This window comes from Coregonus lavaretus (genome assembly GCF_964263955.1).
Source record: "Coregonus lavaretus genome assembly, chromosome: 7".
NCBI lineage: Eukaryota > Metazoa > Chordata > Actinopteri > Salmoniformes > Salmonidae > Coregonus > Coregonus lavaretus.
In genome coordinates, this window is record NC_139994.1 from 49080872 (window position 1) to 49225050 (window position 144179).

The 144179-nt window shown below is 43.8% G+C and overlaps 3 protein-coding genes across 5 annotated transcripts; 1 reads left to right on the plus strand and 2 right to left on the minus strand.

Moving 5' to 3' along the window:
- Positions 1-1997: 1997 nt before the first annotated feature.
- On the minus strand, positions 1998-84076 carry poln (polymerase (DNA directed) nu). 2 transcript variants are annotated; one of them, XM_084166022.1, is made up of 23 exons: positions 83713-84076; positions 79778-80638; positions 75066-75247; positions 74831-74943; positions 74317-74459; positions 73317-73385; positions 72846-72906; positions 72601-72665; positions 70376-70459; positions 70181-70276; positions 70017-70073; positions 69818-69874; positions 69353-69418; positions 37521-37578; positions 32927-33004; positions 29932-30043; positions 27118-27200; positions 21404-21535; positions 6924-7034; positions 6636-6714; positions 5748-5815; positions 5376-5437; positions 1998-2693 (listed from the first exon to the last, which is right to left on the minus strand). In XM_084166022.1, exons 2-23 carry the CDS (start codon positions 80135-80137, stop codon positions 2601-2603), a joined length of 2229 nt encoding a protein of 742 aa, XP_084022148.1. In that variant the 5' UTR covers positions 80138-80638; positions 83713-84076; the 3' UTR covers positions 1998-2600. The 2 variants fall into 2 exon arrangements, with proteins under 2 accessions (XP_084022148.1, XP_084022149.1); XM_084166023.1 differs by lacking the exons at positions 79778-80638; positions 83713-84076 and adding an exon at positions 75571-75783 and having other exon boundaries at positions 2010-2693.
- Positions 84077-92056: 7980 nt separating this feature from the next.
- Positions 92057-99392, minus strand: haus3 (HAUS augmin-like complex, subunit 3). 2 transcript variants are annotated; one of them, XM_084166026.1, is made up of 7 exons: positions 99273-99375; positions 97200-97239; positions 96023-97060; positions 95610-95822; positions 95134-95372; positions 93595-93889; positions 92057-92753 (listed from the first exon to the last, which is right to left on the minus strand). In XM_084166026.1, exons 3-7 carry the CDS (start codon positions 97028-97030, stop codon positions 92523-92525), a joined length of 1986 nt encoding a protein of 661 aa, XP_084022152.1. In that variant the 5' UTR covers positions 97031-97060; positions 97200-97239; positions 99273-99375; the 3' UTR covers positions 92057-92522. The 2 variants fall into 2 exon arrangements, with proteins under 2 accessions (XP_084022152.1, XP_084022151.1); XM_084166025.1 differs by lacking the exon at positions 97200-97239 and having other exon boundaries at positions 99273-99392.
- An 85-nt stretch (positions 99393-99477) lies between these two features.
- On the plus strand, positions 99478-111824 carry LOC311132736 (prostaglandin reductase 1-like). Its single transcript, XM_084166034.1, has 10 exons — positions 99478-99550; positions 100965-101089; positions 101227-101272; positions 101509-101568; positions 104548-104715; positions 106135-106291; positions 106468-106584; positions 106831-106936; positions 107699-107817; positions 111494-111824. The coding sequence occupies exons 2-10, from the start codon at positions 100984-100986 to the stop codon at positions 111602-111604; spliced, it is 990 nt and encodes a 329-aa protein (XP_084022160.1). The 5' UTR covers positions 99478-99550; positions 100965-100983; the 3' UTR covers positions 111605-111824.
- Positions 111825-144179: the final 32355 nt, after the last annotated feature.

A 144179-nucleotide genomic window follows, 5' to 3' on the forward strand; every position in this document is an offset into this window, starting at 1 on the left:
TAGATCATAATGAATAAGATGATATGGACTGGGGGAGACCTGATCCTAGATCAGCACTCCTACTCTGAGACGCTTTATGAATAGGGACTATCCTTTCTGTTCCTCCTTCTGACATTCCTTTCTTTTGACTGCTGTATTATTACTACTGATTTACCATTTCTTTGTTTTTGCCGATCAATGGGAACACTGTAAAGATAAAGATTTCCTGCATTGTGAAAGAAAAATGGATGTACATATTGTATCAATTAAAATGACAATGCATAAAGCTTTTATATGTTCCTCCGGTCAATTGATTTGAACATTGATTTAAATGATCATGTAATATCTTATCATTTGTCATATCAAGGAAAATGGACACTATTAGATTCAGCTTAATCTGTTTAACCCAGAACTAAAGTATTGCATAATTGGTCAGATGCTCGATTAAGTGTTAAGAGAAGAGCTAGAACGAGGATCGGAACCTGAACGAAGAGCGCCACCCTCTCTCTTTGCAAATTACAGGGGCCAACTGTGCCCTCCCCTACCGAAATTCAAAAGATGCTAACACCTCCGAAATCGGGATTTGTCCAAAGCACCGGAACTAATGCTGCTAGTTATCTCACACATCCCGTTGTATCATGACAGACCTACAGTACCATTTATGTTTATGTAGTCTGTCCATGAGAGATTCAGCTAGAACTATACGCTATATAGCCTGAAATCCAGACCTGTTTTGTGCTTACTCCTGTTTGGCATATGACATGGAGTACAAGGAGAGGAATGCTAGCAGGCTAGAGGCAATAGAGAAAACGCTATTATATTAGATTCACCTTGATATAGAGGCTTTAAAAAACAAACAACTATATTATTCACCTTAAATTGCCATCAGCATGGTTCCAGCCTTAGGTCTCTCTCTCACTCAACACCCATCTACCCTGTCGCCATGGGGATGCTGGTGGGCTATCTGGAGATAAGTCTGTTGCCCTTGACAACTGCAGGCTTTTAAGGGACCCTTTGGCCTTGGTTTCCTGTTAACATACTATTCTGTTCATTAGTTATTATAATGAACGCTATGGACACAAATAGCCGTCAGTCACACATCATACTCATTCACATAAGTCATTATATGACACATATAGAACCGTCTGTTTCCATACAAACAAAGCATTGGGTTACCAAAGGAAGCAGGCATTATCAACTTGTGTAGTAGTAGGTTGAGTCACTCACACACTGAGGCTCTCCTCCACTTCCCTCCATCCTCCCCCACACCCCTACCCCTGAAGTGAATAGTTATAAGTGCTCTCCAAAAATTGCACACATACTTTTACGTCCCCCCCCCCCTCCCTTGAGCTGTGGAACAATGAAAGGGAAAGGGAGGACGGGAGGACAGGAGAGAACTTGCCTGCTATTGTAGTGACCAGACCATTGGTCAGGGTAAAAAAAAAAACCTGTAAGCTCACTGATACTGTCCAAGACCATTGCCATAAAGACACAGTACCTACCATAGGTATCCTCTGGACATGTATGCTTATTCTATTTATATGGCAACTGCACTTAAAAGTACAGACATACTGTATATTCTGAATGTCTGAAGACATTGCAGGACAGTAGAGAACATGTTTGTTCTAAACAGCAACTAAAAACGTGCTCCATATTAGCACCCAGTGATATTGTGACATTTATCAAATAGGTAATGGGTTTCAGGTATTATCATCTGAATTTCACTGGCTCCACACTCCTTCTTCCAGACCTATTTTATGGGGGATCTTAGAGGACAGTGTGTGTGGATGTGGTAGGAGGGTGAAAGATCTCACCATCTCTGCCAGCGACCAGGAACTGGGTCAATGGGCCTTGCACTGTGTGTGTGACAGAGAGACAAAAGAGCAAGGCTCTCCAGCAGCCAAATAAAATGATAAAAGACTAGTTCAGAATGAACAGGGAATGGCTGACTGCGCTCAGGGCGAGTGGAATTAGACCATCTGTTTGAAATCAGTGAATCACTCCAATGGGAGAAGAGCGAGAGGTTTAATAAAGAAAATATACGTTTATTAAAGAAATGCAAAGCTTCACTTTATTGTAGAAATACATTGACTAGTCCAGCTTTACTTTACAATTAATACAATAATAGGAAATTCAGACAGGATATCAGTTAATAAATACAAATAAATACAATCAAACATAGTATAGAATCTTAAAAATTCCCTGACTGTTACCTAGCTAATGAGGTACATTTACTCTAGGTGAAAAAATACTTTTAAAAAGGCAACAATGCCAAACAAATTTCTCAAAGTGTGGTTTTGCCTTGGCAACGGAACACAGAAACCAAAAGTCTAAACAAGAGGGGTGAGAAAAGAAAAATGTGAAGAGATGAGGACTACAATTCCACAAAATGGAGGGAGGGTGGAAAAAAGAGAAACTGATTTGTTCCAGTGGGAGGCTCCTGCCGTTGCCCCCTGATACGGACAGAGAGAGGGGGGGTGTGAGGGAGAGAACTGGAGAGAGAGAGAGAGAGGAGAATTGGGAGCTTGGAGGAGCTGCAGCTGCCTGGTTTCCATAGCGATGGGGATGCAGCACAATGAGGGAGAGAAGAGGGAGAGAGAGTAAGAGATGGAGAGAGGGACTCAGGAAGAGGGGGGGAGAGATGTTTGGGGGAGGTGTAGTTCAGACATGGAGCCCCAGGACTTGCCACTTGAGACCGCCACCTTCAGGGGGACCTGGGTAAAACACACAGGGTGGGGGAGGGGGACATCAAACGGAGGTGTATTTGTGTGTACAGTGGGGAAAAAAAGTATTTAGTCAGCCAACAATTGTGCAAGTTCTCCCACTTAAAAAGATGAGAGGCCTGTAATCTTCATCATAGGTACACGTCAACTATGACAGACAAATTAAGATTTTTTTTCCCAGAAAATCACATTGTAGGATTTTTAATGAATTTATTTGCAAGTTATGGTGGAAAATAAGTATTTGGTCACCTACAAACAAGGAAGATTTCTGGCTCTCACAGACCTGTAACTTCTTCTTTAAGAGGCTCCTCTGTCCTCCACTCGTTACCTGTATTAATGGCACCTGTTTGAACTTGTTATCAGTATAAAAGACACCTGTCCACAACCTCAAACAGTCACACTCCAAACTCCACTATGGCCAAGACCAAAGAGCTGTCAAAGGACACCAGAAACAAAATTGTAGACCTGCACCAGGCTGGGAAGACTGAATCTGCAATAGGTAAGCAGCTTGGTTTGAAGAAATCAACTGTGGGAGCAATTATTAGGAAATGGAAGACATACAAGACCACTGATAATCTCCCTCGATCTGGGGCTCCACGCAAGATCTCACCCCATGGGGTCAAAATGATCACAAGAACGGTGAGCAAAAATCCCAGAACCACACGGGGGGACCTAGTGAATGACCTGCAGAGAGCTGGGACCAAAGTAACAAAGCCTACCATCAGTAACACACTACGCCGCCAGGGACTCAAATCCTGCAGTACGAGACGTGTCCCCCTGCTTAAGCCAGTACATGTCCAGGCCCGTCTGAAGTTTGCTAGAGTGCATTTGGATGATCCAGAAGAGGATTGGGAGAATGTCATATGGTCAGATGAAACCAAAATATAACTTTTTGGTAAAAACTCAACTCGTCGTGTTTGGAGGACAAAGAATGCTGAGTTGCATCCAAAGAACACCATACCTACTGTGAAGCATGGGGGTGGAAACATAATGCTTTGGCGCTGTTTTTCTGCAAAGGGACCAGGACGACTGATCCGTGTAAAGGAAAGAATGAATGGGGCCATGTATCGTGAGATTTTGAGTGAAAACCTCCTTCCATCAGCAAGGGCATTGAAGATGAAACGTGGCTGGGTCTTTCAGCATGACAATGATCCCAAACACACCGCCCGGGCAACGAAGGAGTGGCTTCGTAAGAAGCATTTCAAGGTCCTGGCGTGGCCTAGCCAGTCTCCAGATCTCAACCCCATAGAAAATCTTTGGAGGGAGTTGAAAGTCCGTGTTGCCCAGCGACAGCCCCAAAACATCACTGCTCTAGAGGAGATCTGCATGGAGGAATGGGCCAAAATACCAGCAACAGTGTGTGAAAACCTTGTGAAGACTTACAGAAAACGTTTGACCTGTGTCATTGCCAACAAAGGGTGTATAACAAAGTATTGAGAAACTTTTGTTATTGACCAAATACTTATTTTCCACCATAATTTGCAAATAAATTCATAAAAAATCCTATTGTTGATTTCTTCAAACCAAGCTGCTTACCTATTGCAGATTCAGTCTTCCCAGCCTGGTGCAGGTCTAGAATTTTGTTTCTGGTGTCCTTTGACAGCTCTTTGGTCTTGGCCATAGTGGAGTTTGGAGTGTGACTGTTTGAGGTTGTGGACTGGTGTCTTTTATACTGATAACAAGTTCAAACAGGTGCCATTAATACAGGTAACGAGTGGAGGACAGAGGAGCCTCTTAAAGAAGAAGTTACAGGTCTGTGAGAGCCAGAAATCTTGCTTGTTTGTAGGTGACCAAATACTTATTTTCCACCATAATTTGCAAATAAATTCATTAAAAATCCTACAATGTGATTTTCTGGATTTTTTTTTCTCATTTTGTCTGTCATAGTTGACGTGTACCTATGATGAAAATTACAGGCCTCTCTCATCTTTTTAAGTGGGAGAACTTGCACAATTGGTGGCTGACTAAATACTTTTTTCCCCCACTGTATGTAAGCGTGTGTAAGACATCAGCATTGGCAGGAGTGTGGAGAAGAAGTGTGTGTGACATCAGCGTGTGCGTAGTACCACTCTGACCTACATTCTCTCAGGGTCTCATCATCACTCACCTGGCCTCCTGCTGTCACACGGCAAGACAGGAAGCAGCTAGCTACTGGAGCTACTACCTTACCAATAAAACACATAGTAGGCCTACGCTAAGCTAACTTAGCCAGTTTCCTTGCTAGCTACTACCTTACCAATAAAACACATACTAGGCCTACGCTAAGCTAAGTTAGCCAGTTTCCTTGCTAGCTACTACCTTACCAATAAAACACATAGTAGGCTTACGCTAAGCTAACTTAGCCAGTTTCCTTGCTAGCTACTACAGCTACTACCTTATCAATAAAACACATACTAGCCCTACGTTAGTCTCTCTGCTAACTACTGAAGATAATAAAGCACATACAAGGCTAAGCTAGCCAGTATCCCAGCTAGCGACCGGAGCTATTTCCTTTAGAATAGAAAATAGCATATGCTAAGGTACAGATAGGCTAAGTTAACCAGTCTTCCTGGTTTACTATCAGCTAGTTAAATTCACACAACTGCTACAGTACAAATACAAATGAGGCACACAAAAATACAAATTAAAAAGCTAATTTTTCTTACTTTGAGTTCTTTAGTCCTATTCACTTACTTTGAGATGAACTCCCAGACAATCGATCTGTTGCAGGGACTCCATATTGTTCTTGACCAACACTGTGTCACAAAGGGACAGACAGAAACACATCATAACATATACTCATAAATAATATAATATAAGCCATTTAGCAGACGCTTTTATCCAAAGCGACTTACAGTCATGTGTGTATACATTTGTATGGGTGGATCCAGCGGGAATCGTACCCACGACCCTTGGTGTTGCAAGAGCCATGCTCTACCGACTGAGCCACACAGGACCACAATGAGCCACAAAGGACCACATATTACTGAAGTAGGATGAAGCTTGAAGATTCTAAATCTCATGTGTATGACCTGGAGAGAAGAGGGGGATTGTGTGATGTCTCACCTGCGAACTCCTCCACCTGAGAGTCCTCCACCTCGTAGAGCAGCTCGTCATGGAGCTGAGCTATCAGCCTGGACAGGACATAATACATAAAGAGATAGTGAGAGAAAAAAGAAAGAAAGAAAGAAAAGGGGACAAGAGGTGAGAGAAAGAGAGAGACAAAGGAATAGAGAAGAAGACTAGCGATTGCGGAAATCTAAGAAAGAGAGAGATGAGAAGTGGGGAGAGAGTGAGAGAGAAAGAGACAGAGAGAGAGAGAGAGAGAGAGAGGGAGGGAGTAGGGACGACAGAGAGAAGACAACGTGAGTCAGAGAGAGCACTCAGGGTAAAGAGAGAGAGAGAGATGAGTGGTTGTAACCGACGACTACAGAGGTAAGTGAATGATGTGGATGATGCAGGAGTGGCTGGATGACCCTGAGCTACGATTTGGAGGGATGGATGGAGGGATGGGAGTGAGAGAGGGAAGGGGATAGTAAGAAGTAAGAAGAGAGAGGGATAGAAAGGGAGGGCATGGAGGGAGATAGAGAGGGAGAAAGGGAGGGATAGAGAGAGAGGGCAAGGAGAGAGAGAGGGAGGGAAAGAAGGAAGGAGGAAGGGATGAAACGAGGGAGGGAAAGATAATCTTGGCAGCAGGGTTGGTAGATTCAATTTGAACTCAGAAGATAAATTGAAAGTCAATTCCCGAACTGAAAATTGCCCATTATTGTATGGAGAATAGGAGGAGGAAGAGAAGGGTGAGGAAGAGGAAGAGGAGAGGTGAAGTTGGGTTGCATCCCAAGCATCCCAAATGGCACCCTATTCTGTAGATGACGAGAACCCTATGGGCTCTGGTCAAAAGTAGTGCACTATGTAGGGAATAGGGTGCCATTTGGGATGCAATCTTGGTCTAACCTGGCGGAGAGAGAGCTAGATGAGGAGACTTGGGAGAAGATACGGATCATGGCCATCTTACACAGGTCAGCAGCTGAACCTAGAGAAAAGAAACAGAAAGCCAGGAGAGAAGTTAACACACAAACACGTGCTCACACACACACTCAAGCTCACACACACACTCAAGCTCACACACACACTCAAGCTCACACATGCACACAAACACATTCAAGCTCACACACACACACACATTCACGCACATACACCCTCCACCATCACACACACACACACCCCTCCCATACACACTACCTTGGACCACAAAGTTGACGGCCTGTCTCTCGGCCTGCATGCGGACACCCCAATCTGCAGAGTGGATGTGAGGAAGTGTCCTTCGCCGGCCCATAATAGACACCACGTAACCTAGGCAACAACAGATGTGCAGTACTGGAGGTTATTTACACTGCAATTGAAAGTTATGAGGAAGGATGATGTGTTTGGTATTCTAACAGGGTTTTTTCTGGATCAAAACGGGGCTTAGGTGGTGGGCGTGGCAGGGGGCGTGGCAATGGGCGTGGTCGGCCCGGCGGAATTTTAGAGAACATTTTAGAGGCGCCCTTCTTGGCTGTGTAGAGAAATGTTTGTATTTCTAAGCCAATTTCCTGCAATTCTACACTTTTTGCCATGTAGCTGAGAGAAAATGTTGCAATTTTAAAGCTAATTTCCTGCGATTCTACATATTCTGCCATGGAGCTGAGAGAACATTTTCTGCAATTCTAATCATTTTGTCATGGCTAATGCTGTGTTCTTTTGCTCAAACATAATAACAAAATCAGTACTGCTAAATTAATTGTTTTTGGAATTTTCAAGCTTTTATTTTGGTGATTATTGTTAGTTCTCAAAGATAATATTATTTTTAAAAAAATACAGAGTGGCTGCGGTTCCGGATCTTCTGGAAACCCGATTTGACGTGGCAAGAAAGAAGAATATGCGCAACTTTTTAAAATGTAGCTGCTGCTCAGTGCTCCGTGCTGCTTTGATTGGTGATGAACGTCTTTGTCTGGTGCAGCCTACACACTTCATGTTGTACACAAAGGACATGGTGAACAACTACTGCATTCCATGTCTCAGTAGGCTATTAAGCATAAACGCGTTTTCATGTTCTTTTTTCAGGAGGCGAGCTAGGCTACATGCAGCTATTTACATGTTGTACACAAAAGACATGATCAACGTGTTCGTACAAACTCGCAGATCGTTTTTTGCCCCAATGCAGTTACATGCAGCTATCTAAGCGGCATATTGATTTATTTAACCATTATTTAACTAGGCAAGTCAGTTAAGAACAAATTCTTATTTACAATGACGGCCTACCAAAAGGCCTCCTGCGGGGACAGGGGCTGGGATAAAAAATAAAAAATATAGGACACATCAAGACAAGAAAGACACCACAACACTACATAAAGAGAGACCTAAGACAACATACAGTTGAAGTCGGAAGTTTACATACACCTTAGCCAAATACATTTAAACTCAGTTTTTCACAATTCCTGACATTTAATCCTGGTAAAAATTCCCTGTTTTAGGTCAGTTAGGATCACCACTTAATTTTAAGAATGTGAAATGTCAGAATAATAATAGAGAGAATGATTTATTTCAGCTTTTATTTCTTTCATCACATTCCCAGTGGGTCAGAAGTTTACATACACTCAGTTAGTATTTGGCAGCATTGCCTTTAAATTGTTTAACTTGGGTCAAACGTTTCGCGTAGCCTTCCACAAGCTTCCCACAATAAGTTGGGTGAATTTTGGCCCATTCCTCCTGACAGAGCTGGTGTAACTGAGTCAGGTTTGTAGGCCTCCTTGCTCGCACACGCCTTTTCAGTTCTGCCCACACATTTTCTATAGGATTGAGGTCAGGGCTTTGTGATGGCCACTCCAATACCTTGACTTTGTTGTCCTTAAGCCATTTTGCCACAACTTTGGAAGTATGCTTGGGGTCATTGTCCATTTGGAAGACCCATTTGCGACCAAGCTTTAACTTCGTGACTGATGTCTTGAGATGTTGCTTCAATATATCCACATAATTTTCCTTCCTCATGATGCCATCTATTTTGTGAAGTGCACCAGTCCCTCATGCAGCAAAGCACCCCCACAGCATGATGCTGCCACCCCCGTGCTTCACAGTTGGGATGGTGTTCTTCGGCTTGCAAGCAACCCCCTTTTTCCTCCAAACATAACGATGGTCATTATGGCCAAACAGTTCTATTTTTGTTTCATCAGACCAGAAGACATTTCTCAAAAAAGTACAATATTTGTCCCCATGTGCAGTTGCAAACCGTAGTCTGGCTTTTTTATGGCGGTTTTGGAGCAGTGGCTTCTTCCTTGCTGAGCGGCTTTTCAGGTTATGTCGATATAGGACTCGTTTTACTGTGGATATAGATACTTTTGTACCGGTTTCCTCCAGCATCTTCATAAGGTCCTTTGCTGTTATTCTGGGATTGAGTTGCACTTTTCGCACAAAAGTACGTTCATCTCTAGGAGACAGAACGCGTCTCCTTCCTGAGCGGTATGACGGCTGCGTGGTCCCATGGTGTTTATACTTGCGTACTATTGTTTGTACAGATGAACGTGGTACCTTCAGGCGTTTGGAAATTGCTCCCAAGGATGAACCAGACTTGTGGAGGTCTACAACTTTATTTCTGAGGTCTTGGCTGATTTCTTTGGATTTTCCCATGACGTAAAGCAAAGAGGCACTGCGTTTGAAGGTAGGCCTTGAAATACATCCACAGGTACACCTCCAATTGACTCAAATGATGTCAATTAGCCTATCAGAAGCTTCTAAAGCCATGACATCATTTTCTGGAATTTTCCAAGCTGTTTAAAGGCACAGTCAACTTAGTGTATGTAAACTTCTGACCCACTGGAATTGTGATACAGTGAATTATAAGTGAAATAATCTGTCTGTAAACAATTGTTGGAAAAATTACTTGTGTCATGCACAAAGTAGATGTCCTAACCGACTTGCCAAAACTATAGTTTGTTAACAAGAAATGTGTGGAGTGGTTGAAAAACGAGTTTTAATGACTCCAACCTAAGTGTATGTAAACTTCCAAATTCAACTGTAGCATGGCAGCAACACATGACAACACAGCATGGTAGCAACACAACATGACAACAACATGGTAGCAACACAACATGGCAGCAGCACAACATGGTAGCAGCACAAAACACAGTACAAACATTATTGGGCACAGACAACAGGACAAAGGGCAAGAAGGTAGAGATAACAATACATCACACGAAGCAGCCACAATTGTCAGCAAGAGTGTCCATGATTGAGTCATTGAATGAAGAGATGGAGATAAAACTGTCCAGTTTGAGTGTTTTTTAAAATCTTGTTCCAATCGCTAGCTGCAGCGAACTGAAAAGAGGTACGACCAAGGGATGTGTGTGCTTTGGGGACCTTTAACAGAATGTGACTGGCAGAACGGGTGTTGTATGTGGAGGATGAGGGCTGCAGTAGTAATCTCAGATAGGGGGGTGTGAGGCCTAAGAGGGTTTTATAAATAAGCATCAACCAGTGGGTTTAAAGGGTTAGACACGCAGTCTAATTAGCGATTTAATGTAATTTTTTCATCAACATTGCAAACATTGGCTAAGCAGGAGGCAGTCAAAGTAGTAGCGTTCTTTTTCAGCAACTCTGGTTAGTGGCTAAGATATGGCAGCAAGTATAAAGATTAGCCTACATCTTCACACAAAATGCAGATTGTTTTTGCTCCAATGCAACGTGTAGTGCAAGTGCAATATCCGTTACAACAGACATAATGGCCTTCATAATGTAGTCTTCATTGTAGCCTTCATAATGGCCTTGAATGTTCGTTCAAATCGCCTCAGGGTTTTTATTTCAGCTGTCCAGAAATATGGTGTCGAGACATAGGCTACATCATCATGGCTGAGAAGAGGGTGATTAAAGAGAGAAACGTGAAGGGAGCTGGATTGTGAGCAGCAGCTACATATCATTTTTGTTTTGTTTAAAATAACTAATGCGCAGAACGCGATCCATAGCTTTGAGAAAGAGGTTTCCAGAGGGGCGGGGGTTAAAACTCAGTATTCGCAGCCACGGCCTAAAAAATATACTGAATGTCCATTATCTTTTCTACATACTTTATATCTGGCTTTAATCGATTAAGTTTACACTGAAAACGTTTTTTCCATTCCGAAAATGTATTAAAAAATATATAAAACAGATGGCACTACTGCATTTATTTAACTCCAGTAAGCACAGTCCCCTGTCATAACAGCATTGTAAACTAGTTGGGTGACACACAGACACGCATGAACACACACACACACACACACACACACCAACACACACACACTGACACACACACTCAAACTTCCCATCCCTGACACTCAGACTTCCCAACCACCAACCCACCCACACGTGCCCCCGTCAGGCACGTCTGTCCCAGTGCATTCCAGTATTAGATAAAGGGCCCAGGCTTTACAGGCAAATCCCTCTGGAACACAGTGAGGTAATCCACAGCCATACACACAGAATGACCCTCTTCCTAGGACTGCCTCTGTAACGTGTTTGTGTATGTTGTATTATTTCACCCTATACAGCGGGGGCTAACACGCGTGACCTGTTGGTCTAGGGTATAATGACAAACATGTAAAAGGGCTAACTGGTTGTCAACATTCATTCATAGAGTCACGGGTGGCTAGTGTGATGGTCATACATAGGAATGTGCATTGGTGTGAATGTTTATGTTTGACTGTGTTGGAGCTATGTATGAGGCATGACTGTACAAAACATTAAGAACACCTGCTCTTTCCATGATCAGGTGAATCCAGGTGAAAGCTATGATCCCTTATTGATGTCACTGGTTAAATCCATTTCAATCAGTGTAGATGAAGGGGAGGAGACAGGTTAAAGAAGGATTTTTAAGCCTCGAGACAATTGAGACATGGGTTGTGTATGTGTGCCATTCAGAGGGTGAATGGGCAAGACAAAATATTGAAGTGCCTTTGAATGTGGTATGGTAGTAGGTGCCAGGCGCACAGGTTTGTGTCAAGAAATGCAACACTGCTGGGTTTTTCACGCTCAACAGTTTCCCGTGTGTATCAAGAATGGTCCACCACCCAAAGGGCATCTAGCCAACTTGACAAAACTGTGTGAAGCATTGGAGTCAACATGGACCATGGACCAGCATCGCTGTGGAGGGGAGGGGGGTGCAACTCAATATTAGGAAGGTGTTCTTAATGTTTTGTACACTCATTTATAATGTCAGGACGTCACATTAATTAATATAACTTTGCATGATTTTCAAAGAATGTCTTATAAGTACAAACAGGATTGTGTATGTTTATATATTGGTATACATTAGTTTGACTACCACTATAGTGTTTACAGTGTAAACAATGATTGAAATATACTGCACATGTGATTTTATACATTGAAATATAACATGGGAACATGTTTTTTAAAGGAGGTAGGAATGTATATGCCTTTACAAAAATATTAAATACTTAAAAATAATACTTTCATAACAAAACATACATTAAAAACAACAACAAAGTAAAACAAAAACACAGCTGGTCTTCAGAATTATAAAAAGCCAGGCTAATATTAAACACTCACAAAGGCAGATAAATTAAATACAAAACTAGTACAGGCAGTTTACTGTGAAATAGAGGGAAATTGCAGCGTCTCTACGTAGGTAAAGAAAAGCTGCCACATTCAGTAGAATAAGTCAGAAGAACCCCATAGGACATATGTTATCTTTTGCAATTTACTAAAGTGTAAGACATCTTTAATCCACACAAAATGAGGAGGAGAGGGCAACCTTCTTGCCAACAAACTCAAAAAGGCTACAAAGTCTTATTTATATTTTGGCCGTATCAAAGTATCAGGTATTACCCCAAATAATGATGTTATGACTGTAGGAGCAAAAGGCACCTGTAATATTTTAGATATGGTATCAAATATGGCAGACCAATAGTTATGTTGAGAAGGGCAAGACCAAAACATATGTATCAATGAAGCAGGAGCTTGCCGACACCTGTCACAAACAGGGTCGACATCAGGATAGATCTTAGAGAGTCTGAGTTTAGTACAATGAATGCAGTGGAGGATTTAGCATTGGATTAAACCATGTAATAGAAGAGTAGTGGACACAGTACAGAATGTCTTCCCATGTGTCATCAGTAAACTCATCACCTAGATCTTGTTCCCATAAAGTTGTAATAGATGCTAATGAAGGATTGTGAAGAGAGTACATTTGATCATAGCTATGAGAAATAAAACATTTTGCAGTTGGGGATGGTGTGAAAAATGCATCAGTGGAAGGGCCCAAAGGAAGAGTGGGGAATTGGGAAGTCATGTGTCACGCCCTGGCTCTGGGGACTATTATATGTTGAGCCAGGGTGTGTAGGTTTCATTGTTTAGTTTTCTAGGTTTGTGTTCTAGTTTGTGTATATCCATGTTGGCCAGGGTGGTTCCCAATCAGAGGCAGCTGTAGCTTGTTGTCTCTGATTGGGGACCATACTTAGGCAGCCTGTTTGGCACTGTTATTTTGTGGGATCATGTTCCGTAGGGTTTTGTGTATAACCTAGGACTTCACGTATCGTTTGGTTTATTGTTTTTGTTCGTGTGGTGTACTTAAATAAAAGAATGTACGCTTATCACGCTGCGCCTTGGTCCGCTTCATCTGTCGACGATCATGACATCATGTCACGGACAAAGCTGCACACTTGTAAATATCTACAGAAATGACTATTCGGAAGGTGGAATTTAGCTGAGAGTTGTTGGAACGATGCAAATGTGCCGTCGAGATACAAATCATTGAATGATTTGATGCCAAATTTAAACCAAATGGCAAAGGCTCCATCTACTATGGATTCCAGAGGGGCGGAGGTGAAAACTCAGTATTCGCAGCCACGGCCTAAAAAATATATATACAGTACCAGTTAAAAGTTTGGACACACGTACTCATTCAAGGGTTTTTCTTTATTTTGACTATTTTCTACATTGTAGAATAATAGTGAAGACATCAAAACTATGAAATAACACATATGGAATCATGTAGTAACCAAAGAAGGGTTAAACAAATGAAAATATATTTTATATTTGAGATTCTTCAAAGTAGCCACCCTTTGCCTGGGTTGGCAGCCCAATAATAGAACTGTAAATTAGCCTCGCCCCCTAAGGATTTAGACATTTGCAGGTGCAGGTACACCTTGTGGATCCTTGGATTTGTTTTACTCCAAATGAAGTCGGAGACAATCCCATCGAGTTTGCGGCAAAAAAGATTTGGTAATAAAAATAGGTAAACATCGAAAAAGGTAGGAGAATTTAGGAAGGGTATTCATTTTAACAGAGTTAATTCGACCAGCTAATGATAGGGTGAGTAGTGACCATCGTTCAAAATCTTGCTCCAACCGAGCAAGGAGAGGAGTAAACTTAGCCTTAAAAAGGTTATCAAGTATGTACATTTGGCGAGAACTACTCTGAAAGGCAATGTGTGTAGTGGGTAGTTACGAGCTGCAGCATTTAAAGGGAAAAGCTTGCTCTTATTCAGATTTAACTTGTAACTAGAGACTAGACCAAATGCATTACGAGCAGATAGCACAATGGGTAAAGATACATCAGGGTTGGAGATATAGAGAAGCAAGTCATCAGCATAAAATGAGACCCTTTGTTCAATCCCGCCTCTGTTCAATCCCGCCTCTGTTCACTCCCCTTATATGTGGGTTGGATCAAAATGCAATAGCGAGGGGCTCGATGGCGATGGCAAAAAGCAAGAGAGACATCGGAAACCCCTGTCTAGTGCCTCTGAAGAGAGGGAAATAGTCTGAGTGGGTGTTATTCATTCTGACAGATGCAAGTGAAGAAGTGTATAGTAACTTGATCCAAGCAAAACATTTTTCGCCAAAGCCAAATTTCTCTAAGGTATGAAAAAGGTAGCCCCAATCCACTCTATCAAAAGCCTTCTCAGAATCTAAAGAGATTAGAATCTCTGGGAGCTTTGAGATAGAAGGATTATACATAATATTAAAGAGTTGTCTGATATTTGAGAAAGAACGTAATTTTTTATAAAACCTGTCTGGTCAGAGGAAATAACAGATGGTAAAACCGATTCCAAATGCATAGCTAATAGTTTAGCTAAGAGCTTAACATCCACATTGAGCAGTGAGATTGGGCAATAGGACCCGCAGGAGAGAGGGTCTTTATAGTTTTTTTATATCAATGAAATGGAGGCCTGTGTTAAGGCTTGAGGGAGAGAGAGTGATTACAAGGATTCAATAAACACTCATCAAGAGAGGGGCTTATTTATACAGAAAATTCTATTGGGTACCCAGCTCGTCCAGGACATTTACCACTGCAATGCACGTGCCACCTCTGAAATCTCTTCCATGGTAATAGGTTCCTCCAATTGAAGCTTGGAGACTGAATCAATAGTAGGGACAGTTAGAGTATTAAAACATTTATCAAAAGCTGAGGGGTCAGCAGACTGTCCAGAAGTGTATAAAGAGGCATAGTCCTTAAACTGATTATTTATTAGCTGGGGATCAATTGTTGGACCTATGGGCGTTTGAATTTGAGAAATTTGGTGAGTAGAGGAAGATTTTCAAAGTTGATGAGTAAGCAATTGACTTGCCTTGTCACCATAGTCATAGTGAGTATGTCGCGAGGCCTGTTGATAAGGTATCGAATTCAGCTTGTAAAGAGAGTCGATCCTTGTACACATCTGGGGATGGTGAGGCAGCGTAAATATTGTCCAACTGCAACATTTGAATTGTCAGTTCAGTCCCCTTTTCCTCTGTTTTCTTTCAAAAGTAGTAGTGACATGATTTGACCTCTGATGTAGGTCTTACGAGTCTTCCGCAGAACAGATGCTGAGACGTCAAGGGTGTCGTTAGTAAATATAAAAAAATCAATCTCAGCAGTCAAAGTTGACAAAACTTTCATCAGACAGCAAGCGCGTATTAAAAACGGCAAGGCTCAGCCCCACTGTCACGAATACAGCCGTGGCTGCCCCTCTTCCTTGCTCGGGCAGGCTTTGGCGTTCGTCGTCACCGGAGTACTAGCTGCCACCGATCGATGTTTCTGTGTTACACTAGTCTTGTCTTTATTATTCACACCTGTTACCCATTATGCTTATTTGTTTCCCTATAATTACCTCTATTTTCCCTCCTGGGTTTGTGCGTGATTGTCCGTTGTTTTACATTGTTTGGTGAGCTGTTGTGCTGCTCTTCCCTGCGTGGAGGGTTTGTTATGGTTTACTTTTGTTTTAGTAAATCCATTCATTTCTCAGTTATGTGTCCTGCGCCTGATTCCGTTTTCACCACTTCACCCAGACGTTGACACCCACCACCAACTGACAGATCTAAAGTCAGAGGGGCGTGATCAGATGTGACAATGGAGTTCTATGAGCATGAGCGTAGCGGGGAGAAGTCTGTTGTCTAAGAAGAAGTAGTCAATGAGGATATAAGTGTGATGGACATGGGAGAAAAATGAACATTCCCTACTAGTTGGATTGAGAAAAACGGCAGCAGACTTTGGTGTGCTAATTTCATTGGAGGAACGATCCAAAGTAGGATTTAGCCAGCAGTTAAAATCCCCTCCCAAGATGAATAAGTGTGAGGTCCTATCTGGAAGTGAAGACAGAAAGGCACGAAATACATTTTCATCATCCCAATTTGGCGCATACATATTGGCAAGGATCAATGGAGTGTTATAGATTCTGCCATTAGCATTGGGGGGAAAAAAACAGTGGGAGAAACAAAAGGCACCGATTTGTGTATAGAAATTGCAGCTCCTCTCGCTTTACTTTGAAAAGTGGAGTGATAAAGTTGGCCTACCCAACCTTTACGCAATCTAAAGTGATCTGAAACTCTCAGATGGGTCTCTTGTAAGAAAGCAATCTGTGTTCCCAGATGTTGAAGATGATGAACTACTCTACTACGTTTGACTGGTTAGTTCAAACCTTTACAGTTCCAACTAGAAAATATAAGTACACTCCCAGTCAACTGCCCTATTAAATTAGGCTGTTGAGTCATCCTTTAGAAAAATAAGAAATTAGCGTAGCCCTTTAAATTTCAGCAGAAGACCGAACTTGACATACAAGAAAACTGTTGAACTACCTCCCACCCGCTGAAGTGTCTTCCCAAACAAGACGTGTGCATCCCCCCCTAGTACACAAGCTCCTAAATACTCTCCAGGAAACATAGTGGTTCCAGTAGCTAGGCTAACCTCTTAACAAGTGGAGCGTTGTGACAATTACACTACATTAACAAAAGTATGTGGACACCTGCTCATCGAACATCTTATTCCAAAATCATGGGCATTAATATGGAGTTGGTCCCCCCTTTGCTGCAATAACAGCCTCCACTCTTCTGGGAAGGCTTTCCACTAGATCTTCCCCAAACTGTTGCCACAAAGTTGGAAGCACAGAATTGTCTAGAATGTCATTGTATGCTGTAGCATAAAGATTTCCCTTCACTGGAACTAAGGGGCCTAGCCCGAACCATGAAAAACAGCCCCAGACCATTATTCCTCCTCCACCAAACTTTACAGTTGGCACTATGCATTCGGGCAGGTAGCGTTCTCCTGGCATCCGTCAAACCCAGATTCATCCTTCGGACTGCCAGATGGTGAAGTGTGATTCATCACTCCAGAGAACTCGTTTCCACTGCTCCAGAGTCCAATGGCGGCTACACCTCTCCAGCCGACGCTTGGCATAGGCTTGTGTGCGGCTGCTCGGCCATGGAAACCCATTTCATGAAGCTCCCGACGAACAGTTCTTGTGCTGACGTTGCTTCCAGAGGCAGTTTGGAACTCGGTAGTGAGTGTTGCAACTGAGGACAGACGATTTTTACGCGCTATGCGATTCAGCACCAGTTGAGTGACCTACCACTTGACCGGGGCAGCTCTAGCAGGGCAGACATTTGACGAACTGACTTGTTGCAAAGGTGGCATCCTATGACAGTGCCACGTTGATAGTAACGGAGCTCTACAGTAAGGCCATTCTACTGCCAATGTTTCTCTATGGCGATTGCATGGCTGTGTGCTCGATTTTACACACCAGTCAGCAACGGGTGTGGCTGAAATAGCCGAATCCACTCATTTGAAGGGGTGTCCTCATACTTTGTATATATGACAACAAAAAACTAATAGAAAGCACAGTTTACCAATAGTGACAAGTAAAGTGACAACAGGGTGTTAAATCAAATAACATAGGCAGCATGACAGCTTATGGCCTATCTAGTGTCACTCATCAAAATAAAAATGCACGTTTCAAAACAATGAAGAAAGATCTAAGATTAAATTTTTTATAGAGGCTTACTATTTCAGATGACGATGAGAAGAATGTACGTGTGATGCAAATAGAACACTAGAAGGCATGTAGTAGGCTACATGTGTCAGGCCTTACATATCAAATGCTGCACTGCAGATAGGTTAAGTATCCATCTCGTTGCTCCGGTCAGGCTGGGGGAGCAGTTTCCTTCAAGTTCTCGTTGATAAAGTCAATTGCAGGGGTCGGGTCGTTGAACTTGTGAAGAGCTCCGCTTGGTAGTGGGATCCTCAGCTCGGACAGGTGTGCAGAAGCCGCTTTGCGTTGTCAAACGCCGCTCGGTTCTTGGCCACGGAGGCAGTGAAGTCTGGGAAGATGGACAGTCTCTTGATGTGTGAGACATCAGTGTTTGTGAACTGAAGATGCAGCTGTAAATCCCCTTTTCACTATGTCCTCTTGATAACTTGTCCTATTTTCTCTCTCAATCTCTCTCTCTCTCTCTCTCTCTGTCTCTCTCTCTGTTTCTATCTTTAATTTCCCCTGTTGTTACTGGATATATAAAGCTCCCCTCCACCTCCTCCTCCTCCCTTAGAAGTGTAGGTATGGCACACGTCCTTTGGGGACCTCCCTGATAGTGTGTGTGTGCGATGGTTAAGGAAGTATATGGAAAATAAAGGAGGATGCCAGTCCGAAATGGGGCCACAGCTCATTTCAAAATTAGAGTATGAATCCCATGCACAGCCAGATAGCAGTATATCCAGTCAGAGGTCATGGCTACACAGGCACACACACACACACACACACACACACACACACACACACACACACACACACACACACACACACACACACACACACTGCGGTCTCTTGGCCCTAGCTAGAGCAGATTGCAAGCTGAGATGTTTATTGATCAACTGAAATCTCTGTTGGGCTGAGAGAGAGATAGAGGGAGAAAGAGAGAGAGTTAGAGAGAATGAAGCAAGAGAAAGAGAGAGAGTGGGGAAAAAGAGAGAGAAATAGAAGGAGAAAAATAAAGAGACAGAGACAGAGAGAGAGAAAGAGGGAGGGAGAGAGATAGTGTGTGTGAGAGAGAGAGAGAGAGAGAGAGGGAGGGAGAGAGATAGTGTGTGTGAGAGAGAGAGAGAGAGAGAGAGAGGGAAAGAGAGAGAACTCTGGCACTGACAGGTGAGGCTGATGGCTGTTATGCCACTGTGACAGAGATCCTCTCTGCAATACTCTTTCTAGAAGTTTAAACTTTAACTACATACTTTAACTGAATACTACAATAATTTTTATTGGAATATTTTATCGACATTTTCCAATGTTCCTACTGTAAAAAGCATCAATATATAAGACATCAGGAAAACACAGAACATGTGTTTAGGGGGCAGGTCAATCTCAATGATGCATGAACACAAGATGCAAGAAAGTATTCCTGAATCATGCTTGAGAAATCTTAGTCACACCAACCAACAATGTCTTTGACCTCCATATAAGAGTTTTAAGCTGTTAAAAAGTGTTCAAAGACGTCGATTGGCCTATTGCCTGGACAAAATGTTTTCAGCGTGATTGAGCGTGCAGAGGCCAGGGTGTGTGTGTGTACGTGTGTACAGTCGTGGTCAAAAGTTTTGAGAATGACAAGTATTGGTCTTCACAAAGTTCGCTGCTTCAGTGTTATGAGATATTTTTGTCAGATGTTACTATGGTATACTGAAGTATAATTACAAGCATTCCATAAGTGTCAAAGGCTTTTATTGACAATTACATTAAGTTTATGCAAAGAGTCAATATTTGCAGTGTTGACCCTTCTTTTTCAAGACCTCTGCAATCCGCCCTGGCATGCTGTCAATTAACGTCTGGGCCACATCCTGACTGATGGCAGCCCATTCTTGCATAATCAATGCTTGGAGTTTGTCTGAATTTGTGGGTTTTTGTTTGTCCACCCGCCTCTTGAGGATTGACCACAAGTTCTCAATGGGATTAAGGTCTGGGGAGTTTCCTGGTCATGGACCCAAAATGTTGTTATCACTTTTGCCTTATGGCAAGGTGCTCCATCATGCTGGAAAAGGCATTGGTCGTCACCAAACTGTTCTTGGATGGTTGGGAGAAGTTGCTCTCTGAGGATGTGTTGGTACCATTCTTTATTCATGGCTGTGTTCTTAGGCAAAATTGTGAGTGAGCCCACTCCCTTGGTTGAGAAGCAACGCCACATATGAATGGTCTCAGGATGCTTTACTGTTGGCATGACACAGGACTGGTAGCGCTCACCTCGTCTTCTCCGGACAAGGTGTTTTCCGGATGCCCCAAACAATCGGAAAGGGGATTCATCAGAGAAAATGACTTTACCCCAGTCCTCAGCAGTCCAATCCCTGTACCTTTCGCAGAATATCAGTCTGTCCCTGATGTTTTTCCTGGAGAGAAGTGGCTTCTTTGCTGCCCTTCTTGACACCAGGCCATCCTCCAAAAGTCTTCGCCTCACTGTGCGTGCAGATGCACTCACACCTGCCTGCTGCCATTCCTGAGCAAGCTCTGCACTGGTGGTGCCCCGATCCCGCAGCTGAATCAACTTTAGGAGATGGTCCTGGCGCTTGCTGGACTTTCTTGGGCGCCCTGACGCCTTCTTCACAACAATCGAACCTCTCTCCTTGAAGTTCTTGATGATCCGATAAATGGTTGATTTAGGTGCAATCTTACTAGCAGCAATATCCTTGCCTGTGAAGCCCTTTTTGTGCAAAGCAATGATGACGGCACGTGTTTCCTTGCAGGTAACCATGGTTAACAGAGGAAGAACAATGATTTCAAGCACCACCCTCCTTTTGAAGCTTCCAGTCTGTTATTCTAACTCAATCAGCATGACAGAGCGATCTCCAGCCTTGTCCTCATCAACACTCTCACCTGTGTTAACGAGAGAATCACTGACATGATGGCAGCTGGTCCTTTTGTGGCAGGGCTGAAATGCAGCGGAAATGTTTTTTGGGGATTAAGTTAATTTTCATGGCAAAGAGGGACTTTGCGATTAATTGCAATTAATCTGATCACTCTTCATGACATTCTGGAGTATATGCAAATTGCCATCATCAAAACTGAGGCAGCAGACTTTGTGAAAATTAGTATTTGTGTCATTCTCAAAACTTTTGACCACGACTGTATACGTGTGTGCGTGTGTGGGTTGACTCTAGGCCGCAGTGCTACAGTCTCAGGTGTGCCGTGTTGGCATATTGGCCAGGATATATCGAGTGTCCAGGTTGAACCATTACCCCACCCCTCCAACCTCCCTCCTCCCCGTCCATGTATTGACCATGGGCAGTTTGTCTCAGTCCTGCCAATGCAAGCACATATTTTTCCTCACTCACCAATGCACACACAAAGTGGATATCTTCCTTCCTCTTACTTCCTCCCTCCCTCTCTCTCTCACACAAACACGCATCCACCCATATGCACAGAAACACACACACCCAGTGAGCCCACCCACCCGCCCACTCCACACACATACCTCGTTTGTGGCACTGCTGGATAGTGGTGTGTATGAAGGTCTGGACCTCTCTGTAGGTGTGGAGGAAGCTGTCCTGGAAGTGGCTGGCCTGTTCAGCACTAACACCCAGGATGCCCGACAGACGCTCCTTACCTGGGGGAGACAAACATACCATATATCGCTCAAATTCAAAGCCAGTTCCACTGCTTGTCTTTTCTATTTATTTGGATCCCCATTAGCTTTTGCAGAGGGAGCAGCTATTCTTCCTGGGGTCCACAAAAAACACAAAACATGACAAGTAGCAAAACACTGGTACACTGATAGAGAAGTACACTCACCCAAATGTGATATACAAACAATACAACAACAACACAATAATGTGTGTGTTAGAGTGTGTTTGTGTGTCTTTGTTTGTTTGAGATGTTATTTAATCTTTTTTTTCTCTAATCAAGGACTGATTTAGACCTGGGACACCAGGTGAGTGCAATTCATTATCAGGTAGAACAGAAAACAAGCAGTACTCTGGACCTCCAGGGTAGAATTTGAATACCCCTACCATAGCATAGTGATACAACATTTATACCATAATATGTAAATATATAGAAAAAGTTATATCTCAGTAAATCATCTCAAAGTAATGCCACTGACTGCTTGCCCTATCTATGACGTGAGTGCAGAGATCACTATCGGCCATTCCACCCTAGCTCTGGTCCAAAGGAGATTCCAGGCGAGGGAGTCGTGTCTCTGTGTGCTCAGTCTGTGTGTGTGTTCATAGGGTCAGAATGTTTGTGTATATGTTTGTTCACAGACTGTGTGTGTGTCTGTGTTCTGCAGCACTGTGTGTTTGTGTGTTCACAGCGTGTGTGTTCCGTGGCGCTGTGTGTGTGTGTCTGTGTTCTGTGAGTTAACGCGCGGCTGGTGATGAGTAATGTTCTGCCAGACAGAGGGAGCGCCAGGGATGGTGCCGCAGGAGGGGGCAGTTGGCCCAGCGGAGACAGGCGCTAAGCCCCAAATCTGTGCCAGTCTGGGGCCCCTGCCTGGGTGGACGTGCCCCCCCACCCCCGTGCCCTCTACACACACACACACCCGGGGAGACGCAGGGAGAGAGTGTGATCATGCAGGGATAGAGTGGGAGTGTATTTTTGTGGGAGGGGGGCTCTATGTCACACACCCGGAGAGACATGGAGTTGGTCTGTTTGTCAGTATGTATCTGTGCAGTGTGGATGTGTGTGTGTGTGCGCACACAAGAGTGTGTGAGCGTGTACGGGCAAGGACGAGATAGAGGTCATTGACACAGTGCTGATTTGCTGTTTGGGGTAAGTTTCTCAAAAACAAATAAAATCACAAAAAAGGTGTCTGGACCATTCTATAAGAAGTAATTTACATCAAAAATAAAGATTTGGCTGTAAAAAAGAAAATATCTCCTTTTAAAAAGGCTTCTGAATTTTGTAATTTCCACTGAAATTTCAGAGTTGATAATTCACATTTCCTGTTGCTGCAGGAGTATTTTCCTACTGTAGCAAACTGGCTCAAATTAAGATCCTACATCTGTAATATGGTGACTTTAAATCATTTTTACCATTATGATAACATTGTACCACCAGTAGGAGTAGTAACACCAATGATGGGAACAACAATGACACATTTTAGGTAAATGGAGGCCACAAATGCTAAAATCTAATGTTATTTCCCTTCAGCAGCATACCACCCTGCATCCCACTGCTGGCTTGCCTCTGAAGCTAAGCAGGGTAGGTCCCTGGATGGGAGACCAGATGTTGCTGGAAGTGGTGTTGGAGCACCAGTAGGGGGAACTCTTCCCTCTGGTCTAAGGAGACCCTAGGGCAGTGAAGGGGTAATTGCCCTCCACATCTCTCTCTCTCTTGTCTCTCCTCCACATCTCTCTCTCCCTCTCCTCCACTTCTCTCTCCTCCACATCCCTCTCTCTCTCCCTCTCCTCCACTTCTCTCTCCTCTCGTCTCTCTCCTCCACATCCATCTCTCTCTCCCTCTCCTCCACTTCTCTCTCCTCCACACCCCTCTCTTCTCTCTCCTCCACATCCCTCTCCCTCTCCTCCACATCTCTCTCTTCTCTCTCCTCCACATCCCTCTCTTCTCTCTCCTCCACATCCCTCTCTTCTCTCTTCTCTCTCCTCCACATCCATCTCTCTCTTCTCACTCCTCCACATCCCTCTCTTCTCTCTCCTCCACATCCCTCTCTTCTCTCTCCTCCACATTTCTCTCCTCCACATCTCTCTCTTCTCTACATCCCTCTCCTCCACATCTCTCTTCTCTCTCCTCCACATCGCTCTCTTCTCTCTCCTCCACATCCCTCTCTCCCCCACATCCCTCTCTTCTATCTCCTCCACATCCCTCTCTCTCTCTCCTCCACATCCCTCTCTTCTCTCCTCCACATCCCTCTCTCTCCCTCTCCTCCACATCCCTCTCTTCTCTCTCCTCCACAACCCTCTCTTCTCTCTCCTCCACATCCCTCTCTTCTCTCTCCTCCACATCCCTCTCTCTCCCTCTCCTCCACATCTCTCTCTTCTCTCTCCTCCACATCCCTCTCTCTCTCCCTCTCCTCCACATCTCTCTCTTCTCTCTCCTCCACATCCCTCTCTTCTCTCTCCTCCACACCCCTCTCTTCTCTCTCCTCCACATCCCTCTCTCTCTCCCTCTCCTCCACATCTCTCTCTTCTCTCTCCTCCACATCCCTCTCTTCTCTCTCCTCCAGATTTCTCTCCTCCACATCTCTCTCTTCTCTCTCCTCCACATCTCTCTCTTCTCTCTTCTCCACATCCCTCTCTTCTCTCTCCTCCACATCTCTCTTCTCTCTCCTCCACATCCCTCTCTTCTCTCTCCTCCACATCCCTCTCTTCTCTCTCCTCCACATCCCTCTCTCCCTCTCCTCCACATCTCTCTCTTCTCTCTCCTCCACATCCCTCTCTTCTCTCTCCTCCACATCTCTCTCTTCTCTCTACATCTCTCTCTTCTCTCTCCTCCACATCCCTCTCTTCTCTCTCCTCCACATCCCTCTCTCTCTCTCCCTCTCCTCCACATCTCTCTCTTCTCTCTCCTCCACATCCCTCTATTCTCTATCCTCCACAACCCTCTCTTCTCTCTCCTCCACATCTCTCTCCTCTACATCCCTCTCTTCTCTCTCCTCCACATCTCTCTTCTCTCTCCTCCACATCTCTCTTCTCTCTCCTCCACATCCATCTCTTCCCTCTCCTCCACATCGCTCTCTTCTCTCTCCTCCACAACCCTCTCTTCTCTCTCCTCCACATCTCTCTCTTCTCTCTCCTCCACATCCCTCTCTCTCTCATGTCTTTTCCTGCTCTTTATCTCTCTCCCACACCTCTTTTCTAAATCAGTCTTTTTTTCTCTCTCTCCTCTCTCTTTCTTTCTCTCTCTTTCCCTCTTTCAGTGTGCAACACTCAACACTTGGCCTCTTTCTCTTCTGACCAATTTGTGTGTGTCGCCATTGCCAATACCACCCCTCCTCCCTCCACCCCCCTCTTTTCTCTCTCTGCCTGATTATTGTCTCCAGGAGAAAGCTTCCTCTTAGTATTCCGTAACCATGGAGACGAGTCACTAGGAAGGCTGTCTACGCTGAAAACGAACGTTCTCCATTTCTCTTCTCCCCTCTCCTTCTTTCACCCCCTCCTTTTTCCTGCTCCCTCGCTCCACTACATTTGTTCTACCACCCTCTCCTTTCCTCCCTCTGTCTTTCTCCTCCTTTCTCAGCTCCTCTTGTCCCTCCCCTCTCTGCTCATCATTACTTTAATTGACACAGATACACAACGTATCACTTCATATGCTATTAAAAACATATTAAAATCATATTTGAGGCTTCCTTCCCTCTCTACCATACACACGCACAGAGCCATAATGCCACATGTCATAGAAAGACCAAAGAATACTCCCTCATCAACGTCTGTGAAAAGACAAACACCCATACATGTCATAGCTGTAACTGTGTGTGTTACTGTGTGTGTGTCTAATGTATGTGTGTGTGTGTGTGTGTGTGTGTGTGTGTGAGAGAGAGACTGACTGGTGGTCCCCGGGCAATGATACTGCGCTCGATTGATCTCTGAACTGCGGACGGGAGAGGCTTGTCGACTTCACCAGCCAGACACACACACACACACATTAATATTGCCAGACCACTGCCAGCCATCACAACCTCTCAACGTCTCCCAATCATCTACTACTGCCTGGCTGACAGCACAGCCTGAAGGCTCCCCTAACCCTATGTGTGTGTGTGGACATGTTTAACTATACCCAACTGGGGACATTTTGTTAGTCCCCACAAGGTCAAATGCTATTTCTCGAGGGTTTAGGGTTAAGGTTAGAATTAGTGTTAGGGTTAGTATTAGTTTTAGGGTTAGAAGCTAGGGTTAGGTTTAGGGTTAAGGTTTTCGGGTTAAGGTAATGTTAGGGTAAGGGTACGGGTTAGGTTTAGGGGTTAGGGAAAATAGGATTTTGAATGGGACTGCATTGTGTGTCCCCACAAGGTTAGTTGTACAAGACTGTGTGTGTGTGTGTGTGTCTCTTGATGAGTGTGAGCCAACAGTGAGGGCTAGCAGCAGCAGAGTGTCTGACTCAGTCTCACACAAACAACAACACTCATATAACAAGCTGTTAATCAACTGGCTAGAAATACATACATCACAGGCAATGCAAATTGACCCAGATACAGAATAGTCTTACACACGCTCACACTTTCATGATACACATTCCCTCAATGTTAGAAACCATGGTCATGGGGCCAGTGTTTTTAAATGGTTTCCATTGGTTACAGCAGGGAAATGTGTTGTGTGTGCGAGTGAGTGAGTTTGAGTGAGTATTAAATGGGCCACAAATGAAGAAGGCATACTTAGGCCACATGGGCCCACTCTACATTCTTGCTCCCTCTCTCTCTCCCTCTCCCACTCTCTCTCTCTCTTCCTCTCTCTCTCTCTCTCTCTCTCTCTCTTCCTCTCCCACTCTCTCTCTCTCTCTCTCTCTTCCTCTCCCACTCTCTCTCTCTCTCCCTCTCTCTCTTCCTCTCCCACTCTCTCTCTCTCTCCCACTCTCTCTTCCTCTCTCTCTCTCTCCCTCTCCCACTCTCTCTCTCTCTCCCTCTCTCTCTTCCTCTCCCACTCTCTCTCTCTCTCTCTCCCTCTCTCTTCCTCTCCCTCTCTCTCTTCCTCTCCCACTCTCTCTCTCTCTTCCTCTCTCTCTCTCTCTCTCTCTTCCTCTCCCACTCTCTCTCTCTCCCTCTCTCTCTTCCTCTCCCACTCTCTCTCTCTCTCCCACTCTCTCTTCCTCTCCCACTCTCTCTCCCTCTCCCACTCTCTCTCTCTCTTCCTCTCTCTCTCTCTCTCTCTCTTCCTCTCCCACTCTCTCTCTCTCTCCCTCTCCCACTCTCTCTTCCTCTCTCTCTCTCTCTTCCTCTCCCACTCTCTCTCTCTCCCTCTCCCACTCTCTCTCCCTCTCCCACTCTCTCTCTCTCTTCCTCTCTCTCTCTCTCTCTCTCTCTCTCTCTCTTCCTCTCCCTCTCTCTCCCTCTCCCACTCTCTCTCCCTCTCCCACTCTCTCTCCCTCTCCCACTCTCTCTCTCTCTCCCTCTCCCACTCTCTCTCTCTCTCACTCTATCTACTAGCTCATATGGAGTATATAGGTTATGGACCCCTGGTTAAGGGCGACTGAAGTGATGTGGCTTACTAACTGAGTCATGTGGGTAGTTCTTCTCACCTGCTCCATACACCACAGAGTAGACGATATGCTTGGCATGCTCTCTATCCTCTGAACTCACTTCTCCCTCACTCACACCCTTCCTAGAGAGACAGAGAGAGAAGGAAGAGAGAGAGTAGGGGAAGAGAGAGGGGTGGGGAGAGAGATATATATTATGTAAGGAAGTCCTACTTGAGTGCACCTCGTCTGTCTGCAAAGTGACACCCCCAAAGGGCCTGACAAGGGACTGTAACATCACATCAGCGTTAAGCAGAGAACAGAACATACTCACATACTCACACACAGATGCACAGAGACCTGCAACACACATGGACACATACATACATACACACACACACACACACACACACACACTCACTCTGACGATATACTCTCTGATTATCAGCATGACAATCTTCAACACTCTCTCTATTTCTCTGGTTTATCTTTCTCTATACCTGTCCTCTCTCCCTCTTTGTTGTTTCTCTTTCTGTTCTCTTTCTAGATACACTACCAGTCAAAAGTTTGGACACACCTACTCATTCAAGGGTTTTTCTTTATTTTGAAAATGTTTTACATTGTAGAATAATAGTGAAGACATCAAAACTATGAAATAACACATATGGAATCATGTAGTAACCAAAAAAGTGTTAAACAAATCAAAATATATTTTATATTTGAGATTCTTCAAATAGCCACCCTTTGCCTTGACGACAGCTTTGCCCAATCTTGGCATTCTCTCAACCAGTCACCTGGAATGGTCTTCACTATTATTATACAATGTAAAAATTAGTAAAAATAAAGAAAAACCCTTGAATGAGTAGGTGTCCAAACCTTTGACTGGTACTGTATATGTTCTCTTTCTCTATCTGTTCTCTCCATCTCTACCTGTTCTCTCTCTATCCCAGTTTCATTGCCTGTAGCCCCAGGGCCAGACTTTCAAATAATTTTATCTGTAGTACCTCCAGCACTCTCACTCTCTTTCCAACACACACACACACACACACACACACACACACACACACACACACACACACACACACACACACACACACACACACACACACACACACTGAGCTGTCAAATGGTGGAGTCAGATGGTTGGGGCTAAAGACAAATTAAAAGTGCTCAGCACCACCTGGTGGACAGAGTATTTATCTATTCTAGACAGTGTTCTAACAGTGGGTTCTAACAGTGTTCTAACAGTTCTAACAGTGTTCTAACAGTTCTAACAGTGGGTTCTAACAGTGTTCTTACAGTTCTAACAGTGTTCTAACAGTTCTAACAGTGGGTTCTAACAGTTCTAACAGTGTTCAAAGAGTTCTAACAGCGTTCTAACAGCATTCTAACAGTTCTAACAGTGTTCTTACAGTTCTAACAGTGTTCTTACAGTTCTAACAGTGGGTTCTAACAGTGTTCTTACAGTTCTAATAGTGTTCTAACAGTTCTAACAGTGGGTTCTAACAGTGTTCTTACAGTTCTAACAGTGTTCTTACAGTTCTAACAGTGTTCTAACAGTTCTAACAGTGGGTTCTAACAGTGTTCTTACAGTTCTAATAGTGTTCTAACAGTTCTAACAGTGGGTTCTAACAGTGTTCTTACAGTTCTAACAGTGTTCTAACAGATCTAACAGTGGGTTCTAACAGTGTTCTTACAGTTCTAATAGTGTTCTAACAGTTCTAACAGTGTTCTAACAGTTCTAACAGTGGGTTCTACAGTGTTCTTACAGTTCTAATAGTGTTCTAACAGTTCTAACAGTATTCTAAAATTTCTAACAGTGTTCGTACAGTTCTAACAGTGTTCTAACAGTTCTAACAGTGTTCTAACAGTTCTAACAGTGTTCTAACAGTTCTAACATTGTTCTAACAGCGTTCTAACAGTGTTCTAACAGTGTTCTAACAGTTCTAACAGTATTCTAACATTTCTAACAGTGTTCTTACAGTTCTAACATTGTTCAAACAGTTCTAACAGTGTTCTAACAGTTCTAACAGTGTTCTAACAGTGTTCTAACAGTTCTAACAGTTCTAACAGTGTTCTAACAGTGTTCTAACAGTTCTAACAGTGTTCAAAGAGTTCTTACAGCGTTCTAATAGCATTCTAACAGTTCTAACAGCGTTCTAACGGTGTTCAAACAGTTCTAACAGCGTTCTAACAGTGTTCCAACAGTTCTATCAGTTGGTTAACAGTGTTCTGACAGTGGGTTCTAACAGTTCTAATGGTCTCCCTTGTTTTTCTCACCACAGGGTCCTTTTTTAACATGCACACACACATTTCAAAAAGCGTCCGTGTAATCACTGCGGCGACCGGCCTGGAGGTACCCTGACAGAGAGGAAGGAGCCTCATACGCCGGTTGCTGCTGTAGTCATGGCAACAAGGCTACGAGCATTTGAAGTGATGCTGCGGTTTGGGCTGACTGATGGGCTGTGTGTGTGTGAACGTGGGAATACGGTATGAGACTCTGTGGATGAGAATGTGTGTGTGTGTGTTTGTGTGTTTGTGGGTTGATAGGCTCATCCCAAACGGCTGGGTGGTTTGTGAACTGAGCATCCCCAAAGCAGTCCTGTTGAGTACAACGAAAAGACAGACAGAGAGAGGAGGAAACTAGCTACTGTAGCAGGGAGGAGAGGAAATCAGAGGTCATAGAATTGTGAAATGTGAGGCGAAACTGTGTGAGATGCGTGAATATCATATTAGTATGTATGTGTGTGTGTGTGATACTAAAAACTGTGAGACTGTGTGTGTGTGTGTGTGTGTCAATAGAGTTCGAGAGACTGTTTGTCTGTGATACCCCCCACTGCGAGACTGTTTGTGTGTGTGTGTGTGTGTGTGACCCACCACTGTGAGGCCAGCATGGTGAAGACGTCGGCCTGTGGGTTGTTAAAGATCCTCAGCAGCTCAGGGTCTGAGGAGAGGTGAGCCAGCAGACGCAGTTCCACCTGGCAGAAATCTGACACACACACCACCACCATCATCATCATCATCATCATCATCATCATTCTTATCCACAATATTGTTCATTTTCACTACCATCATCATTCATCATTTGTATCTTAACTGACATAACTTACAATGTAATCAGCTGATAATGAACCAGGTAGTCAGTGGTTACGTCATTAACAGAAAGACAAAGAGAGATACAGAATAGAGGGAGATGTTGTAAACAACACGTGTAGAGAGAGAGGGATGGGAGAGGTGGAGAGAGAGAGGGATGGGAGAGGTGGAGAGAGAGAGGGATGGGAGAGGTGGAGAGAGAGAGGGATGGGAGAGGTGTAGAGAGAGAGGGATGGGAGAGGTGGAGAGAGAGAGGGACGGGAGAGGTGGAGAGAGAGAGGGATGGGAGAGGTGGAGAGAGAGAGGGATGGGAGAGGTGGAGAGAGAGAGGGATGGGAGAGGTGGAGAGAGAGAGGGATGGGAGAGGTGGAGAGAGAGAGGGATGGGAGAGGTGGATAGAGAGAGGGATGGGAGAGGTGGAGAGAGAGAGGGATGGGAGAGGTGGAGAGAGAGAGGGATGGGAGAGGTGGAGAGAGAGAACATAATGGGGAGGAGGCAGATACAGAAAGAGAGGCAGAGCGAGAGAGAGAGGAAAAGAGAGCGAGAGGAGGGGAACAGATGAGTGTTCCCCCCTGCCTGGTCCTGTTGTCAGATGAGAGAGAATGGCTGATGAGGCAGGCAACCAGCCAGCCCCTCCTGTGAGACGCCTGGGGTCCTGAGTTACCTTACCCCCACACCCTGCTATCCCTTATCATACTGCTGTGAGGCTGGAATGTTCAGGAGAATTACCATTACTGATACACATCTACTGAAGAGAGATAGAGGGGGGGGAAGGCTGACAGACACACACCACACAATTCAGTGTAATTCAATTAGTGGATCGAACATTGATTTCAGTGCTGGGGCTTCAAACTGGGCTTGATGAGAATGTCGATGGCCGGCCCTGCATTCTCTCTCCACAGTAAAACAAACATGTACTCAGCTATTAGCTTCTAATTGTGTTTTTCCACTGCAGGGCCGTGAATATCACAGTTCCTATTTCATTTCCTGGAACCGAGCAGGATATCCAGCCTCGTTTGATATCTGATACTGACCTCGAACCAAGTAGGCTGGTGGGTGGGGTTACAAATGGCCGTACTCAATGATTGGTCTCATGCAACGATGTCACAGTGTCGCGGTACAGCTACAGTACACTAACGAATATCTCTAAAGCTAAAAACGCTGGATTCGACATCACCGACAGCAATATCTGAAGCCATGATAACGCTGAGCAGCGATGATCAGCACGTTAATACATTGTTTTTAGCCAAATTACTATCTAGCTAGCTACCAATGTCTTTAGACGAGCTTAATGACACAGGCACACAAACTCCCACACAAACACTGACCGAGTCACTCCCATCTTGCAAATGTAGACACACACATACCGACACATTGGCTTCTAGGACGCCAGATGTATGTCCTTGAACAGATTATGTTAAAATTGCACACAGAAGAAGTTATAAGGATAATTGAGTTGCTAATGGCAGCCTGCAGTACCCCGGTCGGCCTTCTACTTGAGATACTCAATGAGAAATGGCAGCACTGAGCTAGCCTGCAATGTCACTTCCTGGAGTAGCTCAAACTGCCATGCTGTCTCCATGAGACGCAATCTTAACCGACTTCCTTGGCTTCAAATGCACTACGGAGTCTTCACATAGGAATGAATAGTGTCACATGATCGATGGCTTTGTCCATTCATATACAGTTATTGGTCTATCTCAACACTGTCACTCTCGACAGCGGCAGAGACAATTTGCTCCGGCACATTCTTCCGCGGGAACCCTATCATCCCCTTTCCTCTATTCCTCCACTTGGCCGGCAGTGCTCTGAAATCAAATTAAAATCCAATAAAAGATGACAAAACAATCACAATCCCCTCCTGCAACCGAATGAAATTGGCTATAAAATGATAAAATGTGTCTCCCTGACTGTGTTAGATGAGCTGGGCCTGGCTGATTTAATATTGGTTGGCTGGTATAAAGATAGCTAGTTTAATGCAGTGTTCTTTGATGATAGGCTGATAAAGGGTGTGTGTGTGCATGCGTGAGTGAGTGTAAGTGTGTGTTTCTGATGATCATAGGCAGATAAAGGGGAGTTTCTAAAGATCTCTCCATCAATGTTTTATGCGTCAGATCAAATTTCCCTCTGGGACCATTTGTAGCCCAGAGAATACTGTGTGTGGGATGGGGGGTGTGTGTGTGTGTGTGTGTGTGTGTGGATGTGCTTGCCCATGTGTGTGTATAATAGAGTTGTTTCGGCAAGGTCTGCTCCAGCAAGATTTTTTCAGTCATACTACCAACTAGCATCCTCCTATTGATCCAAACAGGAATGCATTAAGATGGCTAAAGATAGTGCATCTACAGTCGATAACTCCTAAAGGTCATATCATCTTGGCCTAAACACACACACACAATCTAGGCCTACATCTCAGATGGCTCAGTCTACTCTACACAGAGAATGGACCATGAGGAAAAACTGTACTGGGGGGGGTAAAGAGCGACAGAGAGAGACCACCGCCTTCCATCCCACCCAGGCTAGTTACAAAATAATAGAAAGGGAAAACGATACAGTACATTCACCCCTGAAAGTGAAACCTTCACTCAATTGATATTTTCTTGTGTCTTGGTTCTAAAAGGGGGTTGAAATTAAAAACTAGAGAAGGTACATTTCCTAAAGAAAATGTGAGTGCTTGCTTCAGCAGTATAAAAAAGAGAATAATAACAATAAGCATGAGGAATAACTTGCTGACGCAAGCACACTAATAATGAATGATGTGGCCAGTGTGACCTTGACCTACCTGCAGCCAGGAAGGTGCAGCCGTCCTGGGGGATGAACATGGCCCGTGGGTGAACCGTCACCACCTCCGCCTCCTTTCCTGAGAGAACCAAACACACAGCCAGCCATGAGGAACACCATGAACCTAACTTACCATTTTACTGTACCAACCATGTTAATACAGTACAATCCTATTACCCAGGACTCCCTGGAAAACAGTGGCAAGTGTTACTGAATGGACTATCCTGGATAAACGAAATGAAATACCCAGCTATAAACACTAACTTCCACTTTTACACAGATATAACAGAGCTACCATCTTACAGTGAGCCTGAATAATGTATAATGTATCATGTTTAGGTTATAAATGTGTTATAACAGCCTTGTCACCTCTCCATTCTATAGTGAGTAGTGCTGGGGAGTTTCCCAGCCAGTCAGCCAGCCAGTCAGTCAGTCAGTCAGTGCTTTAATTAACTGGCAGCCTTATAAATACAACATGTGTGAGAAGTTAACTAGAGGACATCTCCTGACTTCAATTACACGAGGAAAAAATTATTACGTGTTTTTTTCTATATGGAAATATGAGAAGGAAATATAGCGAGAAATAGTGAGGTAGGGAAAATATATAGGAGCGATGGAGAAAAGAGAGAGAGAGAGAGAGAGAGAGAGAGAGAGAGAGAAAGAAGAGAGAGAGAAATAGATAAATAAGAGAAAGAGAGAGAGAGAGAAAGAAGAGAGAGAGAGAGAGAGAGAGAGAGAGAGAGCGAGAGAGAGAAAGAAGAGAGAGAGAGAGAGAAAGAAGAGAGAGAGAGAGAGAGAGAGAGAGAGAGAGAGAGAGAGAGAGAGAAAGAAGAGAGAGAGAGAGAGAGAGAAAGAAGAGAGAGAGAGAGAAAGAAGAGAGAGAGAGAAGGAAGAGAGAGAGAGAGAGAAAGAGAGAGAGAGAGAAAGAAAGAAATAAGAGAGAGAGAGAGAGAGAAAGAAAGAAGAGAGAGAGAGAGAGAGAGAGAGAAGGAAGAGAGAGAGAGAGTTAAATGCCTACTCTTCGCAGATGACCTATGCCTGCTGTCACCCACAGCACCTGGCCTACAGCAGAGCCTGGACCTGCTAGAGCAGTACTGCCAGACCTGGGCCCTGGCAGTAAACCCCAAAAAGACTAAAATAATGATTTTCCAGAGAAGATCCAGATCTCAGGGAATTAGACCAAAGTTCTCAATTGGTACAAAATATATAGAGTACTGTACACACTACAATTACTTAGGTTTAAAAATAAGCTCAACTGGACACCTTAATGAGGCAGTGAATGAACTGAGAGAGAAAGCACGCAGGGCATTCTACGCCATTAAAAAGCAAATTCAAATTGAAATACCTATTAAAATTTGGCTAAAACTAATTGAATATGTCATTGAACCAATTGCACTTTATGGCAGCGAGGTGTGGGGTCCACTTGCAAAACAAGATTTCATCAAATGGGACAAACACCCCATTGAAACCCTACATGCAGAGTTCTGTAAGATTCTCCTACGTGTCCAGAGGAAAACTACAAACAATGCATGCAGGGCAGAATTAGGCCAATATCCACTAATAATAAAAACTCAAAAAAGAGCAATTAAGTTTTGGAAACACCTAAAATACAGTGACCCCCTCTCATATCATTACCAAGCCCTGCAATGCCAAGAGCTGAGCAAAGAAAAGAGTCCCCTCATCCAGCTGGTCCTGGGGCTGAGTTCACAAACCTGTTCTACTAACACACTGAAGCCTCAGGACCAGAACATCCAATCAATCAGAATAAACCAAATTACAACACAGTCAAAACAAAACTACATTGCTTATTGGGAGGAAACACAAGCACAAACACAAAGCAAAATGCAGTGCTATCTGGCCCTAAATCGACAGTACACTATGGCTAAATATTTGACCATGGTTACTGATCAAAACCTTAGAAAAACCTTGACAAAGTACAGGCTCAGTGAGCACAGCCTTGCCATTGAGAAGGGTAGACACAGGAAAACCTGGCTCCCTGTAGAGGAAAGGCTGTGCAACCACTGCACAACAGCAGAACCCGAGACGGAGCTGCATTTCCTGACAAAATGTCAAAAATATAAAACAATTAGAGAGTGTCATTTCCCCAAATTTGAAATCCTTATTCAAGGTTTTAAAGACCTCTCTGATGAGGATAGGCTACCCATCCTGTTGGGGGAGGACGCAGAGAGCTGTGGGTTGGCAGCGCACTACATTGCTGCCTGCCATAAGTTGAGGGACAGTGTCTGACAGACCAATAAACCTGCACATGTCCTCAACTGTATGATTATTGTTATTGTTGAATGTATGGTTATATTGACCGTTGGTTATTGTTGTTACTGTTGTCCCGTTGACAATTTTTGATTCTCATTTTTATTTATTTTTTATATTGTAAATATCCAAAGTAAGCTTTGGCAATATGTACATTGTTACGTCATGCCAATAAAGCGAATTGAATTGAATTGAATTGAATTGAGAGAGAGAGAGAGAGAGAGAGAGAGAGAGAGAGAGAGAGAGAAAGTAGAGAGAGAGAGAGAGAGAGAGAGAGAGAGAGAGAGAGAGAGAGAGAGATGTAGTAGACAGGTGAGAGAAAAAAAGATGAATAGCTAGTCCACCATCCACTATGTGGTTAGCAGTAAACTAGCTAGGTAAGAAACTGGGTCGTTGGTTGAGGTAATCAGAATCCCATCAGGATGAATCTAACAGCACGTCATTATCCTGGGCAGGGAAGTGCTGACCCCGACCTAGTAAAAGAGAAAAACGTCCTACTGTTCACCATCACGATTACCATCAACGTCACACACACAGGCACGCACACACGCCGGACGCATGCACACACACACACACACACACACACACGCATGCACGCACACACACAGGGCAACAAAACACAGTGTAACACCTCTAATAAGGACTGATTGGCGCTTCAATCACCTTCAAAGAGGGGCTAGGTGACTGATGGAGGGAGAAAGAGAGGGAAAGAAAAGAGAGAGAGAGAGAGAGAGAGAGAGAGAGAGAGAGAGAGAGAGAGAGAGAGAGAGAGAGAGAGAGAGAGAGAGAGAGAGAGAGAGAGAGAGAGAGAGAGAGTTGATGAATAGGTGCTCTGGGGATATGATGAGTGAGGAGCAGCGCATGGGGTGCTGATGCTAGCATCTATGAATCACTGAAGGCAGGGAGAGAGGGGGAGAGAGAGAGAGAACCATAGAACTAGTGATGACCAGGGTGAATAAAAGGAGAGAGAATGTGTACATGTCTGCAAGACTAGTGTGACGAATGCAACTGTCTGTATGCAACTGTCTCTATGGATAGATTGACAGCAAAGTGGAAGTTGCCAGGTCACGTAAATACCCGTTTTAGTAGACTGGCCAGGGAAGGGCTTTGGGCTCAGTGTGTGTACAAGCCAGTCCTTCAGTGTCATATAACTACTGTCATCCAGTTTATTACCTTCATAAACGATCTTTATTTACCACAATGCTCATCAAGTCTCTCTCTGTGTGTGTGTGTGTGTGTGTGTGTGTGTGTGTGCCTGGGAGGGTTTCTGCAAAGCTTCCTTCCTCTATCATCCATCACTTTCTCTGGGGTTTGAGAGTGTGTGTGTCAAATAACATTTTATTTGTCACATGCTTTGTAAACAATAGGTGTAGACTAAGAGTGAAATGCTTACGGGCCCTTCCCAACAAAGCAGAGAGAACAATAGATAACACAAGGAATAAATACATAATGAGTAACGATACCTTGGCTACAGTGTCTACAGAAAGTATTCACATTACTTTTCCACATTTTGTTGTGTTACAGCCTGAATTTGAAATGGATTAAATTGAGATTTTGTGACACTGGCCCACACACAATACCGCATAATGTCAAAGTGGAATGTTTAGGATTTTTTTTTACAAATGAAAAGCTGAAATGTCTTGAAACAATAAGTATTCAACCCCTTTGTTACAGCAAGCCAAAATAAGTTCAGGAATCAACATTTGCTTAACAGGCCACATGATAAGCTGAATGGACTCATAGTGTTTAACATGATTTTTGAATGACTACCTCCTCTCTGTACCCCACACATACAATTATCTGTAAAGTCTCTCAGTTGAGCAGCGCATTTTACAGATTCAAGCACAAAGACCAAGGAGATTTTCTAATGCCTCACAAAGGAGGGCACCTATTGGTAGAAGGGTAAAAAAAAAAAAAAAAAAAACATTGAATATTCCTTTGACCATGGTAAAGTTATTAATTACACTTTGGATGGTGTATCAATACACATAGTCACTAACGCAGTTGCCGGAGAGGAAGGAAACTGCTCAGGGATTGAGGCCAATGGTGACTTTAAAATATTTACAGAGTTTAATGGCTGTGATAGGAGAAAACTGAGAATGGATCAACAACATTGTAGTTAGTCCACAATACTAACCTAAATGACAAGAGTGAAAAGTAGGAAGCCTGTACAAAAAAACTTAAGATCAGCGTGTGTGTGTGTTTGTGTGCGTGCGTGTGTGTGGGAGGGGTGATTTGTTTTACCTTGAATGTATAGAGAGGCTGTGCATAATGCATTATGAGGCTGGATTTGACTTTGTATGTGTGTGTTGTGTGATTAACTGTACCTTGAACATACTGCTTCTTAGTGATCTGCACTGGCTGCCTTGGGAGGGCCTGGAAGTTCTAAAATCAGAAAACATGTATAGTCAAGCAAAGTGCTACAGAACACAACACACCTAGAGAAATATATCAATATGGATGGTAATTAGAGAAAGAGAGAGAAAAAAGAGAGCAAGAGACATTTTCTGAGGCCTTTTAAAATGTACAAAATGGCATTGCCAAGGTAATAAATCCCAACCTCCATTCAGTGAGTGTTAAAAGGCACAGGAGGGGGTGATATTTAACACTGACTGGCTCTACTACTAGAACATCATTAGATCTGAACAGCTACTATTGTTAACATGAGAGACTGGAGAAAGGGAGGGAGGGAGGTAGAGGGTTGGAGGGAGAGGGGGGGAAAGATAGATAGAGAGAGAGAGAGAGAGAGAGAGAGAGAGGGAGAGAGAGATGGAGAGAGAGGGGGAGAGAGTGAGAGAGATGGGAGGGTTGGCGAAAGAGATGGGGAGGAAGGAAGGAGAGAGATAGAGAGGGAGAGAGAGAGAAAGAGAGAGATGGAGAGAGAGATGGAGAGAGGGAGGGTTGGAGACTTGGCTGGCACACAGACAAAGCTGGCATGCAGTGCCCCATGCCAAACACAGGTGTTACTAATGGAGACACAAGTTCTAGTTAGAAAAATTTATTTAAGTGTCACTCCACAATATACAGCGCATTCAGAAAGTATTCAGACCACTTTACTTTTTCCACATTTTGTTACGTTACAGCTTTATTCTAAAATTGATTAAATATTTTTTCCCCCTCATCAATCTACACACAATACCCCATAATGCGAAAACAGGTTTTTAGAAATGTTTGCTAATTAACTAAAAAATTATAAACATAAATACGTTTTTTACATAAGTATTCAGACCCTTTGCTATGAGACTCGAAATTGAGCTCAAGTGCATCCTGTTTCCATTGATCATCCTTGAGATGTTTCTACAACTTGATTGAAGTCCACCTGTGGTAAATTCAAATGATTGGACATGATTTGGAAAGGCACACACATGTCTATATAAGGTCCCAGAGTTGACAGTGCATGTCAGAGCAAAAACCAAGCCATGAGGTCGAAGGAATTGTCCGTAGAGCTCCGAGACAGGATTGTGTCGAGGCACAGATCTGGGGAAGGGTACCAAAAAATGTCTGCAGCATTGAAGGTCCCCAAGAACACAGTGGCCACCATCATTCTTAAATGGAAGAGATTTGGAGTCACCAAGACTCTTCCTAGAGCTGGCTGCCCGGCCAAACTGAGCAATCGGGGGAGAAGGAGGTGACCAAGAACCCGATGGTCACTCTGACAGACCTCCAGAGTTCCTCTGTGGAGATGGGAGATCCTTCCAGAAGGACAACCATCTCTGCAGCACTCCACCAATCAGGCCTTTATGGTAGAGTGGCCAGACGGAAGTCACTCCTCAGTAAAAGGGACATGACAGCCCGCTTGGAGTTTGCCAAAAGGCACCTAAAGGACACTCAGACCATGAGAAACAAGCTTCTCTGGTCTGATGAAACCAAGATTGAACTCTTTGGCCTGAATGCCAAGCCTCACGTCTGGAGGAAACCTGGAATTGTCCCTATGGTGAAGCATGGTGGTGACAGCATCATGCTGTGGGGATGTTATTCAGCGGCAGGGACTGGAACATTTATCAGGATCGAGGGAAAGATGAACGGAGCAAAGTACAGTGAGATCCTTGATGAAAACCGTCTCCAGAGCGCTCAGGACCTCAGACTGGGGCGAAGGTTCACCTTCCAACAGGACAACGACCCTAAGCACACAGCCAAGACAACGCAGGAGTGGCTTCGGGACAAGTCTCTGAATGTCCTTGAGTGGCCCAGCCAGAGCCCGGACTTGAACCCGATCGAACATCTCTGGAGAAACCTGAAAATAGCTGTGCAGCGACGCTCCCATCCAACCTGACAGAGCTTGAGAGGATCTACATAGACGAATGGGAGAAACTCCCCAAATACAGGTGCGCCAAGCTTGTAGCGCCATATACAGGTGCGCCAAGCTTGCAGCGCCATACCCTAGAAGACTTGAGGCTGTAATCGCTGCCAAAGGTGCTTCAACAAAGTACTGAGTATTATTATTTATTTTACATACATTTGCAAAAATGTCTAAAAACCTGTTTTTGCTCTGTCATTATGCGGAATTGTGTGTAGATTGATGAGGGAAAAAACTATTTAATCCATTCAAGGGGTCTGAATACTTTCTATATGCACTGTATATAGAAACTCCCTCTAGCCCATTGGTCATTCCATATGATTTCAATCACTTTCTGACTGCACCCCTTTTGATTTCAACGAAACCTTCCATTCATGAATGCCAAAAAATTCAGGAGATAGAGGTGCTCAAAGTTGACCCATTTTGCATGCCCCACCCCCATTATGTGTGGACCTCCCACCATCTTTGTGGTACCATTTGAAAGTTTAAACTTCAATTTTATTCACATTTTAAGACATTTATTAACCAAAACGTGACACCTACCCTTTATTCTAGAGTACGCTGTGTCTCAACTGATGGTAGGCACAACTCAAACACATCAGATTATGTAAAATAGGGTATACGACGCTACAACATATATGAAAATGAAAAAAATCGGAGTTGACGCTTTTTTAGATAATTTACTGTAAATGACTTTTTTTATTTATTAAAAAAACATTTTTTTCAATAAATCATCAAATTGTTTGACAATCCTGTTTGTAAGCTTTCAAATGATATAAAACTCAACCGTTTATATTTTTCAGTGATGAAGACATGGGTGTCTCATGGAGGGTTGGGTAAGCAAAATGGGTTAACTTTGAGCACCTGAATGTTTTGGCATTTAGGTCCAAAAAGTCCCTTTCTGACCACTTCTACCATGGGCAAACATGTATGGAAGGTTTCATTCCAATCAAAAGGGGTGCAATCAGAAAGTGAAATCATATGGAACGACCCCCATGCCAACACCAATTCAATGCTTTTGAATCTGCTTTTAAAGTTGTGAACGGGAGCACACTTCAGGAGGAAGGAGAAATTATTGTCCATATAGTCTCAAAAACCTAATCTTCAATGTTTTCTAATACAACCTATTCATTGAGTATTGTCTATGTCAGAATCTAAGCACAACTCACACATGAATACATAAAACAAATAGAAAACACAGCAAGAAACAAACAACGGTCAGACTGGGATACAAATTCATCTTTCAGCAGGGCAATAACCTAAAACACAAGGCCAAATATACACTGGAGCTGCTTACCAAGACGACATTGAATGTTCCTGAGTGGCCTAGTTACAGTTTTGACTTAAATTGATTTTCAAGAAGATTTAAGTCATAACTGTAACTCAGCCACTCAGGAACATTCATTCAATTAATATTTTAAAATCCCACAAATACTTTGAGCGTTTGCTCTAGCCTGCCTGGAGTGCCAGTTGGGTGAGGTTTTCAGCTTTGGGACTATTCTATTGTTTCCATTTCACCAGGCAGGCTCAATCAAGCCCAGATAAAGTATTTGAAATTATTTTGAATAGTATTTAAACCAAAGTGTGATGTCAGATGAGGTTGGGTAGCTAAAATGTCTTCAGGTCTATTGAGTTCTCTGAGCCAAGGCAGAACTTTAAATAGCCTCAGATCAACACTCCTTCAATCCTTCATCCCAGCCTGCATCGATCTACGAAGGAATTTGAGCCTTTGCACACACTCGCACGCACACACACATAGGATTGATGGAGCGCAGGGAGAGATTGGGCCGGGCTCAACGGTTTCCCTGTAATCCCTGTTTATCCAGACCAGTCCACACTGCTCCCACTACATTCACACACACACACACACACACACACACACACCACAGGATCTATAACACTGGCACTGACACTGCTGCAGAGGTGTGTGTGTGTGTGTGTGTGTGTGTGTGTGTGTGTGTGAGTGAGTGAGTGAGTGAGTGAGTGAGTGAGTGAGTGAGTGAGTGAGTGAGTGAGTGAGTGAGTGAGTGAGTGAGTGATGGTGAAATAGGGGAGAACCAGGAAGGAAGATCTGCAGTATTAAAATGTAATGTAGACATACACTTGCAGTAGAAACACACATCAACTCAGTAAAAACACACTTGCAGTAGAAACACATAATCTCAGTAGATACACATACTTGCAGTAGAAACAGACATTAACACAGAGCCTCCTCCTCCCAGTCATCTCCTGACAGAGAAAGCAGCACTCTGTACCTACAGCACATCATATATTATTCACTAGACAGAGAGAGAGAGGGGGACAGAGAGAGAGAGAGACATATAGAGAGAGAGGACAGAGAGACAGAGGGGACAGAGAGAGAGAGGGGGACAGAGAGAGAGGACAGAGAAAGAGAGGGGTACAGAGAGAGGACAGAGAGAGAGAGAGAGAGAGGACAGAAAGAGAGAGAGGACAGAGAGAGGACAGAGAGAGAGAGAGGACAGAGAGAGAGGGGGTGATATGGGGAGGGAGAGATGAAGGTAGAGGAAGGGAGAAGGGGGGGGGGAGCGAGAGAGAGGAAGAGAGAGATGGGGGAGAGATAGAGGGAGAGGGGATCATGGGAGGAAAGAGTGTGAGAGAGAGAGAGGCCAGGGGAGGGAAAGAGAGAGATACTGCAGCAATAGGGTGGGGACAGAGCTGAAGCACATTCCCACAGTGGAAATAGAGAACAGTAAATGGCAGCAAAATAATGCTGAGTGTGTGTCGTTGAATGTGTGTAATGACACGTTTGCTAGGTTTAACCATGTTGTGTCAAGTGTGTGTGTGTGAAACAGAGAGGTTTCTCCCCGTGGCATGGCAGGTGATTAGATATGTCTGCTCAGCTTTCCCATCATGCACTGTGTTCCTTTGAGGGCAGCAGATATCAGGATCAGGCTAAAACCTCCCCTCACACACACACACACAGAGCGAGAGCTGAGGGAGAGTTGCCAGGTTGACAGAAGGCCCCGCCCCTGCAGGTCTCGCTCCTGGCCCCTGCTCCTACACAGCATATGTTGAAGCAAAGCACTGTGACCACACACAGACACAGACACAGTCACACACACACACACAGAGACAAAACGACAGACAGACACACACACACAAAGAAAATGACAGACACAGACGACGGCAGACAGATGAGAGTCAGAGAGCGACAGTGAGAGCGAGCGAGAGACAGACAGACAAACAGCGAGAGTTACAGACAGACAAACTGTGAGAGAGGGAGGAATCAGAGGAGACAAAACAAGGAAGAAAAGAGAGGTGAAGAGAGAGAAGGTAGCCTAAATAAGGGAAAGAAGGAGGAGAGGAGCGAATAAAAGGAGAGGGAAGAGGAGTGTGTCTGTCAGTCCCAGCAAGTCTCAGTCTCTCATTAACCCGTTACACTCCAGCCCGTATAGGGGTTGAGAACAAGGCCCCAGTGTTCCGGTCTGGAAGCACGCTTTCACTGCACCTACAGGCCCGCTCCGGTATTGCAGTTTAGCTGAAGTCAAGCGCAAAAATACAATTTTCATAGACAGCCCCAAAGAGAAGTCAAATAAAAAAAGAAGCAAATAAGACACTTTAGTCATCGCCTTTGTACACAAAACATCCATAAAATTCTTCAAGTAATTGTCTTAGAGGCAGATTTTCTTTTAGTTACCTTCGGCCGAACATTTTATATTCATCCAAATCAAATCAAATTTGTCACATAAGCAGAATACAACAGGTGTAGACCTTACCGTGAAATGCTTACTTACAAGCCCTTAACCAACAATTCAGTTCAAGAAATAGAGTTAAGAAAATATTTACTAAATAAACTATAATAAAGAATTGGAAAAAAAGTAACACAATAAAATTACATAACCATTTTATTTCACCTTTATTTAACCAGGTAAGCCAGTTGAGAACAAGTTCTCATTTACAACTGCAACCTGGCCAAGATAAAGCAAAGCAGTGCGATAAAAACAACAACACAGAGTTACATATGGGGTAAAAAAAAACATAAGGTCATAAAATACAACAGAAAATATATATACAGTGTGTGCAAATGTAGCAAGTTATGGAGGTAAGGCAATAAATAGGCTATAGTGCAAATAATTACAATTAGTATTAACACTGGAATGCTAGATGTGCAAGAGATTATGTGCAAATAGAGATACTGGGGTGCAAAAGAGCAAAATAAATAACAATATAGGGATGAGGTAGTTGGGTGGGCTAATTTCAGATGGGCTGTGTACAGGTACAGTGATCGGTAAGCTGCTCTGACAACTGATGCTTAAAGTTAGTGAGGGAGATAAGAGTCTCCAGCTTCAGAGATTTTTGCAATTCGTTCCAGTCATTGGCAGCAGAGAACTGGAAGGAATGGCGGCCAAAGGAGGTGTTGGCTTTGGGAATGACCAGTGAGATATACCTGCTGGAGCACAGACTACGGGTGGGTGCTGCTATGGTGACCAATGAGCTAAGATAAGGCGGGGATTTGCCTAGCAGTGATTTATAGATGGCCTGGAGCCAGTGGGTTTGACGACGAACATGTAGTGAGGACCAGCCAACAAGAGCGTACAGGTCACAGTGGTGGGTAGTGTATGGGGCTTTGGAGACAAAACGGATGGCACTGTGATAGACTACATCCAATTTGCTGAGTAGAGTGTTGGAGGCTATTTTGTAAATGACATCGCCGAAGTCAAGGATCGGTAGGATAGTCAGTTTTACGAGGGCATGTTTGGCAGCATGAGTGAAGGAGGCTTTGTTGCGAAATAGGAAGCCGATTCTAGATTTAACTTTGGATTGGAGATTCTTAATGTGAGTCTGGAAGGAGAGTTTACAGTCTAACCAGACACCTAGGTATTTGTAGTTGTCCACATACTCTAGGTCAGACCTGTCGAGAGTGGTGATTCTAGTCGGGTGGGCGGGTGCCAGCAGCGTTCGATTGAAGAGCATGCATTTAGTTTTACTAGTGTTTAAGAGCAGTTGGAGGCTACTGAAGGAGTGTTGTATGGCATTGAAGCTCGTTTGGAGGTTTGTTAACACAGTGTCCAATGAAGGGCCAGATGTATACAAAATGGTGTCGTCTGCGTAGAGGTGGATCTGAGAGTCACCAGCAGCAAGAGCGACATCATTGATATACACGGAGAAAAGAGTCGGCCCAAGAATTGAACCCTGTGGCACCCCCATAGAGACTGCCATAGGTCCAGACAACAGGCCCTCCGATTTCACACATTGAACTCTATCTGAGAAGTAGTTGGTGAACCAGGCGAGGCAGTCATTTGAGAAACCAAGGCTATTTAGTCTGCCAGGTCGATGAAGACGGCTGCACAGTACTGTCTATTATCGATCGCGGTTATAATATCGTTTAGGACCTTGAGCGTGGCTGAAGTGCACCCATGACCAGCTCGGAAACCGGATTGCATAGCGGAGAAGGTACGGTGGGATTCGAAATGGTTGGTGATCTGTTTGTTAACTTGGCTTTCAAATACTTTCGAAAGGCAGGGCAGGATGGATATAGGTCTGTAACAGTTTGGATCTAGAGTGTCACCCCCTTTGAAGAGGGGGATGACCGCGGCAGCTTTCCAATCTCTGGGGATCTCAGACGTTACGAAAGAGAGGTTGAACAGGCTAGTAATAGGGGTTGCGACAATTTAGGCGGCTAGTTTTAGAAAGAAAGGGTCCAGATTGTCTAGCCCAGCTGATTTGTAGGGGTCCAGATTTTGCAGCTCTTTCAGAACATCAGCTGTCTGAATTTGTGTGAAGGAGAAGCGGGGGGGGCATGGGCAAGTTGCAGCGGAGGGTGCAGAGTTGGTGGCCGGGGTAGTGGTAGCCAGGTGGAAAGCATGGCCAGCCGTAGCAAAATGCTTGTTGAAATTCTCGATTATTGTAGATTTATCGGTGGTAATAGTGTTTCCTAGCCTCAGTGCAGAGCCTATATACAGGGGGGTTCCGGTACCGAGTCAATGTGCGGGGTACAGGTTAGTCAAAGTAATTTGTACATGTAGGTAGGGGTAAAGTGACTGCAAACAGCGAGATAGTAAACAGCGAGTAGCAGCAGAGTAAAAACAAGGGGGGGGGGGGGGGGGGGTCAATGTAAATAGTACAGGTGGCCATTTGATTAATTGTTCAGCAGTCTTATAGCTTGGTGGTAGAAGCTGTTAAGGAGCCTTTTGGACCTAGACTTGGCGCTCCGGTACCGTTTGCCGTGCGATAGCAGAGAGAACAGTCTATGAGTAGGGTGACTGGAATCTTTGACCATTTTTTGGGCCTTCCTCTGACACGCCTAGTATATAGGTCCTGGATGGCAGGAAGCTTGGCCCCAGTGATGTACTGGTCCGTACGCACTACCCTCTGTAGCGCTTTACGGTCAGATGCCGAGCAGTTGCCATACCAGGCGGACATACCAGCTGTAGAACTTTTTGAGGATCTGGGGACCCATGCCAAATCATTTCAGTCTCCTGAGGGGGAAAAGGTGTTGTCGTGCCCTATTCACGACTGTCTTGGTGTGTTTGGACCATGATAGTTTGTTGGTGATGTGGACACCAAGGAACTTGAAACTCTCGACACGCTCCACTACAGCCTCGTCGATGTTAATGGGGGCCTGTTCGGGCCCTCCTTTTCCTGTAGTCCACGATCATCTCCTTTGTAGTTGAGGTAATACAGTATGAACATGTGGGTAGGGGTAAAAGTGACTAGGCAATCAGGAAATAGTAACACAGAAAATAGTAACACAATAAAAACAATAATGAGGCTATATACAGGGAGTACCAGTACAGAGTCAATGTGCAGGGGTACGAGCTTAGGAGATCTTATATGTTTTGTTCTATGAGATCATCTTCATCAGCTAATGTCACTTGTTGTGAATTTTGAAGCATTTATGTAATCAAAATAAGCACATAAAGCCTTAATAACTCATAAAGGTCATGTTAACCGCCTGATATTATCTCATAGAACAAAATGTATAAGGTTTTTAGGACTACAAACTGGAGAGCTCTATTGTGAAGAAAATTAGTCGTGAAACATGCACCTGAATGACTCCATTCTGGACTCCAATGGAGGATTCTTTGACGAAAGCAAAGTTTGAAGGACACAATTATTATTTCAATTAAAAACCATTATTTCTAACCTTGTCAATGACTACATTTCATATTCATTTTGCTATATTTTCTATTCAAACTCATTTCATGTATGTTTTCATGGAAAACAAGGACATTTCTAAGTGACCCCAAACGTTTGACCGGTAGTGTACATTCAGTCTGAAACTGCCATCCTAGAAGTCGTTTGTGTGACTTCAAAATGAGGGACGTTGTACAAAACAAATGAATCAGCGATTGGATCGTGTCTAACAAATCTAATCAATCAGAGTAGCAAAGTTGATAACATCATCTTGTAGGCCGGCTCTGGTCAAACCCATCAGTTTCTGGAACCAATCAGAACGGTCAGAATCTGTTCACATTCTAGAAATCGTTGGGGAGGCAGGCAAATCCAGACTCATGGTGGAGAAGAAACATCAGTTGGCTGGAGCGATGTGGATGGGTAACCAGACAAGAAAGCTCTTTCCTTGAGTCATTAAAGTGCATTGAAATTATTTAGGAACTGTGCACACTTTGGAGAGGTGTGTGGCCACTTGGAGACACCAGTTAGACCTCTCACTCAAACCCTTATCATTGTTTTGTCTTATGTTGCACCTACCCCAAATTTTCCAGGAACATTCATATTATGTTACTGAATGTATCCAGAGTATTCTCAGTTATCAACAAATGCTGCGAAAAGTACAGTAAATGTAAAAAGCATATAAAATCAACAGTGTAATGTTTGGATTCAGGCTTGTGTCCGGTGAACTGTTGTGTCCTCACCTTTGGTCTGAAAATGTCCTCATAATCTCCAAAGAGATTTAATTGCTACCATATTTTTTAATTGCAACCATGCTTATCATATTTATTCTGTAAGAAACATTTCAATTTAGCCCTATCCATATAGGACAATTCCCACAAGTGTAAAGGGTTAAGGGTGAAGGATGGCGTGTGTGCGTGTGGTGTGTGAGTGTGTGTGTATGTTTGTGAGATTCAGCCTCCGTGTCAACTACGTCGCGGCGAATACTGGAGATGGATGAATGAGGGAAGGCTAAAATAAAGAAGCTTGGATCAGCAACCTCTGCTACTGCTGACAGTACGAGACACACACACACGGCTGATCAATACCGCTCTGTCAAACACACAGCCCTACACTGTCACTGCTGAACCTGCATTCTGCTCAGTGCTCTCAGAAAAACAGACCCTAAATCAGTTACACAGAACACAGAGAGGTCTTAACACAGGTCCTTATCTTATCTACACCACTCTCTTAGTTATTCTGGTGTAGGATGAAGTTGCCCCTAGATGCTGATCTCAGGTCAGTTTTGCATTTTTCCCACTAATGGTTTAGGTTAGGATTGTGTGCGTGTGAGCGTGTGGAGTCAATCATGGTAAACTCTCCCGAGTGGCGCAGTGGTCTAAGGCACTGCATCGCAGTGCTAGCTGTGCCACTAGAGATCCTGGTTCAATCCAGGCTCTGTCGTAGCCGGCCGCGACTGGGAGACCCATGGGGCGGCGCACAATTGGTCCAGGGTAGGGGAGGGAATGGCTGGCTGGCAGGGAGGTAGCTCAGTTGGTAGAGCATGGCGTTTGCAACGCCAGGGTTGTGGGTTTGATTCCCACGGGGGCCAGTATAACATTAAAAAAATAAAATAATGTATGCACTCACTAACTGTAAGTTGCTCTGGATAAGAGTGTCTGCTAAATGACTAAAATGTAATGTAAATGTAAACAAACAGACAAAACCACCATAGCGTCTGGCTGCCCAGGCCCCCAGGACTTGACCCTCACTTTATTTTCATCGCTGTATTTGTCAGTCCTGTTCCAGGTTTGAGCTGTAGAAATCGTGTGTGTGTTTGAAGAACTAACACTGACTCTGCCAGGATGCCATATATACTTTTATTCAACACCAGTCAGCCTTGTGATCCAAGCTTTACTCCCATAAGCCTTTAAATCCTCTTCAGATGGGTCGTTCCACTAATTCGGTGCCTTTTAAGAAGTGCAACTTTTTAAATACCGGTACATGTACAGTAAAAAATTACTATAAAATTAACCCCTTACACTCGTGGAAATTGGCCTATATGGATAGGGACAAATTGAAATGTTTCTAACAGAAAAACTATAAAAAGCATACAGATGTAGGATCTTAATTTGAGCTAATTTGCTACAGCAGGAAAATAATCCTGCAGCAAAAGGAAATGTGAATTATTATGTGGATTATAGTTAATGGACATTTTTTGTAAGGACTGGTACATTTTAAATTAGGGCAAATCAAGTCTGAAATGTTAAAGTGGAAATAACAAACTTTAGATGCCGTTTTAAAACTTGAATACTCATCAACAAAAGAGTGATCAAATTAAGATCCTACATCTGGATGCATGACCATGGTAGCGATTGAAAGAGAACACTGGAGATTATGGGGAAATTATCAGACCAAAGGTGAGGACACAACAGCTCACCTGAAACAAGACTGAATACAAACATTACACTGTTGATTTTATATTTACTATACTTTTCACAGAAAATACTCTGGATACATTTAGTAGCATAATATGAATATTCATTGACATTTTGGAGTAGGTGCAAGATAAGAAAAAACTATTACAAGGGTTTGAGTGAGAGGTCTAACTTGTGTGCAACAGTTCCTAAGTAATTTCAATGCACTTTTATGACTCAAGGAAAGAGACATCAACTAAGGTGCTATTCTTTTAGGTATCCTAGCTTTGCCATTGAGGAACTGAAGCAAGCACACATGTAGTTTTTTGTTTGGATCACAGCCCTGCGTCCCCACCATCACACAATTACTGTTGTTGTTTACACAATCCAAAAACTTTCCATTATAAATCGCAATTTGGGTCAGGTGGGCATCATTTGAAAGCTTATTCTATTGCCAACTTGGCTAGCTAAGTTATAAAATATGATCTTACAGTTAGGCTTTCAAAAGGCACTTCAGACAAACAGATTGTAATTTTTGTGCGCATAGAATGGAGTCATGAGTGCATTAAAGTGCGTGTTCCGCTGCGAATTTTCACAATACGGCCTCCTGTAGCTCAGTTGGTAGAGCATGGCGCTTGCAACGCCAGGGTTGTGGATTCGATTCCCACGGTATGCACTCACTAAAACTGTAAGTTGCTCTGGATAAGAGCGTCTGCTAAATTATGTAAATAAGCTCATTCTGTTCAGGACAACCCAGGGTATAACTGTACTGTAAATTACATGAGTTTTCAAATATCTAGAATATTCACACCCTGACCAAACTAGCTAGAGTTCTGTAGGCCAGAGCGTGACATGAGCTCAGTTTCATCCTGTTTCCATTGATCATCCTTGAGATGTTTCTACAACTTGATAGGAGTCCACCTGTAGTAAATTAATTAATTGGACGTGATTTGGAAAGGCACACACGTCTATATAAGGTCCCACAGTTGACAGTGCATGTTAGAGCAAAAATGACTTTGTCAAAGCAAAAAAATAACTAGGCCTAGGGCTTTGCAATGATGGTGAAAACGTGGAGAAAGTCACAGAGGGTGCACAGAGGACATGTCCATTTGCAGAATTTTTCGGCATTTCAGCATTTCATATAAAAAATAATAATGTGGTCTTTATTAAAGGGCACTTCATTTAAAGGAGCAATCAGCGTTTGGTACATAAATTTTTGGACTTATAAATTAATGACATGTACCCATTGATTCTTGAAGAATATCACTTATTTTATGCCTCATGAGCTTTGTTTAACTGTCGTAACCCATCAGAACCCAAATATAAGCTTGTTCTACTCCAATGTTTTTAAAGAAGGTAAATGTAGACGAACACTATATAGCCTCTTTACCGAAACAGTGGCGGGGATTTGCTTTATTATTTTTTCAATAGCTGATTGGCCTTTAATATAACAGCCTTGTAAAAATGCAATATTGGTGCACAATTTCTACTTAAAATAATATGATCAAATGGATGCAAAAGGCACTCTTTTTGTGGAATGACCCAGACATCCTTGAACTGCCTCAAACTTCAAGTGTAATACATCTGAAGACACACACACACGCTTGCTCGCACACACACACACACACTCGCACACACATAGCTATCTCTATCTTCTCAAAGTCTCCTCAAACTGTCATTCTGAAGTGTTGTCATGACGGCACACCCTTCAAATCATCACACAGCAGGTTGTCGTGACAACCACTAACATGCCACCGTACTGTTCTTACCGAGACACCCTGCAGCTCAATGTAAGAGCCTCTCTGACAGACAGACAGAGACAGACAGACAGACAGAAAGGCAGACAGACAAACAAACAGATATCACTACTCTCTGTAGCCCATCAGTCAACACTACTTTCTCTAAGGCCACATCACATCTCAGCTTCTACTGTCTGAAGTCAGGTCACATGGTCAGTAAAAACCCTTGTTACAAGTCGAAACTTGTTTAGGAAAAAAACGATTGAAACTTCTTGTAGCTATAACAAGGATCCAGAAAAAAATTACTCCTGGCCCTAAATACTATAAATAAGACGATGCATGTATAAACTTACGGCGTATGTGATACTGCAATATGTTTATACCAGATCCCATTAGAACGTTGTATAGACTACCATCTCTGTTTATTCTCTCCAGGCCTTATGGAGGAAGGCAACATGGGCAGCAAGCAACCAAAACAACATTAATATTTAAATGCTAAACGATCCCCTGGTTAACACTACTAGCAGGTGTTTTGTCATTGTGAGCTCATATGAGGCTGACAAGACAATAAGGAAACAAAAACATGGACTCATTTCCAAGGGTGTCCATTCATAGTCAGAGGGGGAGAGACAATATGAAAACTGTATGAGTGGTCTGTATGAGTGGCCCATTCAGAATCAATGAGCCTGGGAAAGGGAGTGTGTATGTGTGTTTGTGAGCAGATGTGTATGCTTATTTAAACAGGTGTGGGTTTATATGAACAACAGTGTGTGTGTTGTTTTGTGTGTGTGACAAGAGTGTGTGTCAGCTATGTTTTATTCATGATTTAATTAGCTTGGAAACAACAAGCCGTCCTTAATGGGTGTGGTTTAGCTCTGTCTGTATCTGTCTATGTCTGTGACGAGTACTGATATACGAAGAGGCAGGACGCAGACGCAGGAATTAACAAGGTCAAGGTTTACTTAATAATGAGAAAGAGAATAACAAAGAGAGAGTAAACGACACGACGCTTCACAATCACACACAACACAATACAGAACAGTCCAGGGCTAAATAGGGGTGGTGATGAGATGATGAGGTGCAGGTGCCCTGGAGGTGATTAGGGTGCGTTGGGTTTCCATTCCGGTGTTGCCGAGGTGGTGCGCTCAGACCGGTGGCTCAGTAGACTGGCGAATCAGAGCGCCGGAGGGGAGCAACGGGAGGAGACGTGACAGTACCCCGCCAGGCGGATGTCTTCGTCCACATCCCTAACGACAGGTGCAACGATGAGAGACGAGGGCAGGATCCCGCAGATCCTTCCTTTCTCCGGTATGGTGCATCCTGGAGAGTGTGTCGGCTTTCACATTCTGGGATCCTGGGCGGTAGGACAGAATTAATTGAAAGCGAGTAAAAAATTGGGCCCACCTGGCTTGACGAGAGTTCATCCGTTTCGCTGCCCGTATGTGCTCCAAATTCCGGTGATCAGTAAGAATCCGGAATGGATGGACTGCGCCCTCCAGCCAGTGTCTCCATTTCTCCAGATCGAGGACCACTGCCAACAGCTCCCTGTCTCCAACTCCATAGTTCCTCTCTGTGGGGGTAGCTTTTTAGAGAAAAGGGCACAGGGATACATTTTCTCTGGCTTACCGTGCTGCTGGGAGAGGACCACACCCACGCCCTCCTCCGATGTGTCCACCTCCAGGATGAAAGGACGAGATGGATCTGGGTGTTTTAGGATGGGCGCTGTGGTGAACCTCTCCTTCAGCCTCTTGAATGCAGCGTCAGCCTCAGGGTTCCAGGCCAGCTTCTGAGGCCCACCCTTAAGTATAGAGGTGAACGGGGCGGCTATGGAGCTGAAGGACCTGATGAAACGCCGATAGAAATTGGCGAAGCCCAGGAAGCTCTGTAGGCCCTTGGTGATGGGGACTGGCCATGACCTGACGGCGTCCGTCTTCACTCCTTCCATGAACACCCCCTGAGGACTGAACCTGTATCCCAGGAAGGAGATGGCCTGTTGGTGGAATTTTAATTTCTCCCCCTTCACCAACAGGCTGTGTTCCCGGAGGCGGAGTAGGACAGCTCGGACGTCCCTGACGTGCTCCTCGAACGTAGCCAAGTAGATCAGGATATCGTCGATGTACACCACCACCTGTCTACTCAGCATGTCCCGGAGCACGTCATTGACGAAGGACTGGAACACAGAAGGTGTGTTGGCGAGGCCGCAGGGCATGACGCAGTATTCATAGTGGCCTGAGGTAGTGCTGAATGCCGTCTTCCACTCGTCTCCTTCCCGGATTCAATCAGGTTGTAGGCACTCCTCAGGTCAAACTTGGTAAAGTACCGGGCCCCTCGTAGCTGCTCGATGGCCGACGGAACCAGAGGGAGGGGGTACCGGTACTTGGTAGTGACTGCGTTCAGCCTCCTGTAGTCAATGCATGGTCTCAGTCCTCCATCATTTTTGGCCAGGAAGAAGAAGCTGGCGGAGGCAGGAGAGGTAGAGCGTCTGATGAACCCGTTTCAGGGTCTCCGCCACATCCTTCTCCATGGCCTCAGTCTCCGCCATGGAAAGGGGGTAAATGCGACTCTTCGGGGGGTGGTGTCCCTCCGGCAAGTCAATGGCACAGTCCCAGGGCCTGTGAGGAGGGAGACACGTAGCCTTTGATGAAGACAAGACATCGGAGAGATCTGCGTAATCACGTGGAATGTTGGGCTGGAGGGCGGACTCCGGACTCTCCACTGACGTGGAACAACAATCCACCGGCAGGCAGGTCTTCCGACATGAGGTGGACCAGGCTGTGATCCTCTTGGTGATCCAATTGATGATGGGGTTGTGTAGTCTGAGCCAGGGCAATCCCAAGTCAATCCGTGAAGGGGTGACGTGACGATGTGGAATGACAGCTCCTCGTGGTGCTCCGGTAGTGTGGGAATGGTGATGGTGATGGGGAGAGTGACGTGCGTTATGGTGCCTGATCCAAGGGGTTTATTGTCTACTGAGGTGACGTGTAGCGGAGAAGGCAGTAGCACGGTGGGCAACCCCCATTCAGAGACCAGCTCCCTATCTATAAGGTTCCCCACTGATCTGGAATCTATCATTGCAGTAGAGATGGAAGATAAGGAATAACCAGTCACCGTTATGGGAACTAAAAACAATGGTTTTGTAATAGGAGATGACGTCACACTCACGGAGCGGCGACGGGAGTCATACCGCCTAGATAGGGAGCCGCCAGGAGATCTGTGGTCCGTGGTGGTGTAGGGGGTGCTGCCCACCTCCATGGGTGAGGACTCAGAAGCAGGGCGGCTTCCATAGCTCAGATGGGGTGAGCGTCGAGGCTCCGGGAGGTGTTGGGAATGCTGTCTCTCTCTCAACATGTCGTCAAGACGGATGGACGTGGTGATGAGGGTATCAAGGTCTATCTCGTCGTCCCGACATGCGAGTTCCGTCTTAATGTCCTCCCGTAAGCCTCTCTGGAAGGCCGTGCGTAGAGCGCGCTCATTCCTGCCGGAAGACGCCACCACCGTGCGAAAGCTCAGAGCGTACTCGGACGTGGGCCCCTCTCTCTGTTGTAGATGGAGGAGACGCTCACCCCTGTCCTTTCCCTCCGTGGGATGGTCAAACACCGCCCTGAACCGAGCGAGGAAGGTGGGGTAGGGAAGCGCCACTGCCTCCTCTCCTTCCCAGACTGCCGTGGCCCAATCCAGCACCTTTCCTTTAGGTAGTGAAATCACCAGCGCTATCCTGGCTTGGTCAGATGGATATGCCCCAGGCTGACGTGCCAGGTAAAGTGAAACCTGTAGCAGGAAGCCTCTACATTTAGTAGTTTTACCGTCATAGCGCTCCGGTAGGGCGAGGGTTCCCGCAGAAGTGAGTGATAGCACGGGAACAGGTGGATTGGATGCACTCGCCGCTCCCTGAGGTGGAACCGGAGTGCTGGGCAGATTATGCAGAGTTGGGAGCACTTCCTGCATGGCGGCGTTCAACTGGGCAAGCTGCTGCTGGTGCTGGTCGAGGCACTGGGAAACTCCTGCTGCATCCATTTTCATGGTGTTTGATTCTGTGACGAGTACTGATATACGAAGAGGCAGGACGCAGACGCAGGAATTAACAAGGTCAAGGTTTACTTAATAATGAGAAAGAGCATAACAAAGAGAGAGTAAACGACACGACGCTTCACAATCACACACAACACAATACAGAACAGTCCAGGGCTAAATAGGGGTGGTGATGAGATGATGAGGTGCAGGTGCCCTGGAGGTGATTAGGGTGCGTTGGGTTTCCATTCCGGTGTTGCTGAGGAGGTGCGCTCAGACCGGTGGCTCAGTAGACCGGGTAATCAGAGCACCGGAGGGGAGCAATGGGAGGAGACGTGACAATGTCTGTGGATGGATGGATGGCACGCTGACCGCTAAGCGCTATGCTAACACAGTGCTTGTGAATTAGAATGGTAATAATAATAATAATATGGGAGCTGACTCATAGACATTGTTGTGCTAATGAGATACAGGCTAATGCTAGGTGGCTAAACTAGCTGAAATGGTGGAGGAGTACAGGACTCTGAGATACAGTTGAAGTCGGAAGTTTACATACACCTTAGCCAAATACATTTAAACTCAGTTTTTCAGAATTCCTGACATTTAATCCTAGTAAATATTCCCTGTTTTAGGTCAGTTAGGATCACCACTTTATTTTAAGAATGTGAAATGTCAGAATAATAGTAGAGAGAATGATTTATTTCAGCTTTTATTTCTTTCATCACATTCCCAGTGGGTCGTAAGTTTACATACACTCAATTAGTATTTGGTAGCATTGTCTCTAAATTGTTTAACTTGGGTCAAACGTTTCGGGTAGCCTTCCACAACGTTCCCACAATAAGTTGGGTTTTGGCCCATTCCTCCTGACAGAGCTGGTGTAACTGTGTCAGTTTTGTAGGCCTCCTTGCTCGCACACGCTTTTTCAGTTCATCTTACAAATTTTCTATAGGATTGAGGTCAGGGCTTTGTGATGGCCACTCCAATAATAATAACCTGCCCAGGGACTGCGGTTGAAAATTAGCCGGCTGGCTAAAACCGGCACTTTTACTGAAACGTTGATTAATGTGCACTGTCCCTGTAAAAATAAACTAAAACTCAAACTCAATACCTTGACTTTGTTGACCTTCAGCCATTTTTCCACAACTTTGGAAGTATGCTTGGGGTCATTGTCTTTAACTTCCTGACTGATGTCTTGAGATTTTGCTTCAATATATCCACATAATTTTCCTTCCTCATGATGCCATCTATTTTGTGAAGTGCACCAGTCCCTCCTGCAGCAAAGCACCCCCACAGCATGATGCTGCCACCCCCGTTCTTCACGGTTGGGATCGTGTTCTTCAGCTTGCAAGCCATATCCTTTTTCCTCCAAACATAACGATGGTCATTATGGCCAAACAGTTCTATTTTTGTTTCATCAGACCAGAGGACATTTCTCCAAAAAGTACGATCTTTGTCCCCATGTGCAGTTGCAAACCGTAGTCTGGCTTTTTTACGGCGGTTTTGGAGCAGTGGCTTCTTCCTTGCTGAGCGGCCTTTCAAGTTATGTCGATATAGGACTCGTTTTACTGTGGATATAGATACTTTTGTACCTGTTTCCTCCAGCATCTTCACAAGATCCTTTGCTGTTGTTCTGGGATTGATTTGCACTTTTCGCACCAAAGTACGCTCATCTCTAGGAGACAGAGCGCGTCTCCTTCCTGAGTGGTATGACGGCTGCGTGGTCCCATGGTGTTTATACTTGTGTACTTGTCACGATCGTCTTGAAGAGATGCGTACATATTTTATTTAGTACACCACAGCGAACAAAACAACAAACGATACGTGAAGTCCTACGGTACAAACACAAACCAAAAGGAACATCGAAAACATACAACGGTGGTAGCTAGTACTCCGGGGACGACGACCGCCGAAGTCTGCCCGAGCAAGGAGGAGAAGCAGCCTCGGCCGAAACCGTGACAGTACTATTGTTTGTACAGATGAACATGGTACCTTCAGCCGTTTGGAAATTGCTCCCAAGGATGAACCAGACTTGTGGAGGTCTACAATTTTTTTCCTGAGGTCTTGGCTGATTTCTTTTGATTTTCCCATGATGTCAAGCAAAGAGGCACTGAGTTTGAAGGTAGGCCTTGAAATACATCCACAGGTACCCCTCCAATTGACTCAAATGATGTCAATTAGCCTATCAGAAGCTTCTAAAACCATTACATAATTTTCTGGAATTTTCAAGCTGTTTAAAAGGCACAGTCAACTTTGCCTTTTAAACAAAGTTCTTCTGACCCACTGGAATTGTGATACAGTGAATTATAAGTGAAATAATCTCTGTAAACAATTGTTGGAAAAATTACTTGTGTCATGCACAAATTAGATGTCCTAACCGACTTGCCAAAACTATAGTTTGTTAACAAGAAATTTGTGGAGTGGTTGAAAAACAAGTTTTAATGACTCCAACCTAAGTGTATGTAAACTTCCGACTTCAACTGTATATACCACATGGTTCTAGCAGCTACTGCTGTGTTCGGTGTGTGTGTGTGTGCAGTGTGTGCACTGCGCACAACGCATGTGTGTTAAAAGAGAGTGAGTGTGTGTGTGTGTGTGTGCGAGCGCAGTGTGCGCGTGGGTGTGAAAGAGAAAGACAGATTGAGATAGTGTGTGTTTGGGTGGATGACACTGATGTACAGCTAAGCAACACAAATGAGCTGTGCTGAGGCGCTGTCTTCCCCTTCTTCTGGGGTTTCAGACAGGAGCACCCTCCTCACTAACACACACACCGCATCTGAGATGCTTCTATTGTATGCAGTTTATTCTTACAGCAGATGAGACTGATAAACAGTGCTCTAAGAGGAGGAGGTTGGGGAGTGACAGAGTGAGGAGAAAGGATGGGGTGAGGAGAGAGAGAGAGAGAGAGAGAGAGAGAGAGAGAGAGAGAGAGAGAGAGAGAGAGAGAGAGAGAGAGAGAGAGAGAGAGAGCAAAGGAGAAAGGGTGGGGAGAGGGAGAAAGAAAGAGAAAGAGAGAATGGTCCCAGTGGACCCCCATGTTAAACAGATGGGGATGCTGTGCTGGTGTGCAGTGATTTAATCACACTGCACCAACGTAATGAGTCATCACAGGAGAAAAGCACACACAAACATACATGCGTGCACACGCACACACACACATACACCCTCCCCAAACACACAGCTTCCTCCAACACATACACAATCCAAACTCAATCTTACATAAAACGGTTCCGTCACAGAGATCCCATACTGAAGGGACTACCACCCTGCACCTCTGTCATTAGTAGTCTATGTCCCTGACTGCTGCTCCTCTCTCCTGCCCCAGGTAGCAAAGTGCAAGACTGCTGCCTTTTTAAAATTACACAGTCATGAATGGGGTCCCTTGTGCTGCTCTCATCTTTAACCCACACACAAATACACAGGCTGAGGGGCAGAGAAAGAGGAAGTGTGTGTGTGTAGGGCAGGACAAAGTCAGCAGAGAGCATGAGCCATCCAGTAACACTGTACTGAGTTCAGCCCCCAGTTAGAGCTTAACTCACTGTCTGCGTCCAAAATGGCATCCTATTCCCTTCATAGTGCACTATGACGACTATATCGGTCCGCTAATACAAGACTAGTAAAGGCCCAGTGCACTACTTTTGTGAAAAAAGACCACAAAAAACACAGATATAAATTATATATTTTTTTATTTTATTATTCTGATTTTTCACTGATTTCTCAGTGCCCCTACTTCCCGCAGCTATGGAATAGGGTGCCGTTTGGGACATAGCCACCCTGAGACAGCACACTGAATGAAATAAGAGTCTGTTTTAGTGTCTGAAATTTTAAACATTCATAAAAATACTGGTGCACAGAAACGCTGTAGAAGAGTGTAGGGAGGCATATCTAATTTCAGCATCTTAAACGCAATACAAACAATGCAAACACAGTACACTGAGCAGTGTGTGTGTGTGTGTTTGTGTGTGTGTGTTTTAAAATCATATTCAAGTGTGTGTGAATGTCATCATAAACATAAAAGGGCCAGAAGTGAACCTGATTCAAAGCTTTGGCTTAAAACTCAGAAGAGAGAGAGAAAGAGAGGATGGAGGGAGAGAGAGAGAGAGAGAGACAGAGATAGAGAGGGGGAGAGAAAGAAAGTGAAGGAGGGGATGGAGGGAGAGACTGAAAGAGAGAGAGAAAGAAAGAAAGAAAGAGAGGGAGGAAAATGCTGCAGAGAAGAGAGGCCCGGAAATCTGAATGCTTTGTGTACCCCGCTGTTTCAAACGAGAGATAAAAGAAAGAGACAGAGGAGAAATAAAGAGGAGAGAAGAAGCTTGATCTCATTTGCATTCTTTGGTTTTACTGTCAAGGGCATCCATGTCAGTGTGTGTGTGTGTGTGTGTGTGTGTGTGTGTGTGTGTGTGTGTGTGTGTGTACCAACTGCTTTTGGGTGTGTGTGTCTGTGTGTGTGTGTGGGGGGGAGACACAGAGAACGAAAGAAAGAAAGAGAAAGAGAGGAGAGAGAGAGAGATAGAGATCGAGATCGAGGGTGTGTGTCAGCTGTCTGCTTCTGTGTGAGTGAGAAAGGCTGGGACAGGTTGCACATATTTTTGGAGCAAGATAAAGCCGTCAGAAAGAGAAGAATCCCTTTGTTTTGTCTCCTTGCAAACGGCTTGGTCGATGCTTTCCGTGTTTTCAAACTCTGTGCGTTTATAGTTGTTCCGTTTTATTTCAGGCAGGCTTTTGTTATTGCAGATTGCAGATACCTCAAATGAACTCCTCTCAGATGAAAGCGTATCGCTCTGCAGTATGCCTCATTTGAATATGTGGTTGTGTGTATGAGGTAAAGCGGATCAGTGCATGTGTATGTGTCAAATAAAATAGTGTTATTCGTCAACAGCAGGTGTAGACTAACAGTGAAATGCAGAGAGAAAGAAAATAGAGAAATAATAGCAAAATAATAACACGTTATAATCAAAGTATTAATAAATACCCTCCGTACCACCTTGAGGTCAGATGCCAAGCAGTTGCCATACCAAGCAGTGATGAAGCCAGTCAAGATGTTTTCAATGGTGCAGCTGTATAACTTTTTTTGAGGATCTGAGGGCCGATGCCAAATCTTTTCAGCCTCCTGAGGAGGAAGAGGCGTTGTCATGCACTCTTCACGACTGTGTTGGTGTGTTTGGACCATGATAGGTCCTTAGTGATGTGGACACCGAGGAACTTGAAGCTCTCAACCCGCTCCACTACAGTCCCGTTGATGTGAATGGGGGTGTGCACGGCCCTCTGTTTCCTGTAGTCCACGATTAGCTCCTTTGTCTTGCTCACGTTGAGGGAGAGGTTATTGTCCTGGCACCACACTGCCAGGTCTCTGACCTCCTCCCAATAGGCTGTTTTATCATCGTCGGGGATCAGGCCTACCACCGTCATGTTGTCAGCAAACTTAATGATGGTGTTGGAGTTGTGTGCGGCCATACAGTCGTTGGTGAACAGGAAGTACAGAAGGGGACTAAGCACGCACCCCTGAGGGGCACCTGTGTTGTGGGTCAGCGTGGCGGATGTGTTGTTGCCTATCCTCACCACCTGCGGGCAGCCCGTTCAGTCCCAGGGTCCTTAGTTTAGTGATGAGCTTGGAGGGCACTATGGTGTTGAACGCTGAGCTGTAGTCAATGAACAGCATTCTCACATAGGTGTTCCTCTTGTCCAGGTGGGAGAGGGCACTGTGGAGTGCAATAGAGATTGCGTCATCTGTGGATCTGTTGGGGCGGTATGCGAATTGGAGTGGGTCCAGGGTATCTGGAATGATGGTGTTGATGTAAGCCTTGACCAGCCTTTCAAAGCATGTCATGGCTACAGATGTGAGTGCTACGAGGCGATAGTCATTTAGACAGGTTACCTTGGCGTTCTTGGGTACAGGGGCTATGGTGGTCTGCTTGAAACGTACAGTTGAAGTCGGATGTTTACATACACTTAGGTTGGAGTCATTAAAACTCGTTTTTCAACCACTCCACACATTTCTTGTTAACAAACTATAGTTTTGGCAAGTCAGATAGGACATTACTTTGTGCATGACACAAGTCATTTTTCCAATAATTGTTTGCAGACAGATTATTTCACTTACAGTGGGGAAAAAAAGTATTTAGTCAGCCACCAATTGTGCAAGTTCTCCCACTTAAAAAGATGAGAGAGGCCTGTAATTTTCATCATAGGTACACGTCAACTATGACAGACAAATTGTGGGAAAAAAATCCAGAAAGACACATTGTAGGATTTTTAATTAATTAATTTGCAAATTATGGTGGAAAATAAGTATTTGGTCACCTACAAACAAACAAGATTTCTGGCTCTCACAGACCTGTAACTTCTTCTTTAAGAGGCTCCTCTGTCCTCCACTTGTTACCTGTATTAATGGCACCTGTTTGAACTTGTTATCAGTATAAAAGACACCTGTCCACAACCTCAAACAGTCACACTCCAAACTCCACTATGGCCAAGACCAAAGAGCTGTCAAAGGACACCAGAAACAAAATTGTAGACCTGCACCAGGCTGGGAAGACTGAATCTGCAATAGGTAAGCAGCTTGGTTTGAAGAAATCAACTGTGGGAGCAATTATTAGGAAATGGAAGACATATAAGACCACTGATAATCTCCCTCGATCTGGGGCTCCACGCAAGATCTCACCCCGTGGGGTCAAAATGATCACAAGAATGGTGAGCAAAAATCCCAGAACCAAACGGGGGGACCTAGTGAATGACCTGCAGAGTGCTGGGACCAAAGTAACAAAGCCTACCATCAGTAACACACTACGCCGCCAGGGACTCAAATCCTGCAGTGCGAGACGTGTCCCCCTGCTTAAGCCAGTACATGTCCAGGCCCGTCTGAAGTTTGCTAGAGTGCATTTGGATGATCCAGAAGAGGATTGGGAGAATGTCATATGGTCAGATGAAACCAAAATAGAACTTTTTGGTAAAAACTCAACTCGTCGTGTTTGGAGGACAAAGAATGCTGAGTTGCATCCAAAGAACACCATACCTACTGTGAAGCATGGGGGTGGAAACATCATGCTTTGGGGCTGTTTTTCTGCAAAGGGACCAGGACGACTGATCTGTGTAAAGGAAATAATGTATGGGGCCATGTATCGTGAGATTTTGAGTGAAAACCTCCTTCCATCAGCAAGGGCATTGAAGATGAAACGTGGCTGGGTCTTTCAGCATGACAATGATCCCAAACACACCGCCCGGGCAACGAAGGAGTGGCTTCGTAAGAAGCATTTCAAGGTCCTGGAGTGGCCTAGCCAGTCTCCAGATCTCAACCCCATAGAAAATCTTTGGAGGGAGTTGAAAGTCTGTGTTGCCCAGCGACAGCCCCAAAACATCACTGCTCTAGAGGAGATCTGCATGGAGGAATGGGCCAAAATACCAGCAACAGTGTGTGAAAACCTTGTGAAGACTTACAAAAAACGTTTGACCTGTGTCATTGCCAACAAAGGGTATATAACAAAGTATTGAGAAACTTTTGTTATTGACCAAATACTTATTTTCCACCATAATTTGCAAATCTATTCATAAAAAATCCTACAATGTGATTTTCTGGATTTTTTTTTCTAATTTTGTCTGTCATAGTTGACGTGTACCTATCATGAAAATTACAGGCCTCTCTCATCTTTTTAAGTGGGAGAACTTGCACAATTGGTGGCTGACTAAATACTATTTTTCCCCACTGTATAATTCACTATATCACAATTCCAGTGGGTCAGAAGTTTACATAAAGTAAGTTGACTGTGCCTTTAAACAGCTTGGAAAATTCCAGAAAATGATGTCATGGCTTTAGAAGCTTCTGATAGGCTAATTGACATCATTTGAGTCAATTGGAGGTGTACCTGTGGATGTATTTCAAGGCCTACCTTCAAACTCAGTGCATCTTTGCTTGACATCATGGGGAAATCAAAATAAATCTACCAAGACCTCAGAATTAAAGTTGTAGACCTCCACAAATCTGGTTAATCCTTGGGAGCAATTTCCAAACGCCTGAAGGTACCACGTTCATCTGTACAAACAATAGTACGCAAGTATAAACACCATGGGACCACGCAGCCGTCATACTGCTCAGGAAGGAGACACGTTCTGTCTCCTAGAGATGAGCGTACTTTGGTGCAAAAAGTGCAAATCAATCCCAGAACAACAGCAAAGGACCTTGTGAAGATGCTGGAGGAAACAGGTACAAAAGTATTATATGCACAGTAAAACGAGTCCTATATCGACATAACTTGAAAGGCCGCTCAGCAAGGAAGGAGCCACTGCTCCAAAACCACCATAAAAAAGCCAGACTACGGTTTGCAACTGCACATGGGGACAAAGATTGTACTTTTTGGAGAAATGTCTTCTGGTCGGATGAAACAAAAATAGAACTGTTTGGCCATAATGACCATCGTTATGTTTGGAGGAAAAAGGGGGTTGCTTGCAAGCCGAAGAACACCATCCCAACGTGAAGCACGGGGGTGGCAGCATCATGCTGTGGGGGTGCTTTGCTGCAGGAGGGACTGGTGCACTTCACAAAATAAATGGCATCATGAGGAAGGAAAATTATAAATAAAATAAATAAATAAATAAATAATTGGTCATTTAGCAGACGCTCTTATCCAGAGCGACTTACAGGAGCAATTAGGGTTAAGTGCCTTGCTCAAGGGCACATCGACAGATTTTTCACCTAGTCGGCTCGGGGATTAGAACCAGCGACCTTTCGGTTACTGGCACAACGCTCTTAACCACTAAGCTACCTGCCGCCCTTATGTGGATATATTGAAGCAGCATCTCAAGACATCAGTCAGGAAGTTAAAGCTTGGTCGCAAATGGGTCTTCCAAATGGACAATGACCCCAAGCATACTTCCAAAGTTGTGGCAAAATGGCTTAAGGACAACAAAGTCAAGGTATTGGAGTGGCCATCACAAAGCCCTGCCTCAATCCTATATTCAATTTGTGGGCAGAACTGAAAAAGCATGCAAGGAGGCCTACAAACCTCACACCAGCTCTGTCAGGAGGAATGGGCCAAAATTCACCCAACTTATTGTGGGAAGCTTGTGGAAGGCTACCCGAAACATTTGACCCAAGTTAAACAATTTAAAGGCAATGCTACCAAATACTAATTGAGTGTATGTAAACTTCTGACCCACTGGGAATGTGATGAAATAAATAAAAGCTGAAATAAATCATTCTCTCTACTATTATTCTGACATTTCACATTCTTAAAATAAAGTGGTGATCCTAACTGACTTAAGACAGGGACTTTTTACTAGGATTATATGTCAAGAATTGTGAAAAACTGAGTTTAAATGTATTTGGCTAAGGTGTATGTAAACTTCCGACTTCAATTGTAGGTATTACAGACTAGGCCAGATAGAGGTTGAAAATATCAGTGATGACACTTGCCAGCTGGTCAGCGCATGCTCTGAGTACGCATCCTTGTAATCCATCTGGCCCTGCGGCCTTGTGAATGTCAACCTGTTTAAAGGTCTTACCCACATTTGCTACGGAGAGCATGATCACACAGTCGTCCGGAGCAGCTGGTGCTCTCATGCATGGTTCAGTGTTGCTTGCCTCGAAACAAGCATAGAAGGCATTTAGCTCATCTGGTAGGCTTGTGTCACTGGGCAGCTCGCGGCTGGGTTTCTCGTTGTAATCCATGATAGTTTGCAAGCCCTGCCACATCCGACAAACGTCAGAACCGGCGTAGTAGGCTTGATCTTAGTCCTGTATTGACGCTTTGCCTGTTTGATGGCTCGACGGTAGTCATAGCGGGATTTCTTATAAGCGTCCGGATTAGTCTCCCGCTCCTTGACAGCGGCAGCTCTAGCCTTCAGCTCAGTGTGGATGTTGCCTGTAATCCATGGCTTCTGGTTGGGATATGTACCAATGGTCACTGTGTGTCTGTCTGTGTGTGTGCATATATGTGTGTGTGTGTGTGCATGCAAATCCCAGTGGTTATCAGATACAGTATAGAAGGAGAGAGCAAATGCCAGCACTACCCCTCCTCTCCTCTTCCCCCTATCCAAAACAGCAGGGAACCAAAGCAGAACAGCTTTCTGCACTGAATTCCAATTTCTGCACTCCACAGAAAATTGTAGAATAAACCATTCATCGTATTGAGTCAAAGTATAGATTTGCTCTGAACTCATTCTGCTTTTAACAGCAAGTCCAGCAAATCCATTGTCTATTTATGGCAGCATTTCTAAAAGGACCATAAAGATCCGCTATAGTCTACTCTCAGGGCCATAGTTATTTGTTCCTGTAGTACCAACCCCTGAGATAGACTTAAGGTAGCTAGATAGTCTAAATACTCCAGTGCAACTAGCAGGAGCTGGTTGAATGTCCGACAGCCCATTACATCAGTGAGACAAGGGACATGCAGTGATCAATGGAAAGCGAGCAGAGATCATTACTTGAGATTAGAAAAGTTGAGTGAGTGTGTGTGTGAGAAACCGAAAGTGTGTGTGATGTGTGTGTAATATGTAAGTGAGGTGTGTGTGTATGGAAGTCTGGGGGCTTGGTGACAGGGTCGCTGGACCCTGACGGTAGGGATGAGCTATCGACCCACAGAAAAAGAGGTGGGAGAGAGAGAGAGAGAGAGAGAGAGAGAGAGAGAGAGAGAGAAGCAGATGAGGTCAGGAGACATACAGGAACAAGAGATGAAAGAGAGTAATATAATAATAATAATAATAATAATAATAATAATAATAATAATAATAATAAGGATACACTCCACTGACACCTTCACGGTGCAACAGAAATAGTGTGTTTGAGAACATGAGAATCAGTGCGAGAAACTTGTGTTGGTTATTGTTGTCTGTGCTCCAGTGTGCATGTTTCAGGGTTTCCGTTAGCTGGTAACAGACAGCTTTTGGCAGATAAAAATAATTGAAAAGCCAATAAATAAAATTGCCGCTGGCCAATTGTCCGGGAGAAGAAGAAAAAATCCCATTGTGAAATAATATTTTTAGACTACTCATTGATGGAAATACCAGTCCATGGAAATACATTTGACTGTTCATGCTTATTGGTCTATAGGTTTATTTGCTTAATTTAGTGGAATTAAATTGGCGCGTGTGTACAGTATATTCGCTATGTATATTATTTATCACACACATACAGCATACAGATACAGAGCCTTTGAGCAGAAAATCTGTCAGACATGGCGACAGCTGCTGCTACAGCATCTCAAACAGAAAATGCATCGGAAGGCAGGCTTCATCAGCGCGTCACACACCACTTTGCAATGAGCTGGAAGCAGTATTCATTTTAAAAACATATACTTTAATTGTTTGAAACCTGAACATTTTACTACATATTATGAGGCATGTCTTACCTTGCTTCAAAGTTGCCTAGCCAAAATCTGACCATATCCGTGGAGGCAATTATTTTATATAAACTTTATTTCATTGTCCAGTAGCCAAAGGCACAATCCTTATCATATTAGCAACCCCATGCTAATTGATGCATCTTTAGATCTCCCCTCTTTCTAAATTTCTAACAGATATTTTTATATTTGTCATATGAAACCGCTTGCATGTGTGGCTTGCTTTTGACAATGTATTTCCCCGCTAATTGCACTTATAATGTGAAGAAATATTAGTTTATCAACATTTTAAGCTAAACATTCTGATCTGTTGCATCAGACTCATTGCTTTTTAACAGTTTCTTTTAATTTTTATGTAGCCTAGGCCTACTGGTTGTATGAATTTAGGATCTATCGTCCCACAACTGTCCCAGAGTCTGTTTGGAATAGGCTATTTCTTTCTCAACAAGCTGACCAATAGAATAGGCCTAGGTAAACTGTTCTACTATGGGGGATAGTAGATTGACATAAGCTAGTGATTTTGCTGTTCATTACTCGTCTTGTTGGCTGAGGAAAAGTCAATGTGGACAGTTATTCTAACATCTTCAAAGTGAGCATCAGAACACGGTAAGAAGGGCCGCACATCGTTGCATCCTCGACTCGTATGTTCTGTTCATATGAATTACCATAATCAAAATGTGATTTCTATCTTTCTGAGCACTGTGGGTGGACGCCCAAATCAGGTTACGCCACCAATGCATACGGGTCCGGTAAATTTCTCAAATGTCCGGTAAATTAAAATGCTGCCGGTCAAATGTCTGTCACCACATTTTCCTAATGGAAGCCCTGCTGTGTGTGTGTGTGTGATCATGAGAATCAGTGTGAGAAACTTCTGTTGGTTGTTGTTGTCTGTGCTCCAGTATGTATGTATGTATGTATGTACAGTACCAGTCAAAAGTTTGGACACACCTATTCATTCAACGATTTTTCTTTATTTTTACTATTTTCCACATTGTAGAATAATAGTGAAGACATCAAAACTATGAAATTACACATATGGAATCATGTAGTAAGCAAAAAAGTGTTAAACAAATCTAAATATATTTTATATTTGAGATTCTTCAAAGTAGCCACCTGTTGCCTTGATGACAGCTTTGCACACTGTTAGTATTCTCTCAACCAGCTTCATGAGGAATGCTTTTCCAACAGTCTTGAAGGAGTTCCCACATATGCTGAGCACTTGTTGGCTGCTTTTCCTTCACTCTGCGGTCCAACTCATCGCAAACCATCTCAATTGAGTTGAGGTCGGGTGATTGTGGAGGCCAGGTCATCTGATGCAGCACTCCATCACTCTCCATCTTGGTCAAATAGCCCTTACACAGCCTGGAGGTGTGTTGGGTCATTGTCCTGTTGAAAAACAAATGTCCCACTAAGCGCAAACCAAATGGAATGGCGTATTGCTGCAGAATGCTGTGGTAGCCATGCTGGTTAAGTGTGCTTTGAATTCTAAATAAATCACTGACAGTGTCACCAGCAAAGCACCCCCACACCAACACCCCTACTCCTCCATGCGTCACGGTGGGAACCACACATGCAGAGATAATCGGTTCACCTACTCTGCATCTCACAAAGACACGGCGGTTGGAACCAAAAATCTCAAATTTGGACTCATCAGACCAAAGGACAGATTTCCACTGGTCTAATGTCCATTGCTCGTGTTTCTTGGCCCAAACAAGTCTCTTCTTCTTACTGGTGTCCTTTAGTAGTGGTTTCCTTGCAGCAATTCGACTATGAAGGCCTGATTCACGCAGTCTCCTCTGAACAGTTGATGTTGAGATGTGTCTGTTACTTGAACTCTGTGAAGCATTTATTTGGGCTGCAATTTCTGAGGCTGGTAACTCTAATGAACTTATCCTCTGCAGCAGAGGTAACTCTGGGTCTTCCTTTCCTGTGGCGGTCCTCATGAGAGCCAGTTTCATCATAGCGCTTGATGGTTTTTGCGACTGCACTTGAAGAAACTTTCAAAGTTCTTGAAATGTTCCGGATTGACTGACCTTCATGTCTTAAAGTAATGATAGACTGTCGTTTCTCTTTGCTTATTTGAGCTGTTCTTGCCATAATATGGACTTGGTCTTTTACCAAATGGGGCTATCGTCTGTATACCACCCCTACCTTGTCACAACACAACTGATTGGCTCAAACGCATTAAGAAGGAAAGAAATTCCACAAAGTAACTTTTAACAAGGCACACCTTTTAATTGAAATGCATTCCAGGTGACTACCTCATGAAGCTGGTTGAGAGAATGCCAAGAGTGTGCAAAGTTGTCATCAAGGCAAAGAGTGGCTACTTTGAAGAATCTCAAATATACAATATATTTTGATTTGCTTAACACTTTTTTGGTTACTACATGATTCTGTGTGTTATTTCATAGTTTTATTGTCTTCATTATTAGAAAATAGTAACAATAAAGAAAAACCCTGGAATGATTAGGTGTGTCCAAACTTTTGACTGGTACTGTATGTATGTGTGTGTGTGTGTGTGTGTGTGTGTGTGTGTGTGTGTGTGTGTGTGTGTGTGTGTGTGTGTATTAATATTTCAGCAGTGGTATTTCTCTGCACTCACTCACTCCATCACCCCGACTCACTAGTGTGTGTGTGTTTATTTATTTTTGATTTAACCTTTATTTAACTAGGAAAGTCAGTTAAGAACAAATTCTTATTTACAATGACGGCCTACCCCGGCCAAACCCAGACGACGCTGGGCCAATTGTGCGCCGCCCTATGGGACTCTCAATCACGGCCGGATTGTGATACAGCCTGGAATCGAACAAGGGTCTGAAGTGACGCCTCTAGCACTGAGATGCAGTGCCTTAGACCGCTGCGCCACTCGAGTGTGTGTGTGTGTGTGCGCGCGCGCAAGAGCCCCTCTAGTACATGGAGCCTATCACAACCTCAGCCTACGAACACACATGAACGCACCACAGTACTCTTACAAAGACAGTTCTCTCTCTTCTGTGACTAAAATAAAACCTGAGTGAAAGGTTCAAACAGGAGAGAGAAGCTTTTCTCAGCAACAATACACCAGACATTAGAGTCTGTGTATGTGTGTGTATGAGAGAGAGAGAGAGAGAGAGAGAGGGAGGGGAGAGTGAGAAAGAGAGAGAGAGCGAGTGAGAACGAGAGAGAGAGCGATAGAGAGTGAGAGAGCCTCAGTGTTGAAATTAAGGCAAGGACATTGCTGAGAGGTAAAGGGAGGAGAGGGATGGGTTGAAAGGAGGAGTAACCCTGAGATGGAGGGAGGGAGGATGAGGGACTCACTGGGTGTTTGGCAGAGATTCTTCCAGTCACTGCACTGGTCTGGTACCATGTGGACGAGATGAAGTTCTGAGAGCGAGAGAGCGAGACAGAGAGAGAGCAACGAAAGAGAGGGAGGAGATAAAGAGAGAGAGAGAGAGAAGTGAGAGAGGAAGAAAGAGAGCAGTTTAGCATGACAAGCAACCAAACATCAACATTTTTGTACAGGTCATTAGGAAATGCCAGAGGACAGACTCAAAGCTACATTTCCTTACAGAGCATTTGCAATAAACTAGAGCTTCAAAAGACAATTAACTAGTACTGCCCTCTAGTGTTTGTTCTAGGGAATGAAGGAGATTAGATAGAAAGGTTCCTCTATTTAAATGTTTTTACTCCTGGGCCCCTATTCACAAAGCTTGTCAGAGTAGGAGTGCAGAAGACCAGCTCCTTTAGAGATGCTTTAGTCTCAGCCTGAGGGTGTGTGCTCACCTTGCTCATCATGCAAGACAGAATCCCATCGATGAAGGTGGACTTGATCTTATGAACCTGGGGGGAGGGGGGGGTAAAAATAACAACACACATGTTGTTGTTATTATAGTCATATAGTACTGTAGTAATGCTGTGTGAGCAGATACCAATGAATCAATCGATCAATCAATCAGTCAAACATACTGTGTTCATCACTGACCTGTCTGTATTCCAGAATGATCTTCGGCAGAGGGTGCAGGTCCTGGAGCTGCAACAACTACACACAGAGAAGAGAGGCGTTACTACTTCATACTACTGAAGGGCAATGCGAGTGTGTGTGTGTGTGTGTGTTTGTATCAGTTTGTGTGTGTGTGTGTCTCTCACCACAGCCTCGGATGTAGACTGCTGTTGTTTGTTGAGGGTCTTGGGGAGCTTCTTGTTTTCACAGCGCTCCTGCAGACGCAGCTTCTCAAACAGAACCTGTAGAGAGAGCAGGATTAGGACAGCACACACACACCTTTGCACACACAGACACACACCTATACACACACACACCTATACACACACACACACACTGACCGTCCTGAGCTGGGTGCTGCTGGACACTAGAAACATCTGGCCTGCTGCCTGGTGGGCCTGGTGCTCAAGCTGCTTCATCTTAGTCTGACAGAGAGAGGGGGAGAGAGGGGAGTGGGGAGAGAGAGAGGGGGGAGGGGGGAGAGAGGGGAGGAAGAGAGAGAGAGCAGGAAGAGAGAAGAAAGAGAGAGAGGAGAGGGGGGAGAGAGGGGGGGGGGGGAGAGTGGGAGAGACGGGAGGAAGAGAGAGGGGTTGCTGAGAGGACAGGGAGATAATTGTCAGTACAGGGACTTATCACTGCTCTCTCCTAAACCTCGGGCAGAGCTGGCCTAATCTGACTGCTATACACACTCTTCACTGTCTGTGTCCCAGTGTGTGTGTATGTGTGTCCCAGTGTGTATGTATGTGTGTGTTCTTCTATGTTTGATGTATTTCATCTCTGTTCTCGAAATCAGACAAAACAATAACAACATCCACCTAAGGGTTTCCCTCTGGCTTTCAGACAAACACAGTGCAATAGTGTGTGTGTTGCTTCTCTGTTCTCTTTCTCTGTTTCAAAGCTTATGGTAATCACAGTTATTTTATCTCAGAGAGAGATGCACCATGTTCTGTTGTGAGATTGTCCTTTCATGTTAAGAGAGAGACTGATTCTGAAGCAGACAGACAAATCCATGAAGACTCAATTGCCATCCAAGACCTCTACACCAGGCGGTGTCAGAGGAAGGCCCTAAAAATTGCCAAAGACTCCAGCCACCCTAGTCATAGACTGTTCTCTCTGCTATCGCACGGCAAGCGGTACCGGAGCGCCAAGTCTAGGTCCAAAAGGCTTCTTAACAGCTTCTACCCCCAAACCATAAGACTGCTGAACAGCTAATCAAATGGCCCCCCGGACTATTTGCATTGACCCCCCACCCCTTTTTTACGCTGCTGCTACTCGCTGTTTATTATCTATGCATGGTCACTTTACCCCTACCTACATGCGTGGTCCTCTGTAGCTCAACTGGTAGAGCACGGCGCTTGTAACGCCAGGGTAGTGGGTTCGATCCCCGGGACCACCCATACACAAAAAAAAAATGTATGCACGCATGACTGTAAGTCGCTTTGGATAAAAGCGTCAGCTAAATAGCATATTATTATTATTATTATGTACATATTACCTCAATTACCTGGACTAACCTGTACCCCCGCACATTGACTCGGTACCAGTGCCCCCTGTATATAGCCTCATTATTGTTATTTTATTGTTACTCTTTAATTTTTTTTAAACTTTCTTTGGTTAATATTTTCTTAACTCTTATTTTTCTTTAAACTGCATTGTTGGTTAAGGGCTTGTAAGTAAGCATTTCACGGTAAGGTATACACACCTGTTGTTTTCGGCGAATGTGATAAATACAATATGATTTGATATACTGTCAGATATCTGAATGAACATTCTCCTAACGCTCCTCCTGCAGTGGGGAATGTACATCTAAAACAACACTTCCGTCATGTCACTCTCTCTATCTCCATCTTTACTCTCTTTTTTATTTGCCCCTGCCTCTCTTTTCACCACCCCTCTCGTCCTCCATTCTGTTTCCCTCCTCCCACTCTGTTTTCTCCCTTTCTCCCTCTTGTCAGTCTTCGGTATGTCTCTCCCTCGCCCCTCTCTTCTCTCTCTCTCTCCAGCCCTCTGTCTCTTTCTGCTTGCCTGCCTGTCAGTCGTTTAAAAGCACTGTCTGTTTCAGTTAGGCTTTTAATGTGCTCACGCTGTGTAGGTGTCACACACACTGAAAAACAAACACTTCGGTTCAGAATATGATTATGTTAGGACTTCTCTCTCCCTTGCAACTTGTTATCCCTCCATCCTTCTCTCTCTCCCTTCCTCCCTCTCTCCTCTGCATCCTCATCATGTCTTGTGTGTGGGTCGTCGTCGTGAGAAACAGAAGACAAGTTTGGTTATTATTCTTCTAGATTATCACAGCAACTTTTAATCCGTGTGTGTGCGTGCGTTAGTGAGTGTGCGTGTGTGTGTAAGACAGTGATGCTCATTCCTACTGCAACACTCCACCCTAAAGGAAACAAACAGACAGACAGACTCTCTATTCTATTTATAGAGCACAGCAAGACACAGGACACACTCTCCAAACATCCCCCTACTGGAAGCATCATGGTGTGTCTGAGTGTGTGTATACACTACTTAAACCCTCTCTGTTTCCTCCCTTTTACAGTATTGTAATTATAGTTCTTACCCCCAGCATCTCTGATGTTGTCTTTAGGGACTCCTTGTTCACATGGATCCTGTGGCTCTCCATCGCTTAGAGAACCAGAGTAGCATAATGTAAATAGGAGCATACATATAGGCCTAGAGAGAATGTCAATTGTATTTCCTTGATTCCTCATGTCCTTCCTGCTTGTCTCCTTTCACCTCTAGTTATAGTAGCTCAGTATGGTCAGGTCATAGGATCATGATGACCTCTCAACATGGTGTCCTTACCTGCCAGTACAGGGATCATTGTCAGCTCCATATTAGAGTACAGGTCCCACAGACCCTGGCTCTGGATACACAGAGAGACAAGTCAGGTAGGATGTTTGTGTGGGTTGGTTGGTTCTTCTATCCTTGTGGGGACCTAAAATCCCCAAAAGTCCCAACAAGCATAGTAAAACAAGGAAAATTCTCCCTCGTGGGGACATTTCCCATGTCCCCATGACGACAAAGGCTTTTTTAAGCTTAGGGGTTAGGTTTAGGGTTACAATTAGAGTTAGGGTAAGGGGCTAGTGGTTAGGTTTAAGGTTTGGGTTACGGGTAAGGGAAACTAGGATTTTGAATGGAAATCCCCACGAGGATATTGAACAAAACATGTGTGTGTGTATCTGTGTGTGTGTATGTATCAGTGCGTATTACAAGAAAGAGGACCATATGGCTGAGACGTTTTATGGTCTCATGGATCCTCACGGAGGGACTGACTTGTAGTTTAGAGCGTAGCTCCACATTCAGCCTGTAGAGCAGAGACAGACTGGAGATAACCTGGGACACCTGACAGAGAGAGAGGGGGGAGGGGATGAGATATATGAAACAGAAATTAGAGAGTAACACTGTATATTGAGCTACTGGATGTGCAGGCTTTTGTTCCAGCCTAGCACTAACACACCATATTTAACTCCTCAACTGCACATCAGGAATTTGCTAAGTCTATGAATCACGGGATGAGGGTAGAGCTCTGCTACCCGAACCGAGCCTGACGGGTCCCCGGCACTCTACAGTACATCAGGTTAGGGCCGGATACGGCCTGTTTTTTATCAATAACTAGGATACGGGCCAGGCTCGGGTATCATTATCAAGAATTACTAAATTGATCACTTCCATTTTGAGGCAGAGCCATTTGCTCTTACTCTGCTGCACAGTGTCTCTGTACAGTCATATCTTACTAAGATCCTAACATGGTGTTAGAAGTGCTTCAACCTCGACAGGAGAGATTAGATTAAAACAATATTGTTTAGAGTGACGAAAAGTAGCTAACTAACAGCTCTTTCACGTCTCGTCGTCATTGAGCAGGCTGCCCAGCGGAGCCGTTGCTATGGATACTCACACACGCAGAGCGGAGGGGGCCGCGCAAGGAGCGAGGGACAGACAGAGGAGCAGCTAATGGATATACTAACAGAGAAAGTTATTTCTGATTTCGGGCAGGGCCGGGCCTTCAATTTGGCAGAATGAATGGGGCCCGGGTTGGGTAGGGCCTGAACGTCACGGGCAGAGCTCGGGCCTAAATTTCATGCCCGTGCAGGGCTCTAGATGAAGGACAAAAATGAGAGATCAGTTGAATTAGGTGTGTTGATGCTGGGCTGGAAATAAAGCCTGCACACCCTATCGATCTTCAGGACCAGGATTGGTGGTCTCTTCTGCTTCAATGGCAGAATTGATGACCGGTGTGCTAGAGAGACTAGTTGTATTGTTTGGTGCAACAGACCTTCCTTGCCCCCAGGGCAGGTGTTGGGGTTCTGGGGGGTGTCCTACAGTGTTTGGTGAGCAGGTTAGTGAAGCAGGAAGAGGGGTCAGCTGGGTCCAACAGCCAGGCTGCTACCTGGGGGTCCTGGACACGACAAGATGAGACTGGGGGGAATGAACACAACAGAATAATGGATTACAGACTAGCGTCCTGTCCAGGGGTTGTACTTGTACATCAAGCTGCTTCACGCTACAGAAACAGGAGATAGGCTCCTGGCCTATGGGCCGTTCTGGCTTGGACAAGACTTAATTGTCCAATACTTACAACAGTATTTCAGACCAGTGTTCTTTAAACAGGTAAAACATTTATTCTATATGCCAGTATTAGACTAGCCATCAAATAATATAGTAGCAAACAGGAGGAGAGAGTATGGCTTTATAGGGGAAAAGAACGCCAAGACAAACAGCCACAACCCCAACAGATCTCCGTTGGGGGAGTTCTTAACAGCCTTATCAAAGGGCCTTATCAAAGTTACTTTGTTTCCAGTGTAGGTCTGATCTGTAGTGCTGCAGTGCTGTACGGAGCAGGTCTTTGGCCTTGTAACACACCACCAGTTGAGACCCTGACACTATCTGCAGCAGCATCTCTCTACAGGACACACACACACAGGGAGGGACGCAAATCATCATTGGGATTTTTTCCCAGACTTGTTCTATGTAGTGCACCTATCCTCCCTCCCTCCCTCCCTCCCTCCCACACATATACCCTACCTGTTGAAGAGGTCTAGGTTGTGGTCTTGGTGGCTCTGGGCCCATGCAGGTTTCTGTTCCAGTCTGAGGTAGACCAGACTGTCTCCTGGTGCCACTCCCTCCTCTGGTCCTGGTACTGGTCCAGTCTGGTCCAGATCTCTTTTCAACATCACCAGCACCCCACACACTGACGGACTGAGCTTCTACAGGACACATAGACAAGAGAGCAGTTTATGTCAGTGAATATGGCCAACCAGCATAATTATGTATTTGTTGCAGCTATAGGACCCCACACACTGACAGACTGAGGTTCTATAGGCCACACAGAGAGTAGGCATAACAACATAAATACTGTGTGTCCAAAATGGCACCCTATTCACTATATAGTGCCTATTCTCTATAAGCCCAGGTCAAAAGTAGTGCACTACGTAGGGAATTAGGGTGCCATTTGGGACACACAAAGCCTTGCTTTCCAGGCTTACATCAATCAATTTCAATCAATTTTATTTTATATAGCCCTTCTTACATCAGCTAATATCTCGAAGTGCTGTACAGAAACCCAGCCTAAAACCCCAAACAGCTAGTAATGCAGGTGTAGAAGCACGGTGGCTAGGAAAAACTCCCTAGAAAGGCAAAACCTAGGAAGAAACCTAGAGAGGAACCAGGCTATGAGGGGTGGCCAGTCCTCTTCTGGCTGTGCCGGGTGGAGATTATAACAGAACCATGCCAAGATGTTCAAAAATGTTCATAAGTGACAAGCATGGTCAAATAATAATCAGGAATAAATCTCAGTTGGCTTTTCATAGCCGATCATTAGAGTTTAAAACAGCAGGTCTGGGACAGGTAGGGGTTCCATAACCGCAGGCAGAACAGTTTAAACTGGAATAGCAGCAAGGCCAGGCGGACTGGGGATAGCAAGGAGTCACCACGGCCGGTAGTCCCGACGTATGGTCCTAGGGCTCAGGTCTCTCAGTTGGCTTTTCATAGCCGATCATTTAGAGTTGAAAACAGCAGGTCTGGGACAGGTAGGGGTTTCGTAGCCGCAGGCAGAACAGTTGAAACTGGAATAGCAGCAAGGCCAGGCGGACTGGGGGCAGCAGGGTGTCATCATGCCCGGTAGTCCTGACGTATGGTCCTAGGGCTCAGGTTCTCAGAGAGAAAGAGAGAACGAGAGAATTAGAGAGAGCATACTTAAATTCACACAGGACACTGGATAAGACAGGAGAAGTACTCCAGGTATAACCAACTAACCCCAGCCCCCCGACACATAAACTACTGCAGCATAAATACTGGAGGCTGAGACAGGAGCGGTCCGGAGACACTGTGGCCCCATCCGAAGAAACCCCCGGACAGGGCCAAACAGGAAGGATATAACCCCACCCACTCCGCCAAAGCACAGCCCCCGCACCACTAGAGGGATATCCCCAACCACCAACTTACAATCCTGAGACAAGGCCGAGTATAGCCCACAGAGGTCTCCACCACAGCACAAACCAAGGGGGGGGGGGGCGCCAACCCAGACAGGAAGATCACGTCAGTAACTCAACCCACTCAAGTGACGCACCCCTCCCAGGGACGGCATGAAAGAGCACCAGCAGGCCAGTGACTCAGCCCCTGCAACAGGGTTAGAGGCAGAGAACCCCAGTGGAGAGGGGAACCGGCCTGGCAGAGACAGCAAGGGCTGTTCGTTGCTCCAGCCTTTCCGTTCACCTTCACACTCCTGGGCCAGACTACACTCAATCATATGACCTACTGAAGAGATAAGTCTTCAGTAAAGACTTAAAGGTTGAGACCGAGTCTGCGTCTCTCACATGGGTAGGCAGACTGTTCCATAAAAATGGAGATCTATAGGAGAAAGCCCTGCCTCCCGCTGTTTGCTTAGAAATTCTAGGGACAATTAGGAGGCCTGCGTCTTGTGACCGTAGCGTACGTATTGGTATGTACGGCAGGACCAACTCGGAAAGATAGGTAGGAGCAAGCCCATGTAACGCTTTATAGGTTAACAGTAAAACCTTGAAATCAGCCCTTGCCTTAACAGGAAGCCAGTGTAGGGAAGCTAGCACTGGAGTAATATGATCAAATTTCTTGGTTCTAGTCAGGATTCTAGCAGCCGTATTTAGCACTAACTGAAGGCATACACTGCACCAATATCATGTCTTACACAATTGGCTGCAGACCTGGGATAACTATAGTTTTAAATATGCTTTGTAGAAAGAAAAAAAAAAACTATTTTAATACAGATCTCAGGAAGGAATTACTTTTCAGAAACTATTGGTTTGGATGCCTTCAACTAAAGGCAGGGCTGTATCAGGAACTGTCAGATACACACACAATTTCCTATACTATTCCAATCTGACAGTAGATCATATTTGATCTACACAATACATTACTATCTGAACATTCTGTAAATGATCATGAACATGCCCCAGGTGTAGATAATCAAGTCAAACGAATTAACCAATTATATTTTGTACAGATGAGCAGTATAAATCAGTTGTGACACGCCACTATTGTATGACTCTCAACATGCCACTGATAAGGACAAAAGCTGCAATTCAGTTTATGATACCTGAAAATACTGCAGAGTAATTCAAAGCCATTTGCTAATCTTGCAAACAGGAAGCTGGATGCTCAGCAAAAACAACTTCAAACCTTTGTCCATCTGAGTTTTCTTGTTTCAAACACACACTTTACCAGCTTAAAAGGGATAGTTTAATCAGAATACAAATTAACATGATTTTCCACTTATGTTGGCTGTAGCTGATTCAAGAAAGCAGTTTTGGGATATTTAGTCCCCTTAGACACTTAATAGCCATATTTTAACAGTTACTGTTAGTATTCTCAGTAAAATGTAACTGTTCTTGTGCCTGTGTTATAACACTGAAATTACTTTTAGAGCAACATTTTATTAGCATGATGTTACATAATACTTTGGTAATTGCATTTAAATTGCATAGCAATGAGCAGAGATGTTTTGTAACTACTGTACACAAGAGGAATAGTGACTGTTCCTTATTCCACTTGTGTAATAACTCCATTATTATGCAATTATAAAGCTATTTCTATGTAACAATGTAGTAATCACAAAATTACTACATACAGTACCAGTCAAAAGTTTGGACACACCTAATCATTCAAGGGTTTTTCTTTATTTTTTACTATTTTCTACATTGTAGAATAATAGTGAATACATCAAAACTATGAAATAACACATATGGAACCAAATATATTTTAGATTTTAGATTCTTCAAAGCAGCCACCCTTTGCCTTGATGACAGCTTTGCACACTCTTGGCATCATCCGTTCACCTACTCTGCGTCTCACAAAGACATGGTGGTTGGAACCACAAATCTCCAATTTGGACTCATCAGACCAAAGGACAGATTTCCACCGGTCTAATGTCCATTGCTCGTGTTTCTTGGCCCAAGCAAGTCTCTTCTTATAATTGGTGTCCTTTAGTAGTGGTTTCTTTGCAGCAATTCGACCATGAAGGCCTGATTCACGCAGTCTCCTCTGAACAGTTGATGTTGAGATTAACTCTGTGAAGCATTTATTTGGGCTGCAATCTGAGGTGCAGTTAACTCTAATTAACTTATTCTCTGCGGCAGAGGTAACTCTGGGTCTTCCTTCCCTGTGGCGGTCCTCATGAGAGCCAGTTTCATCATAGCGCTTGATGGTTTTTGCGACTGCACTTGAAGAAACGTTCAAAGTTCTTGAAATTTTCCGGATTGACTGACCTTCATGTCTTAAAGTAATGATGGACTGTCAAATCTCTTTGCTTATTTGAGCTGTTCTTGCCATAATATGGACTTGGTCTTTTACCTAATAGGGCTATCTTCTGTATACCACCCCTACCTTGTCACAACACAACTGATTGGCTCAAACGCATTAAGGAAAGAAATTCCACAAATTAACTTTTAACAAGGCACACCTGTTAATTGAAATGCATTCCAGGTGACTACCTCATGAAGCTGGTTGAGAGAATGCCAAGAGTGTGCAAAGCCGTCATCAAGGCAAAGGGTGGCTACTTTGAAGAATCTCAAATATAAAATATATTTTGATTTGTTTAACACTTTTTTGGTTACTACATGATTCCATATGTGTTATTTCATAGTTTTGATGTCTTCACTATTATTCTACAATGTAGAAAATAGTAAAAATTAAGAAAAACCCTTGAATGAGTAGGTGTGTCCAAACTTTTGACTGGTACTGTATGTATAATAACTTAATGTCAAGTGTTGTTACATAGGTATTGTACTACCCTATGTCTCATTTTGAAAATGCAAAAGTGTTCTACTCTAATGTTGAGATGAGTCCATGTCCCTCACAAACAAACGTCTACATCTAGCTAAATGCCTGTTTGGTTTACGTTTGTATTACTTTCCATTATTTTGATCGATAAATGTTCATGTTTAGCATGTTTTCATTTATTTTCTTCAATCATTAAGTATTTAATTATAAGCTATATGTGATAATGACCATACATATTTTGACTAATTAAACTAACTGTTGTAGTTTTTGGTTCTTCATCAAATCAATATTTTGTTGTTTTTCAAATGACTTACATATCAAATACCTTCAAATATTATTAGTTTTTCTGAGAGATATTCAAAATACTTTCAAATATTATATGTTTTTCTGAGACCTGTATTTGAATATCAAAGGAAACAATTGCCTGAGGTTAGAAACATTGCTTTGACTTTCTGGAGGGTCAAAAGAAAACTCTTGCCCACCTGTTCTGAGTCCATCTGAGTGGTTCCATCCTGGTACACCATGGTTAGAACCAGCGCACTGGCCTGCCCTGCCTCCTCCAGCACCTTGCCTCTCTCCTCAGGACTCAACTTCCCAGCATCCCTTACTCTGGGGTCAGAGATCATGGCTGTAGTCAGACAGGCTTTGGATTGGTTGGACTGGGCCTGGGGGTCACCGGCACCGCTTCCCACCTCTGGTTCTGTTTCTGGGGTGAGTTGACCCTGGTTATGCCCAGGTCTGGTCTGCTTCGGCTTGGGTGGTTTGGGGGTTTTGGAGGATCTATGCTGGGGGGTGTCTGAACTAGAATGGTCTCTGGTTGATTCAAGCCCCCTCTCCCCCATTGGGACCCCCTGTCTTGGCCTAACTGGGTTGGCTGGGGGTCGATGTGGGGGGTTAGGGGTTAGAGATACGCCCTTGGTTCCCTCAGTCTTGTGGAGGGTCTTGGTTTTGGCTCGGGGGTCTAGGTTAAAGGCTGGGGTCAGGTCTGGGTGTTTGGGGGTTGGGGTTTGGGGTTTGCACCCCTCCTGGCCCCCTTGCAAGTTCCTTGCTTTCCCTTGAGAGGATCGAGGGGGTTCCCATTTCACCAGCCGCCTGAAGAGGGCGATTTTGGGCAGAGGGGCGCCATGCTTCCTTTTGAGGGAGAAGGTAGGTGTCAGGGGTGGCTGTTGGGCAGAGGGGAGAGGGTGAGAGGGGTGAGGGCTGCTGCTCTCCTCTTCACCACTAGCATGTATAGAGGTCAGGCCGGACCCCAGCCCTGCGGCTCTGCCATGCCCAGCAAGAGAGGGGTTGGTTAGTACAGGATCTACACTCAACCCCCTCTCTCTGGAGCCTCCATCACCAGCCTTCACAACAGAGAGAGAGAGAGAGATAAGAGAGAACAAGAGATGCATTATTCCATTCACAGGAAGCGATTCATTCTGCAACTGTACAAGACAACTTAAAATAGACTCTCTCCTGTGCTCTGATTCTATTACCACTACAGTCAATGGCACCCTATTCCCTATATAGTGCACTACCATATGGGCTCTGGTCAAAAGTAGTGCACTATGTAGGGAATAGGATGCCATTTGGGATGCACTTCAGATGAATGGAGAGATAAGTGTGAAGGCACAAGTCCAGAAGGATGGTGATTAAATTCTCATTTCCTTCCACCTGTGAGCAAGAGAGTGAAACATGTGTTTGTGAGTGAGAGAGAGAGACAGATAGAAAAAGAGAGAAAGTGAAAGGGTGAAGAGCCGAAGAGAGGAGTAAGAGAAAGAGTGTGTCTGTCTATTTGCGTTAACACAGCAAACCTGTCGGTCCTAGACAGTGCTCTCTACTGCACAGCTAGTCCCAGACAGTGAGTCCAGACTTCCCAGTCCAGAGAAAACAGGTTAACCTCCAACTAACCCTCCAAGTCTCTCTACCCAATTCTACTCTGCAACTCTACTTTTTAATTTTTATGCAAAGTGTGTGCAGAGTTCGAGTCAATGTGTGTGTGTGTGTGAGTGAGTGAACTGAATAGTGCTCTAGGGAATACAGGTCTGTAGAGGTAAATAGTGCTCTAGGGAATACAGGACGACTGTAGAGGTAAATAGTGCTCTAGGGAATACAGGACTGTAGAGGTAAATAGTGCTCTAGGGAATACAGGACTGTAGAGGTAAATAGTGCTCTAGGGAATACAGGATTGTAGAGGTAAATAGTGCTCTAGGGAATACAGGACTGTAGAGGTAAATAGTGCTCTAGGGAATACAGGACTGTAGAGGTAAATAGTGCTCTAGGGAATACAGGACTGTAGAGGTAAATAGTGCTCTAGGGAATACAGGACTGTAGAGGTAAATAGTGCTCTAGGGAATACAGGACTGTAGAGGTAAATAGTGCTCTAGGGAATACAGGACTGTAGAGGTAAATAGTGCTCTAGGGAATACAGGACTGTAGAGGTAAATAGTGCTCTAGGGAATACAGGACTGTAGAGGTAAATAGTGCTCTAGGGAATACAGGACTGTAGAGGTAAATAGTGCTCTAGGGAATACAGGACTGTAGAGGTAAATAGTGCTCTAGGGAATACAGGACTGTAGAGGTAAATAGTGCTCTAGGGAATACAGGACTGTAGAGGTAAATAGTGCTCTAGGGAATACAGGACTGTAGAGGTAAATAGTGCTCTAGGGAATACAGGACTGTAGAGGTAAATAGTGCTCTAGGGAATACAGGTCTGTAGAGGTAAATAGTGCTCTAGGGAATACAGGACTGTAGAGGTAAATAGTGCTCTAGGGAATACAGGACTGTAGAGGTAAATAGTGCTCTAGGGAATACAGGACTGTAGAGGTAAATAGTGTGTGGTCTGTTCTACCAAGAGAACATCAACTGATTCAGCTCTCTGGGGAGAGCTCTGCTCATTTCCTTGTAAACAGAAACGCTTACTTGCTGACACGCTGACACACACAAACGCTGACACACACACACGCTGACACACACACACACACACACACACAGAGAGAATAGACTAGAAGGCCCTATCGCCAGGCCTTTTACTTTAGTACCCAACAGGGAGTCATCACTTCTCTGTCCGGTGGTGTGGTGTGGTGCAATACTGCTGAAGTCTTCCATTTCCATGGAAATGAAGGGGAATGAGCATTGGGGGAATTCTCTCTATTTTATTCCCCTCACCCTCCAGAGTGCGTCCAATATGGCGCCCTATTCCCTATATAGTGCACTACTTTTGACCAAGACCCATAGAGCTATGGTCAAAAGTAGTTCCCAAGTTCAACCTTCCCAAGTTCTCCCATGTCACCCCGCTCCTCCGCACACTCCACTGGCTTCCAGTCTAAGCTCGCATCAACTACAAGACCATGGTACTTATCTAAGGAGCAGCAAGAGGAACTGCTACTCCCTACCTTCAGTCGATGCTCAAACCCTACAACCCAACCCGAGTACTCCGTTCTGCCACCTCTGGTCTCTTAGCCCTCTGACCCCTACGGGAGGGCAGCTCCCGCTCAGCCCAGTCCAAGCTCTTCTCTGTCCTGGCACCTCTATGGTGGAAGCAGCTTCCCCCTGAAGGCAGGACAGCAGAGTCCCTGCCCATCCTCTGAAAACATCTGAAACCGTACCCCTTCAAAGAGTATCTTAAACAATCCCACAGCACCTCCCCTCCCCGTAAAAAATAAATAAAAGCATAGGGTTACATGTCATCAGCATCCCTCGGAGACGAGGCCATACCCCAAACTAGTTAAGAAAATTCCATATTGCATTTGGTCTCTGTTGTTCATTCAGTTAAGCCTATACTTGATTGAACTAACACTCGCACTTTACTTTTTCCCCCTTACTAGCACTGACTTTGCTAATTGCTACTTTATTGAGGAAAAATGTGCTTACTATGACTGAGATATCTGGTTGTCCCACCTAGCTATCTTAAAGGGATCCTTCAGGATTTTGGCAGTGAAGGAAGTTAGAGGTAGTTTCACAAGCCTATGCTAACTAGCGTTAGTGCTAACAGATACCCATAGACTTCCAGTCATTGCGCTAACTTCCTTCATACTGGACACAGAGACATAAAAATGGTATCCACGAGTTCATCTGACTCTGAGGAAGTAGATAAAGGGCCTTATTGCCAAAATCCTGAAGTATTCCTTTAATATGAATGCACTAACTATAAGTCGCTCTGGATAAGAATGTCAACTAAATGACTAAAATGTCACATTTAGGATGCAGCTAAAGGGGTTTCTGGTAGAGGGACAGGGGTAAAAGGTTTCAGTGGTTTTCTGCACGGTATCTAAATACCAACTATTACAAGCTTACATTTCTCCAGGCCCATCCCTCGCTGTTTACCAAAACAAATGACGTTTGGGAGGCCATTTTGTTGTTGTTTGAATTACGGACATTTAACATTCTACTATGTGCACAGAAGCAGTATGGTCCTCTGGCTGAAGCGGTAACATACCTGAGTGTTGTTGTGATGATTAGTAGCCAGGGGGGTCTGTCCCAGATGGGTCCCCCGGAGAGGGGGGGCTCTGAATACTCTCCCACTCTCCTGAGATGGCTTCGGAATGGAATGTCCTGCAGCTAAGGGTTCTGGAAGAAGAAAAAATCTATATGCTTTCTCTCTGCTTAAAATTGTCTGTGTTTGTGTCTGAATGAGTGAATGTGTTTGTGATTGCGTTTGAATTTGAGACCCTGCGTCTGCATATTGAGTGAGGTCAGCTAAACTCACTGAAGCATAGCTCAGGTCTGATATTCTGTCACTACACTACACTGTTCTTGACTCCGTTTTTTACACACACACAAACACTTCCTTCCTGCGTACTGAAACATGAGCAGTCCAGATTCTGTCAGCGTGTTCAGACAAGTCCATTATAATCGCTGTAAACGGATTCACACTTTTTATTTCATCAGCACTGTGATATATGAGCTGACTAGGGCTCTGAGTTTTCCCTAGTCAGGCCTTGTGGTCAGGGGAAAACTCAGGGCCCTATAGATTGCTGGACATAGCAGCGCTGCCCATGGCAACAGATCCAGGATCAGCTTAGAGGGAAAATGCAAAACTGACCTTAAATAAGCATCTATGGACAACTTCATTGGGTAAATACTGAATGAAGTGCTGTATCGCCATCTAGTGGCTTATTACTAAAGTGCCAATTTGTCCAGAATCTAAAATCCCCAACATCCATCTCTCATATAGTGTACTAAAAGGCAACCTATCTATCTGTGTCCTAAACTAACCTGTGTGTGTGTGTGTGTGTGTGTGGGTCCCGTCCTGAACTAACCTGTGTTTCCTCCACTGTTCCTCTGTGCAGCTATCACCAATGGCCCATCCATGTTCCTCCTCTCCTCTGGGTGACTATCCCTCATCTGGGTCACCCCCTGGCCCTCTCCATCCCTCATCTGCCTCAGTGAGGGTGACACCTTCCTCTGCTGGTGGGGTTTGGTACTACTCCTGCTGTTCTTCCTCTCAATATTTTTCTTCATCCCTCCTTCCTTGATGTCATCCTTTCTCTCCCTCTCCGCTCTTTCCTCCATCTCTCCACACCCCATCCCTCTCTGGTTGTCAGTAGTCATATCACTGAAGAGCCGTTTCCTCTTGATGGGGTCTCTCTCGCTGAGGTTGTCCCTTGGTCCTCCTTCTGTCACCATCTCCCGTTCTGACTGGGCTGTGTCTCCATGCAGCGCCCCCTGCTGGTCAACTAACCCAACTGCACATTGGCTTTCTGTGCTGTCCCTGTGGCTGAGGTCCTCAGTGACGTCGCCCTCATTGAAGAGCAGTTTTTCTCCAAAGCCATCCCTCTGTAAAGCATGACTTGCTCCAAAGCCATCTCTCTTCAGTGAATGACTTCCAAAGCAATCTCTTTCTACTGTGTGACTTGCTCCAACGCCATCTCTTTCTACTGTGTGACTTGCTCCAACGCCATCTCTTTCTACTGTGTGACTTGCTCCAACGCCATCTCTTTCTACTGTGTAACTTGCTCCAACGCCATCTCTTTCTACCGTGTGACTTGCTCCAATGCCATCTCTTTCTACTGTGTGACTTGCTCCAACGCCATCTCTTTCTACTGTGTAACTTGCTCCAAAGCCATCTCTTTCTACTGTGTAACTTGCTCCAACGCCATCTCTTTCTACTGTGTGACTTGCTCCAAAGCCATCGGTCTCCAAACCATGACTTGCTCCAAAGCCATCGGTCTCCAAACCATGACTTGCTCCAAAGCCATCGGTCTCCAAACCATGACTTGCTCCAAAGCCATCGGTCTCCAAACCATGACTTGCTCCAAAGCCATCGGTCTCCAAACCATGACTTGCTCCAAAGCCATCCCTCTCCACTGTGTGACTTGCTCCAAAGCCATCCTTCTCCAATGCACAACTTGCTCCAATTTCATCATCCATTCTTAGTTCAAAGGTCGGGCCACTGTCCATGTCCTCCATTGTGAAGTCCTCGCTCTCTGATGTAGGAAGTAACAGCCCTCTCTCTAGTCTCTTTTTGTCACAGTCTGCCTTCTCTTTGGTCTTGTAAGCTCTCTGAGGTGGAGGCAGTAGCAGACTCCCAAACTGCCATTTAGCAACAGGCACCGGGGCCTGACGGTCAGCATCTCCTCCACCAGCTAAGGCCACTTCTATGGACTTGGCTTTAGCCAGCCTCTCCCTTTGGTCCTCTGGGGCTATGGAGGTGTCTTCTTGGCTACGTTCAGGGCATTGCCATTCCCCATCTCCACTGCCTAAGTGCCAGCCTTCACTTTGAGTTTCTAGGCATTCTATGTGGTTCTTTGGTGCTATGCTAACGTTAGATCTGGAGAATGGTGGTCCACAGGCCCCAGCTCGCTTCTCTCTATGGGGCCTAGGGTGCTCTGTTCTGGGCAAGGGTGGTCTGGAAGGGCCCTGGTTCTCCAAGTGGAAGTGGAGTGAGAAGGTGGGCTCTGTCTCTTCAGGAGAGCTGTGGGAGAAGACCAAAAGCTATCAGTCAACAGAGAAAATGAACATCTGTGTTCTTATTGGACAAGTTCAGGTAGTACCTCTCCGATTCATTAAAACAAAATGTTTTCCCCTACTGAACACAAGCCTGATGCATCTGTCACTCTGAGCAGAAATAAGCTAGGATAAATAAGCTAACAATCTAGGAGTACTAGAGGCTAGTTGCTGTTATGTATTAGAAAGGTGCTCCGATACTCTCACTCTCCAGTGAGGGGGTGTGGAGGGCCAGAGAGTACCTCTCTCTGGGGGTAGAAGAGGGGGCAGAGTCCTGGGACAGGGCTGGGGTCTGAGAGTAGTCCCTCTGGGATGAAGGGTCCCATGAGGAGGAAGACTGGAAGTAGGACTGGGGTCTGGACCAAGGCCTGGCACACAGCACAGAGAAGGATAGTATTATTTATTCCTACATTTTGATTTGGACCAGTAAATGCTAACTATGGCAACACTGAGCATGCAAACCAGGGGTTGAAAAAGTTTGGTCCGGAGTCTGGGTTAGTAGGCTATTTGCAATGCGCAATTCTGTTTACAAAAACATTTCTAAAGGCTTTCCCCACAAATATTGACTGCAAAGTAGGCCTACCTGACAATGATATCATGCTCATTTTTATCAATGGGGAGGGCATTTGTTTTGCTCAATTGAATTAAAGGGCAACTACACCCTCAAAAATGGTGATGTGTTTTAAGCATTGTGGTGGACTTAGAACATCACATTTTTGTTGTTTGTCCTATACTGAACAAAAATATAAACGCAACATGTAAAGTGTTGGTCCCATGTTTCAAGAGCTGAAATAAAAGATCCTAGAAATGTTCCATACGCACAAAAAGCTTACTTCTCTCAAATTTTGAGCACAAATTTGTTTACATCCCTGTTAGTGAGCATTTCTCATTTGCCAAGATAATTCATCCACCTGACAGGTGTGGCATATCAAGAAGTTTATTAAACAGCATGATCATTACACAGGTGCACCTTGTGCTGGGGACAATAAAAGGCCACTAAAATGTGCAGTTTTGTCACACAACACAATGCCACAGATGTCTCAAGTTTTGAGGGAGCGTGCATTTGGCATGCTGACTGCAGGAATGTCTACCCGAGCTGTTGCCAGAGAATTGCATGTTCATTTCTCTACCATAAGCCGCCTCCAACGTCAAGAGGGCCCACCCACTTGGGAGCCAGATTTTTCACACAGGGCACCTTTCCTTTACCGGCGGGCTGTTTGGGAAATCTTTTGGCAAAATTTGAGTAGGCTTTAAACACTTCTCCAGGCACCACTACACCACTACATAGGGCCGATGGAAAGACAGCAGTCACACACAGCATGATACTAAAGGATAAGCAGTCCATTCACTCGGAGTAGTGGCCTGAGGGAACACACTAAATGTATTGGGTAAAGTGTTATGAAATGTCATGTAATATTTTCAATTCTATATAACTGCCTTAATGTTGCTGGACCCCAGGAAGAGTAGCTTCTGCTTTGGCAGCAGCTAATGAGGATCCTTAACAAATACAAAATACAAAACATAATAAGACTGTATGTCCCTTTAGATAAAAGCGACTGCTAAAGGCATATTATATATTATTATAATAATAATATAATATACCATTTAGCAGACGCTTTTATCCAAAGCGACATACAGCCATGCGTGCATACATTTTTGTGTATTGGGTGGTCCCGGGGATCGAACCCACTACCCTGGCGTTACAAGCGCCGTGCTCTACCAGCTGAGCTACAGAGGACCACATAAGAATACAAAAACACAACCATTAGGCTAGGTACACTATATATACAAAAGTATGTAGACACCCCTCAAATTAGTGGATTTGGCTATTTAAGCCACACCCCTTGCTGACAGGTGTATAAAATCAAGCACACAGCCATGCAATCTCCATAGACAAACATTGGCAGTAGAAAGGCGTTACTGAAGAGCTCAGTGACATTCAACGTGGCACCGGCATAGGACGTCACCTTTCCAACAAGTCAGTTTGTCAAATTTCTGCCCTGCTAGAGCTGCCCCGGTCAACTGTGAGTGCTGTTATTGTGAAGTGGAAATGTCTTGGAGCAACAACGGCTCAGCCGCGAAGTGGTAGACCACACAAGCTCACAGAACGGGACTGCCAAGTGCTGAAGCGCGTAGCGTGTAAAAAACGCCTGTCCTCGGTTGCAACAGTCACTACCGAGTTCCAAACTGCCTCTGGAAGCAACGTCAGCACAATAACTGTTCGTCGGGAGCTTCATGAAATGGGTCTCCATGGCCGAGCAGCCTCACCATGCGCAATGCCAAGCGTCGGCTGGAGTGGTGTAAAACTCGCCGCCATTTGACTCTGGAGCAGTGGAAACGCGTTCTCTAGAGAGATGAATCGCGCTTCACCTTCTGGCAGTCCAACGTACAAATCTGGGTTTGGCGGATGCCAGGAGAACGCTACCTGCCCCAATGCATAGTGCCAACTGTAAAGTTTAGTGGAGGAGGATTAATGGTCTGGGGCTGTTTTTTATGGTTCGGGCTTGGCCCCTTAGTTCTAGTGAAGGTCAATCTTAATGCTACAGCTTACAATGACATTCTAGACGATTATGTGCTTCCAACTTTGTGGCAACAGTTTGGGGAAGGCCCTTTCCTGTTTCAGCATGACAATGTCGAGATCGGTGTGGAAGAACTTGACTGGCCTGCACAGAGCCCTGACCTCAACCCCATCGAACGCCTTTAGGATGAATTGGAACGCCGACTACGAGACAGGCCGAATCGCCCAACATCCGTGCCCGACCTCACTAATGCTCGTGGCTGAATAGAAGCGAGTCCCCGCAACAATGTTCCAACATCTAGTGGAAAGCCTTCCCAGAAGAGTGGAGGCTGTTATAGCAGCAATGGGGGGGACCAACTCCATATTAATGCCCATGATTTTGGAATGAGATGTTGGCCGAGCAGGTGTCCACATACTTTTGGTCATGTAGTGTATTTCCCAATCGAAATGTACAACTACTTCTTCCCATTGCAAAACACATTTCACGTTTAGCACACAAAGTAAATTATGATCTAAAGTTTAAATGCAACAATGTTTCACACACAGGTATTTTCCAAAAAATGGCTAACAACAGCAAGCGAGCTGCAATTAACACCACAGTTCCACTCACCAGATGAAGATAATTTGAAACTTAGCTTCTTGTTGAAAGTTATTCTTGAAAAGGGAGAAGCTAACAAATTAGCAAAAACATCCTCTTCGATAACACCTGCTGCAGCCCCTGCAAACTAACCTACAATAAAAGCTAGCTAGCTAGACCTTGGGAAAACTACTGCTTGCTATTGCAGTGACCTGTTGTTTTCCATACATTTTTGTAAAAACGGTCCCACCCAAGTCAGAAAGTGATTGGTTGATTCCACTGTCTCTCCAAAATGTTGCCCTAATACAGTTGAATGGCAAAGCCTTCTATCTAGCTTCTTATGGCCTAGCCAACGCCTGACTTAGTTAGCTAGCTTTATCTATTTAATAACTCTACCTACATGTACATATTACCTCGACTAACCGGTGCCCCCGCACTTTGACTCGGGAACCGGTACACCCTGTATACAGCCTCGCTATTGTTATTTTACTGCTGCTCTTTAATTATTTGTTGCTTTTATTTCTCTTTTTTTTTAGGTATTATTTTTTAAAACTGCATTGTTGGTTAAGGGCTTGTAAGTAAGCATTTCACTGTAAGGTCTACACCTGTTGTATTTGGCGCATGTGACAAATAGATTTATCTCCCTATTTGGACCTTGTTTTCTCTTCAGTGTTAACCCTTTCCTTTCCAAAAAAACTGAAAAACTGAAGAGATTAAATCAGAATATCATTGAAAGTAATAATAATTATTATTATTTTATAAAGGCCCTCATTGTTCCCCACTGTGTTTGGGTTAGTAATCATTTGTAGAGTGGCTTTATTTGCCCTCAGCATGCATTTTTTCACTATTCTGAATGTCTAGAGAATCCATATGTTCTTCTGAAATATGAACACAGAAATACTGGACATTTTGAACTCTTATTATAGTGGCGATTTGACAAAATCACAATCGTCATCTTAAACTCGCATTTTTATGGTCTCTGTCTTGACTCGGTCTCGGACTCCTCGTCCCCCTCCCGGTCTCGCCCCGCCCTCTGGTCTTGACTCAGGCTCGATTTGCTCTGGTCTTGGTCTTGAATCGTCTCGCTTTAGGTGGTCTCGAAAACAACACCGGTTTTAAAGCAAGTTTGTGCAATTCCACACATTTTGCCATGGGGCAGAGGGAAATAAGCTGTTTTACAGCTAATTTCCTGCAATTCTACACATTTTGCCATAGGGTGGAGAGAATGTTTAGTTTTTAATATGACATCTGAGTGAGACTAACAAAATCAATGGGGGCCCCCCCCGGCCGGTAATTCGACCATGATAACAAGTTTAGATAGCTGGCTGCTAAACTAATTTAGCGATCTAAAAATGTTTAGCTGACATGGACTAATTGACTGACTATCAGTGACTGACGTAAGAGAAAAACTGCTGATGCATAACCAAAATCGCAACATTAAGTTGAGACCCCGACTGAACTCCAAGGACCTTCAAAAGAGGGGCCCCGCCAGTTACTCACCCCTGGTCTAGGACTATAGGCGTAATCTGTGTCTGGGAAACCGGCCTATATGTTCTGTGCCTGTTGCATGCACAAGAAATACCACACCAGATGTTTCCTCAACGGAACAATAGTTAATTGAATTTCACCACATGCACCACATTCATATAGTAAGGACTCGACCCATCTGTCTATTCTCCCTGAAGAGGGTACCATCTTACTGCATTTCAGGTTGCTAATGACACCTCTTTTATCCGCCTTTCCCTAACCAAATAACCCATTCTATGCCACTTCATTCTGTACCATGTTTGGATGCTAATGACAACTCGTTTAACACTGCCTGTACGCCCAACCCAATTACTATTTCTATTCCCCTACTACGGTGTCATCTCCTCACCGGTCTGTCTCTCTCCCTCTCCTCTCCTCCTGTGTTCCTCTGCTCCAGCTGGCCTCTGACTGGTACCCTCTCTGTCTGCCGTCATACCTCTCATCTAACATTTGAATAGATAGGCTTTTTTTAAAGTAAGCACAATAGAATAGAGAATAGGATACTTTGTCCATTGGTTAGAACTGAAATGTGTCTGTCTTTCCCAACACCACCAGATATACACACAGATCTGTGAATTTGTGCCTTTGTCAACACATAGTACTTTAGAACCATTACGATCAGTGTAGTGGAGGGTAACATACGAAAATGCCGTTTACCCACCATTTGCGGGAAAAATGCATTGAAAGTAAATTAAGCGTTCCTTTACTCATGAACGGCGATCAGCATTTAACATCTACATCACTGCTTACGATATTGTTTAGAATAAAGAGTGGTGTCAGGTCTATAGAATATGTAGATTACATTTCTGTCTGCGTCCTTCTAAATATCGCACTGCACTATTCAGTCCTTGCTGACTCACGTTGTCTGTAGCTTTGGGCCCTCGCTGTATCAGAGTAGTGGTTGTGGCTCTGGGCTCGGAGAGCTGCTAGGATCTTCTGTCCAGACGCAGACAGAGGCCCTGAGTACAGCCTGTTACTGCTGCAACTGTACCCCTCCATCTCCTCTCCCTATCTGCAGCCCTGTCTGTCTGTTAGCTGCCTACACAACGCACAGGAAGAATATCAGTGTTATGATTATGCTTTCTCTGTACTGTCACTGATCATATCAAGCTGGCTGATAGAGCCCAATTGTCTTCAAATAAATTGCGCCATACAAACAAATGAGAAAAAAACTGTACATAAAACTGAATACTCACACGCACAAAATATGTTTCTATTAGTTGTGACGACATTCATATTTATTATAATTTCTTTTTATGAAACAAACAAATACACAAAGGCGGTTACAGGAACAGCAACAGTAGCAGTAAAACAAGCGACATTACATCTGAATTGAAACAGTGCCACAAAAAAACGGAGATGAGATCCAAGTCATCCTCATCCAATTGTCATTTGTCGGAACCCTCTCTCCATATTGTGTAATTCCAAATCCAAGGTTGAGGGTGCTTGGCATTCAACTGGCACATGGGGTGGCGAGAGGGGAGAGGAGATGGGTAAGCCAGGTGTCATTAGGCAGAGCGGCAACCTTTCTCAGTGGCCACTTCACCTTAAAGCACATCCACTACTTTCTGCTGGATCCTCCACTGTTCTGTATGAGCTGTGTTTAGCACTCACACCCAGAGAAACGGGTCGAGGAGAGGGGAAAAGAGGTGACGTAGGCGGCGGTAAAAGAGCCCAATTACAACTGGCCCTTCTTGGCAGCGGCCGCTCTGCTCTCCAGCTCCTCCACCACTTTGTACAGCAGCCTGGGGTCCAGGTGGAAGTAGACGTACAGTTCCCGCTCTCGCCTGAGGAGGGGGCTGTGGTCCAGCTGGGAGCGTTTACCCCGGACCTCCTCCATCACATCCTGCATCAGCCTGTACAGACAGTTCTGCTGGACCTCCAGGTCTCCCAGCTTCACTGTCAACTCCTGGAGAGAGGAGGAGGAGGAGAGGGTACGATGGAAGGGAAAGACAGGGGAGGAAGAGAAGGGTGGAGGGAAAGAGGCTTTTAGTAGACATCCAGAGAGACACGGTCAGATCACTGCTAGCTTGTGCTGATAACGTAATGAATAGCGGTGACACTAATTTAAAAGTCTATCCTGGACTGAAAGAACAGTACTCAGTATTTTCTAACATCTGCATACCACAAATGGTTATAAGCCTTTCTAGAATATTGACTGACATACAACAGTACTCTACTTTTCCTCCACGTCACACAGATGGTTATGCACAGCTTTATTGACTATAAGACATTTAAAAACTACAGAGAAACTAAAGTGTGTCTCTTTACTGCAGGAAGTAACTGCGATGAACCCCTGTATGGAGCAAGCATGAATTTGCTACATTTGTTACAGAGAGGAAGAAGAGGAGGAGAGGACCGAGGGAGTGAGAAGGATCCCTGTTGACCTGGAAGAAAAAAAACTTGACACCTTGTGCTTTTTACATATTCTACATTACAGAAGTGCCTCATTGTCCAGTGCAGTCAACACAACTATACAAAACCCATATACCAATGCAGTGCTCTAAAAGTGAAGCATCACCAGTGAACCCACAACTAACATAATTCGATTCATTTCAAAATACTGTATTTATCAAACAATGGGCAATTACTCAGGCAGCAGTGCAAATTACATATAAAGCCCATAGGTACTGCGCTACCACTTAATCTCCCAAACGTGTTTTATAATAAAACTCTGCTAACTCACGCTACTTTGAGACGAAGACGACAATAACGTCCATGAGGAAGTGTGTGTGTGTTCAGAAACGTACCTGTGCGTTGGGGCAGAGCTCCTGGTCATGTGACGTCGCCGTAGGACATACCTGCGGCGCCAAGAACAGCTGCTGCAACCCCGAGAAGGTTGCCCGGCGCAACGCCTCGCAGTCGCTGTGGAGACGGGCACCCATGTAATGCTGTTGGCGGGCGGCCCCAGCCAGGGCTTCGCGGCAGGATTGGAGCTCCCCCTGGTGGTCGCGGGCGGCACTTTCCAACCCCTCGTAGGTACGGAAGGGCTCCTCGCGGCCACCACGCTCTGAGGCGTGGCCTGACTCCAGGATCTGAAGAAGCCTGGGGGAGCGAGAGGTGTGTCACATACTGTATATTAGGGCTGGGAACTGCCTGGGACCTGACAATACGATATTATCACGACACTTAGGTCCCGATACGATATGTATTGCGATTTGATGTTTCAAACATATTGCTCACTGTTTCCTGCAGAGAGAAAAGAGAGCATGAGAAAACGAGTTTACATTCAACCTTTTTATGAGTCATAAAAAATGTCACGACCGGCCTGATGGAAACAGCAAATTTCTCAGTAAATTCTACAAATGTCTATGAAAATGAATTATGCGAGAAATGGCAATGGAACCGCTTTTATGCGCAAATAATGACATAATAACCATCATATCAACGTAAACTTGGAGTCACGCGATGATATGGTGAGTGGTCCTCCCACTACAACTTGGAAAAGCATGCAGTTTACAACGCTACAGATGAAATAAGTTATGATGAACTTCACAGGGTGGTGAAAGTGCAAAGTGATGCTTCTTTCCAATAAATATTGAGGGTCTTATTTTGGTGATCTCGCTCTTTTGTCCATAATCTCGCCATGTAGTAGGCTTTACCCGCACTGTATCGGCGAGCTGTTGGCTAGAGCGCACGTGCCAATACCACACATCTTTTTTGTGACAAAACCATCAGTAGAGTTGAAAATGTTGTAATCTGGTATTTGTTCCTCGGTATATGGGAATTGAACCACAAAAGTGATTTTTATGTGCATTATGTCATCACACACAGACTTTTATCTGCAACAAGTCAATTTGATGGAAACATCTCTGGTGGGAAAATGTGCATATTTTATTCATGCGGATTTTAGAGTATTTGCATGAAAATCTGTCGCCAATTGGATGGAAGCTAGTCAGGGAAATAAAAGTGCTGAAAACATTTTGGCTCACTAGTTAAAGAAGATATAGAATGGGGAAAAAGGTTTGGGTGCAGGTAGAGCCGACTAGTGCTAGCTATATTTATTTATTTACAAATCGACACTTGGAGTCAAATAACGATATAATATTGTCCAAAAACTAATATTGCGATATGTAACTATCGATTTTTCTCCCCCATCACTACTGTACAGTATATCAATGCACTGTCATATTACCTTTAGTGTGAGAGAAGCAAATACATCTGGGTCGCCTTCAGTGCAACCTAAACCTGTCCAATAAGAACACCTTTTGGTTTTCCATTGAAAAATATTTTGCTTCCGTATGCCTGACTGAGCACGACCCTGGTTCCTGTCCTCCTCTGATCCCTACCTGGTGAAGGATGCATCCTTGGAGCTGATGATGGACTGAGGACTGGGTCTGGGGTTATGGGACAGCTCAGGTTGCGCTAGGGCCTGGATCCTGAGGGCTGTCTCCTCTCCTCCCTCCCCCAGCCGACCTGCCACCTCCCCAAGCAGCTTCAGCACCTGCCTACCCATCCTCAGCTCCATCTCCTGGGCCAGGAGGAGCAGCTCGAATGAGGCCTTTTGCCGCAGGAGGTGGTCTCGGACCTAGATGGAAAGATGAATGAATGGATGGATAGAGAGACAGAACGTTATCATCCTCTAAGGAGGACAAGAATAGATACACAAAATACATACAAGATGATACTGATTGATTGGGTGAAGACAGTTTCTCACCTGGTGTTCAAAACTCTGTAAATTATGGGAAAACCCATGCAGATATGAACATAGATATTCTAACAACAAGATGAAAAACAGCATTTGTACAAAACTAACTGACTGTACCTGCTCCTGTCTGGAGGTGTAGTACTCCTGTCTGGCCAGCTGCAGGTCCAGGTCTCCCCTCACCACGGGCATGTTGAGCAGCCTGGCACTCTCCCTCAGAGCCGCTGGTACAGGCCCCTGGAGGAGAGACTCCAGATCAGCCTCCACGCCCTGCAGCTCACGCCTAGACAAGGCCTCACGCGCCTGGAGAGCAGAGGAGGAATTGGTGGTGCCCTGGGAGAGGAGAGAGGAGGGTGAGAGGGATAAAGGTTGCATTAGAGACTAGCGAGTGATGAAAAGCAGGTATGATTATGTTGTTTGTAAGGCTGGTGTGAATGTGTACAGACTACAGAGCATGCAACACGTACGAACAAACCCCCAGAGGCAACAGCACTAAAGACTACTCTAGTCCCTAACCCTCTCCAGTGCCTTACCTTGGTGAATGACTGCAGGTTCTTCGTGATCCACTCCAGCCCAACCCTGGCTCCCTGCTCTTCTGCTCTGGCCTTGACCAGCTGGTGCTGGGCCACCATATGACCCCACTGGAGCCTGGCCATCTCCTTCCTTCTCTGCTCTACCACTCTCTCCTCCACCTCTTTTTCATCCTTCTCCTTTATCTCGTCCCCATCTCCGCAGAGGCTGAGGTCCAGGAGCTGGAAGCGTTCGGAGCAGGAGGTCTCCACCATGTTGCTGATGCCCTGGAAGAACTGGCGCTGGGTGAGGGCGGCCAGGGCCTTGGTGTTAAGCTCCTCCTGGTGGAGGTAGGGCTCCAGGGACAGCTGGGAGAGCAGGACAGGGGGCCCTAGAGGGGTGGTGGTGGTCACAGAACCAGAGGCAGCAGCCTCTCCCTGGAACTTTCTTTCCTTGGACTCTAGGTCTATTTTGAGGTATGATCCAAGCTTTTTCACCTCGTTCGTGAGGTTCTGTAGCGCAGCGTTGGTTCCGGCGTTCTCCGCCCCCAGCGCTGCGTTGATGTCCTTCAGCTTGCCGCCGGCGGCATCCTGCTGGGAGGCCAATCGGAGCGCAGCGTCGGCCCGGGCGGTGGCGAGCACCTGCAGCTTCTTGTACCTGCGCTGTTTCAGCTGCTTCTCCTTTTTCAGAGCAGATAGCTCCGCCTCTAGGTCCTCCACGCTCACCTCCCCCTCCGCTGAGGAAGGACCGACCACACCTCCTCCAGCAGTAGGCCCACAGGTCTTGAGGACCTCGTCCAGCGCGGTCCCATCGAGGATGGGCTTGCCAGAGTTACGGAGGGCCTTGAAGGCCTGGGCCTCCTCCGGGGTGAGCACGTTTCCCTGGTTCAGGGTGCGGCAGACGAAGCGCAGGAGTAGGAGGTTTTCCGGAGCGCAGTCGAAGAGCCAGTCAAACTCAGAGCCCTTCAGAGATGGGGTGCCTGGGTAACCTAGACGACCCAACGCCTCCACGAACTGACCACCGTCTAACATGATGATGACAGCACTCTACTGGCTACCACACTGTGATAGAGGCAGTAGGGTCAAGGGTGGGAGTTATACAGATGAGGAGAATTGACAGAAAGATTATCAACGATATTTAAACTGTAAAATCATAATCACTCAATAGAAATTAGGGGTGTACCGGTACACGTATTCGTACCGTTCGGTATGTGGACCTCTGTTCGGTCCACACTGTGAACCTGAATGAATACATAGAAAAATAAATAAATAATGAAACACTAGGCTATGCCTTCCACTGCTTTGTATGCCTCTTGAGTAAATCTGAGCTGAACAAAAACCTTTCAGGCTATTTCATTAAAACAACTAGAGCCTATGCACACATTGTAATCAAAATTCTAATTAAAATGTATTTTTGTGAAGCACATCAGGGAACTAGTTCTGAACGATGACGAGTGGTGGGGTCGATAAACCAGGAGGATTCGCCATCATCGTTTAAATCTCCAGTTTGGGAACGTTTTGGTTTCCCAGTAGATTACAACGGCCACTGCTCAACGAGAACAGCCTATGCAACTGCCAACACCTCAAACATGTTGACACATTTTTGATGACATTACCCCAGTATTCCTACCACCTGAGCAAGACGGAAACGGACCCAAAAACATTTGCTGTCTCCCCCCTGCATTCAAGCTGCCCTTCGCAGCTGATTCTGACTGGGCCAAATAAATGACATGAGCGATAGGTTTGCTTATAGCCACGGATATTCGCCCATTCTCGGTGGTTGAGAAGAATAGGTGGTTTCAGCACCTTGCGAAAGTGCTCCATTCATTACGAACTTTGCCCCCTCGCACCTATTTCAGCAAACAGGAAGTACCCGCTCTATATATGCAAGCTAAAGCCGAAGTTGTCAATGAATTGGCCAATGCACCCTGTGTTGCGCTTACGTTCTGCCCTTGAGCAAGGCAGTTAACCTGCAACAACAACTGCTCCCCGGGCTCCGATGACGTGTTGATTAAGGCAGCCCCCAGCACATCTCTAATTGAGAGGGGTTGGGTTAAATGCGGAAGTACACATTTTAGTTTAATGCATTCAGTTTTGCAACTGACTGGGTATCGCTTTTCCCCTTCCTCTTACTACAGATGGATGGACCTCCAGGGCTAGAGAGCTACTTAAGTGACAGCCCATCACATTACACCGCAGTGGAAACTAAAAGTAGGCCTACTGTGCTAAAGACACGCCCCCTTTATGAGAGTGACACAAGTGACCATATTTTTGCTCTTTGTAAGATAACATTATAGCATAAGCTTATATATTGTCTGAGCCATGTTTACATATTGATTTCACACGCACATTGCTCTTTATTTTAGTGTTGTTGTTGATGAGTAATCCTGTGTTTTCATTTAAGAAAATACAAAGTGTTGTTATTCCTGATTGTGCGCTCATCAGGCATTATATGACTCGTGATCATATATGGAATACCAAGACTTTGTATTTTCTTAAACAAATTAACTACAGTAACTGTTGGCATTTAATTTTCCGCTGTTCAGAAACTAAATCTGCAATAAGTACTGAACCATGGTGAACCGTTACACCCCTAATAGAAATGGTACAATCAGGCAGTGCTCCCCTATATTCAGTTAGCAACGGCGCAGCGCAGCGCCCCCACTGCAGAAATAAATCCTAGGGGAAACACTGATCAAGGCAAGACCATTTCCGGTGGAGAAGACAGTCCCTGAAATGAGAGTCATCCTACCCTGTCTTAACTAGCAATTTATAATGTGAAATCTATAAGGACAAACAAGTTGTCAGGGTCAGAGTTTCTCTGCCCTGTTGATCGCCTGTCTGTCAGTCAAAAATCTCTACTGTTTATTAGATGGGTAATTAGCTAGCTCACGTGTATTAGGAGGCGCGGAAATTGAAAGAAATCACAACAAGGACTAGCTAGCTACTTTACTCATTCAATGGCATTATAGAGCTGATCATTGTAGAAATACTTAACCAAACGTTTGTTTTGTTTAGCAACTATATAACTCGGGTGACACTGAAACTGTCAGTGTAATCAACTTTACAGGCTAGCTAGCTAACGATATAATAAAAGTTGCATCAAGCATAGTTAAGCAAGTTAGCTAACTAGCGTAACCGCTAGCAACAGCATCATTCATGCTAAAAACGAACGCCTGATGTTCGTGAAGTGAATAAATTTTCGAAAACCACCATCAATTCTGAAGCAATCTGTCCATCTGTACTTTCAGTTTTAATTATTATTATACCTTACCAAGTAATTTCGAAGAAGAAATCAGTTCCAGACTTGTTTTTCGACAGTTTCTCTGGTAGAAGGAAAGCGGTAACAGTTCGGCTATATAAATGCGCGCCCATTCTCAGCCAAAATGAACGCACGCTCGCAACATTGCGTATATACGTCACGCGGACGGGGATCGGCTAACAACCTTTTTAGCCAATGAGAAAGTAGTCGAATACTGCCTGCCCACGCTCTGTTCGTCGTTTCTCAGAAATTTTGATATTTCTTTCATTCTGAGTGCAGGACAGTGACCGGTATGTGTGCATTTGTTGATAATTTATTCTAGTTGAGTTTTGTTGAGTACTGCATGATATTAAACCACGTTCATGGTCGAGAAATGCTTAGATATTTTAATCACCGGTTGTGGTGGTGGTCGACAGCCCACTTTGAAGCGGGCTTGCATGGCATTCACTTTACAACAACGCACAGCACTCTGCTAGGTTCTGCAAGTCCGTTATCTAGCAAGCTAAGCTAGTGCTGTGTATTGCAAATAATAGATCCGATCGACAATGCAAGCTCTTCAATCCATGTGAATTTTGCTATTCTAGATAGAGCCTGCACTACAGTCAGTTTGGTTCAGTACTCTAAATCAATGCATATACTAAACACTAAGTACACAGCATATTCTTTCACAGTTGTCCAGCATATTCTGGTACCAGTGCACTCTTTCCTGCACAGCCCCATTTTGTGAGTGTGTGTGTGTTGTTGTGTGGTCCAGCTGATTAACAATCTTTGAATAACAACCTGGGTTGAAGTATTCTAGTTTCTCATCATCCTGTTATGATAGAAGCATGTGGGTATTTCACATGTCTCTATTGCATTTCTTCTCTTTGACTATTTTAGATCTCAAAATCTGATATTTGTATATACATGATTTGACAGTAAATATGTTGCTAAATGTAGGATACTTAAGTAGAAAAGGTTGATGTAATGCGGAAATGTAACTGAAGTTCATATTCATTTTAGAGTGATTAACAATCTTTAGCATATTTATATATTTTCCCACTCTCAAATACACATTATTTCCAGTGTTCTGTTTGTGAAACTCAAGGTGCGGGTTGATGGTCACTAGACTTGATACTGAATGTTGTGATTGACGCCAGACCTGAGGTCCAAGTACAAGGACCGAGGACACACTGATTATTCACTGTTGTATCATATTGATGACACAGTGGTCCTCTGTAGCTCAATTGGTAGAGCATGGCGCTTGTAACGCCAGGGTAGTGGGTTCGATCCCCGGGACCACCCATACGTAAAAATGTATGCGCACATGACTGTAAGTCGCTATGGATAAAAGCGTCTGCTAAACGGCATATTATTATTATTATTATTATTATTATTATTATTATTCTGTTGCAGCTGACAGTCACTGCCTTTATTTTTTGTCTTCCAACAAGCCTCTCGGGCTGGTGTTTACAGAACATTTGGTGCTGTCTGATTAGGATATAAAGGGCCTGACTCCAAGAGGCTTATTATACATTTTCTCTGCTTCTGTGCAACTTGTAATAAACCAGATTAATTTTTTTATTGACTGACTTCTCTTTTGTTCACCTGGAAATTCCTAGTACATATAGAAAATAAGAAAAGGTTCCCTAGATGAGCTCTGAGGTCACTTCAGATTTTGGTATAGCATGTAACTAACTAAGTAAACAGCCTAATATTTCACAGTTGTCCAAAGCAAAGAGCCATGGTTCAAGCCAAGACATGGGTCCTGACACGTCACTTTGAAGGCTTCCCGAAGGACAGCAACTTTGAGCTGAAGCTGGAGCAGCTGCCAGAGCCTAAAGATGGAGGTAAGGACTGTGAAGGTCTCATCTGCACTATTACTGAGGTTATCTGGATCTGTACTTGTACTAAATACAAGATTCCTGTACCTGACTAAAGCCGAGTGATGTCATACGTTTGAATGTTTTTTTTCTTCTGTTTTTAGAGGTGCTTTTGGAGGCAATGTTTCTCAGTGTGGATCCATACATGAGGTAGGAGAAAAGGGACAGGGAGGGATTCCCCTAACATTTGCCACCTGAAGCATTTTGTCATGACTCATGTAATGTGATATCTATAAGGAATATGATGTTACTCTTCATATTAGAACATTGAAAGTTCTCTGAACAGTATTGACTTTTCCATAACATTACTAATCCACATCCTTCAGTAGATAGTACAGAAAAAGATCTCATCTGATTGTTCTCCTGACATCTCTGGTTGTTTCCAGACCGTTCAGCCGAGTGCGTATGAAGGAGGGGGAAGTGATGATCGGAACTCAAGTGGCCAAGTAAGGAAAATAAACAAGGCTGCGATCCCAAATGGCACCCTATTCCCTATATAGTGCACTGCTTTTAGGCCCCTGGTCAAAAGACGTGCACTATGCAGGGAATGGGGTGCCATTTGGGACGCAGCCCAAGTTATCTGCCTCTCATCTATCTACCATGAGGTGACATGCATGCCTGCTGTTTACTGGAAGAGAATGAGTCCTGCACCTATGATTCATTTCTGAGGCCATAGATTATCCTTCATGACTTCAGTTGTAACAGCCCCCGCGATATGCAACTTTTCAGGGAAGTCAGGAACCAAAATACACAATCAGTTAGGAAAGCAAAGCCTAGCTTTTTCAAACAGAAATTTGCATCCTGAAGCACTAACTCCAAAAAGTTTTGGGACACTGTAAAGTCCATGGAGAATAAAAGCACCTCCTCCCAGCTACCCACTGCACTGAGGCTAGGAAACACTGTCACCACCGATAAATCTACGATAATCTAGCATTTCAACAAGCATTTTGCTACGGCTGGCCATGCTTTCCACCTGGCTACCCCTACCCCGGCCACCAGCTCTGCACCCTCCGCTGCAACTTGCCCATGACCCCCCCGCTTCTCCTTCACCCAAATTCAGATAGCTGATGTCCTGAAAGAGCTGCAAAATCTGGACCCCTACAAATCAGCTGGGCTAGACAATCTGGACCCTTTCTTTCTAAAATTAGCCGCAGAAATTGTCGCAAACCCTATTACTAGCCTGTTCAACCTCTCTTTCGTATCGTCTGAGATCCCCAGAGATTGGAAAGCTGCCACGGTCATCCCTCTCTTCAAAGGGGGTGACACTCTAGATCCAAACTGTTACAGACCTATATCCATCCTGCCCTGCCTTTCGAAAGTATTTGAAGGCCAAGTTAGCAAACAGATCACCGACCACTTCGAATCCCACCGTACCTTCTCCGCTATGCAATCTGGTTTCCGAGCTGGTCATGGGTGCACCTCAGCCACGCTCAAGGTCCTAAACGATATAATAACCGCGATTGATAAAAGACAGTACTGTGCAGCAGTCTTCATCGACCTGGCCAAGGCTTTTGACTCTGTCAATCACCCCATTCTTATTGGCAGACTAAATAGACTTGGTTTCTCAACTGACTGCCTCGCCTGGTTCACCAACTACTTTTCAAATAGAGTTCAATGTGTCAAATCGGAGGGCCTGTTGTCTGGAACTCTGGCAGTCTCTATGAGGGTGCCACAGGGTTCAGTTCTCGGGCCGACTCTATTCTCTGTGTATATCAATGATGTCGCTCTTGCTGCTGGTGACTCTCAGATCCACCTCTACGTAGACGACACCATTTTATATACATCTGGCCCTTCATTAGACACTGTGTTAACAAACCTCCAAACGAGCTTCAATGCCATACAACACTCCTTCTGTGGCCTCCAACTGCTCTTAAACGCTAGTAAAACTAAATGCATGCTCTTCAATCGAACGCTGCTTGCACCCGCCCGCCCGACTAGAATCACTACTCTCGGCGGGTCTGACTTAGAATATGTGGACAACTACAAATGCCTAGGTATCTGGTTAGACTGTAAACTCTCCTTCCAGACTCACATCTCCAATCCAAAGTTAAATCTAGAATCGGCTTCCTGTTTCGCAACAAAGCCTCCTTCACTCATGCTGCTAAACATGCCCTCGTAAAACTGACTATCCTACCGATCCTTGACTTCAGCGACGTCATTTACAAAATAGCTTCCAACACTCAACTCAGCAAATTGGATGTAGTCTATCAGAGTACCATCCGTTTTGTCACCAAAGCCCCATATACTACCCACCGTTGTGACCTGTACGCTCTCGTTGGCTGGCCCTCACTACATATTCGTCGCCAAACCCACTGGCTCCAGGTCATCTATAAATCACTTCTAGGCAAATCCCCGCCTTATCTTAGCTCATTGGTCACCAAAGCAACACCCACCCGTAGTATGCGCTCCAGCAGGTATATCTCACTGGTCATCCCCAAAGCCAACACCTCCTTTGGCCGCCATTCCTTCCAGTTCTCTGCTGCAAATGACTGGAACGAACTACAAAAATCTCTGAAGCTGGAGACACTTATCTCCCTCATTAACTTTAAGCATCAGTTGTCAGAGCACCTTACCGATCACTGTACCTGTACACAGCCCATCTGTAATTAGCCCACCCAACTACCTCATCCCCATATTGTTATTTACATTGTTATTTATTTTGCTCATTTGCATCCCAGTATCTCTATTTGCACATCTATCTCTCCAGTGTTAATACTAAATTGTAATTATTTTGCACTATGGCCTATTTATTGCCTTACCTCCATAACTTACTACATTTGCACACACTGTATATATATTTTCTATTGTGTTATTGACTGTACGTTTTTGTTTATTCCATATGTAACTCTGTGTTGTTTTTATCGCACTGCTTTGCTTTATCTTGGCCAGGTCGCAGTTGTAAATGAGAACTTGATCTCAACTGGCTTACCTGGTTAAATAAAGGTGAAATGAAATAAAATAAAAAGTAAGAGAACACATTGAATGTACTTGGCAGTGTGTGCCGAGGTTCCGTTCCTGTCACTGGTGAGTGGTTCAATGTGTTTTCACTGTGAGTCAGTCTGGGTAAATATACAGAACCCAATGACTCTTCCCTGCCTCAGTTATTCCCCTAAGGCTTTTAAAAATGATTTCACTGAATTAAATTGCCTGAGTATGATTATTAAAGTGTCTTTATAAAGGAGTACAGCATGTCTCCGATCTAGCCTCCAGATAAAACCATTTAGCAACCACTAAGGGTGTTCATATAGACCCAGATTAAACCTTCTCTGTAACTAAAAATCACTTCCAATGGAAGATTATCCATTAAGCATACTTTACGATCTGTGTCTTCTGACACAGGCTTGTTGTAGACACACTTTAATTATAAGAAACAACCCTCATTAATTCAGTTTGTTTGTTTGTGTGTGTGTGTGTTTTTTTTCTAGGGTGATCCAGAGCAACAACCCAGCCTTCCCTGTGGGTTGCCATGTGGTTGGTAGATGCGGCTGGAGGACTCACACTGTGTCTGATGATACAGGTCTGACACGCCTTCTGTCTGACTGGCCTCAGGATGTCTCCATGTCCCTGGCTCTGGGGGCCATCGGCATGCCTGGGTAAGGAGGAGGAGCTTCTTGAGTGCCAGTGGCTTCTGGGTAAAATATGGGGGTCACTATGGGCTGAATCACTAGCCACAAAGGGTAGAACATTTATATTTTCATGCCAGAAGAAAGATGCATGTCATGCTCTTGGGGCCAACGGCATACCTGGGTAAAGAGGGATTCTAAAATGCTAACATAACCGTATATGCTAACAGTTAATAGTTGGAGCTGGTGTTGGAGAACTGACAGCACAACTGTTTTATAGTTTTAGCTCACAGAATAACGGCTGAATTTTTTTGGGACCTCAAGTCTGCCAGGAAAAGCAGCTGTATGTTTTCCTTCTAGGTTGATAAAATACAAATTTGGGCCCCAGTTGTCTTAGCGAGCAGGTCACTGTCACCACTTATGGTCCTGTTCTGCTTTTCCACAGAACTCTTTAAACAGTTTTACTGAGTCACAACTTTTTATTCGATAATCACAAATATTTTTAATGTTATTACAAGCAGTGTTGGGTTGGAGACCACCTAAAGCGAGGCCGATTCAAGACCGAAGCAAATTGAGTCAGAGTTAAGACCAAGACTGGAGGGGGGGCGAGACCGAGTCAATACAGAGACCAGAAAAATGCGATCAAATCAAGACCATGATTGTAATTTTGTCAAATTGCCACCATTATAAGAGTTCAAAATGTCTCCCCTTACTAATAGTGAGCGCAGAACTTTCAAACTTCCCTACCAGGGAATCAAGGAAATTCTGATGAGCGCGACCAAGTTTGAGGATATTTTTCTACGAAAGTAAAGGACAGTAATGCTACGAGTAAAGTAGGAAGCACAAGTTTCAATAGGTGACAAGATATTAATGTGTCATACATGGAGTGTATACATTTGGCCTGGCGACGCGGTTTTATGCGCTGACAGAATGGAAGCTGATAATTCTGTGTTTTTGTCTCGGGAAGAAATGATGAGTCGTCACGTCCGAGACAAGATCAAGTAAAAATGTATCCAAGACCGAGATACTCAATATGTGGTCATGAGAGTGGACTCGAGTACTACAACACTGATTACAAGTAATTAAATGTTACACATGACTGAGGAGAGGATTGTTTTCAGACGAGGGGTTGAAAGGTAATCAGTGCTTTAGGATGACAAGACAGTTGGTGGTGATACACAGATGTTATGTGTATGATTGCTTGTGTTGATAATGAGTTTGATACTGTTTGTTTTAACGGAAGTAAACTACTCTACTGTAGCTAGGTGACTATAGTTAGAGTTCTTATTAAAGAGCTACCCCTCTTTTGCTCTGACTGCAGACTGGTCACCAGTGTGTGCATGCATGGTTTCCAGGAGGTTGGGAATGGAAAAACAGACTGCAAAATACACCTTTCAGTTTGGATGGAAGTTGTTTTCTATTCAATCTTCCCTTGTGCTCTGACTGCAGGTTGACAGCCCTGTACGGTCTGGAGGAGGTGCTGGGACTTCAGGCTGGAGAGACCCTACTGGTGAACGCTGCAGCCGGGGCCGTGGGCTCCATCGTGGGCCAGATCGCTAAGATCAAGGGCTGCAGGGTGGTGGGCTCCTCCGGGTCCGACGGCAAGGTAAAAATGAAAAAGGGATTAAGATGAAATACTGGGAGGCAAAAATTCTAGTGGTCTCTATCTTTACTTATCCTGAAAATGAAAAAGGGTCTAGCACTGACTTGTTTCGGGTTACAAGCAATTGAAACTTACTTACTTACATTTCTTGTAACCTTTTTTTATTTTCCAATGCCAAGGTGGCCTTCCTCAAGGAGCTGGGCTTCGATGAGGCCTTCAACTATAAAACAGTCAGCTCACTGGAGGAGGCCCTGAAGACTGCCTCGCCTGACGGATACGACTGCTTCTTTGAGAACGTAGGTTATAAAGTAGTTAAAGTATTTGGTTGTAGTAAAGTAGTTATATAAAGTGTAGTAATTCACTCTGGTAGTTGGCAATATTGTTAGATATGGTCTGTTAATATTTAGTAATAAAGTAGTATTTCTCTGGTTTTAATATCGTTAGACATGGATATAAATTGTCTGACACTGTCAGTATTGGGTAATAGGTATTTCATCCTAACATGTTTATCTGGATATAATGGACATTTCCCCCTTTTCAAGGTGGGAGGTCCTTTCTCCAGTGTGGCCATTCCTCAGATGAAGGAGTTTGGAAGGATAGCTGTGTGCGGCGGAATCTCAACCTATAATGACACCAATCCACAGACAGGTCTGCTCTCTCTCTCATCTTCAAAATCATTAAACTCTACATTGTCTAACTCTCATACAGTCTGTTACCTTGATATGTTGTCAGTGTTGCTCATTTCAATATTCCACTAGAGGGTGCCATTCACCAGTAATACACTCAGACTGGCCTGTCAGCAGCTGCATAGAAATTAATCTCGGTTAACCCAGAACTAGTCTTGCGTAATTGGTCAGCTGCTTGATTAAATTCTGGGTCCAAACATTTTAAGAGTAACGATCAAGAAATGCTACAATGAGGAGTAGAACCGGAACAATGAGCTTCACCCTCTCACTTTGCAAGTTGCAGGCTGAATGGCCCATATTTGAAAAGATGCTAGCACCTGCGAAATCATGATTTGTCCAAATAACCAGTAACGAAAAACCCAAACACTGGAACTACTGCTGCTCGTTATCGTATGCATCCCGCTCAGTCACGAAATATTCTACGGTACCAGTTATGTTTACATAGATCTGGCCATGAGAGATTACAAAGAAATGAATGAAGAAACATATTGGAACTCTATGTTCCATTATAGAGAACCACAATGGAAACTAGTCTTTTTACTTTTTGTGTATATAATCCTCTGCCATTTTGGTAGATGTATTTGTTGCCTGGCGTGGCATCTTTATGTATTTTAAATGGTCAAATAAAATAAAAAAGGTATGCCTATACGACACCTCTCTCTATCACTCTCCACTTTCTGTCTCTCTATCTATCTGATGTAATCTAATCTTATCTATCTATCAGGCCCATACCCCCACCTGACCATGATCTTCAAGCAGCTGAAGATGGAGGGCTTCATGGTGGGCAGGTGGGAGCATAAGAATCCAGAGGCTCTGAGGAGACTGATGGCTTGGAAGAGAGAGGCAAGTACAGTACTGGGGATTAAAACTAGCCTTGGTATCAGTCTGTGCCATCATTCCGCTCCTTGCTCCTTGTCATGCCATGCACACAGTTCGGCAATGACATGGAGTACAAGGAGTAGAATGTTAGCACAAAACAGGTTTGGGATTTCAGGCTAGATAAACTGTCTGATGTTCATAATCATATCATGACAATTCTATGGGTAACTAATTTGGACACCATGTTTTACATATTCTGAATGTCTGTTAACTGTACACCCTGCTAGAGGTATTCACATTTACAATATGAAATGTCTGTGACTGTGAGACTATACACCTACCTATACTTTAGATTATACCCAGCTAGCACAAAATGTTTTTAGAACAATATGTTTCTTAGAGCGTGGTTGTCCTATGGTTATATTGCATGCAGCCTTCCCATAACGTTTCCTCATGGTTCTATTTAAAGAAATGTTCTCAAATTGTTCAGAGAACGTTAAGAAACAACGTTCTTCTACGGGAATTCCAGTACTTCAGCATAACGTTTCCTAAAGGTTTCCTCATGGTTCTATTTAAAGTAATGTTCTCAGAGCATTAAGAAAACATTAGTAACGTTCAAAGAACGTTGTGAGAATTATTTAAAAACAAATACATTCTATTCTCCGCATCAACAAAACTCTATCTTGTTAAGCAGGGGCGGTGTGTTCATTAGGGCGATATGGGCGACGCACTGCCAAACGGGAAAAGGAAGGGATTTTTTTTCTAATCAATTATATCACGGCAACAGTAGTTATCAGTGTTCTAATCTAGACGTCTGATCTGCCACTAAATGTCCAATCAGGCTAAAGTCGTGCTTCAAATGGCCCCGACCCTTTTGGGGCGATTTCAGTCAGGTTGAAAATCGCCCCAGAAGTCTCTCATAGCCTGTCATGTAAAATCTTTTTTTTTCAAATATCAGAGCTTTCAATACAATCTCTATGGGTTTCTGAGGGCTTGCACTTACGCGCTTTCGTCATACGTAACATAACCATGAACGTAACTAAGAAAAGAGCGGGTAGCAGCGTCAATCAATTCACGTACTACTATCAAGATGGCTAGCGTTCAGTGCAACTCGATTGTCTCTTTGAAAGAAGTTCACATCAAAGACCATTCAAAACGAGCTACTGGAGTGTATGCTAGCGGTCATGAGGGAACATATTGTGGAGGAGGTGAAGTCGGCGAACTTCGTAGCTATCCAAGCTGACGAGACCACGGACGTTTCTACACAGACACAGCTGGTGCTTGTGCTGAGGTACATAGATAGCAACCACAAATTGCAGGAGCGCTTTTTTGAGTTCCTTCCCATCTCGGAATCAACCTCAGTCTCAATCGCCAGTGTGCTTTTGGAGAGACTGAACGGTCTTTTTGCCGACGACGAGAAAGTCAAACTGTGGTGCACTGGCACTGTACCAGGTTCTCATGAGCTACAACCTCCAGGAGACGTTCTCTGAGACTGTGACTCTGTTGAACATCCTCATAACTACTCCCATGACAACAGCTGAAGCTGAGAGATGTTTCTCAACTTTGACACGAGTTAAGACATTCCTGCGAAATTCAATGGGCCAGGAACGTCTGAATGCACTGGCCATGCTTTCCATGGAGAGGGAACTAGTCCTCAGCATGCCTGATTTCAATGAGAAAGTCATTGACCGCTTTGCTGCATTGAAAGAGAGAAGAGAACAGTTTCAGTACAAGTAATGTAGCCTCTCTCTCTCTTTGTCCCTCCCTGTCTGTCTCTTTAACACACACACGCCCAAATCAGTTCACAGTTGATGTTGTTTAAAATAGTTATTTTTCATTTTTTTGAAAAGTTTAAAAAAAAAAAAAATCTGTTCATTTTTACAAATCTATACAATTGGCCAGAATATGGTTGTTCATATTTACAAATCTATACAATTGGCCAGAATATGGTTGTTCATTTTTACAAAGCCATACAGATAGCTGTGTTTACCTTTTCTATAAATTATTTTCAAATTCTGTTTTCAGGCAAAATGTCTATCACTGTTCATTTTCACAAATCTATACAAGAGGGCAGAATATGGAAGTCTATAAAAATTTCTTATTACCAATAACTTGCATCAATGTTTTCAGTAGCCTCTATCAAAAGCTCCTGCTTGCTTGTTGTGAATTATGCTCAGGTGCACATATTTCCAATTCAACCATGAGGCAAAAAATGTGGTAAAAGCTCTTGTTAATCCTGCAATCTGAACAAATACCAAGATGCTGTATTTTCAGCTGATATTTCATTTGTTTATGGAAATGCATATTGTTTATGCAGTGTTGAGGAATGTGAAAGAACACCCTTGATTATTTTTACTGTGATAACTTATTTTGCTTTTGTAAGCCAACACTTTTGAGATCAGTCAATAAATGCTTCTGGCATTGACTTATATGCTGCCCCTGTCTTCATGTTGTTGCTGGACATATCTTTTTTTAAATGTGTGTAGGTCACCTAAATCATCAGAAAAATTGCCCCCCCTGAGAATTTTTTCAGGAGCCGCCACTGTTGTTAAGTGTGTTCAGGTTTGTTGGCCACACCCACTAAGTGTCCACACCTTATCTTAATGAGTGCTTGTTTCCTTTGAAATGGGGTATGTTTGAATAGACTCAAATGAACAGCTTTGTATGAGTTAAAAAGAAATGTGTTGCATGATTAATGCCTAAGCAAATGAATGTCCATGTGTCCTATCTATGCTTGGAGTTCAAAACATTTAACCCAAACTAAGCTAGCAGTGTTATTAAAAGCAGGGGTTGGAACCAAAATAATTTTACAACAGTTTTGTTCTGAACAGAACCATTATTTTTTTGTTCCGTTGCACTGTGCTGACCTGCAAAATAAAGTTCTGAACCAGTTCGAACCCCAAAAAAAGTGACTGTATATATCGTTCCTTTGTTTTTTTGCAGTGTGGCACCAGAATGAAAATAAAAACATGTCATACCTTTTTGTAGTTAATAAATCCAATGTCAAATGTGATAACTATAGTATCCTTAACTAGCATTGAAAAGGCTCATTGATTCTTCTCTAATTAAAAATGTCTGAATCACACTTGTAATGTCAGTAGTCTACTAGACTATGATTCCGAGGGGGAGGGGCAGGTTGCCTACACACGCACACACCAGGGTTTCGATTAGCTGGTAGGCCTAATTGCCGCCTTTTGGCCCCCCAAAATTGTTTTAAGCAGATCAATTAGATTGTAGCCGGGAAAGGCTACACCCCGAATTTGCGCTTTAGCACCATTCTCACACTCCTTTGCGTGCATGTGTGCCTGCTGCTGAGGAGTGAGAGAGGAGACTTGACCTAGGTTATTGAAACATGTTCTCAGAATGTTATTGAATTACATTCAAATAACCTATAGATTTCATTCTCAGAACGTTAATAAAACTTCCCAGGAAAACTTTCAGGAAACCATAGAGAAACATTCTCAGAACCTCTCTGCAAACTAAACATTTATGTTCCCAGAACAGGCTAAATTTTCACTTCCGTTCTCAGAATTTTTTTAAAAAAACGTTACGTTTTAACCATCAGGAAACGTATGGCTTCGTTCCCAGAATCAATCGGAAACCAAAAACGTCCGTTCCCACAACTTCCAAGGAACCAAATGTACTAGCTGGGTAGTGACTACTGAAGGACCATGTCATAATGTTGTGTTTTCATCCACAGGGGAAACTGCAGTGTCGTGAGCATGTCACTGAAGGCTTTGAGAACATGCCTGCTGCCTTTATGGGAATGCTGCAGGGAGAAAACATTGGAAAAGCAATTGTTAAAGTTTGATGTGGCTTCAATGGATACTCTATAACCTATAGAATTAGGATTCAAGGAACATTCTATTCTACCCATAGGAAAGCCATAGTGTAACTATGACATTACATTCTGGATTTTTTTTTCTTTCTAGAGTGCATTCGTAGAGCAACCCAATTATACCTGCACATCATAGTCAGTCCTTGAATCAAAAATGTTTACTTTGTATGAAGTATTAAAGTATTTTCAAGCTTTTGTTTTGTAAAAAGGTTGTCTGACTTTTGTTACTCACAAATAAGATTCAAATGAATTAATAGGGTTTCGTAGGCAAGCAAGTAGTAATTTAGTAATGGTAAAATCTGCATCACCACACTGTACCACAGATCTAGGTTGTTCTGTCTTATTGCAGGCTATAGCTCTAAAAATAACTCTGCTCCAGTGTTAATTTTGTGAACAAATAGTGACTAAATATTCGTCAAACACCTATTTTTCCGTGGCAATTGACGACACTGACTAAATAGACCCAGAAAAAACTATAACTACGTTTTTATTTCAATTCACTAAAACGAGACTAAATTATCTCTGTGACTAACATCGGACTACAAAGTGGACTGGACAAGAGTTTTTGGCACACACAGCCTAGCCTGAACCAGGATATGGGCTTACAGGAGACGTTGAATATGGCAATTCTCCTTTAAGAAGTGGATTTGGCGCATGCACACTTAGTCAAAAACTATACTTAACACAAAATGTAAAGTGTTGGTCCCATGTTTCATGAGCTGAAATAAAAGATCCCAGACATTTTCCATACGCAACAAAAGCTTATTTCTCTCACATTTTGTGCATTTGTTTACATCCATGTTAGTGAGCATTTCTCCTTTGCCAAGATAATCCATCCACCTGACAGGTGTGGCATATCAAGAAGCTGATTAAACAGCATGATCATTACATGCTGACTGCAGGAATGTCCACCAGAGCTGTTGCCAGATAATTGATTGTTCATTTCTCTACCATAAGCCGCCTCCAACGTCATTTCAGAGAATTTGGCAGTACGTCCAACCGGCCTCACAGACCATGTGTAAACACGCCAGCCAAGGACCTCCACATCCGGCTTCTTCACCAGCGGGATCGTCTGAGACCAGCCACCCGGACAGCTGATGAAACTGAGGAGTATTTCTGTCTGTAATAAAGCCCTTTTGTGGGGAAAAACTCATCTGATTGGCTGGGCCTGGCTCCCCAGTTGGTGGGCCTATGCCCTCCCAGGCCCACCCATGAAATCCATAGATTAGGGCCTAATGAATTTATTTCAATTGACTGATTTCCTTATATGAACAGTAACTCAGTAAAATCGTTCATTTTGTTGTATGTTGGGATTATATTTTTGTTCAGTGTTGATTATTTCCAGACAAGGCATTTTTTCGGTTGCATGTAACTTTTTATTTAGACCTTTTTTTAAGTACATACTGGCCCGGAACGGCAGTAATGATGATGGTTTCTCAGATAAACTCAATTATTTAGTAAATACTGAACATATTTTGACATTATTAAGCTTGAAAAGCTGGTGAATGACAAGTTGAATGGCTGCTTTCAAGGCTTAAAGGAGAATCACCATATTCAACATATCCTGTAAACTCCGATTCTGGTTCAAGCCTATGTCAGAGGGGTAAACTACAAAGCAGAATCAATGAGTTAGCCAGTAGTATACTGCTTTATGAAATAAAAAAAATAGCAGCATTAAGTTTGATAGTGAAACAATAGTCTAGCTATGTTTTTCTCTCCCTTGAGTATAGAAACGTTTTTGAATTTGTAGTCTCGCTCAACCATCACACTTTTCCCACTGCATTTCATGCCAGGTTCTGTAGCCAATGTACTAGCCAAGTCTCCCTCTTTTCCTCAGAGAAAACGGCTTGATTTTAGCCATTATGCTTTGGTTCATCATATCACAGAATAGATTACGTCAAAGATTGTCTATTATCTTGACAAGATATTCAAGTGACTGCTCTAACAATGGAAATGCAAGTCCTGAAAGATGAAAGGCAGGCGTCTTTAGTCATTATTGTCTCTCACTTTTGGCTCCCATGATCGATTCACCAAGTCCCACAGTTACAATTAGCCCTGCTGTCACTATTTAAACATTGAGACCACATATGCATAAGGCTGTGACAGTAATTGAATAACCGTGTAACTGACGGTTATAGATGAAGTAACCATCAAAACCATTTAAATAGGCCTACATTAATTTTAGGATTAATTTTTATTAACTTTATTTTCATGAAGATATCACTCCCGCTATTAGGTAAAGTTTTACTAATGATTATAAAGCAATTGTTTTGCAAACTATGTCTATTAAACGTTCTACATCTTCTCTTTCCAACTGTCCTTTGATGCTTGAGCAGCTAATCCCTAGATGCGCGGGGGTATAGAGCGCTATAGGCTATGGCACTTCAGTAAAAACAGAATTTGATGTGTGGAATCTATTTTATACAATGCACAGTTTCATTGCTTGCTAACTTTCTGGTAAATAAATAAATCGGTCTTCTTTTAAAAGGTTGGATGTATCTGACTATTCATTAATTATTCAACAGCAGTCGACAAGGTTGTTCTGCCTCTGATATGCCAACCTAAACGAGACAAAAAAAAAAGATTGTCGCCCTCCTATCCCCACGAAGTAGAACAGTAGCCTCATTCTAGTAGCGTCATTTACCAGTTTCTCATTCTCGAAGTGGAAACATTGTTTGCAGAGTTCACAACCTGCTACGCTTGTGAGAAACATGTTTTGGTTTATTTCATTCATCATTTACACGCTCCATATGTGCAATGAGCATGTCTGGTTTCTCTGTCCTGTTAATGTTGATAGAGCGCACGCGCGCCTGAGCACGCATAGAAGTACCTGGCTGGCCTGCTTCTCACAAATGTAAAATGTAGAGAAGTGCCTAGCTGGGCTTCTCAGTCATTTTTTCTTCACAACAGTAAGTCAACGAAGTCCGTATTTATATATATATATATATATATATATATATATATTTTTTTACATCCGTTCAAATTACAATAGTTCCTCACAGTATTTGAAAAACCTTTCCAACACTCGCCCACTCGATAATCAGCGTCGCTGATAAAAAGGCTGTGTTGCGTGTATTTGTTTCTATTTGAATGATTGTCAATTTCATCTTCATACTATAGCATAGCTGTCCCTTTCATACTTTACTTGTCACTTCATTATCTTATAGCCTACTTTCGGGAAGCCTAAATTAGGCCTAGGTTTTTAAATACATTTTAAGGAAAGGATAAATATTTGCTCGTGTCTGACATAGGCTGTTGGCTTTGATTTACGGAAGTGTGTGTGAGTTCGCTGATTCTCTCCATAGGCCTATATGTCCATTCAGAACGTTTCATAAAGTAGCCTGTCTGGACGACATCTCTCTTTAATACGAATCAAACGCTCCTGTCATGATTTTATCTTGTAAAAGGCCTATTTTCAGTAGCTTAGGCTACATTATTTATCTCATTACGGCGTCCTCTCTTTGAAGAAAATATATAAATGCCACTGCCATCGAAGGACCGCGGCAGCAGGTTTTGTGACGTTATGCGAGTAAACCAATCGGACTTCGTTTGAATGGTTTTGTACGTCGAAATAGGATCTGTATTAAAACAAATTATATGCAGAAAAGTCAACAGACAAGGACAAGGTAGGCATATATCTTTATTGACTCCATTAATGTTGTCAATAAGAAAATGCGACATATCCTCTCAAACCTGGAATTTCTTAATTTGTTAATTAATATTTATAAGGAATAACCTGAATAATAATAATGCAATGTCATGATAATAACGAAGTGTAATGGCTTGTTTCAAATAGGTTTTTATTAAGAAGCATATCAATCAGCATCCTCACAAGCTCCATCCTACCAGCCCCTCTCAAAGCATTAATTCAGCAGTGCCCCAGCCCCAATGTGCACATTCTCCACTCTCAAGTGTTACCATCAAGACAACTACAGTTGAAGTAGAAAGTTTACATACACTTAGCCAAATACATTTAAACTCAGTTTTTCACAATTCCTGACATTTAATCCTACTAAAAATTCCCTGTCTGATTTGCATGCCCACACACACACATACAGTTGAAGTCGGAGGTTTACATACACCTTAGCCAAATACATTTAAACTCAGTTTTTCACAATTCCTGACATTTAATCCTAGTAAAAATTCCCTGTCTTAGGTCAGTTAGTATCACCACTTTATTTTAAGAATGTGAAATGTCAGAGTAATAGTAGAGAGAATGATTTATTTCAGCTTTTTATTTATTTCATCACATTCCCAGTGGGTCAGAAGTTGACATACACTCAATTAGTATGCGGTAGCATTGCCTTTAAATTGTTTAACTTGGGTCAAACGTTTCGGGTACCCAGTCCTCCTGACAGAGCTGGTGTAATTGAATCAGGTTTGTAGGCCTCCTTGCTCACACACGCGTTTTCAGTTCTTCCCACACATTTTCTATAGGATTGAGGTCAGGGCTTTGTGATGGCCACTCCAATACCTTGACTTTGTTGTCCTTAAGCCATTTTGCCACAACTTTGGAAGTATGCTTGGGGTCATTGTTAATTTGGAAGACCCATTTGCGACCCAACTTTAACCTCCTGACTGATGTCTTGAGATGTTGCTTCAATATATCCACATAATTTTCCTTCCTCATGATGCCATCTATTTTGTGAAGTGCACCAGTCCCTCCTGCAGCAAAGCACCCCCACAGCATGATGCTGCCACCCCCGTGCTTCATGGTTGGGATGGTGTTCTTCAGCTTGCAAGCTACCCCCTTTTTCCTCCAAACATAACAAGGGTCATTATGGCCAAACAGTTCTATTTTTGTTTCATCAGACCAGAGGACATTTCTCCAAAAAGTACGATCTTTGTCTCCATGTGCAGTTGCAAACCGTAGTCTGGCTTTTTTATGGCGGTTTTGGAGCAGTGGCTTCTTCCTTGCTGAGTGGCCTTTCAGGTTATGTCGATATAGGACTCGTCTTACAGTGGATATAGGTACTTCTGTACCTGTTTCCTCCAGCATCTTCACATGGTCATTTGCTGTTGTTCTGGGATTGATTTACACTTTTCTCACCAAGGTACGTTCATCTCTAGGAGACATGGTGTTTATACTTGCGTACTATTGTTTGTACAGATGAATGTGGTACCTTCAGGCGTTTGGAAATTATTCCCAAGGATGAACCAGACTTGTGGAGATCTATAAAAAAAAATCTGAGGTCTTGGCTGATGTCTTTTGATTTTCCCATGATGTCAAGCAAAGAGGCACTGCGTTTGAAGGTAGGCCTTGAAATACATCCACAGGTACACCTCCAATTGACTCAAATGATGTCAATTAGCCTATCAGAAGCTTCTAAAGCCATGACATAATTTTCTGGAATTTTCCAAGCTGTTTAAAGGCACAGTCAACTTAGTGTATGTAAACCTCTGACCCACTGGAATTGTGATACAGTGAATTATAAGTGAAATAATCTGTCTGTAAACAATTGTTGGAAAAATTACTTCTGTCATGCACAAAGTAGATGTCCTAACCGATTTGCCAAAATGATAGTTTGTTAAAAAGAAATTAATGGAGTGGTTGAAAAAACAGTTTTAATGACTCCAACCTAAGTGAATGTAAACTTCCGACTTCAACTGTATCTGTGCCTTATCAGTCTAAGCCACCTCTTCAGACTAAACCTCCTGTCCAGCCTGCTGTGAGTACTCAAAGTCATGTGCGCATCCAGCCTCGCGTGCACCAGCCTCCTGTGAACCAACCTCCTGTGCAGCAGCCTCACTTGTACCAGCCTCATGTGCACTGTGAGCATCCCAACGTGCACACTCAGCATCAAGGGCACAACCAGTTCCAGCCTCCTGATGTGTACCGGCCTTCCGTGCCCTATCGACCTCCTGTGCACTCTGAATCTCTCATGAACTCTCAACCTACTGTGCAGTTTCACCAACAACCACAGTACTACCCAGAGCCGCCTCAAGTCTATTCCAACCAATACCAGCCTCCTCCTCCCCGGCACCCAGAGATTTACCCTACCCCATCCTACACAACTCCTACACCAAGTCAGCCTCGTTACCCAGCACAACAACCTCGAAACGTCACCACCTCTCAAACCCAGAACGTCCTGAACCCAGAGAGACCTCTGGTGAACCCCCCAGTGTGCTCGGCTCCAGCTTCTGCCCTTCAGCAGTATGGTAGACCCCATCCAGCGTTACCAGTTTCTCAAGCCTTCGACGTGCCTACTGCTCACTACTACCTACCTTCCAACCAATGGCTAGTCCCAGAAATACCAATTTACACCCCTCAAGTGGCTCCACAGAGACCCATGTATTCATCCCGGATAGAGGGACCTTCTTTCCCCAACTTCATTCACAAAGATCCTGAAGAGTTTGCAATGTTAAGAATGGCCCTCACAAACCTACTGCCAGAGGAGGAAACAGAGAAGTACAAGTACCACATCCTCCTGGATCACCTGCACTTGGTCTCTGCCTGCCACATGGCCCTGGATTATGCTAATGACCCCCAGACATACTCCTCAGCACTGGACCAGAAGTATGGCCAACCCTACCACCTAGTCCTGAGAGAGATAGCAACCATTCTGAACCTTCCCAGAATCTGCCCAGGTGATTCAAGAGCTTTCAGTAGCTTTGCCCTTCGAATCCGCAACACTGGTGGGGATGCTCCAGTCATTCCAGCACGGCGAGGGAGCTGCTGAGCTGACCTGCTCCTCCCATGTTCAGCAACTCCTCAGTAAGTTATCAGCAGAACAAGTTGCCAGTTATGACCATCATGCCCGCAGAACCAGGCCAGGTGTCCAGTACAATCAGAAGGACTTCTCCTTGTGGCTGCAAGATGAAGCAGAGTGTCAGGCAGTTGCTGCCCAGGTTGGTGAGCTCCACCAAGCACCATCTTGCCACAAAGGAAAGACTGCCAGACATTCTCCAAGCCCTCATCTAGTACAGCTACAATCCTGCATGGTTCCAATTCTACCTCAAAATCCTCACCCATCAGACGATCTTCCATACCCCCAGCTACCGGTAAGACCCCTGGTGGACCCAGGCTCCTGTGTCTCTACTGTGATTCAAGGGATCATACCCTCACAAACTGTGAGAGACTCAAGGGGCTCAGCGCAGAGAAAGATTAGTGGTTTAAAGACAAAAGGCGATGTTGGAGATGTGCCAAGCCACATATGGCTTCAGAGTGTAACTTGAAGAAACCCTGCCCCAAGTGCCATGGAAAGCATCTTGGCATCCTGCACGATGTCCACAACAGAAAACCAGACTCTAGAGTCTTCTATGTCAACCCACAAAGCCATTCCCCCAAAGTACTCTTGAAGGTTGTTAAAGTCATCCTGAGTAACAAAGATCACCATCTTGAGACTTATGCCATCCTTGACGATGGCTCAGAACGCACACTGCTATTGTCAGCTGCTACCAAGCACTGACGGCTCAATGGAGCGGCTGAAGTGCTATGGACAATCCTACAAGAGACAGAGACACTAGAGGGAGCCACAGTCCTCTTGCAGCCTCAAGCCCCAACAAGAAATTCACAGTCCAGGATGCATTCACCTCCAACAAGATGGCCCTAGTAGAACAAAGCTACCCAGTAGGTAAACTGCAGAGACGCCACCATCACCTCAAAGGCCACCCTTTGCGTGCCTTCTCCAGAGTTCAACCTCTCCTCCTCATTGGAGCTGATAACCCCCTTCTCATCACTCCAATTAAACGTGTTCGCCTAGGTCCACCAGGGGCACCAGCAGCCTTAAAGACTAGGCTTGGATGGACACTCCAAGGCCCTACCCATCTCCTAGACCAGTCCACTCTGCAACAGTGCCTGCTCACAACCTCCCTTGCTCCCAAAGCTAACTTACTCTACAACATAGAGAAACTATGGCAAGTTGATATGCTCCCTTTCCAGGATGAGAAGTTAATCACTCGATCCAAGCAAGATACCAAAGCCATGTCCTTACTAGACTCCATTAATGGCATTGACCGCTATTCAACACCCCTCCTTCACACTAAGATGGCACCCCAACTCCATGCCCCCATTGAAGTAGTCATACCTATCCTCTGATGTACAGAGGCAACTAAAGCGCAAACCTGAGTTGACTACCATCTACAACCAAAAGGTAATGAAGTTGGTCAATGCTGGCTACATTGCCAAACTCAACACAGGTCAAGTAGATGGACTCCAACAAAGAATCCTGGTACATCCCGCATCATCATGGTGTTCAATTAATCCTTCCTGTACCAAGGAGAATCCCTGAATGAACACCACCTACCTGGACCCACCCTGGGACCATCCTTGATCGGTGTGCTCCTCTGATTCCGACAGAACGGCATTGCCATCAGTGGGTACATCGAGTCCATGTTAAACCAGGTACGACTGCTTACCAAAGACCGCTCTCTCCTGAGATTCCTGTGGAGGGGAATGAGAAAGGAAAACCCCCAGATGTATGGACCTGCAGTCCATGTTGTGCCACATATCTATTGCAGAAACGTGCTGGACAACTGAGAGAACAACAAAGACATCCATAACTCAGTACTGCACTCCTATGTAGATAACTGTCTACAGAGCCTTCCCACCATCCAGGAGGCCAAACAACTGCTGGTCAGAATGCGACAACTGCTAGGTTCAAGGGGCTCCGAAATACGGCAGTGGGCCAGCAACCGTCTATCTGTAGTTGACCACCTACCTCCTGAAGCACGATCTGAAAGCGCTGAACTCTGGTTGTCATGACCGAACAAAACCCAGAGAGGGTACCCTGGGCCTGAGTTGGCACTGTACATCGGATACATTGGCCTACAAGCACTGACCAGTTGAGTACAAGAGCCTTACCCTGATAAATGTGTGGTGAAATCCTGCACGGCGCCTTCACCGTGCTGCCACTTTAAGAGCACACCAGCTATCAGGAAGGAGGAAGTAAATATGCTGCAAGCAGGAAGTTCACAGCTAAAACCATAGCTCTCTCTCTCTCACTCTAGTGCTTTACACTGAAGCTGACTTTTTTGTGTTCAGTGCAGTTGGGAACTGTAAATGCACTGGTATTGACATTTGCGTTAAATGGGGTGTGGGTTTCAGTATATTGCTTATTATTTTTTATATTATCTTTTTGGAACTGTATGGATTGATTTATTGTGTACTGGCCAAAGAGACTTTGGGGACATTTAAAGGCCTTTTTTGTTTTGAACTACACACTCACCCATTAATGTACCTAACTCAATTTTCACTCTTTGTAAGGAATACAGATATTTGCAAATCATCCAATGATAACTGGGTTCGTTATTGTCTGGTGCCTCTATGAAATTGCCTCAGAGTTGTTCTATTCATTATTATTGTATGAGGTATTATTGGTTGGGTTAGCCCTGTGCTGTGACTTGTGGTTATATGATGTGTATTGTCCTTTCTCTCCACTGGCTATCTAGCAAACAGTCTCTTCTGCTGGGTGTGTGTGTGTGTGTGTGTGTGTGTGTGTGTGTGTGTGTGTGTGTGTGTGTGTGTGTGTGTGTCTGGTAGCGGTATCCCCATCCTACTCTGTTCATATCGGCAGGGTTAATACCTGCCTGGCGAAGGCATCTCTGACAATACCACTACAAATGTGTACAAAGTCTTGGCAAGTCAGTACGACCAGCTGTGTTTCATATCAACCTTCACCACCCAAGGTAAAGTCCTGCTACGGCGACTGTGGATGAATAACAGAGTGGGATGACCCAATCCCCCCAGAGAGCACTATCCATCAGGCCTGGACTGAGTGGGAAGGTGAGCTCCCTGACTTGGTCAAGATCCAGATGCGATAGCCCCAGTGAACATCCCACAGAGTCATTTTCCAGAGAGTTGCATGTGTTCTATGATGCTACAGAGCAGGCTTATGGGTCAGTGGCATTCCTGAGGATAGAAACCCAGCAGGCACAAGTCCTATTGTCATGGCTTGCTCAAGAGTAGCTCCTAAACGTCCTCTCTCCATTCCCCGCCTTGAACTGTGCGCTGCCCTTACAGGTGCCCAGCTGGCCAAGCTGTTACAGCCCGAGATCACCTTACCTGTGGACAAGACAGTTCTGAGGTCAGGCTCCACTACAGTGTTGACTTGGTTGCACTCAGAATCCAGTCGATACAAAGTCTTTGTTGCCAACCCTGTAAGTGAAATCCTGGACCACACATCACCCAGGACTGGAGGTACAGTTGAAGTCGGAAGTTTACATACACTTAGGTTGGAGTCATTAAAACTCGTTTTTCAACCACTCCACACATTTCTTGTTAACAAACTATAGTTTTGGCAAATTAGTTAGGACATCTACTTTGTGCATGACAGAAGTAATATTTCCGACAATTGTTTACAGAAAGATTATTTCACTTATAATTCACTGTATCACAATTCCAGTGGGTCAGAAGTTTACATACACTAAGTTGACTGTGCCTTTAAACAGCTTGGAAAATTCCAGAAAATTATGTCATGGCTTTAGAAGCTTCTGATATGCTAATTGACATCATTTGAGTCAATTGGAGGTGTACCTGTGGATGTATTTCAAGGCCTACCTTCAAACTTGGTGCCTTTTTGCTTGACTTCATGGGAAAATCAAAAGAAATCAGCCAAGACCTCAGAAAATAAATTGTAGACCTCCACAAGTCTGGTTCATCCTTGGGAGCAATTTCCAAACACCTGAAGGTACCACGTTCATCTGTACAAACAATAGTATGCAAGTACTGTATAAACACCATGGGACCACGCAGCCGTCATAAAATTTATGCACACATGACTGTAAGTCGCTTTGGATAAAAGCGTCTGCTAAATGGCATATTATTATATTATTATTATTATACCGCTCAGGAAGGAGACGCATTCTGTCTCCTAGAGATGAACGTACTTTGGTGCAAAAAGTGTAAATCAATCCCAGAACAACAGCAAAGGACCTTGTGAAGATGCTGGAGGAAACAGGTACAAAAGTGTCTATATCCACAGTGAAACGAGTCCTATATCGACATGACCTGAAAGGCCGCTCAGCAAGGAAGAAGCCACTGCTCCAAAACCGGCATAAAAAAACCAGACTACGGTTTGCAACCGCACATGGGGACAAAGATCGTACTTTTTGGAGAAATGTACTCTGGTCTGATGAAACAAAAATAGAACTGTTTGGCCATAATGACCATCGTTATGTTTGGAGGAAAAAGGGGAGACTTGCAAGCCGAAGAACACCATCCCATCCGTGAAGCACGGGCGTGGCAGCATCATGCTGTGGGGGTGATTTGCTGCAGGAGGGACTGGTGCACTTCACAAAATAGATGGCATCATGAGGAAGGGAAATTATGTGGATATATTGAAGCAACATCTCAAGACATCAGTCAGGAAGTTAAAGCTTGGTCGCAAATGGGTCTTCCAAATGGACAATGACCCCATGCATACTTCCAAAGTTTCTTAAGGACAACAAAGTCAAGGTACTGGAGTGGCCATCACAAAGCCCTGACCTCAATCCTATAGAAAATATGTTGGCAGAACTGAAAAAGCATGTGCGAGCAAGGAGGCCTACAAACCTGACTCAGTTTCACCAGCTCTGTCAAGAGGAATGGGCCAGAATTCACCCAATTTATTGTGGGAAGCTTGTGGTTGGCTACCCGAAACGTTTGACCCAAGTTAAACAATTTTAAAGGCAATGCTACCAAATACTAATTGAGTGTATGTAAACTTCTGACCCACTGGGAATGTGATGAAAGAAATAAAAGCTGAAATAAATAATTATCTCTAGTATTATTCTGACATTTCACATTCTTAAATGAAAGTGGTGATCCTAACTGACCTAAGACAGGGAATTTTTACTAGGATTAAATGTCAGGAATTGTGAAAAACTGAGTTTAAATGTATTTGGCTAAGGTGTATGTAAACTTCCGACTTCAACTGTACGTCGATACACAGAACAACACAGCAGATGACATCACACGAGGAAAGAGTCTGGCTGAGTTGTCTGCTCTTCACAGGTGGAATCATGGCCCTCCCTTCCTTGAGTTGGGGGCAGGCTCCGGAGAGCTGAGACTCTCAAACCAGACTTGGTGCACCCAGTAGTGCTTGATCTGAATAACCCAATCACTTGGCTCCTCATCAATCACTACGATGACAAGCTTCTCCATCCTGGTGCCGATAGGGTGTTTGCTGACATCCGCCACCATTTCTGGGTTCTGAAGGGACGTCAAGCTGTGCGTCAACACCAACATTCCTGCCTCAAGTGCAGGGAATGGAAAGTCGAGCCCCATGTCCCCAAAATGTCTGACCTACCTTCTTCCCGTCTCTGCCTACACCAGCCATGGAGGATGGAAATGGCTATTCTTAGAGGGAAATATGTTGCCATATTTGGGGCAGCTGTGGTCGACTTGCCCCTACCCTGACTATCGCCAACCACCATCCCCTGTCCAAACCACCTCCAGCAGAGGTGGGACTCCAGCTCCTTCACCACCTTTTAAATACACACACCTGTCAGTAATCAGTGTGGCAGACCTTACCATTTCAGTTTGTATGTGTTTTGTTACAAGACACCTTTTGTCTTGTAGCCCTTTCTTTTGTGTATTTTGGTTGCGTTTATGACAAAGTAAGTTTGTTCTGATTTCTTAATTTATACTATCATTTGATTGAGAACATTCACTGTTTATTGTTTGATCAATTTTTTTTATATTTTTTATGCATTTCCTTTACTCATGTTTTAAACCTATCGCCTACGTTTGTTCACTGTAATTGTTTACTATGTTTTTGAGATTCATGAGTACTTGTTTATCTGTATTTGGTTTATATACGGGCCCCGTGTAGCTCAGTTGGTAGAGCATGGCGCTTGCAACGCCAGGGTTGTGGGTTTGATTCCCACGGGGGGCCAGTATGATTATTATTATTTTTTAATAAAATGTATGCACTCACTAACTGTAAGTCACTCTGGATAAGAGCGTCTGCTAAATGACTAAAATGTAAATATAAAATCACTACCATGTATGTTTTAGTTTCTTAGTTAACCATCCCATCCTTACGTCTTAAAGCTTGTTATCATCTGTCATCATTGTCTTAACAATTCAACTGAAATAATACACTTTTTGACCAGACAGCATCAGATGGGCTACAGAGACAGAGGGGCGCTGTTTCGCTCACTCTGATTCTTTCTCTGGTGAGATACATTCAGCCTTGCGAATTGAAGGACAATTATAGAACACAGAGAGACGAAGGATAAATTATATATTTTATTTTATTTGTCAATTTTTTGGGGGAAGCCTGGCTTCCCTTGGCATCCATGAATACATGCCACTGCAGTTCTACAGTCTCCATCAGAGGCCCAGGCTTTTGGCATAGCTGGTAAAGCTCTCATTTCTGGACTACAACATTATAAGATTGTGCCCTCCACGGCACTTGATATACATTGGTTGGTAGGTTACACTATATTTAGATACTCCAAATACTGCTTGAGACATCTTTTACTATTTGTCTCTGTACTCAAATGCTGAAACACTATTTGATGTTGTTCTTTGTTCGAATGTACTGTATATGCATGAAATGTACATTATGGAAAACATGTCTCGCACTTAGTCATAGTTAGTAGAATAATGAATGGATGGACAAGATTTTGGCACTGTCAACTTTTAGAAGGTTAGTAGGAAAGTTAATCATGGAAACCATCTAAATATACTCAGTAATGACACATTTCTTAGGAAAAATCTAAGATTTCTAAGTAGCCAGGTGAGTGGATGGTAGCAGTGGCGGTTTTACACGGAGGCCAGGGGAGGCCCGTGCCTCCCTGGAAATGTCCCTGGCCACCCCTGTGGCCCCCCCGTGCTGACCAAATAAAAAATTATGAATTTATAACTATTTTACACGCGAGCGCCAAAAGCGGAACTAATGCAACGCTCTACACGGCAACGTTCTACACGGGTAAATTAGATTGCCGCACCCAAAAACTGTATCCTGCCATCTGCCTGCCTGCCACGTGTGGTGCTGCTTCGGTGAATGAGAGCTCAGCAACTACTATTTGCGAGAGGAGCTACGATTTGCAGGAGTCGAAGGTAAGCAAAACGATTTAATATCATAAGTGACTTGTTGTTCTTGCACATAGCCTACATGTTCCTTTTGTTCCTCACACATAAATCAAATCAAGTTTTTAAATGTCTGGTCTCGATTTGTTTAGAAATGTAATCATATCTAAGCAAACTCATCGAAGCAGAAGCAAATATCCAAATGTTAGTAGGCTATCCTTGCTAGGTCTACACAATGTTGTGATGTTAACCACGTAACTTCATCCGTCTTGGCTGTTGCATCGCGATAACAAATACATTTTTAGTAAAGTAATCAACAGGTTATCTGCCAGTGTTAAGTAGGGAGGGATGGTTAGGTAACAAAATGTAATGCATGCCCCTACGTTTTTTCTTGTTCTAATAGTTATCATGAAACGAGGAAGGGACATAAAGTCATTTTTTGCCCCAGCAAACAAAAAAGTGAGAGAAACAAATCGAGGTTTTGAGAAAGTTGAGGAAGAGGGAGAGCCAGCATGTGATGAAAGTGAGGGGTCTGACAAAGAGAGGGAAATTCCAGAGGGTGAAGAGGATGAAGAAGAGGGTGAGGAGGATGAAGAAGAGGGTGAGGAGAATGAAGAAGAGGGCGAGGAGAATGAAGAAGAGGGTGAGAAGCATGAAGAAGAAAGCATACAGGGACAGAGAGATGAACAGCCAGAGGGACAGCAAGTGGATCCATGTGGATCAAGTACTGCACCATCAGGTTTGTGATGAGGAAGGTTCTTACTATTTGCAAAGCAATGCAATTACAATGTAATGGTAGGCCTGCTGGGTGTCCTTAAAATGCTGCTTTCTGCTGTTAATTCTTTTTTGTGTCAATATGGCTCTGTTTTTTTTTTAAAGTAAATACTTTGCCTACATTTTGAAATCCATGCAGATATACAGTAAATAAATGTTGTAGTTGTGCCCTATGTTTACTGTCCATCTTCTTCAGATATCAGCAAGTTATCGTATCTGAAGATTATGCCTTTGTTAAATGTTTTGGAGGAACAAAGAATGTTGTTTTATGATCTTAGTTCAAATGTAGCGTTGGGAGGGTGATGCCCCAGGGGAGACTGGTGATTGGCCAGAAGAGGGAGTCACCCCTCCCTTTGCATTGTTTATAAATAGGGGTTAAACGATGAGACGGCAGAACGGCCATAGCAATCTGGGGAGCCGTTCTCCGGACATCGCGAGTCTGTATCTATGCTGTAAATTCGTGATTTTAATAAAAGCCTCTAACACGATGCAGCATAGCGGACTTTTTGTTGATAGCAATAATTGCTACCACTCATCATATACGACATAATGGCGCCCAACGTGGGGCTGGGTTTGCGTCTCCTCCTTGTTTCAGTCAACCGCCGGCCTAACTCTCTCTGAAGCATGGAAAAAGGGTGAGTGTTCTTACCGCTTCGGAGGTTGTTAGATTGGATATGACTTGTGTACACTGAGGAGATGTTCCATTATGACCTGGTCTCGGTGGTGTTATTGCGGTCGACTGGAGTCTGCTAAAATTTATTCCATCAAGAACGGCAGTTAATTGGAATGTAGAGCATTAAACGGTAGGATTTAAGTATTGAAAGTGTATAATTCATTGGTAACGGGTGACAATGGATTGGTAGAGAATAAAGGTTGGAAGACGTCTGCATAGTTAGGGCACCGTGAATACGGAAAAGACCTCTTGATCGAGGCGATTCTTTAGGAATGGGCTACAAATCCGGACTTAGTTAGATTGGGTCAGGTTGATTCCTTAAGCGGGAATTATGAAGTGAATGGTTGTATTTATGTTATACTTCTTCTATAGCCGACGGGAGATATGTTGGGGATAACCGCTTGATATGAGATTCATCTTTCAAGGCAACAAAAAGTTAGACGGAGATAATTGCGATGATGATGATTTGGCCACGGTGCGGGGTGTTCATTTGTATAGCTAGTAGGCTGCAGTTAGCTAGAGGTTGGCGTTAATGCTGGATTGTTTCAGGCCACGTGGTGCCTCGTGGCTAAGGCTTGATTGTATGGTTCGGGCCACGTGGTACATCGTGGCTAAATGCTAATGTTAATGCTTAAGGCTAAATGCTAATGTTAATGCTTAAGGCTAAATGCTAATGTTAATGCTTAAGGCTAAATGCTAATGTTAATGCTTAAGGCTAAATGCTAACTGGGTTTTGTGTCACAGTGTACCTCAGGCTAATGCTAACTGCTAATGCTAATTGTGTTGCATGCTACATGCTAACGGATATCCTTAGAGATTCCATTGCGATGGATTAAAGTCTCTTAAACTTGTCACTGTCTGTAAGTCAGGTTGTATGTTTTGTGAGCGCTGTTAAATGTTGTTTGACTAGGAGGGGAACGAAAGGTACAGCTGGACTGGTATCCGTTTAGTGGAGGTGAAAATGTGTTTTTGATTGGATGTGCGCATGCGTGTGATTTTACAGGGCTAGAGCTACGACATGTGGTCGTGCTGAGGCGACGGAACAAAATGGTGGCGTAAGGTCATATGTTGTTTGGGGTTTCCTTTTAGGGGTTTAATAGCTACCGAGAAGGACAGGTGGACCGAATCTTTTAAAAATCGTTAAAGTAACTGTTATTTGAACGTTAAACTATTTGTTGAGATGTAGTACATTTATAAATTAAATATATGTTGACGAAGTATAATGCATTGAATTGAATAACGGATTATAATAGATTGAATTAAATTAAATTAAATGACGGATGAAAATAAAATTTAAATGTTTTTGAGCGATCTATAATTCGTCCTGAGTTAAAGTCTTAGAGCGAATGTAAAACGGACGAATATTGAATGTGGATAACTTGGTTAATTGCATAAACTGCTGAAATCTTGTGTGTTTCTATGTTTTTTGAAATATGAGTGGAACATGGAACGGCGAGGCGAGACGAGAGAGAGAGGAGGGGCTGACGTGTGCGTGGCGTGACGTCACATGACGTGACATCACATGACGCAGCAGAGGATCAGATATCAGGCTAGGTTGCAACATTTTCCAATTTAAAGATATGTGATGTTATGACAATTTTACATAGGCTTGGCAAATACTATTTCATTAAAAATTGCATTTTGGAAGCTCTGTATCACTGGGGTTTGATTACAGATGTGTTGGGAATCAAGGATGGATTGAGGATTCTTCTGTAAATTTATGATAATTAGGGGTTAGAGCAAGGGGTTAAAGGCTTTGTTTATGGGTATTTTAGTCTGAAGTTTACTAACTTCATTTACTTGCATTTGATGGGTTGTGGTAAGATAGCCAACACTAATTGATAAATTGGTGATATAGGAATAAAGAATTGGTTTTAAATTATTCATAATTTTTAATTGAGTTTTTAATTGGTTTTTAATTTTTTAATTAAATGGTTTTTGAATAAGGCATTTAATTGAATTTTTTAATATTCATATTTTATTTTATTTTTGGGGTTGTTAGGGTTATATTAATAATTTAAGGGGGGAAGCCAGAGGCTATACAGTCTAAAATAACATAGTTCACAATAAAGGAATTTAAAAGGGTTGATATAGGGGAAAATTGACTAAAATAGTAATTATTTAACTAAGGTAGTGTTAGGAGAGACTAATGGCAGAAGTTAGTACACCTTTCTCACATATGGATTCAGCAAAAAGACACCCACCTTACGAGAAGGAAGCTTTCAGTGATCATCTAGCATGGTGATTATGGCATCAGAGATGAAGACGAATACGAGCAGAAACGACGATGAAGATGAATTCAAAACTTCAGAAGGAAGGAAAACCGGGATGTCTGGGAACTTAAGGAGATGAGGATGATGAAGATGAGAGTGATTGAGAGAGGTCATGGGTGGATATGACTCTGTGATCAGAAGGAAGTTGGCAAGAGAGAAACGAAGAAGGATACTGGAGACTTGATCTCTGATGAAGGTTGAAGAAAGAAGGGTACAAGAGCAAAGAAGAAATGGAGATATAGGCAGATTGCTTATCATGCCTGGATAAATCGAATAACAAATAACACGATTGGATGAAGAATTCAAGAATGGAAGGAGAAGAACACATTGAGGTCAAGAAGAGCCCACTAGTAAGAAGATGATGGAAGATGATATTTCGAGGACAGAACTTAGAAGAGAACCTTTTGAAGAATACTGATATGTCAACGACGAGAACAACAGGACGAAGAAAACTCAATCAAATACAACTTATAACTGGTGGTGGAGAAGAAGAAAATAAGTGTTGGTTATGAAGAATCAGAGTGAATCAAATCAACAATCACTGTTACAGCTTTAACTGAACAATATCCAATGCAATTGTACCAGCCAAGGGGGTACCAGTTGATTCATATCCAAAGCCAGTTTCTGGACAGACACATAATGGCACCTGTTAGTGTCTAGAAGATCCGGAAGGGGGGTGCATTGCTGAGAGCCTCGATTAGAGGAGAAGAGAAAATAGCTAACAGTTGAAACAACCGGCCATTAGAAGTGATAGTGAATAGGGGAAAAACTTATTTGGGTTTAGGCCTAAAGAGGTTAAACATCTCACTAATTGATAACGAATTAGGATAGGGATTTGAGGTAGTAAAACAGTTAATCAAAAGAGACATACTAATATTAGGACAATATACCTATGGCATTGTTGGGAAAGAGATGCATCGTGTAAATTGAAGCGTACAATAAGATGTACACTAGACGACTGACTGTCTGGTAGAATATTTTAAAAAGTAGGGTTTTTGGGAATCATTTGCTTAAAAAGATAATATCATAGGAAGGATGATAATCTATTAGATTGCCTATTAGACAATCTGTCTGAAAAGTTAAAAGGGGTGATTATTATTCTGGGTTACATTCTTACACTAAGGGATTTCAGGCTAGGCTAAAAGGTGGTTAGTCGTTTTGCCAAGTCTGTGTGTAATGAGTCAGGAGCAGGTGGGGAACTTCCCAATCACATATTCTAAAAATTGGTGGTGAAGGAATTTTGTGAATAAATCAGTGGAAAAGGTTTTTTTAAGAAGGTTATGAGAGAAAAGATTAGATTAAAATAAGTTAGGAGTAGATTAGGGTTGGAAGAACTCTGAGACAGTAAGCTAAGTTTCAAAGTTAGTAGTAAGACAGAGAGGGAACAGTGAGGAAGGACATTTTAAAGTTTAGTGGGAAGATAGGGTAGGAGTTTAGATCTGATAGGGGCAGATGCATTGAGAAAGTATGTGTTGCTGAATGATAAGAGAAGATTGAGAGTGATTGAGTATCTATATTTACAGTTTCCAGCAGGGAGATCAAGGTCATTATAGGTGTATTTTGTGTAATCAAAAGTTTGAAAGTCAGGGATTTAGAGAAAGGACTGAGATATAGGGGAAAACTGGGGGAAAACTAGGAGTAAATAAGGACATTAACACTTCAGTCTATTAGAACAACAGGGAGAAGCAATTTAACTCTTTCAACATGGATAGTTATTAAAGCCATAAATATATCGCATTTGATTATAAGGGAACCAATACAGCACCAATTTTAGGGGGAAAATACTTATTAGGGTTTAGGATAGGGACGTTTCTCCCATATGGAAAGATAATTATGGAGAATAAGTATTGTTATCAGGACCAGGAGTAAAAGGAGGTATAGTTTAGAAGAGGGTTAGGAGTGACTGTTCACTTATGTTGCGTAATGTTACAGAGAAAGGTCAGGGAGAATATATGTGTACTTATCTAGTGCAAGCATTAGAATTTGTTCCGGTTCAGAATTATTGGTTAAAGGGCTATGTAATTCATAAAGTAACGCTTATAATGGAAGAGTTGAGGTCTGTGGTAGCCTCCACAGTCATTGAGGGAGTTCAGGAGGAGTAGAACTGAATGGACAGTAGTCACTCCAACAGTAGATAATACACCGAGGATAATGGGAACCTTTGCACTAGAAGTAATTAGGGTTGATACAGCAACTAAATCAACTACTTTAATGGTAACTTTGGAAGGGATTAATGATACGATGTAGGGAGTATGGCATCGACAACAACTGTTCTGAAATTAAAGGGGGTTAGCAAGAAGGACTCAGGGGGTTATGTTATGGATGGAGAGTGCTGTCAATGATAGTACGAATAGGGTTAAAATAGGAGAACAGAGAGTAGTAGAGAGAATATAGATTCATCATGGAGATACAGGATGAGGTCTTTGATTTTAATGACGGAACAGGGAGGGGTATCTGATCAGTACCGCTCGTTCTTCTGTTGTGGAAATTAGAGATAGATTAACTCATTCTGTAAGATCAGTGAGGAATCTTGAGGGTCCATGTCTGTTGAGAATTCCATCCCAAACATGTTAGACGGTTGCGCAGCCTCTATCAGGTGTGGGTCAGTCTTATGATTTGTCATGACTGGGGTATTGGCAACAGTCATTGACAGATAAAATAATGTAGTTGTCAGAACAGTGGTTTAAGCCTAGGGGTAGGTGGAATTGGGTTAAATGAATTACCCTATGGGAATTGTTAAATGGGAAAAGAATATCAGGTAACAATGGAATCCTGAAGTATTCAGGTGAAATATTGAGGGATAAAATTTGTTTTTGTTCTAATAAAACATATGAGGTAAGGGGTATGTTTATGGGAAGATCAGAGTGTGATGTTATATGATAAGTTTGGATAAGCATGACCTTAAGGGTAGTAATGAGAAATATGTTACTTTTTAGGTATCAGGTAGTAAGAAGAGCAGGACTTTGATGGGTAAAAGATTAGCTTTTGCTTATGACTGTGGGGAATTGTAGAGATATTGGGTGGGTTTGTGATGATAAAATATATATTCTTACATTATGAATTAACAGGATTTGGTTACATGTCAACGTTGAAGCTTCCATATGAGGCTTTTACTATTAAAAGAGGAATAGCACCAAACACAGATCAATTTGAAATTAGAGTTCAAAATAGGATGAAAAGGGACATGTCATAGGCTTCAAGCCTATCATTGAAGAATAAGTTTAAGGGAGAAGGGGGGACTTTATTCATGGTATGGTGTAACATTTGGGAAGATCATATTGATAAATATTAGTTATACTTTGAGTCCAGATAGTTCAGATAAGATCACTGGGGTTATAGATGCATTATAAGGGATGTGTTTGGGAGATCTGAGAAGATTTGGTTGCAAGATCAATTAGGCCAGTAGGGGCAGTGATGGGTCAGATTTTAGTTTCAGCTTTGATAACACTGTGATGTTTGTAATTTGTTACTGATCTTTGAGAAAGTTATGATATTGAGATAGGTTGGAGAGTGATTCCTGGAGACAACACTCCGATGCCGGTGTTGACTGTTCCGGATCTGGAGGAAGATGGATGGACTACTGATGGATAAATAAAAAAATTTAATGAGTTGATTATATTTCAAAAAAATTTTTTTTTCAATATTGGGGTGATTTTGATATGATTTATGAATCAAAGGGGGGGATAGGTTTATGTGATTCATACATCATTTATATATCATTTTTTAAATTCTTAGGTGAAATTGAGGTTTAATTTGAAAGTGGCTGTTTTGCAAAAGATACTGTTTGGTCGTTTCTTTTCTTTTCATTCCAGAGGCATTTGGGAGAACATGGGGAGATTGGAATATTCAGACAAAGACAATATGAAGGGACAATATGACTGGAGGAGATGAAACAAGGAGGGTGTGGCTGATTCCATCATCAACAAGTCCATTGGAAGAGGAGACTACGGGGAGATGAAGTGTAGTGGACTACATTCCAGTATCGGCAATGAAATATAGACATGTGTAATACATAATTGTGTAATAGCCTCAGGGATTAATTTTGTAGAATGATGTTTGATGTTATTGAATACATGTAAGGATCTTAGATGTTTTTGTTTATTTCGGTGAATGCTTAGGGACAGAAGGTCTAGGCAGGGAGAGTTCCACTTGTACGGTCCAATGGGTTGACCAGCCGTACAATGGATGTTTATGGATAGGATTTTGTTTGCAGGGGCGTACATGTGTAGTTAGTTGCATCATACTTTCAAATGCATTTACATGAGTTATGAGGTTATCTGGAGTACCGACGGTGGTTGCCTGGGGCAGAGGGACCGTGAGAGAATTTTACTGTCTTGATTGATATGGATGGATGGCTGCTGGACAGTTTTTCGCTCTTACACTCCATAGAGATTTCTTCATATTTCATAGTAATGTATTCACACTTCATATTTCATAGTAATGTATTCACACTTCATATTTCATAGTAATGTATTCACACTTCATATGTCATAGTAATGTATTCACACTTCATAAACAGGTATTTCATAGAAAGGTATTTACACTCTAGAGGAGAATGTGTTTGGTTTAATGTTAAAGATACTCAATAAGATAAATGGTTAATAGTCATAATCTTATTCTGTTTGTTTTCGAGACGTTTATTTCGTCTCGAAAGGGGGGAATATCGTATCTGAAGATTATGCCTTTGTTAAATGTTTTGGAGGAACAAAGAATGTTGTTTTATGATCTTAGTTCAAATGTAGCGTTGGGAGGGTGATGCCCCAGGGGAGACTGGTGATTGGCCAGAAGAGGGAGTCACCCCTCCCTTTGCATTGTTTATAAATAGGGGTTAAACGATGAGACGGCAGAACGGCCATAGCAATCTGGGGAGCCGTTCTCCGGACATCGCGAGTCTGTATCTATGCTGTAAATTCGTGATTTTAATAAAAGCCTCTAACACGATGCAGCATAGCGGACTTTTTGTTGATAGCAATAATTGCTACCACTCATCATATACGACAAAGTCTAAGTATGACGTACCAGTACAGCCGAACTTGAAGATATTCCCAACCACACTGATGGGGGACAGAAGACGAAGCTTCAGACCAAACTGGTACACTACTCATCCATGGCTTGAGTATTCTGTAATGACGGACTCTACATGTTGCTATGCATGTAGACATTTTAGCACACCAAATGCCCCAGACACCGTTTTTGTTTCAACACCTGGTTTTACAAACTGGAAAAAGGCAACTATGAGAAATGCAGGGTTTTCACTACATGCAAAGTCTGAACGACACAAGTGTGCAATGATCGCATGGAGGGATTATCAAAGAGCTGTTAGAACTGACGCAACACTAACAGATCTCCTTGACAAAGAACACACTAAACAAGTACAAGAAAATCAGGCATACATTAAAACAGTTGGGGAAGTGCTGTTGCTTACAGCTACACAAAACATAGCACAAAGAGGACATGATGAATCTGAAGGGTCCACTAACAAAGGAAACTTTAGGGAAATTCTTAACACAGTTGCTAACCACGACCAACTTGTTAAGAGAAGATTAACTTCCATTCACAATGCAAAGTACACAAGCAAGATCATCCAGAATGAGGTTTTGGGTTGTTTGGCAGAAATGGTTCGGTCTGAAATCATAGAAGAAGTGAAGAAAAGTGAGGTTTTTAGCGTCATGGCAGATGAAACAAAGGATATTTCAAAAAAAGAACAGATGTCCTTCACACTCAGGTACTATTACAATGGGGCCATTAAGGAGAGTTTTCTCCATTTTGAATCTGCAGAGAGGTTAGATGCAGCAGGGCTTACTGGAAAAATAGTACACTTACTGGAACGTTATGGCCTGGACTACAAAAATAACCTCGTAGGCCAAGCGTACGATGGCGCTGCCGTTATGAGCGGTAAGCATTCAGGGGTTCAGGCAAGGATCAAAGAACAGGCTAAATTTGCCTTCTATGTCCATTGTAGTGCTCATTGTCTGAATTTAGTGTTAGTTGATGTAGTCAAAAGTGTCCCAGAAACGGAGGAGTTTTTTTCTTTGTTACAGAGTCTGTAGTTGTTGACCCCACTGATGTCAACAACTACAGACCAGTATCCCTTCTTTCTTTTCTTTCCAAAACTATTGAGCGTGCCGTCTTTAGCCAACTCTCTTGCTATCTCTCTCAGAATGACCTTCTTGATCCAAACCAATCAGGTTTCAGGACTGGTCATTCAACTGAGACTGCTCTTCTCTGTGTCACGGAGACTCTCCGCACTGCTAAAGCTAACTCTCTCTCCTCTGCTCTTGTCCTTCTAGACCTGTCTGCTGCCTTTGATACTGTGAACCATCAGATCCTCCTCTCCACCCTCTCCGAGCTGGGCATCTCCGGCGCGGCTCACTCCTGGATTGCGTCCTACCTGACCGGTCGCTCCTACCAAGTGGCGTGGCGAGAAGCTGTCTCCGCACCACGTGCTCTCACCACTGGTGTCCCCCAAGGCTCAGTTCTAGGCCCTCTCCTTTTCTCCCTATACACCAAGTCACTTGGCTCTGTCATATCCTCACATGGTCTCTCCTATCATTGCTACGCTGACGATACACAACTAATCTTCTCCTTTCCCCCTTCTGATAACCAGGTGGCGAATCGCATCTCTGCATGTCTGGCAGACATATCAGTATGGATGACGGATCACCACCTCAAGCTGAACCCTGGCAAGACGGAGCTGCTCTTCCTCCCAGGGAAGGACTGCCCGTTCCATGATCTCGCCATCACGGTTGACAACTCCGCTGTGTCCTCCTCCCAGAGTGCGAAGAGCCTAGGCGTGACCCTGGACAACACCCTGTCGTTCTCCGCCAACATCAAGGCGGTGACCCGCTCCTGCAGGTTCATGCTCTACAACATTCGGAGAGTACGACCCTGCCTTACACAGGAAGCGGCACAGGTCCTAATCCAGGCACTTGTCATCTCCCGTCTGGACTACTGCAACTCGCTGTTGGCTGGCCTCCCTGCCTGTGCCATTAAACCCCTACAACTCATCCAGAATGCCGCAGCCCGTCTGGTGTTCAACCTTCCCAAGTTCTCTCACGTCACCCCCCTCCTCCGCACACTCCACTGGCTTCCAGTTGAAGCTCGCATCCGCTACAAGACCATGGTGCTTGCCTATGGAGCAGTGAGGGGAACGGCACCTCTGTACCTTCAGGCTCTGATCAGTCCCTACACCCAAACGAGGGCATTGCGCTCATCCACCTCTGGCCTGCTGGCTCCCCTTCCTCTGCGGAAGCATAGTTCCCGCTCAGCCCAGTCAAAACTGTTCGCTGCTCTGGCACCCCAATGGTGGAACAAGCTCCCTCACGACGCCAGGACAGCGGAGTCACTCACCACCTTCCGGAGACATTTGAAACCCCACCTCTTTAAGGAATACCTGGGATAGGATAAAGGAATCCTTCTACCCCCCCCCCCCCCCCCCCCCCCAATTGTAAAGTGGTTATCCCACTGGCTATAGGGTGAACGCACCAATTTGTGAGTCGCTCTGGCTAAGAGCGTCTGCTAAATGACGTTAATGTGCCCTTGAGCAAGGCACTTAACCCTAATTGCTCCTGTAAGTCGCTCTGGATAAGAGCGTCTGCTAAATGACTAAAATGTAAATGTAAATGTATATGTTTACTTCTTCCTCATATGTGCACCCAAAATGGCTGTCTCTCCAAAGAGATATGTATGGCAGAACCAGAGAGCTGCAACGTTTAAGCGACACACGTTGGTCATGCCGATTTCTAGCCCTACGTAATATCATGGACACTCTACCTGCCCTTAAACGACTACTGCAAGAGATTGCTCAAGAACGTCATGGTGAAAGAACTGTTGAGGCCCGAGGTCTTCTTGCTCAAATTGACCTAGAATTTGTTGTGCATCTTGTTACTCTGCGTAAGTTGTTTGGGGAGACAAAGCTATTGTCTGACATGTTACAGTCACAAACTGTTGATCTGTCAAGTGCTGTTGACTTAGTAAATGCTTTAGTCCTGACATTGAAAGACCACAGGCAGGAGTCTTTCTTTGATGAGTTGTGGGATGAAGCATTGAATATTTGTGAGCAGTGTGATTCTGCAACAAGGTCAGTGGCGAAACGTCAGAAAATGCTGAGCTCTAGACTCAGTGGCTACTGCACGCTAAGCACTGTTGGTCAGAGGGAGGTAGAACGTGACAAAGATATGTTTCTCACATCATTTTTCTATCCTGTAATTGACAGCATGCTCAATGAGTTGAACAGACGTTTCTCCAATACAAACTGTGAGCTCATGAGAAGCATACAGTCTCTCAGTCCCCAGAGTGATACCTTTTTAAAGGAGAGCAATGTTTTTTCATTTGGCCGTTTGTATAATGCAGACATTGATGATTTAGGGCATGAGCTCCATCAATTTAAGAGAGTTTTGGACAGAAAAATACAGAGTGGTGAAGTCAAAAAGCCATGCAGTACAGTTGAGCTGGTTTGTTTTATTGAGCCATACAGGGAAGTTTTCTTTGAGCTCTTTAGACTGTGCAAGATTGCTGTAACCCTTCCTGTAAGCTCAGCCTCTTGCGAACGCAGTTTCTCCACACTGAAACTGATAAAGACCTTCCTGCGGTCCACCACTAGTGATGAGAGACTCAGTGATCTTGGTGTCCTGAGCATAGAGTCCAGAAGGGCCAAGGCTCTGGATCTTGATGTATTTGTGGACCGTTTTGCCAGACAGCACAACCGCCGTATCCTGTTGCTGTAGTGTATCTATATGATATATACGCTAGTAGCGTATGAGTGCCGCTGTGAGGAAAAAGAGATATAATGAACAATAAAACAACAAGCTTGAGCTTCTTAAGACACGGTGGGTTTATCTGTTCTCAATACCACCGGTAAAATGAATGGAGTTAGTCTGGTGTCCACATGAAGTTACGTGTGTAGACAAAGAGTCTGGTGTCCATATGAAGTTAGATGTGTAGACAAAGAGTCTGGTGTCCATATGAAGTTACATGTGTAGACAGAGAGTCTGGTGTCCATATGAAGTTAGATGTGTAGACAAAGAGTCTGGTGTCCATGTGAAGTTACATGTGTAGACAGAGACAGTCTGGTGTCCATATGAAGTTACATGTGTAGACAAAGAGTCTGGTGTCCACATGAAGTTACATGTGTAGACAGAGACAGTCTGGTGCCCATATGAAGTTACATGTGTAGACAGAGACAGTCTGGTGCCCATATGAAGTTAAATGTGTAAACAAAGACAGTCTGGTGTCCATATGAAGTTACATGTGTAGACAGAGACAGTCTGGGTTCCCATATGAAGTTACATGTGTAGACAAAGAGTCTGGTGTCCATATGAAGTTACATGTGTAGACAGAGACAGTCTGGTTCCCATATGAAGTTACATGTGTAGACAAAGAGTCTGGTGTCCATATGAAGTTACATGTGTAGACAGAGACAGTCTGGTGTCCATATGAAGTTAGATTTGTAGACAAAGAGTCTGGTGTCCATATGAAGTTACATGTGTAGACAGAGACAGTCTGGTGCCCATATGAAGTTAAATGTGTAAACAAAGACAGTCTGGTGTCCACATGAAGTTACATGTGTCTACTTAGATGAACCCACCGTGTCTTAAGAAGCTGAAGCTTGTTTTATTTTTCATTTTACATCATCTATCTTTTTTTCCTCACAGTACCAGTAGTTCCACACACTACTAGAGTGTATGTATGTTTGTATGTATGTATATATATCCCACCAATCCTCTCTCAAGAGGTTTTCAAAAAGGGGCAAACTCATGTCTCAAGACCTGCTTCTGTTGGTTCCCCTCTCCTGCCTGTAACTTTCCATCCACATCCCCAAAGTTTTGTGGCCCATTATGACATCACTCCATTAAGTGATTGCTGCATGTACTGCTCTAAGGAAACACTTCTCTCTCTCTCTCTCTCTCTCTCTCTCTCTCTCTCTCTCTCTCTCTCTCTCTCTCTCTCTCGATAGATAGATAGATAGAGTTTATGATTTTATTCTTTTGAATTATCTCTGCCAAACATCTATGTACTACAAATCTTCAAGCTCCACAGATGTTTTATGGCATCCACTAAACCTCTTTAGATATTTGTAAATTATACAGTGTGATACCTTTCAACGAAAGTTTATTTTATTTTTTACCAACTATGATTTTTCCTTTTGAAAACAAGCAAAGCAAGAAAAAAAAGAAACAAAATCACTCCAATCATTGCACACTTGTGTCGTTCAGACTTTGCAGGTCCAGCTTTGACATGATGATCTAACTAACACTAATATTGTAACTAATATTGTAACTGAAATATGTATGATCCTATGATGAGCGATTGCTTACTTCCCTTTCACTCTTAAAAAATTACTGAAAAAAAATGTGTATAAAAAGGTATATGTAGTATATGTTTGTTTAGTGAGCATTCATGCTGTCATATTTTCCTAATGTGAACTATGGTGGAAATGTGCTGTCCTAAATGGACTTGCCCATATATGTTGTAAAGCCTTTTTTTGTACACCTGCTCATCAACTGACAGTGAAGTACACAAAGACACAGACACATACACACACACACATACACAGACACCTGTAATATTCTTGTTTTCATGTTGTTGCTGATATCCATCAGTGTTGTTCATATTGCTACATTGTGTTGACATGATTGTTGCTTTTAAACGAATGTTAACTTAATGTTTATTGTCTGCATCCTATTGGACTACTGGATGTTAATGTGTAACACGTTTCCCTGTTTATGTGCTTTAGCAATACTGTATGTCAATATGGTCATGCTAGTAAAGCCTCTTTGAATTGAATTTCTTTTCTGATTTGGTTTATTTTACCTAAATGGATACAGGGTAGTGTGTTTTGTTTATAAATCACTCAGAAAGTTTTCTTTCTTAAAACAAAATGTGGAATCAACTGTCCACAGTAGTGGGGCTTCCATAAATAGGAAATGGCACATTGTTGTACCCTTTGTTGTATCCTGGAGTTTTGTTCACATTGAATATGAACCCTGTATTTGTACCCTGTACTTTTTAATTTTTTTTAATTTATTTATTTTTTCATTTTTATGGCACTCTCTCTCTTGCATCTGCACTCTTGTACAAAATACGTGTTATAATAAATGTCATATGATTTTAAAGTAAAATAAAGTTTATAATCTTTGAATATCATGTGTTGCCAGTTTTTTTATGTGTGCCCCCCTGATTAAACACTGGCCCCTCCTTGGCCCCCCTAGTAAAATGTGTCTAGAACCGCCACTGGATGGTAGCAATTAGACTTGTTCTTTATGCGCCTCAAACTAGCAATAGTGGTTACCTTGAATTAATTCATGTTGATCTGTAGAGTTTCTTGCGTTTTCTTGCCTTTGTTTGCATTGGTTTGATTGCGGTAAGAACCGTGAGCTCTCCCACCATCCACACACCCCATACGTTCAAACGCCTGTGTGTTTATCACAGGAGGTTGGTGGCACCTTAATTGGGGAGAACGGGCTCGTGGTAATGGCTGGAGCGGTATCGGTGGAATGGTATCAAATACATCAAACATATGGTTTCCAGGTGTTTGATGACATTCCATTTGCTCCGTTCCGGCCATTTATTATGAGCCGTTCTCCCCTGAGCAGCCTCCACTGGTGTTTTATAGATCCCCTAATGTGTGTTTACCACCACCATTTATCTGCACCTAGTAGTCGAGTGTAATTGCCCAAATATTACCATAATATAAGATAAACCCAAATTGGCTCCAACACTCACATTCACTGAACAGTTAGTATTTGAAACTCAAACATTAATTTCCCAACTGCTTTTTCTAGAATCCTAAAGGGTCTTTATCATTCTCCATACCTTATATTCCTATGCATTTCTTTTCTTCTTTTTCCCACCTTTATTTAACCAGGTAAGCCAGTTGAGAACAAGTTCTCATTTACAACTGCGACCTGGCCAAGATAAAGCAAAGCGATAAAAAACAACAACAACACAGAGTTACATATGGGATAAACAAAACGTACAGTCAAAAACACAATAGAAAATCTATATACAGTGTGTGCAAATGTAGTAAGTTATGGAGGTAAGGCAATAAATAGGCCATAGTGCAAAATAATTACAATTTAGTATTAACACTGGAGAGATAGATGTGCAAAAGATGATGTGCAAATAGAGATACTGGGGTGCAAATTAGCAAAATAAATAACAATATGGGGATGGGGGTAGTTGGGTGGGCTAATTACAGATGGGCTGTGTACAGGTACAGTGATCGGTAAGCTGCTCTGACAACTGATGCTTAAAGTTAGTGAGGGAGATAAGAGTCTCCAGCTTCAGAGATGTTTGCAGTTTGTTCCAGTCATTGGCAGCAGAGAACTGGAAGGAAAGGCGCCCAAAGGAGGTGTTGGCTTTGGGGATGACCAGTGAGATATACCTGCTGGAGCGCATACCACGGGTGGGTGTTGCTATGGTGACCAATGAGCTAAGATAAGGCGGGGATTTGCCTAGCAGTGATTTATAGATGACCTGGAGCCAGTGGGTTTGGCGACAAATATGTAGTGAGGGCCAGGCAACGAGAGCGTACAGGTCACAATGGTGGGTAGTATATGGGGCTTTGGTGACAAAACGGATGGCACTGTGATAGACTACATCCAATTTGCTGGGTAGCGTGTTGGAGGCTATTTTGTAAATGACATCGCCGAAGTCAAGGATCTGTAGGATAGTCAGTTTTACGAGGGCATGTTTGGCAGCATGAGTGAAGGAGGCTTTGTTGCGAAATAGGAAGCCGATTCTAGATTTAACTTTGGATTGGAGATGCTTAATGTGAGTCTGGAAGGAGAGTTTACGGTCTAACCAGACACCTAGGTATTTGTAGTTGTCCACATATTCTAAGTCAGACCCGCCGAGAGTAGTGATTCTAGTCGGGCGGGAGGGTGCAAGCAGCGTTCGATTGAAGAGCATGCATTTAGTTTTACTAGCGTTTTAAGAGCAGTTGGAGGCTACGGAAGGAGTGTTGTATGGCATTGAAGCTCGTTTGGAGGTTTGTTAACACAGTGTCCAATGAAGGGCCAGATGTATACAAAATGGTGTCGTCTGCGTAGAGGTGGATTTGAGAGTCACCAGCAGCAAGAGCGACATCATTGATATACACAGAGAACAGAGTCGGCCCGAGAATTGAACCCTGTGGCACCCGCACAGAGACTACCAGAGGTCCAGACAACAGGCCCTCCGATTTGACACATTGAACTATATTTGAAAAGTAGTTGGTGAACCAGGCGAGTCAGTCATTTGAGAAACCAAGGCTATTTAGTCTGCCAATAAGAATGCAGTGATTGACAGAGTCGAAAGCCTTGGCCAGGTCGATGAAGACGGCTGCACAGTACTGTCTTTTATCGATCGCGGTTATAATATCGTTTAGGACCTTGAGCGTGGCTGAGGTGCACCCATGACCAGCTCGGAAACCAGATTGCATAGCGGAGAAGTTATGGTGGGATTCAAAATGGTCGGTGATCTGTTTGTTAACTTGGCATTCAAAAACGTTCTAAAGGCAGGGCAGGATGGATATAGGTCTGTAACATTTTGAATCTAGAGTGTCACCCCCTTAGAAGAGGGGGATGACCGCGGCAGCTTTCCAATCTCTGGGGATCTCAGACGATACGAAAGAGAGGTGGAACAGGCTAGTAATAGGGGTTGCGACAATTTCGGCAGCTAATTTTAGAAAGAAAGGGTTCAGATTGTCTAGCCCAGCTGATTTGTAGGGGTCCAGATTTTGCAGTTCTTTCAGAACATCAGCCGTCTGAATTTGGGTGAAGGAGAAGCGGGGGGGGCATGGGCAAGTTGCAGCGGAGGGTGCAGAGCTGGTGGCCGGGGTAGGGGTAGCCAGGTGGAAAGCATGGCCAGCCGTAGCAAAATGCTTGTTGAAATGCTCGATTATCGTAGATTTATCGGTGGTGACAGTGTTTCCTAGCCTCAGTGCAGTGGGTAGCTGGGAGGAGGTGCTCTAATTCTCCATGGACTTTACAGTGTCCCAAAACTTTTTGGAGTTAGTGCTACAGGATGCACATTTCTGTTTAAAAAAGCTAGCCTTTGTTTTCCTAACTGATTGTGTATATTGGTTCCTGATCAATTTTTTATATTTTTTATGCATTTCCTTTACTCATGTTTTAAACCTATCGCCTACGTTTGTTCACTGTAATTGTTTACTATGAGGCTGTTCGACACTAATACAGTACGCCACAAGATGTTTTTGTGCTGGTCAAGGGCAGTCAAGTCTGGGGTGAACCAGGGGCTATATCTGTTCTTAGTTCTGAATTTTTTGAATGGGGCATGCTTATTTAAGATGGAAAGGAAAGCACTTTTAAAGAACAACCAGGCGTCCTCTACTGACGGAATGAGGTCAATATTCATCCAGGATACCTGGGCCAGGTCAATTAGAAAGGCCTGCTCGCTAAAGTGTTTTAGGGAGTGTTTGACAGTGATAAGGGGTGGTTGTTTGACCGCGGACCCAATACGGACACAGGCAATGAGGTAGTGATCGCTGAGATCCTGGTTGAAAACAGCGGAGGTGTATTTAGTGGGTAAATTAGGGTGCCCATGTTTACGGATTTAGGGTTGTACCTGGAAGTTCCTTGATAATTTGTGTGAGATTGAGGGCATCTAGTTTAGATTGTAGGATGGCCGGGGTGTTAAGCATATCCCAGTTTAGGTCACCAAGCAGTACGAATTCTGAGGATAGATGGGGGGCAATCAATTCAGATATGGTGTCCAGGGCACAGCTGGGGGCTGAGGGGGGTCTGTAGCAAGCGGCAACAGTGAGAGACTTATTTCTGGAAAGGTGGATTTTTAGAAGTAGAAGCTCAAACTGTTTGGGCACAGACCTGGATAGTATGATAGAGCTCTGCAGGCTATCTCTACAGTAGA

Coding starts and splice junctions, on each gene's coding strand:
- haus3 (XM_084166025.1), bottom strand. CDS start 97,030: ATGTTAGACGGTGGTCAGTTCGTGGAGGCGTTGGGTCGTCTAGGTTAC. Junction 95,823..96,022: donor ACCTGCAGTCATTCACCAAG/GTAAGGCACTGG, acceptor CTCCTCTCCCAG/GGCACCACCAATTCCTCCTC. Junction 95,373..95,609: donor ACACCTCCAGACAGGAGCAG/GTACAGTCAGTT, acceptor CTTTCCATCTAG/GTCCGAGACCACCTCCTGCG.
- poln (XM_084166022.1), bottom strand. CDS start 80,137: ATGGGGGAGAGGGGGCTTGAATCAACCAGAGACCATTCTAGTTCAGAC. Junction 72,666..72,845: donor AATGATCCCTGTACTGGCAG/GTAAGGACACCA, acceptor TGGTTCTCTAAG/CGATGGAGAGCCACAGGATC. Junction 5,438..5,747: donor TCAGGTGGAGGAGTTCGCAG/GTGAGACATCAC, acceptor TTTGTGACACAG/TGTTGGTCAAGAACAATATG.
- LOC311132736 (XM_084166034.1), top strand. CDS start 100,984: ATGGTTCAAGCCAAGACATGGGTCCTGACACGTCACTTTGAAGGCTTC. Junction 101,569..104,547: donor ATCGGAACTCAAGTGGCCAA/GTAAGGAAAATA, acceptor TTTTTTTTCTAG/GGTGATCCAGAGCAACAACC. Junction 106,292..106,467: donor CCTCCGGGTCCGACGGCAAG/GTAAAAATGAAA, acceptor TCCAATGCCAAG/GTGGCCTTCCTCAAGGAGCT.